This window comes from Conger conger, chromosome 5 (assembly GCF_963514075.1).
Source record: "Conger conger chromosome 5, fConCon1.1, whole genome shotgun sequence".
Classification (NCBI taxonomy): Eukaryota; Metazoa; Chordata; class Actinopteri; order Anguilliformes; family Congridae; genus Conger; species Conger conger.
The window spans coordinates 45,049,744-45,193,922 of record NC_083764.1 but is presented as its reverse complement, the minus strand read 5'-3'; the positions used below and the strand labels follow the sequence as shown (position 1 = coordinate 45,193,922).

Genomic DNA, 144,179 nt, shown 5'->3' with positions numbered 1-144,179 from the left:
ATAGTGGGGGTTAATGGTGCATGCTCCTTAAATTACTTTACAGCCACATTTTGCCACAATACCAGCGAATTTAATTTGGAATACAACAATGACTATGAGGTTAATGTACTGACTGTCAGCTTTAATATGAGGGTATTTACATCCATATCACATGGTCTGTGCATTGCAGCCCTTTTTATACATACAGTGGGTTCCAATGTGGGAGACCACATTGAAAATATGTTTTTTTTTCATGTAATCATGAAAATAAACAAAGTTTTAGAATTTTGAAAAATGTAAAACAAATTAAATTTACTTCAAAGCTTTACTACTTGAAGAATAAAGAACAGAAAGGAGTGCTGCACAATCAACAATCCACAATTACCTCAACCTTATTTAATAGTTATAGGGACACTTTAAGACTGACAAAAGCAGTATTCAGTAACATCACAAGATGCTCTTTGGAACATTGTCAAATAATGCTGGTATAACATTTGTCATCTGGTTTTACACAGATTTGAGGACTTGAGTGCATGCTGCCATTAAAGCAAAAGGGGGACCAAGTTGTACCTGAAATTCATCTTATAGATTGAACTTTTGGCTCAAATTGTTATGCTGATATTATAATTTGTAATTAAAGAGTTTGTATTATATTAGAAAAGAATGCAAAATATAAGCATTTCTCAGACTTTTAGACCCCACCTTAGCTTCTCCATTGTAGGGAAGCAAAAGTAATTAAACAAAATGGCTGCTCAGCTGTTTCTTCACCAGCTATGCGTCTTTGCATGATTAGTTAAAGTGCCAGAAAGCATTTGCATTTGGAGTCTGGTGCTCTCAACACGAGGACTAAATGAGTGTCAGTGCCAGTAAAGCAGGCTGAAGAATCTGAATAAATCAATCAGTGACAACCAAAACCACAATCAAATGTTTAATACATTGTTAAGAAGCACGAATGCACTGGTGAGCTCAGCAACTGCAAACAACCTGGTAGACCTCAGAAGACCACTGTAGTAGACCACCAAATAATACTGTGAAGAAAAGCCCCTTATCCACTGTCAACTGGACCAAGATCACCCTCAAGGATATAGGTACAGATGTGACAAAGATTACCATAAAGAAAATACTTTACTAGCATAACCTCAATGTGTTCACTGCAAGAGGGAAAATGCATTTAAAAGCCTGTAGAGTTTGGGAACAAAGTTTCATAGTAAGCTAAACATGACTTGAGTACGGTTAGCGCTAGTAACAGTTCAATGAAAAGAAAAGCCTGTTCTAGCCTTGGAATTACAAGGGCCCATGGGCAGTAATCCAAATGGCAGTAATATGTTATCAAATTGCATGAACTGAAGTATTCATTCACAGTGGAAATACCACATGAGAAAAAAAACTGTGTCCTTCTTTGCTGTTCAGTACATGTTCTCATTACGTGTGCTTGATAGAAACATGATTAGATTCGTATAGAAGTGTATAGTTGTTCCGGGAGCACAGGGTCACATAAAACACAATGTTGTCTGTTTCACCCACTTCACTGTTACACTGACATTATTCTTGAAAGAGGCAATATGCTGGTTATATTGGGCAGTAGCAATGCATCTATATTGAAGAGGGCTGGTTTGATTTAAGTCTTTGCACATGGCAGACAGCCTTGTTGTATGTCTGCCATAGACAATGCCAACACCTGCTGCTTTCTTTTGAGTGTTTATCTTCCATTGATCTCCACCTCTCTAACAACTGGGTGTTAATTTCATGTTTATAACTATGTTAGTTTAAAAATGTTCCATCCATCCATTATCTTAACCTGCTTATCTTGTACAGGGTCGCAGGGGGGCTCAGTTTGTATTTAAATGTAAGAATGATTCAAACTGCAAATAGGCACCCATTGAACAAGCATTGTAAATTGACAAATCAGAACAAACAAATGAACTCATCCAGTTCGTTTGACAGGCACAGGCAATACCTCCACAGGTTCTACACTATTTGAAAGGAAAAGTATATGTCATATTTCAACACAGCATAAAGCAATTCTTAATTAATGCTTATTATTCTACCTCTTTTCTCTATGTAGCTTTACACATTATGCGTACATGTGAATTTATATTATTCTTCATTCATTCATTCATTCATTATCCTAACCTGCTTATCTTGTACAGGGTCGCAGGGGGGCTGGAGCCTATTCCAGCATACATTGGGCGAAAGGCAGGAATACACCCTGGACAGGTCGCCAGTCCATTGCAGGGCACAAACACCATTCACTCACACACTCATACCCACGGGCAATTTAGACTCTCCAAACAGCCTAACCTGCATGTCTTTGGACTGTGGGAAGAAACCGGAATACCCGGAGGAAACCCATACGAACATGGGGAGAACATGCAAACTCCACACAGAGAGGCCCCGGCCGACCCAGGACCCAAGCCCAGGACCTCCTTACTGTGAGGCGGCAGTGCTACCCATAAAAATGTTCCAATAGTTGTTATTTGAAAATATTGTTAGTTAATAGTTGTACAGTACTACTAATAAAAGTAGAAAAATTAGCAATGCTAGTAGGAGCAGTAATTGTAAACTTGAGGATTCAGTTGTGCAGATGCAATGAAGTCTGTTTGTGATATGATGATTATTATAATTACAGTACTATTATTGTTACAGTAAACATTAGCATGATTAACTGTATTTACCAAACATAAAGCATTCACACAACTGAACAATATACAGTTCCATTAACACTGTATATTATTCACCAGCAAGTGAAAAAATAATTGTTTGTATTGAACTCTACCAATTTGATATGATCTGAACTGCAGAACTCCAAGCCAGTCATTTTTTTTAACCTTCCAGCTAAAGCACAGACTCATGTGATTACTATATCATGGTTTCTGTGTATTAGCTGTTATTTTTCAGTGAACGATGCTAAGCAGAAATATATTTTATTATGAACAGAGGAATCAAAGCTAAGATTACGATCTCAGTAACGGCACCGGCTAGGGTGGGCAGCATGCGGTGGTCGAGATAGCACTGCGAAATTGAGTTGTCAGAGCAGTTTATGCAAAACTGCAGGACTTCACTCTTCACTCTTCACTCTTGACTGGGTGTCCTTTTTTTGGCTCAACTCATATATGCAGCATCTGTAACCAGCTGCAAAAGGACAACCTGGAAAATCAGCATTACCAATTCATGTCATTCACAGAAGTGAGTGTGTATGGCGAGGAGACACACGTGTGAGACTACGAGACCCTGGGGACGTCCACAGAGCCCTCAAAGCCGTGTTTCCTGAGTAGAATCCCAATCAGCTGATCTAGTCTATTTCTCCTCGGATGTCTTGAATCTTAAAGATGTATGGCACGCTGTCTTCGTTAGATTCCCTTTGCATATAAATGTATCCTATTGAAGAGACAGGAGAATTGGGAGAAAGGCAGGGTAGGGGGGCATATATTTCCCAGTATCTTTGTTTGTCTTCAAGCTGTACTAACTGAAGATCCTATGCCATAGTTGTGTTAACTCCAAAATCTCAAACTTTACAGTCTATTCAACTAATCTCCTCTGCAACTTGTTGGTTGCACAATCCCGTTTTCCCAATCCACTGCATATTGAGTACAGTTTACCTACTGGGTTTTTTGGTTTGTGGTAAACCACTACAAGAGAAATGTGGTCTATCTTGACTACTTGTTAGTATGAGACTTGAGTTTAAATTTATTTTACTTGTATTGGAACCCCTTGGCCAGTTGATTAATGAATAAATATCTGTGTTCTGAATTCACTGAATATTCTGATGCTGAATACATTTCCATTTTTTCAGAATGTATTACCACCCAATCAAAACTCTGAGATCTGCTGATGCAAAGCACTTGCATGTGCCAAGGGTAAATTATGTATGAAGTGGTCTCTTTCTGTTTATGCACTAAAAATATAGAATAGCGTTTATGTAATAATTTTAAATGTTACATATTTTTTCTTTTTGTACCTCTTTCCATTCATGAAACATGCTGTGAAAAACGTTTGTTGTTTATATTATTATTATTAATTTGCTTTTATCAGTCCCATCCCTCTGCAAGACACACTTGAAAACAGATTCTTACAGACTTACAGGTTTTTAAGTCTTTCCTTTCTGCCCCAGACAGTACAGACAAAGAAAATATTTACACACGTTCCCTGGGTGCTCTCTTTAAGCCCAGTGAAACACTATGGTAACACATCTGTGAGGCGATTCTGTATTCTATTCCTTTGAAGTTGAAGGCCTCAAAAAGGGTTAAAAAAAGACTGATTTGACTTTCAGCATCACAAGTGAATCATGCCTTATTATATACTGTATTTCAGTATTTTAACATATTATTACCCTGCATTGTGTGAATTGGAGTATGAGAATGCCATGATAAAAAGAGAAAGTTAAGAATCAGTTCAAATTAATTAAGTTAAAATGATAATATCAGTATCACACCTCTGCCTTGTACATGTACATACACACCATTTTCTCTCTAAGTAAAAGCACAAATGATTTGTTATGATTGGATTTGTGCTGTTAACCCTTGTGTAGTCTTAACATTCTGTATACTCCACTTTTCCTAAGGGTTCAAAAATTACCCGCCTTCACTAAACCCCGAATATAAAGCAGCTTAATTGAATTTCTATTTTTCAAATCTATTTTGCATGAAGAAACAACCTGTCACTCATCACAATCTTTGTCATAAAAGTTGAAAAAAGATAATTTAGGGGGATTTATCTCCTGTTAAACATAGTGGCGGGTCATTTTTGACCCTTAAGACAAGACAAGGGTTAAACTGGCTTGCCTCTTGTTGTCACCTGGCCTGAGACAGTGGTGACGTGGCAGAGGCCTTTATTTTGAAATGTATCTTAAAATCTAGCTTTTCAATCTAGCCCTACACATTTCTTTGGAAATTGATCAACGGGAGCCAACTGTTCATGGACTTGCCAAAGGATGAATCTATGCTGTTCAAAAAGCCTTTGCCCAACAGAAGAAAATGTGATAGATTCACATTTTCTTCGGGCCTTCAGAAAAATCCAGTGTCCAATATTAGGTCCAATGGGCATTCTATTGAAGAATGAAACTTGAGTCACACTCATTTTGTTTACAGAACCATTGCTTTACCTCGAAGAATGCTGGCGACTGGTCAAGCAAGGGCATCACAATAATATTCCATTGTTGGACATTAAGAGCAAAAAGTGTTGGTCGAGCAGGACATGGAAAGTGTGGAAAAATAGTATGGAAATGTGTTTGGATATGAAAACTAAAAACTCGCTTTTAAGCTGGAGGTGGTGCTTGTACTGAATCAGTAGATCTTACTAATGCTTTGAATACATAAAAAGCCTACCTCATGAAGAAAACCTGCCTGGGAAAATGAGTGACAGTTTTCAGTAACAGTGAGAAAACACCTATATGCATTTCCCAAGCAGTAACTTTGCTTGCTTTTGAGGACAATTACAAGGGCATTTGGCTCAATCGTGTTTTGCTTGGTTTCTTGTCTTGCTGAGCTAATTGGCTGGAAATGGGTTATACGCTCTGGAGACCTCAAAGCACACTGGGATGGCACTTGTTCATGTACTCTTTTTGTTTGCTTCACATCATTCAGTAATGGCTGAGCGGGGGAGATGCCCTCACCCAGAGGTCCCCCTGCAATGGAGCAGAGCAAGGGCAGAGGTGCGATAACACCCGCAGCAAATATTCACTTAGTGAACCGGAGCCCAACTCCCTCTCCAGGGCCCTTCCAGCTGCTGCGCTTCTTTCTGGAGGGATGGATAACCAGCATGTGTTTGGCATATATTTACCTCTGACAGAGCCAGTGCCAGCCTCACTATGGCGACTCCTTGATGTTCTCCCCACCACTAGCGTACCTACCAGCCTGCTGATGCTGTTTCTGCCCCTCTAACGAAGGGCTAAAGAGTCCCACTGCTCTTGCTGCTAAAAGGGAAAGCAGCATTGCCCACCAACTTCAGGGCCTGACTCTTCTTATGTGATGATTGAAGGGCTGATAGTCCAATATTTGCATAAAAGCATCAGGGTGATTTTTCCAGTCGATTTGTGCATCTGAAAAATCTGGGTGTTTTTCCATATCATTTCAAACTCTCATTCTTCTATCTAGTTTGACTACTTTGGACTGCATTGTTGTGTACACAATGAGTAGCATGACATGTTATGCTTACCTAAAAAAACTGGCGTAATTATAGCCTAATTATTATGTAATTATATGTCTGTTTTATTGATTGTGAATTCCCTAGCCGTCTCATGGACTATAACGACAGTACATATGGATTAACCTACAGTGTTCCTCAGCACTGTAGGGTTTAGTGATGAAAATGGTCATATTCAAAATGGCCTTTGTGATACTAAAGCCTGGACTAAAATCTTATAGTCCTGTATCGTTTTTCTTATTTGAAATAATAGCATTCCTACATTTACCTTACCCCACCACAGCATCTTCTAGTTCCACAGTCTGCCAACTGAGCTGTCATATTACTGTAAGAGTTGACAAAGGCAGAGAAATTGATGGTATTACTTTAAGGCACATGCTGCCTTTGACAAAAATGGCACTGCACTGTATGTCTTCACTCCAGACAAAATGTGCTCAGTAGTGCAGTGGTGCGGATTGCTAAGGATTCTCTCAAGTCTGAAATGCTATCTTCAGAAGACCATATGCAGTATGCTAATATTATAAATACTTCAGACAGATTGCTCTGTAGGCCACACTGAAACTGCACTATAATCAGAGCAGTCCATTTGGTTTTGTAGCTGTTGGTCTGTGTACTGTGACGTGGCTCTTCGCACGGGCATCCCTGGGGATGGAATCGGGCTGGGCTCGCATCACCGTAGACTGAGCTGATGGGCGTCCTGCTGGGCCCATCGGCTCCCATCAGCTACAAATTAGTGCAGCACTATGTGGGGGCCATCAGTGACGCAGGACTCAGCAGGCCCATTGCATTCATTGTTTACATATTTACTTAGCTGCAGAAGCGTCTTAGCTTCTTAGCTGCGTCACCGTCTCATTGTCCTTAGCGCCACTTGCTCTCCCTGAAGCTCACACCCGCTTCATTGAATCAGCCGTGACAGAGCTTGGACACTCTACATTGTCATTTGTTATTGTTGTTTTGGATCCTTTCCATTTTCACATTCAAATTAAAATGATGCATTGAAGTAAATAAAATTATCGACAGAGACAAAGATGAATGCTTCGTCTGCAGTTATCTGCCATGGAGTCAGTTCTGGACAGAGAGGCAAGACTTCAAGTTATACATAATTCCCTATTTCGCACTGCTAGCTTTGTGAAAATGTGATGCTCTGTGTAATAGTTTTGGATTCAAATACTTCAAATACTCTTTGCTCGATTGATCTTGCCTGATGCAACCGAGCAAACCAAGAGGACCAGAAGGCGTTGAGTATTTCATTCGGTCCAATACACCAGTCACTATAGTGTAGATTAGTATTTGAATCCAAAACAATTATGCAATTACAGAAACCTCCATGTCTCATATCCGTGCTTCTGTGACCAAGAGGGATGTTAATGTAACATACAAGCATGCAGCCCCTTCTATAGTCTTTATTGTTTAATTTCTGCCTCTAATATTGTTTGTTTAACCAGAATGATGTAGAAATGACTGAGACCACATCTACAGTATTAGTCATTAGCCGTGACGACCACACAAAGGTTAGCCTGCCACGATGTGACAAAGAAGCAATCAGTGCAGCGCTGCCTGATAAAGCAGCGGATCTGAAGAACATAACCAGGGAGCCGTGCCAAGGAAGAACGGTTTGCTCTCCCCCTTTGTTGTCTTTTCTGTGCGTCCATCATATTTCCACTAACTTTGATCTAGAAAAATGCTGGATTAATTAATTTATGTTTTCACTGTTCAGTATGGTGTAGCATATTTGTTGCTTTTGAAATCCTGTAGAAGTGTGGGAGTGAACTGTACTTTTCACTGGGGAAGTCACACAATCAACAAAATCACAAAGGGACAGACACATTGAGGGTAGTCAGCAAAATGAGATAAGCTGATGCCACTCGGCACACTATAGTACGTTTGAATTTGAATTTGAGCCTTGTGAAAATGAAAGACACTATTGCTATTGTTAATAAAACATTGTTTTGACCAAGAAATATGGTGTAACGTAGCATAGATCACAACACAACAATGCTCTTATGGCATTTTGTTTGCCAATGTAATACTGTATTTGTACAATTTTAACAGGCTTGTGGCAATTATTGATAACCATTACTGTGGGAATGATTATAGATTAGTGAATAGCTAAATAATTCAGCCAATCAATGAATTAATTAAACAAGGTAATAATGTCTGACATTTATGCCATCTATACATATGCAGACGATTATGGGAAGTTTTAGCTGAAGATGGACATTATCGATCAACCTGTTTCGGGTTGCCGCGCTCTATTCCCTGTGGCTTTGAAAGTTTTTTGTGTTGACAGATGTCTATGCATGACGGTTCATGCACTGTTTCTCTTGTACATTCTCTTCCTTGTCTCTAGGCAATCCGCAAGGCTTTTTTAGAAATGTGCAAAAAAGGATATGTTGCCATGGAGATCGAACCTCTAGCACTTGCTACAGCAATAGAAATCCTTCACATTCTTCACCCGGCAATCCTTCATTTGAGTAGTGATGTTTTCCTGTGTCCCTCAATTAATTCATTCCAAGGCAAAGTTGTGTTTCATAATGAAAGCATTACTTTTCTGAGTTGGTTTCATGTTGGTAGACTGTTTGGTATAATAAACTTGTGATAAGGATATTTGGTCTTTGCTTGACGGCTGTAGACAGTAACTGCTTTTGATTATGCAGAAACATGAAAGTTGTTGATCTTGTCTCTGCAGAGAAGAGGGGGCATGCGATCTCTCCATCAGCGCACTCTTTTCTTAGTTTCTGATTTATGTTTAAAAAATGCCTTTTCAATCTTAAATTATAATTTTTTCCTTGACCTCCTAAGATACAAAAAAGAATCAATGCAATGCAGCCTTGTTCAAAATGTAATTTCACAAAATATCTCAAACTTAGCTTGCTTGCTTTGCTGCATTTTAGCAAGTAACCTATTTCATTATGAAATAAATTATTTCTTACTTTTCATGCCTTGACACAAGCTTTTGATATTTCCCCCGTTATAATGATTTAGTGATGACTTGGCCTTTGATTTGCACTCCCTGATTGATTTGCAAACTTTTTTCCTCAATCATCAGACCTGAACATACATCTAACTTGATTCCTAACTCAAATTCCAACTTAACAAGATCCCCATAAGGCAATATGAATTTACCAATATCTTTTCTGCCTATCAGCATGGGGTTAACTCACTGGCAATATCGATAGATACCATTAAGACATCAGACAGCTTAGGGCAGACCATATCTACAGCTTAGTTAAGCCTTTATTGATTGCTTATTATTGAAGTTGGAAAGAATAATATAGACGGCACGGATAGTGCAGTGGGTAGCACTGCCGCCTCACAGCAAGGAGGTCCTGGGTTCGAATCCCTGTCGGCCGGGGCCTCTCTGTGCAGAGTTTGCATGTTCTCCCCGTGTCCAAAGAAATGCAGGTTAGGCTGATTGGAGAGTCTAAATTGCCCGTGTGTGAGTGAATGGTATGTGTGCCCTGCGATGGACTGGTGACCTGTCCAGGGTGTATTCTTGCCCTTCGCCCAATGTATGCTGGGATAGGCTCCAGCCCCCCTGCGACCCTGTAAGATAAGCGGGTTAGGATAATGAATGAATGAATGAATGAATGAAGAATAATATAAATTCACATGTATGCATAATGTGTAAAGCTACAAAGAGAAAAGAGGTAGATGAATAAGCATTGCTTTATGCTGTGTTGAAATATGACATATACTTTTCCTTTCAAATAGTGTAGAACCTGTGGAGGTATTGCCTGTGCCTGTCAAACGAACTGGATGAGTTCATTTGTTTGTTCTGATTTGTCAATTTACAATGCTTGTTCAATGGGTGCCTATTTGCAGTTTGAATCATTCTTACATTTAAATACAAACTGACAGTCTGTAATTTATGAATTATGAATAGTCTCTTATACAGGCCAAGAGTCCCATCCCCTCTTTAGGAACAAAAAATGGCCATTGTGTACAAACGCTGTGTTGAAATATGACATATACATTTTAAACCCACATTGAAATGAGATTCTGTACTTGCTTCCTGAAGATAAAAGACAAAAGCATCAAAGAGCCAGTCTGAATGCACCCAGTAGACTCAAATGTCAGCAATTGGATAACCTGACTGAAGTCAGGCTGGCTGCTCTCAGTCAGAGAAGGAGTCCTGCTTTCACTACCATGACTAATGCATTTGCTGTGCTGATGGCCCTACACAGGGTAGTGTACACATATTCAGTATCATATATCCACCTGGATATCTGCTGAAGCTGTTGTTAGATTAAATACTATACTCAGGGGTACTAAGGCAGCGCCTCCTTGAGGGTTTAAATGCACAAACGCTCTCGGCTTATACTTCCTTCATCTGATCAGGTCTCATGCAAAGACCTCAAGGGATCTGCTCCTTTGGTTTAACCCAAAAGATATCCATACATATGTTTCTAATGCGCCTTCCCCAGCCTGCCCTTTAAAATAGAGAGGTCCTTAAATACTGTGAGGTACTTACTGTAAGCTTTAACAGTAACCCAAATGCGCTACCTCATACTCTTATACTGCATGTCAATACTTGGCACAGTTTTGTTTTCCAATTTCTGCTGATAACTATATAGATATTTTATGCTTTCTGTGATGTGTGATATGGTTTTTGGTTGTTTTTTATGCCAAGACCATGGAGTGACAGAAATATGAATAAAAAGCCTTGGAACACATTATGTCTTGGTTGTGTGCTATAAATGACAAGAAATTCACTGACGTGCATTTGGGAGGTATACCTTCTGGGTAAAACTACAGTCACATAGCACTTCATTAGGAACACTCCTACTTTGCGATTATCTAATCAGCCAATTGTGTGGCAGCAGTGCAATGCATACAATCATGCAGATACGGGTCAGGAGATTCAGTTAATGTTCATATCAACCATCAGAATGGGAAAAAAATGTGATACAAATGACTTTGACCATGGAATGATTGTTGGTGGCAGACAGGGTGGTTTGAGTATCTCAGAAACTGCTGATCTCCTGGCATTTTCACGCACAACAATCTCTAGTTTTCTCTCTAGAAAATTGTGGGAAAAAAACAAACATCCAGTGAGCAGCAGTGGTACGCAGAAGAGCATCTCTGAACACACAACGCATCAAACCTCTAAGTGGATAGGCTACAGCAGCAGAAGACTTGATTAGTTACAAAAATAAGTCTAATAAATGTGTAATAAAGTGCTCACTAAGTATATGTGTGTGTGCTCTTTTCAAAGGTGGCTTGCAAAGTTTACTTTTACCCCACTACCATTTACAGCAAATGTCCATGCAGCTATACAGGTTTTCACCATCGCCCTTTAGGTAAAGTACCGGTTTAAAATCAATGTACAGAGCAGAGAATTTGCTCAGGTAATGCAAAAATCCTTGCCACCTGCTCATAATTTCTCAATTATACGTATTTTCAGTAAAATGCATTATGTAACACACATAAAGACATGTTTTGACAGCAATGAATTCTTCACATATTATTACATTTCTTGTTCTTGTTGTACCTGAAAGGAGATCTCTCTTTCTCACTTATTCTTAAGTGCGTAATTCAACGCCGCCAGCCCTTCAGTGAGATTTTATCTTTTGTCTTACTGTGTTACTCATTCCAATGTCATTAATTAAATGTGAATAGTATTTGAGGCTGTGCTGATTACATCTTGGCCTCCAAATTCAGTGATTAGGAACAGCTGAAAGAGCTCATTACTTCCCATTGAGAGAGTATCCTGAGTGCCACTCAAAGGCGACCAACCCCTCTGGTGGTCCTAAAAACCAAGTGTATCCCCACGTGGTCTTACACTGCTGCTAATTAACACTGCCTTGCATTTTTTTAAATATTGGAAGGAATGGGCAGGGAACTCTTGAGTAATTACTCCTGAAAATCTCACGAGGAAGGACATGTTTTGTCCAAGCTTTTCCTGCTGGTGAAGCTACTCCTTCCAAATATTGTAGAACAGGGGTGTCAACCTCCAGTTCTGGAGGCCTGCGGTGTCTGCTGGTTTTTGTGGTTTCCTTTCAATCAGCAGCCAATTAAGGCCTTGTGAACAAGGTGTATGTACTCTTTAGCCAATGAAAGACTTTGAAATATATCTCTCATGCTGAAACACACCGAAAACCAGCAGACACTGCGGCCCTCCAGGACTGGAGTTTGACACCCCTGGTGTACAACCTGTGGAGGTGTTGCCTGTGCCTAACTGGATGAGTTCATTTGTTTGTTCTGATTTGTCAATATACAATGCTTGTTCAATGGGTGCCTATTTGCAGTTTGAATCATTCTCACATTTAAATACGAACTCACAGTCTGTAATTTACGAAGTATAAATAGTGTCTTATACAGGGCAAGAGTCCCATCTCCTCTTTAGGAACATACCTTATATACAACCATATCTTATATACAACCCATTCACACAGCTGGATATTAACTGAAGAAAATCCGGTGAAGGACTTCCCGGTGTAGCCAAAATAAGATCTGTACAGCCGTTGGGCCCTTGAGCAAGGCCCTTAACCCTGCATTGCTCCAGGGGAGGATTGTCTCCTGCTTAGTCTAATCAACTGTACGTCGCTCTGGATAAGAGCGTCTGCCAAATGCCAATAATGTAATGTAATGTAATGTAATGTAATTCTATGATGATAATGCTATATTGTCTGGTTTTTCCAGACAATAGGAATAGAATTAGGAATAGAATTTTCAGGATAATACAAATGTAAGGCAGCCTCTTACTCAGTGACCTTTGGTTTATACTCAGGGTGACTCAAATGTGTTTTGATATTTTTGCTAAGAACAACAACCACAGTCCACGTTGGGCGACAATAGAACTTTCACAACCGTTCTGCAATTTCAATTCAGAGTTGGGGGCTTTATAATGGCAGCTTGAACTTCAAATGCGAGAGGCAGTAGTGGGTGGTCCTCAATTCAAAAGATTGCCGCAGCACTCTGGCTACAGACCCTTATCCTCTTTTTACTATTCTGGGATGCCTCGATGCTGGACGTGTTGGAACTGCGGCCCTGTTCCCCCGAGGGCCCTGTGGTTGGGCCATATGGTCGCACCTCTCACCCCTCCCACCTCCCCCTCACTGCCAGTGGACACTTTGAGTTCACACAGGGCACGCTCTGCCATCTGGTTCTCCCCGTGATGCGCCATGCCCTCTCCGTGGCTGAAATGTTCCGTGAAGGAGACCTCCGGGCAAGACTGCCTAAAAGCTCCCTGCTCTCCACCAGTGAGACACGGCTACCGCACTGCCAGATCTGAAACCTCACTGTTCCGCCTGTGCTTATTCACCCTTATTCACTTCAGGAAAGAGTTTTGATTATTTCTTGTCATAGTTGTTTGCAAGTCAGCTTTTTGAGTTTAGCTGACACCAGTGCCTGTCCATCACAAGTCCTGGGCAAAGAAAATAAATCACTGCAATGCATTAAACTTTCAAGCAGAAATTGAAGCAAATACAATAGTATTTTTTTTCTGTCAGATCATAAGGGAAATCGAACACTCTTCCATAATTCTTTTTATAATAGAAAACACTTGGTCACACAGCCAGATATTTTTTCAGGTAAGTGTTTTTGTGATCACACTTTTCCCCTCGGCCCCTGAGATATTAGTATAGCTGCTTCTTCTGTGTTGACTTTCCCGAGGCTCCTGGAGATGTGATGTGGAGATAACATGGATCTTGGCATGTCTCCTCTAGGGGGCTCTCGTGCTCTCTCCGGAAGCTTCTTCTCAAGCTTGCTTGCTGAGGATGTGGGTGTGGCTTTTCAACACTAAACTGTTGTTTATATTTTAGTGTTTGGATGTAGTTACTGTATTCTTTCTCCACAAGTTCTTCAGCTTAGCATCTTGGAGATCATGCAGTAGTTTCATACGATCCATTTTCTTCTGAGATCTGCTGATCTGAGCCCTGCTGATCTGAGCCCTGCTTCAGAGTGCAGGGCTGAGCCAGGCTAAACTGGGCTGTATTGGGCTAAACTTTCTGGTTCAGAGCCTTTAAGGGCAGTGATATAACAGTGGCAGTGAGTGTTATTCAGCTGACTGAACATATAATTTATTCCAAATCACCAAAAAGCGATACTGCTATGTCCAAATCAATATTTAAACCAGCAATTTTCTCAGTTATGCCACAATTTATCATAATTTATCACATTTATCTTTATCACAAAGTACCTCTAAATCATTTTAATGATTTAAATGTAAATTGTTGAGCATGAAGGGCATATATATTGACCCCTTGATAATCCATATCATCATGGGCCATATCATTTGATGATATAAGTAACTATGTATGCCAGTCTATAGGGTGCAGTATCTCTTGATTTTGACTTTGACCTACTTCTATATACTGAACGATGTAGATTGAATGGTGACATTATTGAGTTTTTATTAATGGACAACATAGGCTGGACAGAGATTGAAAAATGACATGAATGTATCATAGTCATAGCCTCAAGAAGAGCCTTTGATTATTAGTACAAAATGACAAACCTATATTTGTCCTGTCTTCATAATATAATTCCATATTACATACACACATAATCTCTTCTGAAAATGAAGTAATAGAATAGAAATAGAAGTTTATTTGCTTGATAGACAGGTTTTTAAAGACAGACATTATTTACAATCATATCCTTTTGTACCGATGGATATTATAAGTGCCTTGACCAAGAGTACCAACCTGTCCCTGGGCATTTATACCTGATACTTGTACCTGTAAACTGTTTGTGTAATTGGAGGTAGTTTGTGGTACTTATATTAATAGAATTATTGTGAACGAAGAAATGCCATGCAATTAAAATTGTGGCCATGATCAGTGTGAATGTGTAGCAAGTCAAAAAGCATTATTGATTATAATGAGTTAATTTTATTACAGTCTCTGTGTTATCTGGTACTTTGTGTTTGGCCTCAATCAAGTAGTGCCTATCCTTTCTCTGCTGTACAGCATGTCAACAGCAGCGTTGTGAAAGTATTGCATAAACCAAAATGGGCTTTTCTGAAGCAACAGTGAAATCCTTCCACAAACCTACCTTTTCTCCAATCTGACTGACAGAGTAAGTAAGACATTTAAGACATTTTCCATCCATTTCTGACACCCTGAAATGCCTGTAACATAAGCACCGCAGGGGTAATACCCAGTACCTGAATTATTAAAATTCAATGCACGGAGAAATCAAGGTCCATCCATTATTAAGTGTGGATTGATACTAAATACAAGACACCCTCTTATCTGTTAAACTCCTGGCTGGCAAGCAGGCAGTGCATGATTTATTTATGTTAGGCTCTGGGGAAGGGCAGGTTCTGCAGGTGGCATCTCTGCACCTTCTCCTGCACTGATAGATATTTAGGGAGCCACAGTAGCCCCAAAATCATTAGCTCAAGGTCATATTCTGTGTCCCATCTGTGATCAATGCACCAGATCACACACATTTAATATTTATTATTTAAGCAGCTCTCTTCAATGGTCTACCTGATGTCAGATAATCGGTGCCCGCTGAATTATTTTTCATGTCAATTGTAATATCGTTTCTGCAAACTTTATTGCTTCCTCAAAGTTATTTTTGAATGTTTCCGTCTGCTGGTGAGAAATGTTTTGATGCATCTGCTGTAGCAATTTCACTCATGTACAAGCTATCTTTAAGGGCTTACGTACTATATTTCAATACATTCGCTTATGGGTAATAAATATTATTAGAACTTTGATAAATGTATTTACATATTTTGTAATTTATTTAATAGCATTTTCCATTAAAGAGCTATCCAGTGACATAAATCAAGTATTGCTGTGGAGAGACAGAATAAAAAACAAATGATTGCCAATAGGTTACCGTTGTTATGTGGTTCACAAAACCTCACATACTGTAACTACGTCCCATAACTCCCAAACTGTGGGTCGGGACCCCATGTTGGGTCACCTGATTTCAGGATGGGATCGCCTGAAAATCTTTAAAAAGACAAAATGTAATTTTTGTCTCTTTAAAATATGTGAATGTAGGCCACTACATGTTTAACATTAAAACAACCCAACTATAATAAAGCAATGGGGCAGGAGAGGTTGTGGTATATTTCCAGTATAGTTGTGGCTAAAGGGTGTTGTTAGGCACAAGATCTGTATGGTTGGGGTGTTGGGGTGTTAGATTGTAAACATTAACTTGGGGTCACATCAGAAAAATGTTTGGGAACCCCTGCCGTGACTACTCTTACTTAGTTCAGAAGACACACGTCAACACACGTGTTCCAATGCCGACGTGTCGGTGTATATTTTAAACATGTTCTTTGAGAGACTCCCACATGAACGCATCCTCAAGGCTTTCTTCTCTCAGACAACAGACCCTGCGCGCACCGCGGGCTGCTGCCTCATTCAGGGTGCTCCGTTTATTTCGGGCGGCTCATCGTATTTAGCTATTTGTGACTCACGTGGGAAGAGGAGGCGACGTGTTTCCTTTTTCTGCTGAGCGTGGCGCGGGCTGCCCGTGAGGCGCGGACGCACTCCGTGGCCTGACAGTCACGGACGGCGCCTTCCTGTATCCGTTACCCCGCCGGCGCTGAGGAGACGTCATGCTGCCGTTTGTCAGGAAGGAGTTTGGTGCACGCGGAGCTGGCTGGAGGGTGGCACCGTGCTGATCCTCCTCCCTGCTGTGCATTGCCTCCGGGGGGGGGGGGGGATCATGCCCTGCAACCATGACTGTAGGCCCAGTGCTGCACGCTTCTCTTTAAGTGAGCACTACCCTCATTCCTGTTTTTCCAGCGATAAATGTTAAACTGAAAGTACATTTTGGGTTATTTTTGCTCTGGGACATAGACAGAACACACTCTCGATGCCTGGGATTGCTTAAGTAAACAATTAGAAGTTTGCTGTTCGGGGACTTTATTTGTTCATGTTTTTTAACTGTATGTGTAGACAGGAGACATGTGTAGACTCAGCCCTATTTGTGTCCACACTCCTGGTCCCACTTACTATAGTGCAGGGGTGCACAACAAGGGCTGATCCGTTTCAGGATTTTGCACCAACTTCTGGTCTTAATTATTTCATTGACAAATTATTATATCTTATCTGGCATGCGTATGAGTACCGGCTACGGCTGCAGACTGCAAGTATATTCTCATGATTTTACAGGCTTGAACCAGGGTAATTTATGGAGCTATCAGCTAATTAAAACCAAGGCAATTGGTTGGAACAAAAACCAGCACTCAAGGACCGGAGTTGTGCACCGCTTCTTTAGTGCCAAAGGCATGAGGCTTACCGTAATTTCAGCTGTCTTCAAATGGTGCTTACAATATTCATACTTAGAAGTAAGGGTTCCTCTCGAGGGGATACAAGGACGATAAGAGGACACTTCCAAGGCAAACTCTGGCCTTGACCAATTTAAAGTGTGGTTACATTTCTGTATTGCCTACAAAGTGGTGAAGTTAACAATGCTTTGTTATTCAGAGTCCCTGAATCGATAGGTTTAAGCTATATGCAAAGGCTGGTAATAAAAATACTTATTCAATGATCTATGTGAAATATGTCATATGAAAAAATGAAAATCCGGTAAGTACTTGGAATATAACTGCAGAGAATGTTTTTTTAGACCTACTGACTACGCATGGTGTGCCATGCAAAAAGGTTACCAAGCTGAGGGATGGCAATCAGGCTCTTAATGAAAAGTGCTAAATTATTTCATATGGCACTAACTACTGATGGAAATATTAGCATTTTGCATATTTAGCATTTTCCTGTGCGTGCAGAGAAGCACCAATATGTGAAATAAACATATGTGTAGGCACGAGTACCTACATAGAACACACAGATAATTTTGTAGATGTTGTATATATATATATATATATTTTTTTTTTAAGTAAAAAAACCAATGAGAGAGTCTTCCAAGTATAAATAGGGCCCATGGTGATTTGATGTGAAATTGCTTATTTCCCCAGAATAATACGGTGTGTTGTTGAAACTGACATAAGGTGCCCTGTGATTGCTTCTCAAGGCTGATTTAATAGCTTTTATTGCAGCGGTGTGACTGTCAGGTGCAAGCACCCAGGGGACTCATACACGCACGTGCTACAGCCACGTTTCGTGAGCCGTGGGTTGAATGCACCGCGTGCTTCTCGTCTCTTTCCTATTACGGTTACATCCATTTAGATGAACAATCTCGCCTTACGTGTGCGTCTATCGAAGCATGTTCATTTAGGAAACATTTCTGACCTTGAGCTGCTCTTTTTTTTTGCATTGAATTTTTTCAAAATTTAAAGGATTTGAATCGACTATTATGAACCAGAGGAAAAAAGCATGTACAATATCTTAATACATGGAGCTCCCAAGCACTAAGTTATTCATGGGCCAGATGTAGCCTTCAGCTCTGTTTTATACCTTAAGTCCTGATTCTTCATTTCAAAATGTTATAAATGCAAAGAAATGCAATTGTTACAAAATCGTAGCTACAAAAAAATGACAAGAAAACAGAATTTACAGCAGCATTCTGGAGAAATGAATCTAGCATTCTAGAAGGCCATATCATAATGTCTAGGGTTGACTGGTGCAACTGTTTTGTCTGTGACCAATGAGATTATTAATCCATCAGAACTACTGATTTCAGTTTCTGGTTCTGATGGCTTTCATAGAAAAGTGCCGGTTGTTGAGGGCAGACAGATGGTAAATTTCCTTCACTGCTGGGCTCTGAATCTTTCACTTAAACAGTAATTGACTACAAAGTGATATCCAATATTGACCTCATTAGGTCTTGTCCAATGAGGCTCGGTCCTGAGCACTGTGATGTGCTGACCTGGGGTCAGGCGTTCATAATTGCTCTGCACTTCATACACAATGAAAGTAACTTCTGTTTGCAGAGGACATACTCCTTCACATAGGCTTCTGTATGCTGACTATGATTGCAGGAATTGTCTATGTCTGCAGTGTACGATCTACAGTTTTATTTCTCATAGGCATTTATACATGCTTATGTCAATAACTGCAAATAGCCATATTGGGTGTGTTACTTAATCTGTAATCGGTAATGTCACTTGCTGCACCAATTGGTGACATAACACACATTATGCATATGTAGTGCTTATAATTGTGCTTCTTATAAAGGATCATTTATACAAGTTCAACATTACGTAAAATGCATTTATTTTTACTGGCTTTTACCATGATGCACAGATAACCCTTTACATTAAAAAAACATAACATTTCAGTGATATTTTGCCAATTTTCTCACTTCAGGTCCAAAGGCTCTTGGCTCCTCTAGGGACATGGCAATTATATAACCTCATGGAATGTGAACAACTAGCCTAGTTAAAAGGAGGCATTTTCCCCATCTGCGTCATGGTTCATGGTTGATTAAGCATGTGGTGCAGGCTGAGATGGAGAGAGAAAAAGAGAGAGATATAACTTGGTCATGGGTTTCTTCATTTTGACATCTTTACAGAAGGTACACTTCAAATACTATCATATTCCTGGTGTAAAATCCAGCTATGACCAGCTTGAAATACCAGCTACCAGCTTTTTCAAAACATTGCTTGAGCTGGTCAAATGTATAGAGTATAAAGCTGAGTATAGAGCTGGTCTAACTGGTCAACCAGCAATCAACTGTTTCAAAATCTAGCTGTTTTTTTCTGCAGGGGTCATATCAAAGAGCAAAATCTCTGAAGCCCAGACAAGAGAGACAAGATGGGAGAAAGATTAGAAATTAAAATCGCAGAACGTCCGAGTAAAAACTGGTCAGTCGACACCAAAGCGCCAAATAAACAAATGTTTCCATAACAATGACTCTGTGTGCTTGACTGTTTATGTTTCGTCTTGTGACTTTTATACACGTATTTAGTTTCGCTAGCTAACATTAATGTTGTATTGTCTTTATTCATTGTTTGGTATCGTGTTTTTGTAGCAACATAAAATAATTTTTCTTTTTTTATCTAGCTTTGTAAATAGTGTCCAACACTGATGCCATTACAACTCTACTGGCCTTTCTTCTAGTGAAGTGCTGCATGATTGGTTATGATAATATGTTTTGTCTATTACATAGTCCTATGTTCTAAAACCAGCCTACAACAAACAGTCAACTTGAGAAGAGACTTGACACTGTCAGTCTTTGAAATGCTAGCCGACGAGAGCAGAAATAGTAAAACTGGACAGTACACACTGGAAAGACTTCCTTCAAAAATGTTCTAAAACCACCCTGTCTCGTCGCAAGTCGGCTGTTTTATGTAGACTGGGCTTAAAAGTCTCAGGGTAAACAAAATCATTGTCCGTCCATAGTTTAGGGTTAAGCTGGCCAAGGCCTTGCCTGATTCCACCAAATAAAACTGAATTGTACCAAGTGTCCAAATATATACGGACTGCACTGGTTTAGTAGTTGATGGACAGGGGTAATGAATGTGCAATTGCTTTAAAGTGTGTCACATACCACAGTCAGGCATAAGTTTTAAGTAAGCAGATTTATGGTTTATCAGTTGCTCGTTCCACCATTTGGCATCATTTGGCAGTGCTGCAGTACAGACAATTGTTTTTAAAAGCTGTAATTTGTCTGAAAATATGTTAAAGCATTGATTTCCTTCTCTAATAGAGCTGTGTAATGTTTGCCGAGCTAGGATTGAGTCACAGTTAATAGAATAAGGTGGTTCAGACATGATGTTGTTGGCTTTAATGTTTATCAAATTGAATTTGCAAACCAAACATTGTTCAGTATTTATCTCTGCTCAGAAGAATGAGCACTAACTACCTCCACAAGGGAGATGGGCAGCAATGTCCTGTTGCTATGTTATGACCCCCTGTCATGCAGGGGCAGTGCAGAGGCAGTTGGTGTTGTCAGGTGGGGGCAAACATAATTACTGAACTCCCCGTAAAAAGAAGTCCAGCCTTCTTTATCGTTCTCTCTTTTGGTTAATGTCCTTGCACACACACATTTCTTGCGCACACACCTTTGGCTAATTTTTCCCTGTGAAATCTCATATTGTCCATGACACCTATTTCATTAATAAACTTTCTTTTTAAATTGTATGCCTCTGGAGTCTGTGTCCCTTCATATTCCAGCCCTCAAACAAGTTGGGTCTGTAACATACAGTATGTGAGTTAGATTCTCAATTAACCAAATCAGGGGATTTACCAAAAATTCTCTTCCTGATTTGTGTGTAACACAATTTGAAATATTATCACGTCTTCCAGGTAAGGCCACCACAATTATGAAATTTGGGTTTATGAATAATGACAAGCCAAATTACTGTTGGGGGACGCCAAAGCCATTACTAAGTAATTACTGTGGCAGCCTGTTCAAACCACAGCTCTCCTTTGAGCAGCCGGCAATGTTCAACTTGTTAAGCTGTCGAGGAGGGGGGGGGGGGGGGGGGCTAGGTGGACAGAGTGGACATTTTAGCATTTTAGATACCATTGCAGTAATTGAAAAAGCAAATGAGACTGCTTTTTAGTTGTAGACAACCTTCAGGAAAATAAAAACTGAAAAATGCTATAAGGTTTAAAAAAAAACCTATCACCATGGTGATGGTAATTTAACTGTGTGGATTGTCATACCAACCATTATGACGATTATACACTGTTTGCTGCAGCCCTACCTCCAAATTATTATTTTACAAGGCTTGACAATTTGACAGTATGCGTTTTTCATCTTAATAGGCTCCCATGTGTTGCCTGTTCTAGAGCAGTGTTTCTGTCAGGAATCTTAAAAATGTATTTTCCCCTCTGTCCTTGGATCACACCTTCTCAAGAATGATAACGATGACACTAAACGCTTTGATAGCATTCAAAATACATTTATCATTGCGCACTTCTGTCAATCAACTCACATTTCCTACTGGCACGGGCTGTACACAGCAATAATTGGATACAAGCTCTATTGTAACCAATCGCATACACAAACCTGTAGATGTTCTCATATTCAACCAATCGCATACACAAACCTGTAGATGTTCTTATATTCAACCAATCGCATACACAACCTGTAGATGTTCTCATATTCAACCAATCGCATACACAACCTGTAGATGTTATCATACTCAACCAATCGCATACACAAACCTGTAGATGTTCTCATATTCAACCAATCGCATACACAACCTGTAGATGTTCTCATACTCAACCAATTGCATACACAAACCTGTAGATGCTCTCATACTCAACCAATCACATACACAAACCTGTAGATGTTCTCATACTCAACCAATTGCATACACAAACCTGTAGATGTTCTCATACTCAACCAATTGCATACACAAACCTGTAGATGCTCTCATACTCAACCAATCACATACACAAACCTGTAGATGTTCTCATACTCAACCAATCGCATACACAAACCTGTAGATGTTCTCATACTCAACCAATTGCATACACAAACCTGTAGGTGCTCTCATACTCAACCAATCACATACACAAACCTGTAGATGTTCTCATACTCAACCAATCGCATACACAAACCTGTAGATGTTCTCATACTCAACCAGTCGCATACACAAACCTGTAGATGTTCTCATACTCAACCAGTCGCATACACACATTACTGCATGTTCTCATGGCTCCTTGTCTCTAAGCACCTGGAGGCTCGCTTGGCTCTGCTGCTGGCAGAGGGCTTGTCTACTGGACTAACAGCACAAGGCCCTCAGGTGTCAACTTGACTAACAGTGCAAGGCCCTCAGGAGTCAACTGGACTAACAGCACAAGGCCCTCAGGAGTCAACTGGACTAACAGCGCAAGGCCTTCAGGAGTCAACTGGACTAACAGCACAAGGCCCTCAGGAGTCAACTGGACTAACAGCACAAGGCCCTCAGGAGTCAACTGGACTAACAGCGCAAGGCCTCATGCTGGTGCTCATGGGGATTAGAGTCCTTTTCAGTCCTTAGGGAATTTGACTCAGGCAAGGCTCCAGTAAGAGATTGCTAATGTCCCATACGTTGGCACTAAATGACTCTTCAACTGGCAAATGCAGTGCAAAAAAATCCCTTTAATTGGATCGGTATGGAAGTCAGGCAGCTGTCGTCTTCCAATTAATGAACTGTGCCTGGCAGAAGCTTGTGCCAGTGAAACCCAATTTCATAAAGCGGCAAGTCGAAGTTGTGCCATGTCTGGTATGTAACAAGTCGTTAATGCAGGCTTTTGCTCCTTACAAACTTTGAATTAGATTCTATTTTTTTCCTAGCAGAAAATGCCAAGTTTTCTGATATAATAAATCCGGTAGACCTCTCCTGACTTTAATGTCCATTTAAAAAAATTGTAATCCAAAGTATATTATTCTCACTATTTCTCATTGTTTTTACATTAGATCATCTGCTCCATTAAAGTTTGCTGAAATCCATGTCCAATGATATTAGATGGTGGATATCCAAATATCCTGTCAATGCACAATTATCAGTCTGAGCAACCACATGTTCTCATTCTCAACCAATCGCATACACACATCACTACATGTTCTTACCCTCAACCAATCGCATACACACATCACTACATGTTTTTACACTCAACCAATCGCATACACACATCACTACATGTTCTCACACTCAACCAATCGCATACACACATCACTACATGTTCTCACACTCAATCTGTTTGATAGATTAATGCACACTGGAGTGTGCACAGACATACTAAAGCATATCAATTCAGTGCCAAACCAAAAATAATTGCATTGCATATTCATTAATATATAATATAATCTATATACAGGAAATTGTCCTGACTGAAATGATATGTGGCTACCGGTCCTTAGGTAAACAGTGTGACTGCGCATCTGAGATGCATCTGTAACTCCAACAAAACTGCAAGTTAAATATACCTGAAGTAATGTGCTAACTGGATTTAAATAGGCCATGCTAATAGCTGTTAGCCTATTTAAAAATGTTTACAAATATATAAGATTCATAAATATTTCATGCTTGTGTTTTGTTTAGTTTGTTTTGTATTACATTGTATTAATGTGCCATTGTGCGTGTAATGGCTATGTCAGTGTACATTCAAAATTGAATTGAGCTGAAATTGAATTGAGGTTAAATTAGATTCTTTTTTTTTTCATGCCATCACCTGGACTGCACTGAATATGAAGAGTCTGAGTAAGAGGAACTGAAGCTATTTCTGTATGTCCAAAGTACTCTGTGTGCCCTTTGCACAATGCCGCTCAGTGTAATGTTAATATAATGTTGCATGTTAAGCTGTTTTTTCAACACACTTCCTTTCCCAGTCAGGAAGTATTGATAGTTTCTTTTTTGGTACTTGCCTTTGATGTAACTGGCCCAGAAAACAATGCTAATATTATTCCAGGATATCATTGACAATTCAGAGACCTCCAAAGTTGGGCCCTGTTGCCTCAGCAGGCCTGAATCCAGTCCAGCAGTATAATTTCATGTTCTGACTCAAGCATATGTTCAAACAATTGCAAAGAAAAAGGCTTTTTTATTTTGAATGAAGATTTTTTGTTTTGCCTCTCAAAGCTCTTATGAAGAATACTCATCCTTTGTGTTCACACACTCAATAGTTATGGCTTGAAATCTTTTGAATTTCAATTTATTCAGACATTTAAATATACAAGTTCCATATTATTAGGTTATGGTGGTCATACAATTGGTGTGTGGATATAGGCCACTCTTGTCAAGAAATATTGCCATTCATTATAGATGTGCACTCTGGCAAAAACTTTTTAGATGACTTAAATTACTGTATTACAGGTTAATGGATACCACTGTTCTATTTTCCGGCTGAAGCAATTTATTCCTCATCTGCTTGTGAGGTATTTTTTGAATTGGTTTTTAATGTGGTCTGCAGTATACTTGTATGGCAGTGATGGTCCAGCAATCTTTCTTTCCTGTCTTGCAGAGAGAGAAATTAAATGCCGTTTTAAAGCAGGTTTGTATTCTTGTTACAGTACGTCATGAAAAACAGATGTAAGTTTAAACAGCAGAATGTAATGCATCTGGGTCGCTCATGCTGTTAGTGTGAGCCCTGCGACAGGATATTTCAGTTCCGGTTCTACTATTGCCAGCTACGGCCGGAGGTCCACATTTCAAACAATTGGCTCGCCATAGCTTGGTGAATGATAGGAAATTAGCTGGCAAGTTTCATAGGTCTCCTTGCACTCTAGCGGCCACTCATGGTCATACCAGGTACCTGCGAATGGACCAACCAAGAAAATTCTGACCTTGTGATCCTCTGACAACACGGGCAGTAAATAGTGAAAAAATCGCAAATCGGAGGAGTTAACATCAACAGAAGGGGTTACTTCACATTATATTTTATTTAGCAGACACTTTTATTCCAAGCGACCAATGAAAAAGCTGGTGGAAGATCAACAAGTTTGGTTGAGTTTGGACATTAGAAAGATGAAAAATGTAATGCCCCATAAAAACTGCGAGAAAATAGAATGCAGTTGGTGTGACCCGGTCTGCTTCTCATCTCCTAACACCCAGAGTTCTCCCGAGCTTGACTGGCAGGCAGCTCCCTAGCAACAGGCTACAGCAGCGATGATTATCTCCGCCCTGCCATCACCTGCGCTGAAAACAGAGCTCTCGCAAATCTCGCCCTGAACAGCTGCTCTGCTATTTCACCATTACTGGGTGACAGTGACTGTCGCTTGCCTGTCCTCTTCTTTTCCATGGACTGCAGGAAGGCAAAGTGGCTGTAAGTGTCCCCCTCAAAAACAGTCAATGATCTGACAGCACTTTGCACCGTTATGTTCACCAAGTGCACCAAGCAGTTCCATTTCCACACTGTGCCCTACCAGCAGGTCACTTTAAGCAGCCTGAAAGGTAGTCAGGTTATCATGTGTTAACATTCCGTAATTCTGCTCGATGATCCGGTTACACCGAACCAGACAGAGGAGAAATATTTTGAAGAACACATAAAGGAATTAAAGAGAATAAGGAGAACAATAAAACTAATATTGTTTTGCTACATGTTGCTACACAATTCAGAGAGCAGTAACATGCTGCCATTGTGTAGAAATACACTCAGTGAGCACTTTATTATGTATTTTTTTTTTTTTTTCAGCTTTATTGGACAGTATAGTATAGAGAGACCGGAAGAATGGGAGCGAGAGAGGGAAAGACATGCGACGTCGCGGCTCGCAATGAGCATGCGGTCAGTGCTCTACAGGCTGCGCCACCGAGACACCCATGTATTTATTAAACACATTTTTTTTTAGTCTGCTGCTGCTCTAGCCTATCCACTTAGTGGTTTGACACGTTTTGTGTGTTCAGAGATGCCGCATACGACTGTTGTACTGCGTGGTTATTTGCATTTCTGCCGCATTCCTGTCAGCTTTGACCAGGCTGGCCCTTCTCCTCTGATCTCTCTCATTAACAATGCATTTTTGCCTGCAGAACTGCTGTTCGCTGGATGTTTTTTGTTTTTCGCACCATTCTCTGCAAACTTGTTGTGTGTGAAAATTTCTGAGATACTCAAACCACCCTGTCTGGCACCAACAATCATTCCACGGTCAAAGTCACATTTCTTCCCGATTCAGGCATTTGGTCTGAACAACAGCTGACCAAATCTACATGCTTTTCTGCATTTAGTAGCTGCCACATGATCGGCTGATAAAATATTTACATTAACAAGCTGGTGTACAGGACAGGTCTGCCTACGTTTTTATTAATTTTATAAATGTTTCATCTTGTCTGATTTAATTTCATCAGTACTACTCAAAAGTAACGGTCAGAGATTATTGAAGAATTTTATTGGAAAAGCAATATCGCCCACTGATATAGCAGTTAGTGACATAGGTAAATAACTGTACTGCAGTATTAGAAAAACAGTCAGTCCTTAAGCTAAGTCTGAAGCTACATTCTGGGAAATCATCTGGCTACTGGCACATTTGCTCCGAGCCCTGCATATTGTTAATGGAGGCTTTTCTGTGTTCCCTGGTGCTGCTGAACCGAATGGAATTCCACATGGGGAGATCTGTGCAGCATATTTGATTAAAAGGGCCCTGCTGTAGCATTGTAGGACTGCTGATGAGAGGAACGCATTGCCTGGAGTAGAAGAAAACTCCGGCTGGTCCCCCGCTCACCTTTTCATTGGACTGCAAACCAACCGTGAACTGGGGGGGGGGGGCAGTACCAAAAAAAAAATTTTAAGAGGATCAAAATGTCATGAGAGGTTCTGCTTACCTTAAACGGCGGCATGTGAGCGGTGTCAGATTGGCATTAGAACGGCCATTTTAAAGAAGGTTAAGGCCTGAAAAGCTCTCTGTGTTGGTAAGGTAGTCACACGTCAGAAAGAGGACCATCTGTCGACCTGTCGGAGTCGAGGCCGAACGAGCGGAGGAGAGAGAGAGAGAGAGAGAGAGAGAGAGAGAGAGAGGGAGAGAGAGAGAGGGAGAGAGAGAGCGAGCACCTGCAGTCTGAGCAGTCCGGCCTCTTCATGTGCTCCGCGGGGGTCTGACCTGTGGGTCCAGGACCTGTGAGAGGTGAACAGCATGCCTGTTCTATCAAAGAAAGGCTTGAACTGTGCCGTTTAACCACTGCCTGCCTGGTCACCCGTGTCACTCTGCAGTATAGTGTCTGTACAGTAGTCGGGAATCTGTGCTGTGCACCTGATACACACTGCTTTCATTGCCAGGTTTTTACTTCAATGTCAGCTAATTTTGTTCAAAGCACATTTTATTTGGATTTCAAAGCAGAGAATGTCTGTTTTATACTCAAAGGACAACACCAACAAAAACTATTTTAAAACCAATGTGGCTTTCAGCCACACCTCTTTATCCTAACTGGGCCAGAGCAAATTTATAACTTCAAAATTCACTCTTACGCAAGAGACCATGTGGTTGAGTTTATGCCAGTCCTGTGTTGTGAATGCCCAATCGGAGGTGAATGTTCTAATGTCACATCCGATTGGCACTATTAAATCTTCCCCCCAGCAGTAGGTGTACCTTTCATAGTGCACATAGGTATTTCTTCTTTTTGCCAGTTTTTTCATCATAGCAATTGCGTAACAGCAGGAGGAGGTATCGGCATAGACGTCAAGGTTGACAAGCTCAAACCAGGTTTCATGTACGCTTTTTTTTTCAAGCAGACTTTTATTCACTCATCACTTCATATTAAAGTGCATGCAGGAACAGATGCCAATGTGTACAAAAGGTCACGTCTGAAAGAACAGACTGTTGGGCTTGATGGCTCAGGTTTACATTTTTGGCATTTAGCCGAGCTTTTTCAGAGAACTTAGCCAGTGAGCAAAAGAATCTAGACGTCTGGAGGGATGGAAGTCTAGGTTGAGAGACATTTTGACATACAGTAAACAGACTAGGATAACCACAATATAGCTCAGGTTTTGCTTGGTTGTAGCCTACCTACTGTATATCCTAGTCTGCTAAAAAAAACCTTTCAACCAAATATAGCCTTTTTTTTACTTTTCCCTGACATTTTGACACAAAGATTTTTGCTGGGTACACACATTACACTTTTACATACAGTCTATTTATAGAGCTGGATATCTTTACTGAACCATTTCAGGTTAAGGGGATGGTGGGGGAAGTTGCACATGGGTAAGTTGCACACCCTCTACTTACGTACTGTAACTGTCCATAACTCTGTGCTAAAAGAAGATATGAAGATGTAATTAATGCAGAATATGTGCCTGGAGACTTCATTATTTCATTTGGTATGACATTTATTCTATTGTATATATTACACCCAGGAAATACCCAAGAAAGAGTGAAAGGTGTCACAATATTTATATCTTGCTCTCTTCACCGTGCACTGAACATTTGGCAGTGGGTCATGAATGATGTGTTGTCCCATATGAATACCCTTCTCAAACTGAATCACACCGCAATTTTTTTTTTCTTCACTGGCCTTTTGCCATTGGAGGATGGCACTTCCTTACACTTACATAATATTTGTTCATTCCACACCAACTAACATTTGTGGACACTGCCAGGGGCTTTTATTTCTGATTTGCATGGTTATGAAATATTTTCAAGACTGGCAACTGCTGAGAACTGATGCTTGTGCCTCCAAGCCAGGAATCTCAGTGACCATGAAGGGCAAGTTTCCTGCGTTAGGCTAGTGTTTGTGCTGAGCAAGTCACTTTATCTAATCTGAAGTGCATGAGCACATTATAGCCTCAACTGTGAATGTACAGTTTGTTCATCTCTGTTTCTTAATAACCCCATCCACTCTGCCCCCTTGTGGTTGAGTCATTGACTTCTCAAATTATTGTTGTGTTCATATTTATAGCATACAAAAAACTGCAACGTAACAAAACTGCTAAACGGCGATGCCAGCTCGTTAAAAAGACGCTCTACAAGCGAGAACAGCAGTTTAGATTCTTATCAGCCTCTTTTTGCAGGGCAATGAAACTCCCCCATGCCACGCTTACGGTTTACAACTCTGACCTTGTCACAGACTCAGACAATAAAAGGCAGATTCTAATAATCCTACCATTTCTATTTGTCAAAACAGAAAAAATAAACTTTTCTGATCATTCATGTATCTGGACAAAATGATATTTTGTATTTGGAGATATTTGGGCACATTTGAGGACATCTGGGTGCAGTTTTGCTAAAACTCATATGGAATTTGAATGCTTGTTGAAACCTTTACCATATTTTGTACACCTGACGTCAGGTTTGTGCACAAATATAAAGCTCATCTGCATCTTTGAGTCTGTGGTTTTTGTAAGATTTCCCCTCCCTTTTGCTTCATCGGAGTGGATGCATCTAGGCCGTCCTGCCCCCGGCACAGTGTCCCACACCCCACACCACCGGGGGTCACACACTTACCCCTTATCGCACGCCCATCTGCCAGGGCAGCACTGATAGGAAGAGGAACCCTGCAGTGGCAGTTTGCTACGACAGTCCGCTCCCGTGCAGGTGGGCTGTTCTTCTGCATCCCTGCACTGAGTGTTTCTGTTTTCTGGATTTCAGTTCTGCAAAATGCTTTTAATACTTCTTCCTGTCGCTCCTGTTTATGCAATGTGCTGTAACTGCCTTCCAGTATAGCAATAAAGCTGAGTGCATTGCATTATTGCAATGATTGGACTCATCGCATGTGCTTATGAAAGACAAGCCACGTGCGTCCAGTGAACTGGGGCCCTGACACATGCACCAGCCCAATTAAATTAATTTATTCAACTGGTAGTGCTATATATCTGGTGAGCTATGTCAACGTCTGTGCTCAGTCATTGAGTATACGTGTACCACTCATCGATATAATACATTAATCCTTGGGTTTGTGCACACACACTTACACACACACACACACCAGCAGGCACATAGGAACACATATCATATTCAATTGTGACTATTTTTGATTTTACATAGATTGTTTCTTCTTAACATCTCCAAGGAACATGCAGTACACCCATACCTGTGGAGGAACTCTGTGTACTGCACTGTGCAGGAACAAGTGCAAATCACACAGAACCCATGACATTCAAAAAGAGATTAAAAAAATGTCATTTTGAATGTCAAAAAGGCTGCTAAAGGCTACTCATATCTGTAATTTTCACTTACTGTAGGCTGTGGAATCAACAGGAAGTGCCCAAAGAGGGAAATTCACGTCATTCTTAAAGGTTATTGGCAACATGCTTCACCTCAGGACTGGCTGTAAAAGGCTGAGAGGGAAGTGAATGGTAGACACAACACATTTACATTGCATCTCCATTAGTGGTAATACTCCCTCATTCATTTGAATACCAGAAAAATGGTAACTAAAAATTACTTAAGATTTACTAGGTGAATATTTTCACCCCCACTCCTTATATGTACTTCCTTCCTGTCTCTGGTCATTCAGTTCCCCTGTTCTCATTGTCAGTTTATTTAAACCTGTCCTTTTCAGTTTCTTGTTGCTAGTTCATCTTTCTGTGTTTCTGTTCCTGACCCCGGTTCTAGGTTCCCCGTACCTGTGCCCTGTATCTGCTCTGCTCTGCACTGCTCTGTTCATGACCCCTGCCTGCTCTTTGAACTGTCTCGGATTACGCTCTGTCTACTCCTCATCTACTTGTGTCATTAAACCTGCTATTTTCCTGTTACCCCTGAGTCTGCACTTGGTTCCTCTGTCCCCTAAACCTGACAGAATACAGCTACATATATAACTATTTTTGGTGACTATTTTGATTTCAGAGGTGGGTACTGCGAAAGTCAGGCAGTACTATGAAACAAATGTGTTAAGTATTACATTTTATAGTCCTTTTCATAGTACTTACCTGTGAAATCAAAGTACTTACCTAATATGTACACTGCCTTTAATGAAAAGTTAATGCATTCTGCTAAAGTAAACTTGAGTCTGTCACATCCCAGGGTGTGAAAAAATGATTGACACATTGCTGAAATTGCTTTCCCCTCATGAACAATGCATGCCTGATGGACTTTCACTTGAGATTTGCCCAGACAGTCCTCATCCTATCATTACACTGATATTAGGCTGTGGAGCCCTCTTGTGATTTCGGTGGAGCTTGTTTGTGCAATTGGAGAGATATTAAAAAGCTTTTTTTTTGTGCTAATTCATATTTGTATTGATTTTCCCCACTTACTGTTGTGATGGCTGTTGGACATATATATGTAACGTCAGCAGCATAAATACATGATGGTAATCCAGGCACAATACATAAGGATTAGGATTTCAATGTTTCCTCAGTTTTGCCTCTTTTACAATATGTGGACTCTTGAATAAAAGATAATATATTATCCATCCAAACTGACCATGGCTTAAGCAGAGACTGCAGCTGGATCTTAAGAATAAAGGAATGGTGTTTGGTGTCGATTCATTTACAGGCCAAGGAAAAACTTGCAGCCGAAGATGGCCAATATCTCACACGTGTACTCACCTACACTGGATTCGTTTGTCATAGTCTTATGTCCTTGAATTCTGTGTATCATTTTTCATTTTAAGTGCTTCAAAACATTTCAGTACCTTGAACAACTCAATATTGGCCTGCTCTGTCTTCCATTGAAATGATTTAAGCGCTTCTGTTTCATATCTGTGTTTTATCTTGTCTTGTAGTATGCCGCTTGGTAGCAGTAGCAATTTGACTAAGACTTACTATCTCTCGCTCTGGTGGTTGCCTACCTTGTTAAGTGCACATTTTTAAAGTAGTTTTGGCTAAAGGCTTCTGCTAAATGTCAAAATTGTATAGCGAAGAAAATATATCTAGAAGCCTGCATCAGTATTAACCAGCAACTTGTTCATCTATCTGGGCATTAAAGGGGGCAGGGGGGACGGGGGGGACGGGGGGGGGTTGTTACCCATTAGATGTGGCGGGGAAATTCCAGCACGTAGAGCACCGGGGAGAATGCTTGGCCTTACTGTGTGAATTCTAACTTCAGCAGGAGGAACTGGAACAGCGACATGCCTCATTATGCATACCTCGTCTCTGTCCCAGGGGCATTAGCCTCTTAGTCTTTGCTATGGTTGAGAGAGTGGAGAAAAGACGCAATGTTTATGTTTGCACTGGGGTGATGACAGCTTGTCATTTTTACCTCATTAATATTCAACTGTTGTGTGATAAACTGTGTGTGCGTGTGTGTTTGTGTGTGTGCATGTATGTGGCTACAGACACAATGTTCCGCCCTCCCTTGTTTACCTCATTAATATTCTGTTAGGACACTTGAGCCACTGTGAAAGTGTCTGTGTACATGTGAATATAGTATGTGAGAGCGTGAGTGTTTTTGTGGACCAGGATTGCAAATAGATTCCAGGATGTGACTTTCATGTGAAATGGCTCTCTAGTACGAATGGGTCTGAAATTATTTTCTCTGCAAACTGCCCTGAACCCTGGAAAATTCATTACTCATCCCTTGCACCTGTGAGTGCTGGCCTTTTGGAAGAGAGGTGGGCTGTTTGTCTTTGTCTAGTGATATTTGGGGTGTCAGGTGGATTTTTTTTCTCATAGACATATTCAATTCCGCAGTAACGGGCATCATGTTTTGCTTACTGAGGTCCTCCAGAGTCGTTGTGTCCCTATGGGTTCAAAGCCACTGAAACTATGCAGGGCGCTATCAGTCTCTGATGAGATTATGCCTAAAAAACAACCTCACCATAGCAACTAGCTAAATTAATAATGACAGCACATCATCACTATCTTGGCCTCACTTATACTGATGACCTTATTAACTTCAATTTGTCCTGCTCAGCCAAGCCAAGAATGAGACGGAAGCGATCAGCATGGTGAACGAAGAGTCTCTTATGAAATAAGGCAAATGAAGAGAAAGCCATTTTAATGGTGGATATATTTCAAAGAAATCAAACACTGTAAGTGGCTTTGAAATATTAGAAAAATGTATCATTCAGAATGTATTGAATTAATCAGGTTTAAAAGGTGTTGAAGAAAATCATGCAGGTTACCTTCTGTTACCCATAAACAGATACATGATTGACAAGATTTATGAATCAAAGGAGATCTAACTTCTCTCACAAGTGCAGACTAACTCAGGAAATCAATGAATGTACTGGTCTTCTGCATTTCGAAAATAAATTTAAAATAAATGCTAATTCATGTTGAAAAAATTAGTATGCAAATAAATTAAATAACTTTACTTTCCAACAACAGCAAAACAGCAAAACTTTTTCATTTCACCATTTCATGACAGTTCCAGTATTCTCATCTGATGGCCTACTGTAATTCTCACTGTCCTACTCTGCCTCTAAAGGATATTCAACAAAAAAGTAGAGTGCTTTATTTTACCCCATTTATTGGGCCCACAGGGGCATATCAATTTTGCCAAGTTACTAGGTAGGAATACTTAAGGCAGTGATGCTTTCTAGGTTATAGTTCCAACATGTATGATGCAGTAATATTTAGATACGATTCTTTGCATGAGGCAGTAAACTAAATGACAAAAGAAGAACATTTCTAGCATGTTCCTATGTCAGCTCCTCTTAAAGAGCAGTTTGAACTGAGCCCTATAGCTGTGGTTTCTCAGATTGCACAATGCAAACATATTTACAATGAAACCATTGTATGTTCATTACATTCAGTTTTTTGTAATTTGCCAATTTTGTTATTGAAACTAGTTCTGATTCCAGCTGTGTGTAGTTCTAGAAGTATCATAATTCACAAAGGCTCAAAATCCCATGTGACTGAACCGTAATGCTGTGATGCCTTTTTTTGCTGCTGCTGCTCAGAATTCTGGGTTGATACTGCGTTTTTGTAGGACACTGAAGATACATTGCTTAAAACCTATGAAGGTTGTTCATTCTTAAGTTACCTTTGCTGACAAAGGCCTCTGTCTGAATGCTGGCAGTATTCAGCAGTTTCGGTTCAGAGCTTGCCAAACTTGAATTTTAAAACCTTGCTTAGTTTTACTTTTTCAGGCGTTTATGGGATTAATAAAGTGCTTAAAATTGCATTAATAATGTCAGAGTCATTTGCAACACTGTTCACTAGCACCCCAGATACATTTGAGGGCTGAAAAGAGGTATTGCAATTTGTGATTGCTTCTGCAAAAAACAATCTGTGATCTGGTGTTCAGGTGATAAAAGTTTCCTTTTGAGTCTTGGCGTTATTCCCTCTTCTTTAGGGAAAAAGAGATGGTTGGCTGACATCTATTTGTGGATGACCACCTGAGCTTCTCTAAATCCTTGCTAAGTCCTCCTCACTAACTGTCAAGGACTTTGTAGTTTCCTCCTCCAGCGCAGCCAAGAATCTTGGGGTGACCCTTGTTGACCATCTCACACTTGTTCCACATGTATCCTCCACGGCCAGAACCTGCAGGTTCTTCCTCCATATCATAAGCCGTATTCCGTCATCTCCTGACAGAGAAAGCCACCCAGCTCCTAGTCAAGGTGCTCATCATCTCCTGCCTGGATTACTGCAACTCCCTCCTGGCTGGTCTCCCAGCTTGTGCCATCAAGCCCCTCCTGCTGGTCTAGACTGCTGCAGCCCACCTGACCACCAGTCAGCCCAGGTCGGCTTATGTCACCCCACTTTTCATCGCAGACTGAAATTTATTTGCAAGCTTGATGTGCACAGGCTAGCTCTACAAGAGCAGTTAGAATCCTTTGAAATGGCAAATGCACCTGGCCTTAATTCTGTCCCATTGTATGGACAGCTTTGACTTGTTTACAATCAATTTGCTGTTGAAATGGGACTTCACGTGTGCGGATCAGACTTTAATCCCAGCATTTTCCAAATGCAGTCACCCCAAGGGTCAACCTTGCAGCAGCAGCTGCAGCAGCAGCCATACCTCTTCTGCCCCGCTCTGTCTACTCCACATTATCCTCCTCAGGGCAATTTTGGACCTGGATATGCATATTGTACGTGCATATGGACCTGGAATATTTCAACCATAACTTTCAGAGACTATTTTCCTGATACATAATGTATATACCTTCCTGCATGCTGCCCAGCTTGCTGCAGCTAGGGTAGCCAGGAATACTTCATTGTGTTTTCATTTACTGATCTGTTCACTTCTGCTTTTGGTCCAGGGGTCCACAGAGATACCAGAGACCTTGACAATTGTTTTCAATCCAGCTCCTGTTTGAATTTGTGATTTAGTGTATTATTATTTCAAGGAAAGGCTCGCTGATTTACCATTGAGCTCAACGGAAAATATCTGACCTTGTGTTAGAAGAGTGGTGATATCAGAGCATGTAGAACTATGGCATGAAATAATCGGATAGTCTCTCAGTGCAGTGAATAATTCAAAGATTCAGGCACCTTTGTTTCATATTCAGTAGGTATCATTATTTTTTTCGGTTGGAAGAGATTTCACCGAGCTGCCTGCTCCCAGAGCACTGGTCAGACTGGTTCTTTCACTCTGGGGCTCTGATTCGGAGAAATACATTCAGTAAATCATTCATACGATCTGTCCATAATTTAAAAAGGTCCTTGAAGTTTAGGTATATGCCACCAGTTACATACAGTAATCAAAGGAGGATGGGAAATGCAGTCCTTGAGTCAAATGGATAAACAATCATCTCAGAATAGAGGAATGAGATGGGTAGAGGGAAAAATCCAGCAATTTATACACTCACTGAGCACATTATTAGGAGTTTCTGAGATACTCAAACCACCCTGTCTGGTACGAACAATCATTCCATGGCCACAGTCACTTACTGTAGAACACATTTCTTCGCCATTCAGATATTTGGTCTGAAAAACAGATGAACCAGATGACCACATCTGCATGCTTTTATGCATTTAGTTGCTGCCACATGATTGGCTGATTAAATATTTGCATTAACAAGCTGGTTTACAGGTCTACATAATAATGTAGTCATTGAATGTCGTATGTAGAACCTATTCCCGTTTCTTTTTTTTTTGCTGTTTTTTTTTTTACTGTTGTAGAATGTACATGCCCCATGTTTTTGATACGCATTTGATCTGCAGAACAGTCTGGAAAGAAAAAAATTTCTCTGAAGGGAAATTGAGTGGAGTCATAAAAAGTGGCTCCTTTTAATGAAAACTATTATTCCTCTATAGTTATTTTTTTCAGTGAAGTAAAACCATTGTGCTATGGTACTGTAGAGGTTGCATTGTGATGTTTCTGAGTACTCTCTGTGTAACTATCTACTGCAATGTGAAACAACACGGGAAAAATTAATCCTATCATCTGTGTCAAGAGTTCTGAGCCGTGTGTTCAAATGCTGGTGGAGCTGCAGCTATTAATACTTGCTTTTATAGTTTCACCTGGTTCTCCATTATTGAAACCTGTTTAGATAAACAACAAACAGACAACAAGAGATTACATGTGTCCAATCAAGTGTAAAATCTAACTTGACCACCATTCACCTCTGTTCCGTCAAGTCAGGGATAAGTGCTGCCACATGAAGAGGGGTGATAGTGAGTAAATGGGCCATATCAGACATATGATTGCAGGAAGTTGAACTTCGACCCTTTCATGCTTTTTCCTGGATCCTCTACCACTGAAGGTTTGCTGGGTCACATGTCTGGCTTCTCTGATCTGAGACCCACTCCAAACCTATCAACCATCAACATTGACTTTTACATTCACAAACCCATTTATATAGAGTATGTCTCTCTTCTGGATAAACAAATGTGTTGAACATAAGTGTGTTTATGTGAGCAGGTGGTCTTTTTGAGTAAGACGTTTGATGTCTGGCCTCTTTTCTGCTCCTGTTCAAATGCACTTGTGTTTATTGCCTCAATGGGCACTCCTGGTCAATGCCCTCATTATATCCTCACAAAGAAGATGCTGAGATGTCATACTCAATTAAGTTAATTGCTTTAAAAGGCTGAAATCCAATTAGTTGAGAACCGTTGTATGTATATGGAACTCATGGGCCAGGTTGCATAAAACAATGTACTGTTTCATTACGTTAATGCTTTACATTCACTTTTAACTGTTACAAATATTTTGTTTTTGGATTGTCATAGCCAGTTGATGGTGTAAACCTTGAACCTGCAACTATAGGGTCTAGCTGTGGTTCAGTAAGAAACATTTGATGTTAACCTGTTAAGTGAAAGAACGTATGCATTTATTTATTTACTTACTCATTTATTTATTTCAAAATGGACAGTCAGCCCAGTTACCGGTATTTGTGCAACAAAACCATAGTAGAAACTCCAAATGAACAGCCTTGGTTTGTTTACTGTACCAGTGCCAAACACACAGCATACCTGTTATTCTTATCTCAGTGTCCAGTACAAGAAAAGGAAGCAGATGACTCCGCTGTGAGAAGCTGGAGGCTAATAATATCTTAGAACTGCAAGCTAAATTTAAATGCACTCTTGCTGGCTGACTGGGTAAGAGTGAATCAGTTTTCATTTATGTTCAGCAAACACACTCTCCTTTATTCTCAAACATTGCATTATGACTAAGTCTCTCGTTCTTGTTGGAACGGAGAATACCTCAACTACAGATCAATTGAATGATGAATACCTGAGGTATTCATCATTCATTCGTATGATGCCACACTCATTTACAGATTTATATATATATATATATATATATATATATATATATATACAAGATAACTGATTAACTGACTAGTTGTTTGAGTAGTCTCTTAATACTATTTTTATTCTATGTATAATGTAGCTTGAGTTTCATGTTACTAATCAAGCTACTATTTTATACTTCCTGAGGAAATGAAATCCCTTCATCCATGTATGAAAACATCCTTAAACTGCTCCAAGCAAGATTTTGGACTTCAATCGCGGGTCAATTAAATAACTAAAATGGCTGTAAGCTAACCTACTGGTAAAATATGGACTATGAATTGGTTATAATTATGATATCTAATTAAGGTTAAGGTTAACCTCTATTCATGAATGAATTATGACAGATCTACAGCAAAGTAAACAATAACATTACTCTGATCTCCAGATTTTCTTGCGATATGTAAATATTGACGTTAAAGGTAATTCATGCATTTAATTCATACATTTGTATCACACAATGTGGATACATTTCAGCCATTTATACTTTATTTTAGTTGAAAGGCAGAACTATGCTGTGATCTATATTCTGCTATATCTACAGTAATATATTCCACTTGATATAAATCAAAAGCGTCCATTTCTTTGTGTTTCTACTGAATAGATCTCCATAACTAACCCTCATTAACAGCTTAACTTCAGTGGCTGTCAGCGCAGTGACCTGTGTACCAATTTGCCATTGTATGTTCTCATACCCGTTTAGAGGCATCACTTGCAGTTTGAATAGGGCCAAAGCCCTCTGTCTTTTTCAGACATTAGGGACAAACTGTTCTATCCTATTCTGTGGTTTCTGACAGTGTTAGCCACATGTCAACACCATTTATATCTGGAGATAACTAATGGGGTTTCCACTCAATAAATAGAGTGGATTAAACCCTGAATTGCGGTCTGAAAGGTAAATTTCACATGGAAGTTTGTGGTATTTGAGTTGGTTCTTTTTTATAATACTGTTAGGCCCAATACCTTTTCATTGTCACTAATGATATTTTATCCTCGCTTCTGTACTGTATGTGGTGCCTACTTTCAGCAGCTACATATCAGGAAAATTCTATTTTGAGTGAAATATTACATTATCCATGTAGGTCAAATTCTGCCCGGATCGATATCAGTTGAAACAAAAGGCTTCATGGCCTGTAATTTATCATCAGTATGAAAGCTGAAACGCAATGTTGCTATCTTTTTGGAAAGAGATAGAAATTAATCAGCAGAGCTGCTCGGAGACTCCAGCGCTGGGATGGCCCTCATGCTGCTTGCCTGCAAGGGAGAACAGTGATGCAAGTGTGGTATCTACGATCGTATATCATGGCTTATCAAATTTTGTTGAGTCTGTATTTGCACGAGTTGGCCCACATGCCAGAGAACGTGGCCATACACAGCCATTCTCCTGCGCAAATAAGCATGCATACGTCATTCTCAGCAGTGACTGATAAACATGCCCTTCGGTCATATATGTTTGTGATTCAATAATAATCATCGTAATAATGGATTGCATTTGCATTGCACGTTTTGTGGCTCTCAAAGCACTTTGCAGTGAAGGGGGATTAATTGATACAAAATTGCACCGATGTGTAGTGCCCACCTGTTTGATAAATAGGAAGAATATTCATCACACATCAGCTGAGATGGAGAGGGAGAGACAATTATTATATTACATTATTCAGACAATTAGATTGGAGCATGATTAGATAAACAGACTGAGAGAGCCAGGCAGGGAATTTGGCCAGGATACTGGAGAACTGCAATAAGTGCCAGTGGAACCCGGTAAATGACTCAACGGATCCATGTCCATGTATCTTTTTGATGTGCCTTTTGTCCATGTATACATTTTGTAAAGTTATAGACACTGATTTTCAGACAGTACTTCCAAAGGCACTCATGTATTTTCAGGATATTATATGCATTATGATATTCTGCAGTATAACATAACACAAAGGGGTGCAATCAAGATTACAAAGAGAGTCAGCACAATGCCATCGAAGAAGAAAATGATAATGAAATTAATTGCGGAAGGATAGGATTCACAGCTGTACATTTGCATTCAGTGTAACTTTATTTCAATAGATATTCATCACAGCCTCCTGCTCCCTGTGGTCATGCATCTTCCAGGGAATTTAAAGTCCAAGCAATTTAGTTCAAGATCATATCTATACGTCCAAGAAACAACTGTCCATAGTGCATAGTGCCACTCATAAAACTGCATTGAAATGGTTGAATGGTTGTCCCGAGAGACCCTTGTTTGCCTGTGAAGTGATTTAATTCCCCCATCAGTCCTCTGGTACTTATTTGCTTTCCATGTACAATTGATTTATCACCCCCATCTTATTCTCCCTGCTTTCGTTCCCAGTGGTGCAGCACGGAGTAAAGCGCGTCTACCTTAACCCACAGCAGCAATCACGCTTCATATATTTCTGACACGAGCTGGGCAGATAAGGAGTACGCCAGGGAACCCTTCCTGACAGGTGATTGCACAGAAAGAATGGGCCTACAATGTGACCTGACTCCTCTTGTGTGCATCTCCGCTATTAAGCTTACCGCCATTAGTCACAATCTATTGTTAGCAGCAAATTCCCACCTATGGGAGAAAAAGATTAAGTACACACTCAACTGAATATGACCAGAGCAGTATTTTTTGAATATAGTAATAACATAAATGGACTGTGTAAGCTCATTTGAGCATTCTTCTGGTGTCTGTGTGGAATTTATGAAAACATGACACGCGTGAGCTCAAAGCGCAATGAATAAAAATGTTCTTGTACCTGCTCTGACACCTCCGGAATTCTTTCATGGAAGAATGTCATGACAAAAAGCCTTGTTAAGCAGAGCGTAACTCTGTCATGAGAGCTTGTACTTGTGTTGTACTGCCGTTGCAATTCAATACCCTAACGTCCTAAATGTTGTCATTGTTGAAACTAGTTTATTTTTAGAGCCACCATTTATGAAGCTATAAGCTGCGCCATCCATTGCTTTGTTCTCTTTTTCTCCATTTACTGTATCAGCACACACACACACCAACTGTGTATAATCCTGTCCATAACATATCGATTTAAGCCTCAAGCAAAGGGAATTGGACAGTTTCCCATTCCAATGCCATTCCAAGACATATCTAGAAAAGCCAGCAGCAAGAATGCACCATTGTATCTTCTGTTTTTTTCACAGTAGCTGGGTTAGACTCTTTTTAGTTCCCGTGCAGCTGATGCAGGGAGAGTGTAGTCATCCGATCAAGAAGCTAAAAGCGCAATGAGGTAAAGTATACCCAGCGAACCGGATCCTTCGCTCCCTGGGCGACGCTATGGCCAACTGCGTTTCACTCTTCTAGCTGAAGGAGACACAGTCAGACTTTATTTCCATGCCCAGGGGTTAGTGCTTTGGCCGCACAAGCCACAATGTTGAATTATCCATGAGGCCCAACATTGATTGATTTTAACAGAATCTTTTGGAGGTTTATTTTCATTCAGTACTGCATTAAAGTAATATGGAGGACTGTCAAATGTCTTATCCATTTAGACACAATTTATCAGACATTATTAAAAGATATGCCTTGAAATTTCCCTTACTGTATGTGGTACACCTGATGTCCTGGGAACCCTAGACCATATAGTGCTGATATTGTAAAATAGTTTTACGGCATTATGTTTGAGTGTCACACCCCTGCAGGAAGGACGTACAGTACGTTGGTCCTCCCTGAAAAGGACCCCTGGGATTCTGGCGTCTCAATACCACCATAATTGAAAATAACATTACCACCCGTTTTTAGCGGTCAGTGGGGAGACAAATGAGGGGTCCAGTGCCCTCAGATCAGCTGATGTGTGTGCCTCCGGGTGGAGCTGGGGGCTTGTGGGGGATCTCTGCTGTTTTTCTCCAGGGCTATCAATGCTGCTCATTCTCAAACAAGCTGCTGGCGCTCTTTAACGCAGCTCGTTGTGGGTCATTGGACAGTCGGGTGTGCAGTGCCTGCTGGGAAATGCTCTCGCCCTGACAAACCCCACCGTCTCCAAGCCCCGCCGAACCCGTGTGCCTGTGGCCATGGTGACATGCGTCAGCGCTGTACTGTAGCTCTGCTGGGTTGCCACGGCAATCGGCCTTGGGCACAGCTGCACTGCAATGAGTGTGGGCTAGCAAGCACTTCTCCTTATCTGTAATTGTAATGTCACTTTTGCATCTATAACAGTGCCGTTTGACTATTGGTGTAAGCTTTTGACTTTTGCGTTAACCCGGTGAACACTTTTTTTTGTCAGGTTGTTCATCGAAGACAGGTAGGAGATTTTGGCACATAGGAAGAGCTCTTTTCAGTAATCAATGTCTTTAGGTTGACTGCATACAAATCGGTATTGCCTTTGTTATTGACATGAGCATACCTTAATAATAAGAGTAGATCTCTTAACAACTGTGCTTTGTTGAACATGACATATAAGCCAGACTGCATGGCACAGGCTTCTCGTATAAGTGTAAATTTACTGTATGACTAAGCTAAGCTCCTCTCCTATAAGCTGACCTCGCTCGTAGCTTATGATATTAAACAGCGACATTAAACAGATTCAGTACTTTGCTGTGATATTGTGTCAGTGGGGCAGTACAATCAGCCTGTTTGTCTGACTGAAAGAAATGTCCCCATTAGCACAAATAATCTCTGATAGTGGGCATTATCACCCTCAACCATCTTAAATCAATACCAACTTAGTTGATGACACAAACAGCTCAATTTAGTTCATCTGCAAATCTAATCATTCTTTATTTCTCACGGGAGAACAGGTCTGCTCTCGTGACGAAAAATGTTCTGAGCTGTGGGAGTGATCAAGGTCAATCTGTTCATAGACAGAATGGGTCTGCCCATCTGCAGAATGTCACTTGATGTGTGTCATTGTATATCTTGCCAAAATTCTTTCTGTTTGCACTCTATGGATTTTTTATCTGATAGGCGAGAGGTACTTAGCAGTTCATTGATTAATAAGAGTTAACTCACCTCACCTGGTTTTGTGGCTGTAAAGTAGTTCTTGTATTTAAAGTGGAAAACAATAGCCAGAGTATCTGTGGCTCCCCAAACCAGACGTGCGTTTAAGATGGCAAACACTAGCTAACATTCGGCAACATATTCAAACTTTTTTCTGTTCGCCATGAACGTTAGCCAACCTTAGCTAGCAGTTTGAGAAGGCGAACAAAAATGGCTGCTGATGGGGAAAATGCAGAGAGAACGAAAGGTTACAATTATTTTGTGATTACATTACATGACATTAATGGCATTTGGCAGACGCTCTTATCCAGAGCGACGTACAACAAAGTGCAAAGTGCATACCCATGCGAGGTATAAGTGCACTGAAAGACCCTAGAGGGAAGACCCTATTATAATACACTTTAATCAATGTAATATTTGTTCTTACCTAATTTGTTGCTTACCTTAACAAATCACAGGTAAGGAACAAATCAGCTAGCTGGCATTGTTAGACCTAGGTCACATCAATTTGTATTAAAAAGGTGTTGGTGGCGAATTAAAATAATTTTCAATTGAAATCGTTCAACAATAACTGTTTGCTGCAAACATAATTTGCCACTAATGTTTGCTGTCTTTAACGCATGTCTGGGTTGGCTGCCTTTGTGATTAACTTTCTTTTGATGATTAAATATTAATGTTTTAGAATCTCACAATATTCTCCTTTCTCCTAGCTTACTCTTTTTTCCCCAAATCATGGCATCATGTTTATTTTCAGGTGGATTCATGTTGAGTTTATCTTCAGTGTCTCAACCTTCAAAATATCTAAACACGAGTCCAAGGCAAGTAATCTTTGAGAATTTTCTTTCCTGGCCTACTTTTGTTTGCTCTCTAGGGGCTGTGGATAAATCACTAGACAGACCATAATGTTGTTGGGATTGATGGGTGGTTTTTAAACAGAAAATCCACCCAAACCCTCTCAAATGTGACTTGTCACACTCCGTGCACCCCTGTCATAGAGTTTTCTGTTTCCTGCCTGGTTTTTTGTGTCTCTTGTCCTAGTTCGCTTACCGTAGTCTGTTCTTCACCTTTGCCTTGTTTCCCTGCACCCGCACCTGTTAGTAATTTCTGTTAATTTGTCTGTGTATTTATACCCATCTGTTTGCCTAGTTTCTTTGCCAGATGGTATGTGTCTTGACCATACTTTCCAGCCTTTTTCTGCCTGCGTGCTCTGTGCGCCCACTCTCTTTGTGTACCCAGATTACTGCTCTTTGAATTATCCTTCTGTTCTGATTCTGATCATCTATTATCAAACATTGGCTTTTTGGATTTTGATTCTTGGATTATGTTCTATTCTTTTTTGGACTGCCTTTTTGTGTCAATCATTACTGAATCATTAATAAGAACAAATAATTACAATTAATTGGCAGGAGAAATCTAAACAGACACAGGACTCCCATCATAATCCTTTCTTTAGAAGCTATATAAAGTCCAGCTTTCTCCATTTCTTTTCAGAGGCAGTCTCTGGTCAATGTGCTTTAAATAGCACTGGAATGGCCCCAGAAGACTAAATTGATTGTTTCTCCAGAGCACACAACACAAAAGCTGACAAAAATAGCATTGAAGTCACCACGTACATCATTGATCCTGCATTTGTTTTGTTTCTGTTCTGTTCTGTATCTTTTGGAGTGTTCCATGCCTCTCCTTCTTCTATGGGTACAACACAAATTATTTTTTTTCATTTATATGTTGTATTTTAGGATTTTAGCGGACACTTATCCAAAGCAAGTAATAACTTATAGTCAATCAATTTATGCAGATGGCAAGTGCTTTAATCAAGGGTACAACAAGGGTATAAGTCCCTCTCACAAGTATTTTAGTCTTATATTTAAACTTTGAATCTTATTTCTATAACTCATTGGCTAAATAAGACAACATGATTGCTAAAAAAGGTAAAACAGTTTGACTAATTTCATGATTTTCCAGTAGGGTAAGAAAAGCAGGTTAAGCAAACAGTAACTTAATATTTTCTACTTGCATCATTTTTTTAAACCATATTTATCAAATTTTATCATAGTTTATCATCTTGACATTTGTAATTTTTACTTTTTGTAAAAGTTGTAAAGGACACCAGAAAACTCTTCTCTGGGAGGAGCAGAAACATGGCCTCCACAGTTTTCCCATGCAGATGCTGACCGTTAAGGCCCAACAAGGCTGACATTTGAGGGAAGTTGGGGATACAGGCTGCTGTTCTGCACAGCCAGCATCGTGCGAGCGTGTGATTAGACAGTGCAAGCTATCATTTATCCGTTCCAGAGGGTCAACCAGAGGTTTATGTAATTTCAGCCACCAACGCACAAATGCACTGTCCAGTGCAAGTGTGTTGTGTTTCGCTGCTTATGTCACCTCTACAGCTGCGCCCGAGGGACCGCTGGCTGGGTACAGTGATCTGGTCAGGTTCAGCAGAAGTTCCTTTTGGCCTCCCTACTGTTTATTTATACACAGCTGTTCCGTTTGATAAAAGTCCAGAAAAATAAGCAGCACACTAGCCCAATAAACAGTTCCCTGAAGGAAATGATCAAGACATGCTTCTCTTGTGTTCTTGTCTTCGCAAAAATGCACAAGAGAAATGTTATTTCAGGATAAACTTATGCCAGCTAAATAAATAGAGACAATGTTTTCCTCAACGGACATGTTCTGTCTTTTATACAGTCTAAAGAAATCTACGATGCAAGGATATCAAATCTTCATTCAGTTCACTGCCATAAATCAATTAATTTGCTTGAAATAGCTCAGTGAGCAGTTTTGTTTAGTTTTTCCCCCCAGAACAGCTTGAAGCTGATGTTCAAAAATGTCTTCCACTGTCTTCCAAAAGCTTTCTTACAAAGCCTGTACTGCTATTGCTGTTTTATTGTCATGAATGTTGCATAGTCAAATGAACATATTTGTATGGCACATATTGGAAATTACACACATTGAGGAAATTACACCTCTAGACACTCTGGATAGATTTCCAAGCGGTCGTAGATAAACTGAAAGAGCCAAGTACATGGGAGTGTGATGATTTTTCAAACTGTATGAAGGCAGTAGTGTAACATAATTGTTTGCGAACTGGACTTGCTACTTTAAGGTTGTAGATTTGGTTTTGAGATGGGACACTGCTGTTGTACCCATTATTGAGGTACATCTGAATTACATCAGTAAATATCCTGCTCTGTAGATGGATTGTATGTAAAGGAATGTGAGGAGTTAGTTGCTCTGGATAAATGCCTTGAATTCAATTTCAGAAACACTTTTTCCAGTGTGCATTTTCATTTATTTTCTGCCATTCTAAACCCTGTTCATTAAAATGGAAAAATGAAATTTCAGTTGTACTGTATTTATATAGACATAAATATCGCAAATATCAAATAAATATAGTTTTTACCATATTGGTGCCCTTGAGTGCACAGCTCATGTAATGCTTCAAATATCAGTAAGATTTTCTGAAAAAGTCGTTTGAAAGCTGAATTGGTTCAAATGCCAGACATGCTGCTAGGCTAATTGTGACCTCATGGTGATTTATGACTGAAGGCCAAACTGCTGTTTCCTCGGAAGTCATCAGGCTATCAGAAATCTGGCCGCTTGGGGATAGGATGAAGGGCTTTGCTGGGTGTCTCAGTCAGATTAGCCTACTGAATCTTTCTCTGTGAGCTAGTCAGGTGTCAGTAGTCCTCTGGGTTATGTCCATGCTGAGTGAGAGATGGCATTTGAAGGTTTTAAAGATACCTGTGGTATTTCTCTAAACTAGGAAAATCCAAGGAATGTGCTGGAAATAGATCTGCCCATGGCCACTTATCTGGTGTGTGCTTGAATTTTGTATTTTGTATTGACTATTCTTGGCTGAAACACTTAAAATGGCTTTCCAAATAATTCGGGATATGATATTAAATTGTTAGGTTATGGTGAAATGTTTCATTATAAAATATGTTTACTTTACCAAAGCCTAAAACTATAACATTGCAAACTATAACATATGTAATGTTTACGTGACATCCTCTTTCCACTTACTGTAACCAGTCCTCATTAGAAGCAGCTCGATATTATGTTGAGCCCTTGCACAATGCTTGTACCTGTAAACTGTCAACTGCTTGCGTGTTTTTAAATGGGCTATTGTGAAAGCCTTGATAGAAGAGAGTTTCCGCTTTAATCCCTTTTAAGAAGGACGGATCATTCCCTAGGGATATGTTGAAGGTCTGCCCAGGAGTAAAAATAGAGATGGGGTGTATCAGTCCTTGGTGTTTGGTGATGTCTTGACTGATAAGGCTGTAATACGGCTTGTCATCAAAAACAAAGGAGTAGCAGGGAAATTTGGAGGTCAGAGCAATGGTGACGCAGTTTTGTAAGATGAGCTGGACTGCTGCAAGCTCCTTCTTTTCTATTTGTAAGGTCAGCCCACACACATTTGTTGCCTCAGAAAATGAGCTTAGAAATACAAGAGCCAAAGCTTTGATGGTTAATGAAGTATTGGTCCAATCAATCTCCTTAATAATGGCTCACTTAAAAGGCAAATATTTTCTGTGTTAGGTACTGCTTATTGTTATCTTTATAAATCATAGACAAAGAAATCCAATTGCTTGCTTGATAATAGTGATTTGCAATTGAGCAATAGTTTCAGAGATAATATATTTGATGTTGAATTACTCAGATATGCACCAAACCAATGTCCAGTTTAGGGCTCATCTATAAATACTTGGTTTGTTTAACTCAATAGGAATTTTGTTTTCCCATGGACCTTTTTGGAATGGTGTATGGCTTCTGCCATAGGATGCATTTTTAGAGTAATGTATAGTACGCTCTGGACTTTGACACCCATTTCCCCTCTTAATCCCTCGCTGCCATCATGTCACAGCATGTTACAGCTCTCATTGTCATTCCATGCACGTGAGCTGCAGTCCCGCCCTAGCCCCCACCGGTTTCATCTACCCAAAGCGTCAGAAGTCAGGCCAGTATGTAGGTCACTGGGAGAGGCTTTCCACATTATAGGACAAGCTGTTGCTGGTCATGTCCGAGTGACTGTCTCTCCCCAAGAGGCTCAGGACCTGTAGCGCCATGCCTCAGTGTCACGCTATGAAGTGACACCTCTCCCAAGTTCCTGCGGTAGTTCAGTTCCATTTTCAGAGAGGACAGCTGGCACTGTTTATATGATGCAGCAGGTATGAGAAATTCCCAGGACCTGTTCTTGTTCATGTTAGTGTTCTGGTTTGAAACTAAGCAAAATCTCTCTCAGGACAGACTGTCTGAATACACAGAGAGTAAAGTTTTCTTGTAGCTATTGTCATTGTATTTTTATTTTATTGGTTGATTTTATTAGTTCTTAAATGTCCTTTTGGTATCCTTTCTCGAAAAGCTTGAAACGTGTACTGATATGTGGTTTGAAGGATTTCGCTTCCATTCAGAATTATTTCAATAAGTACATTTACTACATTTAGCCCATCTAGTACTACTAGTCCATAACTACATTTCAAAACAAAATGTAAAAAAAGAAATCCATTATTAATTTGAATTTATATCAAAATTGTGTCAATGATTTTCATTCTTAGTTGTGTTGACTGAACATTAAAAGTTTAAGGTGACAATGTAAAAGCATCGTAATTTTAGTCGATTGAAAATATTTTCAAAAATACCACATTTTGGTTTGTTTGATTGCCAGGAAACTCAGTACATATAATACATAAGTATTGCTTTTCTGTTACAAGTAACTAAACTGTGAAGGAAAGGTATATGTTAGAAACCATAATAGGCAAAAAGCATTTGTGGCTATTTTGCAAGTCAGGGCACACCTCAAAGCATATTCAGGTTTTAGTTTTTTTATCTTAAAACAAATGGAGTTCCCATACATTGGTATGCTTTGATATGGTTGCCTTTTAACAATATTCTTAAAACAAGCTGCAGCTGTTTTTAGTTTATACATATTTTATTTATGATCCAAGGACATCTGTTTCCTCTGAGGAGCCCTGCATTTTGCATATGCAAGTAAAACAAGCATGCAAACTATCAGGATATTCACTGGCAAACTGCCTCTGATGACTACTTTTTACATTTTAATTAAACAAGGGACATCAGAAATGAGTTTTCTTTATATTACAGATATACACAGGTTATCTATATGAGGGGCTTTCATTATGGATAAGAAGATTAGGCATTGCAAGAATGTACACTATCTCAAGAATGTATCATTCTTGAAAAGTGCCAGTGAGTCTGAAAAGGCATTGATAAGGGGTGGAAAAACACTGGAGTGTGGTTAGTTATAAGCTGTCCCCTAGCCATGCAATGATATAAGAAAGCTTTAACAGGCATTTACAGAGCGGACAGCTACATCACTCACGTTTAATTATTTATTCATTTTTATTACCTTAGCTTTTTTACTGGTAAATGGTTGGCATTTATATAGCGCCTTTATCCAAAGCGCTGTACAATTGATGCTTCTCATTCACCCATTCATACACACACTCACACACCGACGGCGATTGGCTGCCATGCAAGGCGCCGACCAGCTCGTCAGGAGCATTTGGGGGTTAGGTGTCTTGCTCAGGGACACTTCGACACAGCCCGGGCGGGGGAGCAAACCGGCAACCCTCCGACTGCCAGACGACTGCTCTTACTGCCTGAGCCATGTCGCCCCATGGACTGAATCTGGTGGCTTCCATGTGATACCTTCTATGTGAAAGAAAGGTTTTTTTGTGGGTGTACACATCCCATTTTTACAAATGGGATACCACATAAAATTATCAAATATAGAAGATATCAAATTTGCTTTCTCTACACTACCAGCAATTTCTTTGATGAAGCTGTACTCTACTTAAAAGTGTGGTTGAACCTACTTTTTAAAGCGAAAAAAGCTTTGTGTAGGTAGTGTTATAACCAAAATGTCAGAATTCAAATATCAAATCTGGAACCCAAGAATTGATTTATTTGACACATATAGGGTGTATGACTCTGCTAGGGTCTCTTCCTTGCACTCCTTTGTTTGAACACTGGCCTAGGCAGGTTATTTAAGGTAGCAGGAAGTGTGATAGTGTCCCACTATGACCCCTCTTCCATTGATGTACAACAGGAAGGTCATTCTGGCTCACAGAATATGAAGCGCTTCTTTCTCAGTTTAGTGTCATGTATGACAAAAAACATGAATGGTCTTCATCAAGGCATTCCATATACTCCATCCCTGCTATTTTGCCTGACTCTTATTGCTATTGTTTCACCTGAGCAGAGCGAAGCAAGAGATAAACCAAAAAACAGACTGGAAGAGCCCTGTGTATGCAGTGAAAGAGAGTTTGGAGAGGCGGGTTAGCATGTGGACATGCACTACAGAATTTTACAGGGACTGTGAGGCTTTGGCTAATATCTTGTTGTGCAGAATGGCTGGCAGGGGCCATAGTTTGAAGCATGTAGACCTATCCGTGTTGGTATTAGCAGATGGAAATGATAATTACGGTGTTTCAGAGCAGTGATTATCAACTAAATGCACTGCCTTCCCGCTGCAAGTACAGAACTCCAGTGTGGCAAGTAGCATTCTAACATGCACACGGTGTCCAGTTCTAAGGAGGAGCCTTTATAGATGCAGTTTTATGGTATCTCATTACCTTGTACCTTGAGCTAAAAAAGTATTCTGGGCCCTTCCTTCCCTGGCCGTCAATGCAGGTATGAAGGTTTCCTATCAAAGCACATCATGGATACTGGTGTGTTGTTATTGGGGGTTCTATTCAGAACAGATCTATCATCATTCTGCAAGGATTACTGCCTCCTCTCCTGTTTTCCTGTTGAACACACAGTCTTTTCTTTCTTTGTTCCCAAGGGTGACTCTTGCAGTTTTAATGAAGTTTAATGAAGTCCATGCTGTGTGCTGTGGTTATGAGCTCCTAAGACCCTCTCTTATGAAAAACAATGTTTGGCTACATCGATTACTATTATTAAAATGGCAAGGACAGAATAGCTTTCAGTCAGAGACTGTCAAAGCATATAATCAAATGTATCACCTATACACTTCCACTATTTTTTCACATATCTAGGTTGAACTGCTTATTAAAATACCAAATGTATTAACAAATAAAGGTTATCATAGTAAGGTTCCATCCAGACCTATCATGGCACATAGAAGTGCTGATGTATTGTGTTTACTGAATTGCAGACCGGTGGTGCAAGTACAAAGTAGCATATCAGTACAGCTAGTATTACACATTGAGCTGTTTGCATGACTAGAGGTCAAAGGTCACACTGGAGCACACAAAGGAGATTTTGTGTTATGTTTAGCGGTTGAACAGGCATCAGAACTGAGGGTAACCCATTGCTGCCATACAGGAAGCAGCCATCTTTGTATTACTGCCATTCAGTTGGGTCTACAGTTATGATTTGAAAGAGCAGCCCATTAGGTTTGTTAAGTTTTCTGCAATACAAACATACACAGTGAGGAATTCAAGGTGAGTTTAGTTAGCAGAATGAGGGGGCATGAATGGAAATTGGCAAAGGATAAATTCCCCACAGATATTCAAAAGTATTTTTCACACAGAGTGGTCACTGTGTAGAATAGCTTGCCAGGACATGCAGTGGAGGCAGACACACTGGGGTTTTTCAATTCTAGGCTTGATAAGGTGCTAGGTACCATTTAGCTTTAAGGGAGACTAAGCAGCAGCTACTTTAGTAGGAAAAGGTGAGCATTGCTGGGCTGAATGGCCTGTTCTCACATAACATTATGTTATCCTATGTTATGTCACTGTATGTACATTTTTTTCACACTTTTAAGGTTTCTGCTGGTCTACTTTCCTGCACCTTGCAGCCAATATCCATAAAGACAGTAAATCTTCTGATCTTCTGCAGACCATCAACTTAAGTCCTTTCGTTTCATTCTTCACAGTCTGGGGCAGTTACTGTAAATCTGTATACTTTTTTGGTCAACAAATGTAAATATTTGTTAACAGAATGTGCTCAGTATTGCTGTGCTTGATTTTAGAGTGTGATGGTTGCCCTGTTGTTTAGTACTGTATTATCAGGTTTCAGTACTGTGACTTTTCGCAGATTGAATTGGCGAGCTTCTGATTCTATTTTCTCGCTCCACTGCTGTAGAAAGCTGTTTACTTCAGCTACTTGGGTGAAACCAAGCTGTTTCACCCACATCTCTGTTCTCCTTCCCCTTGTTTCTTGTTCAGTGCGAATCAGTTAACTGACCTAATTTGAGACAACACGTTTTCGGTCTTTCAGGGCATGAGACCTGTTCAGGAACGTTCTCTATGTTATAAAAGGTTAATCATGGTGGACATCAGCACTTGATAAGGGAATTCTATGTAGCTGTATCAAAAGGAAAATCATTGGTATTTCACTTTACTTTCAAGTTTTAAAGTCAGGGCTGACAGTTTAAACAAAGGCTGCTTAGAAAACCCCAACATCCAGTGTCAAATAAAGTGTTTCTGCAAGCAATCCAATAGATTGTTATTGTTATTATTAAGGTTACCTTGGTAATATATACGTAAAAGCCTAGGTGTCAAACACACCAATTAAGCATATGATATAATAGCTTTAGCCACAAATGCTGGCAAAGGATGAATGCATGAATACTAATGTAGGGACTTAGCAAATGTAATTTAGCAAAAGACTAGCAAAAAGATGACGCATGTTGTATTTCAGGTGGTTCAGACCAGGCTTGGAGAACTGTTCGTGTTAGCTGAAAAGCAAAATAGCCGACAAAGAATGAGTGGCGATTGAAGCGAAAGGTGAATATTAAAATGACTGTGACTAGTTTTTAAACTGAAAACGTTCAAAAGTCGTCAGGAATGTGTGGCCAGTTGGCAGAGTGGTGCTGGTTGCTGGTGTTGTTTACCCTTTTGGAGTCGCTTATGAGAGGATGAGGGCTAACATGCTAAAACCTGTTGAGCGACATGACCCGCCTTCCACTGTCACTTTGCCCAGAACATTCAGGTCTAATGAGACAAGAGGAATCCCAAACGCGCTACGGGTCTGACGCGGCACTTCAACAGCAGCTGAACAGCTGAATACACGGAAAATTAAAGAAAATCTCAATCAATTTCACATCGTATGTCACATGTACAGTATTCTTGTCATATGTTTGCTTCTGCAGATAATAAACAGGATACAGATTTTAGTTAAAACAAACTTTATATTGTGAGAAAGTTGGAGGTTGCCATTGTTATTGGGCAGTGAATTGGTCAGTTAATGTATCTTACCTTGCCTGTTTTTTTCCTGATTTTTTGATGAAAAGAACACTCAGCACACCCTGTGGCTCTTTAGCACCTGGACTGGGCTCTCGTGCATTAGTGTATTATTTGGTGTTCTCTAAAAGCCCTAACTGGGTGTATCGTGCAGAGTAACCATGCACATCCACTCTTCCCCTGCCAGTACTAACTTGTTTGAGTGATGTAGAATGACGGAGAGAACAAGTTGCCCTGCCGTACCGCAGTCATCGTTACATAAGATGAACTGTACCCAAGGGAAATTACCTCAAAGATGTTTTTATTTTCATCTGAAGAATAATATGGTGCAGTAATATAATTTAGTGCTGCTTTGATATCCCATTGCCCTATTCAGCAGGAACAACACTGTAGCTGTCTGACCCTCCATTTTAGACAGTGTTATGACAACACTGGGAATGTGAGAATGTAGTATGTTGGCAGAGTAAGGCATACCTGTGCTTGTAGACAGCTTAGACTGCAGGGCCCAATATCACAGTTTGATCGCCATTTCATAATAAATAGTAAATGCAGTAAAAACTACTCATGTCCTGTTAGCCCAAGTTTATTAAAAATCTTTGTTAAATATCCAATTATCATATCATTATTATTTTCAGGAGCTCCTGTCATGTGACCCACCCTTTGTTAAAATGTAGCCAAGCATGTTAAAATATGGGATTGTGAATGTTTCAATGGATTCCATAAATTGCATAGACTGCATGTGTGTTAGAAGAAATGGCATTAAGAGTTGCATTTAACTTAATTTATAGTTTTTTACAATCACCTTGATGCTAATCTCAAAAGTTTGTATTCAAGTTTCAAAACCTTAGACACAGGACTCAAAACGGTAAGCACTTGTAACACAGCCTGTTTGTCTGTTCAAAACATGCATTGTGCATTCATATCTTTGAAGAAATCTTGCATTTCCAAGCTCATTGGTTCAAGTAACTAATTAATTGTGAAATACCATAGGAACATTTGTTTAGATCACCCACACATATGATATATATAGCTGCATGACTGAAAGGTTAATTGTTTGCAATTGTAAAAAAAAATGATACTGTAATCATAGCAACAAAGTTATAGGTACTGCAGTGAAAGACATTGTCCTCTACCAAGACAACCCCCCCCCCCCCTCCACCTCTAAGATGAGAAACAAGGCCACCTCTCTGAATGAGTCGTCTGCATTCCACTGACTACCTCCACCTGCTATGTTGTTGCAGATGGATACACATCCTTACTCCTATTCTACCACTACTCCATTAGTCCTACCACAGAGCAGCAGCTCAAACTTACTACAGTTTTTTACAATCACTTTGACACTAATATCAGAACCTTGAGGTCATTTTTCAGAACTCAAAACAGATAATCAAAATGCATTTTTCTAAAATCTAAACACTTTTTCAATTGCTAGGATACAATATACATAAACCAAAAATAATTTGATCACTCCAACAAATCACTTGTCTCAACAGTTCACAATGACTCAACTTAACTTTCAAAGTATTAGCATTTCAAAATGAAATACACACATTACATTTAAAAATACGGAAATACTCAAAATGATAAGTAACTGTAGCATTACTCCTAAAGCATAGTTTTATGGAAACAGATTACTTGTAACAACATTCCATGTTTAGATCATGAATGTTTTGGATAAATACATCGATTGACACCAATTACTTTGGAACAGGAGTAATTGGAAGGGGTAAAACAAGTGTGAACTACCTCACCCAATCTCACAACCCCCTAGAGATGTGACCTGCACTGTTTTAATATATCTCAAAAGGAATCAATAAATAATTAAATTATTGAATCAATCAATCCACTGTCATGCTGTACAGAATTATTTACACACCACTTGTTGCACAGTACTTCCCCATGGGAAATAAACACATTACAGTCAATGTTAAAAATTGGACAATGATTCCTAGAATGTCGTCAAACTGAACTGAACTCCTTGAACATGGCACAACACAGGGGAAATTCAGATATTTTGACACTCAGCACAAAGAGATAATGAATGTAGGCCAGAACTTTTAAGAATTATTCAGCTCACATGATAGCCAGGTCAATGTATCATTTACAAAATCATAATAAGCTTTATAAAGACTGATAAAATGCGGCCTATTCAATGATCTGAGTGGTTGTTGAATGTGCTTCCGCATTCGTTAGTGGGGGGGCTGACAATGTGAATCAGGTTATATACTGTAACAGCCACCCCTGACCCATTTCCAGTAATACACGGTTTACTCTTTAATCATGGCATGAATTTAGCCTCCAAAGCAACTCGTCATTTTAGACTTCTAAAGAACATGACCATTACATTACATTATTGGCATTTGGCAGACGCTCTTATCCAGAGTGACGTATAGTTGATTAGACTAAGCAGGAGACAATCCTCCCCTGCAGGGTTAGGGGCCTTGCTCAAGGGCCCAACGGCTGTGCAGATCTTATTGCGGCTACACCGGGATTAGAACCACCGACCTTGTGTGTCCCAGTCATTTACCTTAACCACTATGCTACAGGCCACCCCTATGAATGAATCAGGACTTTATTTAACAATGTAAATGTACGTGGAAAATTGCTGTAGTGTTGAGAGAGGACCATTATCCTGTTCTAAATGACCATAGCCTGCAGAAACCAAGCCAGTAACAATGTTTCTGTGTGTGTATGCTTGTATGTGTGTTTGTGTGTGTGTGTGTGCATGGACAGGTGTGTGTGTGTGTGTTTGTGTATATATGTATACCTGTGTGTGTGTGTGTGGGCGTGGATGCATCTGTGTGTACATGTGTGTGTGTGTGCATGCATGCCTGTGTATGTACATGCATGCATGTCTGTGTGTGTGTGCGTACATGTGTGCATGTGGTTTCTTGTGTGTGCGTGTGTACGTGCGTGCACGTGTGCATGCATGTGTGTGTGTGTGCGCGCGCATTGGCTGTTGCTGCTCGTTTGAAAGCAGTCCTGCTGCATGAGGCACCAGGGAATTGAAACAAAAGAGCGGAAAGAGAGGAAGTGGTGCTGGCGCTAAAACAAACCTACGCTGTCTCTCACCTACTGCTCTGGAATCACAGAGAGAGAGAGACAAACACATTCTCTTGCAGTTTTTTTCCATTTAATGTGTAAGGTGCTTTTACACATGAGCACACACATTATGTTGTCATTCTTTACTTGGTATTCCTTTTGTTTCTAAAACATGGTGAATGTTGGACATGCACACACACACAGTGCTTTTTCTACTGGTCTTATTTAGCATCCAGGTTGCACGTGTTGGATATGTACACAGAAATGCACTCACATGCACACAGACAGACTGAGAGGCACAGAGTGGAAAAGGCCACCCGAGATACAACGTGACCAGGGTATGTCCCACACTTCAGAAAAATAAAAAATCATTTTTGACTTCAGCTGCAACAGAGTGGTTCCTATAGTGACTCGTGTGAATTATTAATGCAAGAACAATATATTCATTAAGTATTCAAACCAAGCGGTCATGTAAGCGGTTGTGAATAGCTAGCCAAAGCTCACTCTTTGAGATTGAGAGAAGGATAAAGTGGAATGTAACCTACACCTACACAAGTATATTAGTCTCCCCCCTGTTTTCTGTCTTTCCTCTGTCTTTCCTCCATATTCTGTCATTTTTCATGCTGAAGATTTCTCTGTCCTAACTGCTGTTGCATCATTGACTTCTTGGAAGACAAATAACAAGTCAATAATGTGGATTCACTTCTGGCATAAAGAATCCAGTTGAGGACAGTATACAGTATGCGTGCTATGAGCTAAGGGTTCGTGCCAAGCCTCTATAATTATTGTATTGACATCAGTCCTATGTGATGCACAGACCTCCCTTTGAACTGTGTCAACAGCTGACCAGAATACAGTCTGAATTACAACTTCCTGTGCACGTGTTCGTGCACGAGATATGGGCTTCAACTTTGGAATACAGTGCATTCTGGGAGCGTGGAGTCTCCTTTCTGAGCTGCTGCATTCGTCAAATATGAACAGATGGGATAGTGTTACTAAAGGCCTTTCAGGTGTGCATCATCTTCACTGAGCTAAGGCTCAGCATCAGTTAAGCAAAGGCTTTGAACTTCCTCATATTGACCTGTCTACCTGAAAGAGTATCATTTGGCAATAAATTCAGTATAGTAAAACTATATTTAAAATTGATGATTCACCCATCGTTTTAGTCGTATTCATGCCACCAATAATAATGAATTCATATTTGTGTTCTTTGTTTTGGGTGTGTGATTTCCAATATGGGCTGAGAACTTCCACCATAGATTTGTAATGCTACTTGCATTAAAAATAACAGGTAGTTTAAATTTGGGAAAGAACTATCACCTTTCAAATCTGTTAAATGCCATCATATTTGTCTGCTGAGTCCAAGTTCAATTTCAAGTGTTTATGTAAGCACTGATTTTACTGGCATACTGCAACTGCAATATATCAATCCACCAATATACTGCAATATATTAGTGCTTTTTATCAGTAAGATGAAAAAAATAATTCATAACTAATAACTTCTGACTTATTTGTGTTTTTCATGAACACACAGCTGAACTGCAGGAAAAGACTTCTCGTTACTTTGTTCACTGTTCATGGAAATAATCATACTAATTCCATACCATGACAGTTCTCAACTTGCATTGCTCAAACGAGGCCATAGACAAAAGGACGATACACAGAAATGAACATTCCTCCTCTTCAGTGGCATTCACGGCATGCCATTATCTGTGTAAAATACAGAGCCTCGTTAACAGCGCGTGAGCACTGCCTCTGCATCTGAACCCTTAGCTCGTTAGAACAATGATCAGTTACTTGCACATTATCAAAACAACCAAAAGCTCAGTAAATGCCGCTTGCAGCAGATGAGTGAGCACCCTGGTTCCCGTTCAGATCCAGGCAACGCCAGTGCAGTACTGGGGCCAGAAGCCCTATAGAGGTGGCACACTATTGGCTTTGCATTGCTCAAGGGATATGCACTCACCGAGCACTTTATTAGGAGCACCTTTACTTCATTACACCTACTTATTCATGTGATTGTCTAATCAGCCAATTGTGTGGCAGCACTGCAATGCATACAATCATGTAAATACGGGTCAGGAGCTTCAGGTAATGTTCACATCAACCATCAGAATGGGGAAAAAATATGATCTAAGTGGCATTACAACAGTTGTATGCAGAAGAGCATCTCTGAACACACAACGCATCATAACTCTAAATGGATAGGCTACAGCAGTAGAAGTCTAAATAAGTTGAATAAATACCTAATAAAGTGCTCACTGAGTGTATACATATGGAGGGATACAGTCAGCAGGGATATCAGTGTTTATTTGTCTGTAAGTTGCTCTCTGTGCACATGTGTGATTGGTCCGCCTCTGCTCTGTGCATGCATGGCTTGTGACTGCGGTGTGAAAAGCAGCTAGCTGGCACCTCATATTTCAGGGGAGAACCGCAAGTTGTCTTTACTCAACCAAGCCGGCAGCTGGGGGAGTATATGATCATGTGTGTACATACAGTAGTTCACAAGTGGCCATTCCAAGTTCAGGTGAGATTGGAGATGCCAAAAAAACTGCCTAATTTATGAACAAATATACCAAAGGGTTGGGTGTCTCGGTGGCGCAGCCTGTAGAGCTCTGAACGCATGCTCATTGCGAGCCGCGACGTCGGCGGTTCGAATCCGACCGTCCGACATTTGTCGCATGTCTTCCCCTCTCTCTCGCTCCCATTCTTCCTGTCTCTCTCTATACTATATACTGTCCAATAAAGCTGAAAAAGGCCTAAAAAATATCTTTAAAAATAAAAAATATACCAAAGTGTCATACAGTCAGAATATATGAGGGGAGAAATATCAGAGATTATTCTGTGGTTTCAGTAAAGTATACATACTGTACATTCAAAGACTAGTGCTCAAGTACAATTTACACCTGATTTTTAGAGCTAAGCTATCCTGGTACCATACTTATCTTCCACTTTCGTATAGTTTAATCAGCAATGCCTTCTTCATCTAGCTTTCTTGTTATAGAAAAGGTAATGAAGATTCTATTTTTATTATTCCTCTTTCAGGGAGACAACCTGAAATGACTAGAGATTGAGGATGATTATATATAGTTAGACATGGCTCTGCATATAATGGTTACCTCCACAGTATTCTTCATTTTGTATTTGTTTATTATTATCTTTTTCTTTCTTATTGGTCTCTCTTCCAATTTGCACATTGTTTTGATTTTGACCCTGTTTTGTTGTCTGTCCACTTTTAGTTGTATAACTGTGTTTGTTATTGTTTTTGTTCATTAAAATCTCAATACTTTTTTTCTGAAATGCAGTAGAAAATGCAGACGGTAATATGGTTGAATTTTATGGTTGAATTGCGAAGTAGTGGAATACCATATCACTACATGCAAACTGGTAAAATACAAATATACTGCACTGCAAGAGGACTGCACTGATCAAATAAACTACAGGCCAGTTTAAACTGTTTCTCATTTAAAATGGTATAATCTGTAAACATTTTCCATGTAAATGTTTAGCTAATTCCGTTTTTTTGGCGGGACAAAATGAAATATTTTTACTCAAACCAGGCTTATGGAATTATTTATTGTTTATTGTCATTTATTATTTATTATACATTTTTTGACAAAGTATTATATGAGTGACTCATCACCATTGGCTTCAGGGACAAATACTAAGTATCAGGAGGCTAGATGGGTGGAAACCTAACATAATCTATGTTCTCATGTAAATTGTTTATTTTATTTTGTCAGAACTGTTAATGATATATGAACAAAATTGTCTCAGAAAACTCAAGGGAAGAGAAAGTATTGCTACAGACACTTTCTGGCAAATTATTCAAGGGTTGGAACAAACATTCTATCAGACATTGCTAAAATAATGGAAGCCATCTGTGCACAAAATGGTCACATATTATAATTATGAGCAGTTCCCCCAAGGACAGACTACATTTGAATCAGTCCTGTGAAACTTGCTAAAAGATCAATCTGATGGTTGAGAAAGCAGTTTCCGAATTAAACAGTAATGGCACATTTATTGAGACAAAATGGAACAACTGCTTTTCTTGGCAATTACAGGTAGACCTTTTGGAAGTACAGTATGTTCTATGAGACTTAATCCAGTCATGCATCACATTGACTTCACATGAGAGCAATTCTTCACACAGCACTTCTCGAATGTCTTAACCCTTGAAGCCATGTGAAGACTGTGATCATGAGGTGATGTGTGGAAGGTCCCTTGTTGGATTTAACAAGGATATCAGAAACATGATGAGAACCTTAAAGTGTATGACATCCAGTAATTGCCCATAAATAACGGTCCGCAGGTTCCATTTGCTGTGTGGTAAAATGGAGACACCTTAGATCGTTACACACCAGTATTATGTGTCATTTCTGTGAGAACATCTAAACCTGTATACTGAGATCTATCAATGGTTATATAAAATAGGCTGCGGTAATCTAACCATGGCTGGATACCAATGTGTTTCCTCCTGGATTTACACATCATTGAGGGTGGGCAAAACAGAATGTTTCCCTGTCACTTTCATTCAATTAAATATTCAATACATTTCCGTTTTACAAATCTGCCCTAGTTCTCCACATCAAAACACCAGCTGTTTGAAGGATTTGTTTCGTGAAACATTGTAAATGTGAGCTGTTTCTGCTTTACGTTTTGTCTTACTGTCCTTCCAGGTTCTTGGAAAAATAGTCAATGCAAAAGCTTAAATTTATAAATTGATTTATAAATTGATAAATCATTTACTCTTCATTATATTCCTGTGTCCCCCTGCAAGTATTTTCAGGTGTAACATGAGCCTCACTTGAGAGACCATAGGGCAACAGCACATGCATTTTTTAAATGGGATCACCTTTCCTCGCTTTAAAGGAGAGCAGTTCAAATAGTTTTTGACAGAAAATGGGAATGATTTTGCCTGCCTTCCGGTGACTACAAAATTATTTCGGAAATATCAGTGGTACTTTGCAATAGCCAATACATTTCAAGTCAAGCTAAATTTAACTGTTGCAACTGATGATCATGATAATCACAAACTGTCAATCTCAATGGAACATATGCCCAAAGGTTCCCTGCTGAAAAAACCAGCTCAAGCTATATTTTTGAAACAACCAGCTCAGACTAGCTGGTTGACCAGCTCATACCCAGTTAGACCAGCTTTATGACCAGCTTGACTAGCTCAATTTTCAAGCTGATCAAGCTGCCATAGCCAGATTTTACAGCAGGGATGCTAGGTATCTCTTGGGTCAGTTATCTGTTCAAATGAAATGGTTTCTCAAATAACTTCTGTCCTGACAATACTTCATTTTTCCTCTTCTTTTCACCATCCAATGCACTGGTACACTGGTCTCATAACGCATCTCAGCATGCTGGAATGACATCACCTAAAACTCAACCCAGAGAAACAGAAATGCTTTTCATTCCCACCAAGTCCTATGAGATGATATGGGAAAGCTCACTCAGAACACTTATACTCCTAATGTAAGAAGCCTAGAGGTAACCCTAGCTAACCAACTCACAGTCCCTCCCATTCTGTTTATACAGACATCAGAAAAGTCCAACCTTTTCTCATCACCTACAAAGTCAAATGTTCAGTATTAAATCAACACTTTGAGAGAATTTAGTGTCCATATTGGTCAAATTAAATAGCCTATGGAACAAAAAAAACATATATTGTGGGAGTGAATCAGTACACTTTCAGTACACTGGGGCTCTGCTAGCATATCCCCAGAATTGGCAGGGACATCTTTACCCATAGCATCTTCTTACATTCATTTGATGCCTGGAGTGCAAATTACCTGAATAACATGATTCACACAATATATAGTACTGTGCAAAAATGTATGAAACGATGATGCTTTCAAAAAATAATTTAATTGAGTTTCTAAATATCAAAAAGTTCATATAAAGAGCAGTAAACAAGTCGTTAAATATGTGTTGTGTGACCACCTTTTGCCTTTAAAATTGCATTAATTGTCTGATATAACTGGACATTGTACATACTGTAGGTCTTTGTCCAGGAAGACAGTATGTTCTATTGCAATTTTGCCCTGCCTATGTGACCAAACCCCTGCAGCTAACACAGGATGCCGCTGCATGACTTGGGTCTACAGTCTTCCCAGGCATGCACACACCACACCTCACCACACCTCTCTTTTACATGAATTACATTATATTACATTACATTAATGGCATTTGGCATCTTATCCAGAGTGACGTACAGTTGATTATACTAAACAGGAGACAATCCTCCCCTGGATTAAGGGCCTTGCTCAAGGGCCCAACGGCTGTGTGGATCTTATTGTGGCTACACCGGGGATCGAACCACCGACCTTGCGGGTCCCAGTCATGTACCTTAAGCACTACGCTACAGGCCACCCTCTTCAGCTCACTTCATTGCCTACAGGCCAGTGAATAGATCAGTGTTACCATACCTCTAAGCAATCTTCAAACCCTACAGCCCAACCAGATCTTTCCACTGTGCAACCTCGGGGCAGCTGGCGATCCCCTCCCTCCATAGTCGCTCCTGTGTCCAGTCGTCTCCACAGTCATGGTGCTTGTCCTCCTCACTGGTAGAACAAACTTCCCACAGTGGTCAGGATGGAAGAATTCCTGTCTATGTTCAGACACAGGATGAAGACACACCTCTTCAACATTTTGGTTCCCTACCCACTCCCACCTTTTAAAATTTAGTTCATGTTTTATTGTTCTTTCTTCTTTGAGGTTGCAGCTTCACTTATTCATTTACATCAGTGTTTTAGTGATGATACATACTCACTAGTCTGGGAATGTTGTTACCCAGGTCTGCCCCTATTACTCATATGAGATAAGTTAATGTACTTATGGTCTCCGATGTTGTAAGTCACTCTGTATAAGAGCAGAGTGGTAAGAAATGTTTCCTCTGCTGAGACACATACATTTAGTCTTAGATCCTTGTTTTCTTTTCTGCATTGGCAGAATTGAGATTTCAAAACCTTAATTTTCCAAAAATGGAAAGGCTGTCTGGGATTACTCAGAGAAGCAAGCGACACAGTCAAAGTTTGCAGAAGATCTGTGGCAAGTTCTCCAGTATGTTTGGAACAATCAACCAGACAAATTTTGAATAAAACTGCAGGACAAAGCACCGAAGAGAATTGATGCAGTTTTAAAGGCGAGGGGTGGTCACAACAAATATTGCTTTGATTTAGTTTTTAACTGTCTACTGCTCTTTATATTAACTTTTTGATAGTTAGAAACTTAATTTCATTATTTTTGAAAGCATCATCGCTTCATGAATTTTAAAAAAAAATGTTTTACATGTGCCTAAGACTTTTGCACAGTACTGTATATTGTGTGAATCATGTTGTTCAAGTAATTTGGACTCCAGGAATTTAATAAATGTAAGATGTGCTATGGGTAAAGATGTGCACTACACTGCCAAGAACAACATTAACTTCTTGTAAGTCTGGAGATAGTCTAGCAGTATCTGCTTCATTTAACAAGTAAAAGTTTGATTCACTCCTGCAAAAAAAAAAAATGTTTTCCATGGGCAATGTAATTCAATATGCATATGTGCCATAGGGCACTTTTGGCCACTGAGAAGTACTGTTATTTTAAGCTAAACAAGGAGAATACATATCTTTCTAGCTGATTTCCCTTTCCAATTCCATTTTACACAGAGCTGGACCCCCTGAAGTCTGCCTGTATTTGTAGTTATGAAGTTGGTTGCTGCTTTACCAGCCTATTAGCTTATCTGGAATGCTAATGCTAGTTTAATTACATACAAAGCCATTGTGTTGTGAGTCTTCTCGCCCATAAACATAAGTGTGACGTGTGGAGTAGAGCTAGAATGTAATCAATCAGTACAATAATGACCAACCACATGGTCTCATACGGACACACAAGCATGCAAACACACATAACACTCACACTCCTATGCATGCAAATATGCAGATTTCACAGGCACAACCTTGAATGTGAGATGCAGCCTTCAACCATCCAGATTCAGATCATTTACTGCCAGTGTGCTTTCCCTTTAAGCACAGAGCTGCTTGTAGACGGTGCCGGCATGGACATCCGACACCTATTGTGTGCTTGCATTTATATTTCATGTCCATATCACTGACCAAACGCAGGAATGCTATGAGTAAATTAATTTGGGTGAGAATATAGAGCCCATTTTTGCAATATGGCTTCTCGACAGAGTGAAGTGTAAAAAAGCGCACCAGCCCCCAGAGTAGGTTTGTTTTGCAGTGACAATACGCAATCCAACGAGATGAGTCAGCCCTGAAAGGATTTCACACAGTCCTTCTGTTTCAGACTGCCATCTCCTCTCGGACAGGAAGAGCCAGGATTGTATTTTTTCCTGACCCCCATTGCCAATTAAACAAACACAGTGTCAGACATTATCTTTGCTTGCCATATGGCTGCTCTATGGGGGAGACCTGTTGTGCTCTTTATCTCTATTTATCTCAGTGTTTTTAGAGAAAAAGGTGCCATGTACTCTGGTAATAATTTTTCACCAAAATATAAAACTTGGTTTAAATATTTTAAGCGTGAATATTGTAAGCTTGTTGTTATATTATCATCTCGTTAGGACAACACAACAGCCTGCAGGCTTAGTGAAAGGTAGTTCTGTCATACTGATGAGGGCCAGAACCGGGCCGTATCAACATTTAAAAAAAAACTCTTCAAATAACTAAATAAATGAAGTCAACCGCGGAAACAAAGTGCATTCTTTCAAGCATTCTAGCCTGATTAATTTGTCGTTTGCAACGTTTATTGGATGGGTGTCTTAAGTTTTATATATAGTTTTGATATGAAGTCAGATAACGATGTCCATGCTTTCTGTCACAAGACAGCGTTGAAGGTTTTAGTTTTGTTCTTTATTGTAGAATCGTTCCAGGAAATCAGCCCACGTCTCTTTAAAAATAGCAAATATTCATACACACTTATAGATTATCATTTATTATAGACATCTAAAAACTTTAGGATATATTTTTCCTTTTGCACAGCAAAGATATAACATTTATGTTTATGAGAACATTTGGTGAACATTATGAAAATGTGAGTTGAACAATACCATGTACAATCAACAACATAACACGGGAAAGACAATTCCACAAAGGCTCAGAGAAAATAAACACGCGCCACACTGAAGGTATGGAAACATCGATTTCCCATTGATGATGGTCTTGAAAACAAATTTTTCAACATCGGTTCTGTTCGTCGAGAATTTGGCATTTCTTCAAGCGAAACAGGTGTGGGTAAACAGATTTGGTCCGATACAATCTCTCTTAAAGAGCAGTAATATAATGTTACTCTGCAGAGTCGTAACTGCATTTCAAGTCAAGGAAATAAATGTGTAGTCTTGTGGATTTGCAAGTACGCGTGCTTCCGATGAATAAAGATATTATGGTTTCTCTGCAACTCGTTGTAACATAACTTTTAGTCTTAAAAGTTTTCTTTCAAGTTGATTGGATGAGGAGACAGAACACCCTTGGCATGCATGCTCTTTGTGACGGACAACAGAAATGCTGAATGTTATAAAAGGTGAAGGTTTGTTCTAGAGGCAGTTTGGGTTTATGTAAAGGGTGAAGTAGGCTATGGATAATCAGCCAATGTCCTGTATTTTGCCTTCCACGAAGCCGCTGGAAATAGAATTGGGTTCCTGATTGCCCTCTATAGAGGAGTCACTGCCCGTACTCTCGCCTGACAGCAACCTGGTAACCCGTAAGTCAGATTTTAGTGTCTGCAGGTCGTTTCCAATGCACATTTCCCCAAGGTCATTAATAATCTGAGATAGTTCGCGTTTTCCTTTACCCAAGCAATCACTGTCAGAATCAAGAATATCCTCGCATTCAAAGTGCATGGCTCTTTCCTCCTCTTCTTCGCCGAGCAAGTCCTCGGTGATAGAGCCGAGCTTCGGCGCACTCCGACTGCGCTCCACTGGTGGCTTGTAATAGCACTGTCCGTTAAGAAGCTTTCTGATTGGCACCAGTGGGATTGTTTGATCACCTATTAGCTGCTGTTGCTGGTGCCTGGCATCGTCCCTTCGCTTTAGCCTTTTGAACTCAGCCAAAGCAGTCGCCGACGTCTGATACAAGAGCAGCGCCATGGCTTTAGCCTTCTCCGGCTTGGAAACGAGCACAGCATGGCACCGCAGCATCACCGCCTTGTGCTTCATCTCGTGTCTGTAAATCCAAGCGAAAATCTTGGGCAACCTCGGGTCTGCGACGCAGTAGGTTATCCGGTGCAGTAAGTACAAGTGGCCAGGTCTCCTCGCCTTGTCGTCCACATGAACCATCCGGATGCCCTGTGAGCTTACGGTGAGTTTCATCTTCGTGCCATTCTTGCCCATCTCGCTTTTGTTCCATATCTTGCTCACGGCGATGTCGGTGCAGCCTTCTCCTTTCGACTGGATTGTGGTGGCGTTCCCGAGGTACAAGACGGTGTATGTGGGGTCCTCGTTGGTAATTTTGACTTTTTTCCTCTTGGATTTAAACATGCTGCCCACACGGTTCAGGGCGCTCTCCGGGCACGACTTGGCAAAGGAGGTCAGCGCAGAGTAGTTCAAACTCACGGCATAACCCTTCTGTTTCGACTGCTTATCTCCTTCTATCAGTTCGAATTTATTCTTCTTCCAAGGCAGCATTATCTAGCCGTGTCCCGTAAACTTCTAGCAATAAAACCTAAAGCAGGAGACTCGTTTTTTTCCTGCACTTTGCAATCTACCTATTGCCTAACACAGATAGGAAATCGCCTTTAAAGCTAACCTCAAAGCGACTTGCTCATTTGTTTTCATGTGAACAACTATGTTCCATACCCCCTTCTTTCTATCAACGAGACTAGTCACAACTCTAGAGCTCGACGTTTATTGTAGAGACAGAGATCAGCTGTAAATATACCCTGGGATGAACCATTCCACCAAACCAGTAGGGGAGACGGGGAACGGGTGAGACGACCAAACTCTTAAAGGTGTAGAATCGATAATAAATATCTGTCTATTCAATCAGCTCAAAGCATTCTTTTGTTGAATTAATTCCAAACAGATTACCTATATTTGAATAAATTATTCAACACTAATATTGCATTCAACACTTGTCTTCTGTAAATAGTATGATGGTCTTAGTGCAAAAACCAGATCATGACAAACTGGGATACAACTTCATGAACTGGAATATTACCATAGGCTACATTTATCAAAGTGCAGGAATTCGGTTGGGAATAGCGAATAACGAACCTTTGTTATGCGCACGGCAACGAGATCTATTATGGTATATCATTCCACGCTTATAATGTATGATTATATGAAATTTTGTGTGGATTCCTTTACTTTATTATTGGTCTTAGCAATGACAATTACCGCAATTATGGATGGCAAGGAGTTACGCAGGTTTGTAATTTGCAGTGGGTAGAATCATAAAGAAACCTGATTAAATCGTGGCATAAAATTCCCTGGCGTTTTTACACCGGACTTACTGTTTTACAATATCGCCACCTGATGGACAGAATAAAGACCTAAGCACGTTTTAACAACTATGAAGTATATGCATTAAGCACAACTGTTATTTTTCCTCGAAATATTAAGAGTAAAAACAAACCATATAATGTAGAAGTGATGACAACACTGATAACATATACAAGAGATAACAGATGGGATCAGGTTAAAATTCCTTTCCATATGCTTTGCTTTTTTATTGCACATGGATCTTCTGATATGATGTGCTTTTTCAAAGTCCATGTTTCTGTCATGTTTCTATTTTCAGTTGCAAGCTAGGTTAGTAAAGCAGGAAAGGGCATATTTTATGGCTCACCTGATGTTGCTTCTGCGAAAAGGACTTTGCACACTCCAGTAATAATATTGTTCAGTGTTAAAATAGCTCCCCAAAGAGTGCAACTTCACTGAGCAAATCTTAACGACTTCTGTTTTTAAATTGTCAATGTTCAAAATGGACCCTGTGAGATAACTTTAGTAATGCCATTTTTTATCTCCAGCCAGCCACACAAAAAAAATTAATAATAATAATAATAATAATTAAATGACTAACAGTGGTCACACACAGTATTATTAAGTATATATATATTCAGCTGATTGCATACTTGGCACCACTGTCCATAATTGTTTTAAGTGAATCCAAAGTTTGTTTTTGAGTGCATATTGTAGCATATGTGCAAGATTTATTTGTGTGCACATTTTGTTAATGTAATATGGGCCTGGTGTGAGCTACTGCGTACAAAGTTTTTTCTGGACAAAAATAAGATACATAGAAATAAAGTATTTATTCACATTTAGAAAATAACACTTGATGGTAACTAAATGAAGTTGAAATACACCAACACACATGCTGGTATGTTGCAGTCTGTAACAGTCTTCATGGCCAGCATGCTGCAATGTACCCTATTGCAGCCTAGAACTTCTAACTCTTGAAAAGTCAATGATAAATGTTGTAGATATATTTGAGTGTGAACACTGTCCAAATTGCTAAATATTTTAAGCTACAGTGATTTTATACCAGGTTAATGTATTAAACATTGGTTACAGAGCATTAATACAGACATACCAAGCTGTTTTGTTGATTAGACATCACAGGCTCAAAGTTAATTAAATTATACAGCACTACATTCAATGCCACTGGAATTAACAGTATGCATGCCAAACCAGCATGCAGTTAAATGTATGTCCCACAAACCCCAAACTATAATTTACTTTAATTTATTTAATTTACATTGAAATATGAATCCCCTCCATAATTACTGTGTTTGCATGCATTCTGTATTCCACCATGAAATATGTGACATATAGTGGTACATATTCCTGTATCAGATATTCCTGTGTATATACTGTACAGAATGTGATAAGCATACAGTAGCAACCCAAATAAGCCCTGTTGGGCATGCATGTATTTTACCATAAAATCTCAGACTTTTTGGATCTACCATTAAGCAAGCTGCAGATGCAGTCAATTAAAATGATCATGGGATTCTGCAGCTACCACAGATTTCGGATCTTATTGTGACTACACCGGGGATCGAACCACCGACCTTGCAGGTCCCAGTTATTTACCTTAACCACTACACACATGATTGTATAGCACCTTTATCCAAAGCACTGTAAAACCGATGCTTCTCATTCACCCATTCATACACACACTCGCACGCCAACAGCAATTGGCTGCCATGCACGGCATTAACCAGCTAGTCAGGAGCATTTGGGGGTTAGGTGTCTTGCTCAGGGACACTTTGACACATAATAGACTACTGGTAATCTTTAGCAAATTATTTCATGACTTAATTCAAATCAGGACAACAAATTAGAGGTAGGCTACATTATGGGGTTATTATTGTCTCATAAATAAGAATAATTTGGCAATTCCACAGTATTGTCAACCTGAGCATGAAAAAATAAACTTACTTTGGAATTAAACTTATTGTTTCCCAAACAGTTGATTTTGAAATCTGATAAAATGTATTACCAGACTCTGAGCTATTGGATCCTTAATGACATCAAGAATTCCCTGACCTAATGGCCAATAAATGTTTTAGTCTCATTCCATACAGTGGGGCAAAAAAGTATTTAGTTAGCCACCAATTGTGCAAGTTCTCCCACTTAAAAAGATGAGAGGCCTGTAATTTTCATCTTTTCATCATAGGTATACCTCAACTATGAGAGACAAAATGAGAAAAAAAAAATCCAGAACATCACATTGTCTGATTTTTAAAGAATTTATTTGCTAATTATGGTGGAAAATAAGTATTTGGTCAATAACAAAAGTTAATCTCAATACTTTGTTATATACCCTTTGTTGGCAATGACAGAGGTCAAACGTTTTCTGTAAGTCTTCACAAGGTTCACACACTGTTGCTGGTATTTTGGCCCATTCCTCCATGCAGATCTCCTCTAGAGCAGTGATGTTTTGGGGCTGTCGCTGGGCAACACGGACTTTCAACTCCCTCCAAAGATTTTCTATGAGGTTGAGCTCTGGAGACTGGCTAGGCCACTCCAGGACCTTGAAATGCTTCTTACGAAGCCACTCCTTCGTTGCCCGGGCGGTGTGTTTGGGATCATTGTCATGCTGAAAGACCCAGCCACATTTCATCTTCAATGCCCTTGCTGATGGAAGGAGGTTTTCACTCAAAATCTCACAATACATGGCCCCATTCATTCTTTCCTTTACACGGATCAGTCGTCCTGGTCCCTTTGCAGAAAAACAGCCCCAAAGCATGATGTTTCCACCCCCATGCTTCACAGTAGGTATGGTGTTCTTTGGATGCAACTCAGCATTCTTTCTCCTCCAAACACGACAAGTTGAGTTTTTACCAAAAAGTTCTATTTTGGTTTCATCTGACCATATGACATTCTCCCAATCCTCTTCAGGATCATCCATATGCTCTCTAGCAAACTTCAGACGGGCCTGGACATGTACTGGCTTAAGCAGAGGGACGCGTCTGGCACTGCAGGATTTGAGTCCCTGGCGGCGTAGTGTTACTGATGGTAGCCTTTGTTACTTTGGTCCCAGCTCTCTGCAGGTCATTCACTAGGTCCCCCCGTGTGGTTCTGGGATTTTTGCTCACCGTTCTTGAGATCATTTTGACCCCACGGGGTGAGATCTTGCGTGGGGCCCCAGATCGAGGGAGATTATCAGTGGTCTTGTATGTCTTCCATTTTCTAATAATTGCTCCCACAGTTGATTTCTTCACACCAAGCTGCTTACCTATTGCAGATTCAGGCTCCCCAACCTGGTGCAGGTCTACAATTTTGTTTCTGGTGTCCTTTGACAGCTCTTTGGTCTTGGCCATAGTGGAGTTTGGAGTGTGACTGTTTGAGGTTGTGGACAGGTGTCTTTTATACTGATAACGAGTTCAAACAGGTGCCATTAATACAGGTAACGAGTGGAGGACAGAGGAGCCTCTTCAAGAAGAAGTTACAGGTCTGTGAGATCCAGAAATCTTGCTTATTTGTAGGTGACCAAATACTTATTTTACTGAGGAATTTACCAATTAATTCATTAAAAATCCTACAATGTGATTCCCTGGATTCTTTCCCCCCATTCTGTCTCTCATAGTTGAAGTGTACCTATGATGAAAATTACAGGCCTCTCTCATCTTTTTAAGTGGGAGAACTTGCACAATTGGTGGCTGACTAAATACTTTTTTGCCCCACTGTATCTCCACCCATAGTTTAATGAGATTTGTACGTAGAGATTGTATATAGAGAAATATGTTGCGGCATAGTGGCACAGTAGGTAACCGCTGCCTCATAGCAGCAATGAATGCATCCCAATCAGTGCCTCTGTGATAATTTATGGTTATTTAAAAAAAATTCCTGGCACTTTAAGCGAGGAGACATAAGCCGATCTGAGTAATCGTGAGACAGCTGCAGTTATTTTCGTTTCCACAAAGTGGCAGTGGTGGAGTGCCATACATCCAGTGGACGTGCAACCGGTTTTACTTACTGATATAAAATGAAAATGAATCCAGCCTTTCGCGTGGTGCTGAATTGTCAGCTTTCTTTGCTGCTTTTATCGTCTTTAGAACGGCTTCCTCAATGATGAATGGAGTGGTGGATGCAATACTTTTCAGAACCCCAGTGGCAGCCAAGCGCCCAAGAATATATGAAACGGCTTTAGCCAAACAGGGATTTTTACAACTTCCGTAAACCTCCGCAAAAAGTTACCGGCTATATGACGCTGGCTGAGTAAGACAGGTGATAAATGTGAGGCTGTTTTGAGAGGACTCATTGCACCTTCCACTGATACAATGTTTCCATTTGCGTTGAGTAAAATTATTATGTTTCCAAAATAAAGAAGCTGGATTTCGGTAAACACACACAACGCTGGGGGGTATTCTTCCTCATGTACGACAGCAGATGCAAAACGGTTAATAGTTGCCATATGATAATTCAAAGAAAGAAGAAGAATCACAAATAGTTGCAGATACCACAACGGCACACATTGCATATACGGTGTGGCCATTGCAAGCATAATATGCGTAATTGATATTATTCCCACTATTCTCCATATGTGGGTCCTCACATTACCTCATATCCTGGTTCTGACTTCCTCCGAATCTGGGTGAGGGAGCCAGGCATTTAGTTGGGAAGATTCGAAAGAACGCTGAGTTACTCATTTTGCAGCTACTTTGCACACGCGCGTTCTCTGCGCGTATGATGTGGCGGTTTCTCAGAGAAGCTCCGGTCATTTCACAATATCCTTATACAGAAACGTCCTGTCAAACAGAATGAGTCTCAGGTGATCGAGTCTTGGTGGTTCTGGGTGAGTTACATTACTATTTAAGTTCATTTATGAACTACAAAGCACTCCTGCCTCTATATAGCTGCGGGTCAAACAAGTCTACTTGTTGTGAGTGTACGCGCGCGTGTTGTTGTGAGAGGGAAGTTCTGTTGTTGGTTTCACCTAACGGTGCCTCGCTAGCTAGCTTTTTGCGTTTGTTGGAATAACAGATCCTTTAATAACGTTAGCCATTGATCCCGGGAGTAACGTTGGACTTGGTTCCTGTCAGTTAACTTTTAAAATGTCGCGAAGGTTATATTGTAAGTGGAATCGTAAGCAACTTGGCTAGCTAATAGGTAGCGCCGCATAGCTGGAAAGTTTTCAAAAGTGATTGGCCGTGTCGTTTACTTTAAGAAACCTGTAATTCGTTTTAGATGGTTGGTCACCAGTATGTAGTTAAGCACATAGTTGCTGAAACTTCACCACGAATCCAGCCACGTGGCTAGCGCTAGCTTGCTTGTTGGAATTGTCAGTTGTGAATGCAATATAACGTAAACTCACGATGTTCCGAAAAGTGCAACTTTCATGACGAATAACTAAAAAAAATACTTCCAGGTCAGCTTTGGTTTTTCACTGTGTGCCATTTATAATTCCATACGTTTTTATAAAAACTTGATACGACTCACATACGCGATCTATCTCAGCATACAGTGACATGGTAATAGAGCTCTACTGTGGTGGGGAAACAGTTGTTAACGAGCAAGCTTATACACGGTTCAGCCTGCATAACACTGAATAGGTGTTCGGACCACCGTGAGCTAACACGGTCTTCCAAACGCTGAGACGTTGTGCAGTTATTTGTCTGTGTTTTAGTGTCTGAGACGGTCAATAAGCAACCATAATCATAAATCACATTCCTCAGGAGAAAAAGTACCACTGGAACTACGTTAATGTCTGGTGGAAGCGGCCAGTTCCCATGTTCCGAACAGAAGTGTTAGTTTGCCGCTAACATCACTGCACAATTAACTTATACAACGCCGAACGGTATCAATATTTTTTAATTGCCACCCTTGTCATGAGCCACACCAAAGGCATTGGAGGACTTCTCTTTCTCCCCTCCCTAGTGTAAAACGTAGCTATGACCAGCTTGAAATAGCAGCTAGGCTACCACCTGTTTCAGAATTTAGCTTGAGCTGGTCAAACTATGTTGAGTATGGAGCTGGTCTAACTGATCAGTGACTGACTGTCCCTGACTGTCCCATCATTTTGACATCCCTGGTTTACCATTTAATTTAAGGATTGTGCATACAGTTTGCAGCTGTAGCTTTAATTTATGAAAGGTCTCAAAGTGGTTGGGCTGATAATTAAGAGTAGAACTGGCAGGGAATCTTGAAATCCTGGATAAGCCCTTTCCACAAAGTCCAGCTTTAGATTAATGCTATTTAAATAGAAATTTAGCCTTAGTTGCAATGATAGCCCTCACAGAAACCAATTCAGAAAATAGTCAGAATGTAGCAATCGTAAATATGCATAATACCAACTTGTATTATGTTGGCCAAAATTATTTGTATAAATGAAAATGTTTCCATCACCTAGGTGCACATTGTGCCAACTGATATCTACCGGTATCATAAGTAGGTAATGCATGTCACGGCACATGAAATAAGCAAGAGGATAATCTTAGTTAACTACCATTTCTCTGGAATCTAGGGTCAGCTAGGAATAAATGAAAGTCAGACCTTCTTATGATTAAAATAGAACCAATTTTGATGTGTAGGTGCAAAATACTGGATGAACTAAACATGCAGTTTCCGGTTCAAGTCAATTATCACTTCTGGAATGCCACAGTAATAACTAGGCTATATTATCCCAATTAGGCGATATAATATATACTCTGGGACTGTAAAACAAGACCATATTTCTATATTGGGTAGCTATATTAGTTAGCAAGTCCTTCCCAAACACTTCCTGTAAGGAAGGTAATTATAGATGGTTATTGTTCTCAAATAGCCTTTTACACCTTTTCCCACCCAACGGACTGACGGCTTTACACACGAGGCCTATAGGTACTAGATCTGGCTTTGTTGCTGTACTGATTTGTCATACGATGTGACACACCCCCTCTGGTTCCCTACTGTACATGACTGATGAGAATTTTGTGCTAAATTGCCCTTTGCTGACCATGAGAACAATGCTGAAGTAGTATCTGAATCTGTCATTGGGTTTCAGCTGACAGGAATTCCTCCCTGTTGGGATAATGGATCACTGCTGTGGCTAATGGCGCAACCTATGGCAGATATTCAAACTCGAGGACAAGATTAAGTGTGGGGCAATGGGAAATTAATTGGGGGTTTTTTTCTTCTCAATATTCTGATCTAAGTGTCACTTCCTGTTCTGCACAAAAGCTACACTTGTACGGTGACGTCTTTGAATAGTCTGCCGGGCTGAACTTTTCACTTTTCCTTCTAAGCCTTGAACGGTGTTTGCCAACCTGAAATTCTCAGGGTATTAAGTCATAGCTGAAAATGTCCGAGGCCAAGGGATTTGATAGATTCCCTGGCAGAGGTATCTCTCAGAGGTGTGCTCAAAGACTGCAGCCTCTCCATAGTGAGGGACCTCCAGTGGTGTAACGCAGAGTATGCTTTTAGCAGACTGCTGCAGTTTGTGTGTTAGGTCCTGCTGTCGGGCTCGGTAGAGAAAAGCCTACAAAAAGTTAAAGCCATAATAATTGTTTTGTAATAATGCTGTGATAAAGCCAGATATGCTGAGCGATTACTGGGACTAAAATACATACAAAACACCATAGGCCAATATACTGTAGCCCTCTATCTACTAAACTTGTGCACATTTAGTGTATGTGAGGTGTGATGAACGAGATGGGATGAATGTATAATTTGTGCTGTCATCCGATTGTCACTATGGACTTTATGAGCCCTGTTTCCTGGCCGGTGCCTGGCGTGTTGTGAGCTGGCATGCTGGCGACTTGGTATTTTCGTCATACCTTCCTGACCTCTCTGGTAATTTCCGGATTCGCCGTGCGCTGAAGTGTGAGGAGTACCACTGGTCGGAGTGTGTCCGTCAAGAGCAAACAGCGCATTGCCATTTTGGTGTTGCATATTTACATTTTTCAGGCAGACAACTATGCAATCTGCCCTTTCAGCACCTGCTTGCTCTACCCAGGTCTAAGGTGCAAGTTGCACCCCAGTCTATGGTGTATTGCTAATTTCGGGGCTTTTCCATGCAATACGCACATGATCAGAACAGTTCTTGTGTATCCTGTGCTGTTCAGTTTGTCTTTGATGTAAATCCCACAAGCAGTTTTAATTCCTGTATTTATTTCTGTTTTTAATTGTTTACGGCTATTCTCATACAACACTGTGGTCCATGGGCTATTGTATTTTATTATTTTTCTTACACGTCTGTTAATGAGAAGAATTACAAAAAATGCAACTTGAACAGTCTTCATTTTAATTATGTGACTAGTTAAAATGATAACTACAGTACTGGTGTGAGGCCTGCCTCACTTCCTGGCACAAAGCTTGACCAATCAGAAACAGTGGGTAATTTAGCACAATGTGCTGACGGAACTATTTCTTAACACGCCAAGCTTACAAATGTCTGTTTACATAGTTTCATTACTTTTTCCACAAGTCTGTCCTGTTTGTGTGGGTTGGATTTGGGGTTTTCGTGTTTGTTTCTTGGAGCTCAGTGTTCGTCTCACGTGGATTAACCCCATCCACAATAACCGTACCAGATTTCACTTTTCAAACCTCGTGTTTTCATGTTAATCTTCTTAATCTAATTTTTTCCAGGTTTCTCCATTTTATTGAGGCAGTTGAGATTAGTCTGATTGTCTTGCTCCGTGGTGCAAGGTCTCAGAAATGTTGCCGATGATCACAGCAAATGGGCTACATTATTCAGAGAACTCTTATTTTGATCGACGCTTTTAGGAAAGTGGTTTAATGGTTCATTTAACAAACCAAAACATACGGTTTCTTAATATCCTTAGACATAGTTTTTTTTGTCTTTTCATATTTTGGTGAATACCTATTATTATTCCAAGCATTATGACTGGAAAGATAATATAATTTAATTGAAGTTGCCAAGGAGATAATACAGCTGGTAAAGTACACTTAACATATCACGGTAGCAGGCCTGTGTCGGGAGCTTTGAGAACTCCAGCTGCTTGGGAATTTCATTCTGGGAATCCATAGGTTACACATTAATTGATGTCTGGAGAAATTCTTAGTGATTGTCCTCAAACAATGCCTTTGCAGATGAAGAAACTGAGATACATGGCAATGTATCTATTAGTTTGTGAACTGTCGCATAACTTTATGCACTTCCGCCTTCTAGTACACTTCATTAAGGGAAATCTGACTTGAAGCAGGTCGTGCATAATAGGCATGACAGGCATTGATGCTTCTCCATTCACCCATTCATACACACACTCACACACCGACAGCGATTGGCTGCCATGCAAGGCCCCGACCAGCTCGTCAGGAGCATTTGAGGGTTAGGTGTCTTGCTTAGGGACACTTCGACACAGCCCGGGCGGGGGATCGAACCGGCAACCCTCCAACTGCCAGGCGACTGCTCTTACTGCCTGAGCCATGTCGCCCCCAGTACTAACATAGGAGTTATAGTGTTCAGTTTGGAGTGATATTTAATGAACATGTACACAAGACAACATTAAACTTATAGCTCTATCTAGTTTTCTTTTGAAGTGTTACAGGAATAGCACATCGGAAATGTTGTAGACAGGTGTTTGTAATGAGAGCAGCGGGGCAGGAATGGAAGCGTACGGATGAAACGTAGTAAAATCCACCAAAAAAATAGTTTTGCCATACCACCTGGTAAAGGTCTCGGCTGGACTTTGCACCCTGCTTCTGCAAGATGGATTAGTTTTGTGACTGACAGGCGAATTTGGGAAGGCAGAACATTTTCTGCTGAACCATGCGCCTCAAATATGCCTCAAAACAAACTCTTGGTCAAACAAAACGCATTCAATGGTCTGCCGACACACCTGTTTAAACCTAACTATTTATTTGTTAATCAAAGGAGGTTGGGTATCATAGTATCCTAGAGGGTATCATAAACATGACTGTTCTACCTTGAAAGAGAAGCACGGCCTTCAGTCTTCAGGTTTCCTTCTAGGGTCTGAACGGAGAGACAGAAATAATAGCAACCGTGGGAGGAAGCTGGGAGCGCAGCTATGAGCCTGCCAACCTTGCTAATGGGCTGTTGGCACAGATGCCACTGGGTTGTGATAATCTGTACACGGCATTCTTGCCGGAGATAATTGGCCGAGTAGCACTGACCCATCCTCATAGTTAAACGCCATAGATGTTTGTATACGTGGCAGCCAATTTGAAAATGCTTCCCTTTCATTTTTGCGTTATCTTCAAAACACACGCGACAGTCCCACCCCAGAGAAAAACATTTATAAGCGTGAGTTATGGTGCATTGCCTGGACTGCTTCCACTGGAAACCTACAGCTCTTGGTGGACAGGGAATTATACAACGGGTGCTCCGAAGTGAAATGTCAGAAGTTGTGCGTGTAGCTGTAGGTTTCCAGTGGAAGCAGTCCAGGCAATGCACCATAACTCACGCTTATAAATGTTTTTCTCTGGGGTGGGACTGTCGCGTGTGTTTTGAAGATAACGCCAAAATCTGAGCCATCCTTTTTTTTTCAGGATAAAAGGTGTTTGTGTTTAGTGAGCTAAATGCAGTATTGTACACCTCATAAGACCCATAATATCATGTGTCCATATGTCCTTTCGTCTTCAAATGTGCTTTTTGGAAAACTGCCTCGACACTGATTAGAAAAAACAATGCAGAATGATCATTTTTGGAGATATTGTCCCGTTGTGACTTGGCTCCGTTGTGTCCTAAGTGCACCAGCCACAGCTACAATAATTTGTATCCAGTCAAAAACAGTGAGAAAAAAAGCTTCTACTTTCACTGTGTTTGAGGTTCTGTAACTTTGTTTTAGTAATATTTGGAGTAATTCTGTCTGGGAAAACAAACCCAAAGGGTTACCTTTCAGAAGAGACTAGTAGTCAAATGGGTTCAAGAATAGTAACCATTTTGTTTTGATGTTGGCACTGCACCTCTAGTGGCGTTTGTTGCAACATTAATATACTTGTAAGCTGTTTTGGCCAACTTGTAACTTCCTTCTCCTTATTTTTTTGCCCCATCCTTGAACAGTCCAGTGGGGCTCCTGGGTGGAAAGATGGAGAAGGAAGATCTGAAAATTGTGAACAAAGGCCTGGAGGATGAAATGGTACGTGAGCTGTGCTGCTTATTCATACTGGTCTATCAGCCATGCTGCGCTTGCTGGGAAAGCTATCTCTGATGTCTTTTTGCATATGGCTGCATGTTTGTGGATCTCAAAGAACTGTAATGATCAGCTGAGCATTTGGTGTTTTCTTACCATTTTCATCTGATAAAAAGTAAAGTGAAATATATTTTCTTGTTTTGAATGTTTCTTTTGCCTCCCCAGTGTTTGCTGTACAATTTTCAGGGTTATCTTTGAATGTCTGAAATGATGAGTAGGATGCGCGCTAATCTGTCTCTGGTGCCCACAGGAGGTCTGTGGGTACAGGCCCTGCCGCTGGAAGCTGGTGTTGGTGGGCCTGGGCGTGGTCTGCACCGCCGGCTTCCTGCTGCTGCTCCTCTATTGGATGCCCGAGTGGTGGGTGAAGGGCACCTGCACCCGGACCACCCTCCAAGAGGCCGAGGTCCTGCTGCTCAGGTCCACCGTACGTACATTCCAGTCCCAGAGCTTAGCCAGTGCGCTAATCCTGTTCACTATTTACAGTACTACTGGCTGTGGCCAAGTGGTGCAGGATAATATCTAGCACACACTGCTTACCCGACTACTGGCTGTGGCTAAGTTATGCAGGCTAGTATCTAGCATATACAACTTACACTTCTATTAACTGTGGCTAGCTTATGCAGGCTAATATCTGTTACACGCTACTTCAACTTCTACTGGTTGTGGCTAGGTTATGCGGGCTAATATCTAGCATGCTCTCCTTTGCAATGTTAGTAACACCATTACAGAGGTTGCATTACGGTTGCTGGTACTTAGTACTGATGGCTTGTGTTTCAGGATGAGTTCAAACTGTGGTTCCGAGCCAAAGTGCAAGTGCTTCTGGCCGCAGGGAAGAATCCGTTTTACCTGGATTCCCAGACTTCCCTGGCTTTGGCTAACGGCCATGCTGCACACTGTTCTGATGACTCCCTAGAGGACCTTAGTGGGAAGAGCACCCATCATCAGCCTGTGCAGGTAGAGCATGGGTGCACATACACACATACACACAGACACACAGACACACACACAGACACACACACAGACACACACACAGACACACGCTCCCTGTCTCTCTCTCTCTCACACACACACACACACACACACACACACTGTAGTATAGTGGTTAGGCAACTGGGCTATTGGGCTTCCAACTTAGGTTGTGGGTTTGCTGCCATTATACATTGATGTAAAAAACTGCTGGCTCTACTTAAAATGGAGGCGACTTTTTGCACAAGATCCTTATGTAGTTCCAGAAAGATTAGTTACTTCATCATTTTGAATGTGTGATCTACTTAACTGTGAGAGCTCCAGAAGTTTATTCTTAGGTCAAACCAATTTAACCTTATACAGTGGGAGCAATAATTATTTGATCCCTTGCTGATTTTGTAGGTTTGCCCACTTACAAAGAATGGAACTGTGTAGAATTTTAATCATAGGTACATTTTAACATTGAGAGACAGAATATCACAAAATAATCCACAATAACAACATCATATACATTTTATAAATTTATTATCGTATTTTTGCATGAAATAAGTATTTGATCCCCTACCAATCAGCAATAATTCCTCCTCCCACAGACCAGTTAGTTTTTCATTAAGAAGCACTCCTAATCTCAACTCATTACCCAAAACACGTGTCAAGTCGTTACATCTTTATGTAGCTGTATAAAAGACACCTGTCCACACAATCAATCAGATCCCAACGTTTCCACCATGGGCAAGACAAAGGAGCTGTCTAAGGACCTCAGGGACAAAATTGTAGATCTGCACAAGGCTGGGATGGGCTACAAGAAAATAAGCAAGCAGCTTGGTGAGAAGTTAACATCTGTTGGAGCAATTATTAGAAAATGGAAGAAACACAAAGTCACCGCCAATCTCCCTCGGTCTGGGGCTCCACGCAAGATCTCGCCTCATGGGATATCAATGATCATGAGAAAGGTCAGGGATCAGCCCAGTACTACACAGGAGGAGCTTGTTAATGACCTGAAGGCAGTTGGGACCACAGTCATGAAGAGAACCATCAGTAACACACTACACCGTGAAGGATTAAAATCCTGCTGCGTGCGCAAGGTTCCTCTGCTGAAGAAGGCACATGTACAGACCCGTCTGAAGTTTGCCAAAGAACACCTGGATGATCCAGAGGAGGCTTGGGAGAAGGTGATGTGGTCAGATGAGACCAAAATAGAGCTATTTGGCATCAACTCGACTCGTCGTGTTTGGAGGAAGAGAAATGCTGAGTACAACCCCAAGAACACCATCCCCACTGTGAAGCATGGAGGTGGGGAAACCTTATGCTTTGGGGGTGTTTCTCAGCTAAGGGGACAGGACGACTTCACCGTATCGAGGGGAGGATGAATGGGGCCATGTACCAGGAAATTTTGGGCGAAAACCTCCTTCCCTCAGTGAGAGCACTGAAAATGGGTTGTGGATGGGTCTTCCAACATGACAATGACCCAAAACATACGGCCAAGGCAACAAAGGAGTGGCTCAAAAAGAAGCATATTAAGGTCCTGGAGTGGCCTAGCCAGTCTCCAGACCTAAATACCATCGAAAAGGGAGGGAGCTGAAGCTTCGAGTTGCCAAGCGACAGCCTCGGACCTTAAGGATTTGGAGAGGATCTACAAAGAGGAGTGGACCAAAATCCCTCCCAAGATCTGTGCAAACATGGTGAAAAACTACAACAAACGTCTGACCTCTGTGCTTGCCAACAAAGGTTTCTCCACCAAGTATTAAGTCCTATTGTTCTATGGATCAAATACTTATTTCATGTGAAAATATGATATTAAATTTATATGATGTTGTTATTGTGGATTATTTTGTGATATTCTGTCTCTCAATGTTAAAATGTACCTATGATTAAAATTCTACACAGTTACATTCTTTGTAAGTGGGCAAACCTACAAAATCAGCAAGGGATCAAATAATTATTGCTCCCACTGTAATCTCCTGCCTGGAGTGAATACTTGGGATCTACTTTGTTTTTCTAACATAGAACTGCCATTTTAAAGTTACATTTACTCACATTTTCTAATTGGCAATTGATTATAGACACTTTTTTCAGTGTAATCCGATTTTGATACTACTCAACTTAATTGTGGAATCTTTTGACATAACTGGGTTTTTTAAGTGCAATTTCTTTTTTTGTTGTCATTTTGATTCTGATCCTAGAAAGAAAATAATGCACCACACAGAGCAATATTCGATGAGCATAAATCCCCTGTTCACGAAATGTAAATGTTCAGAACTAGTTCATGTAAAAATTGTGTTCATTTGCATCCTCGTAGAGACATTTTTTTTTTCCATTGTGCCCTTATACTGGATAACTTTTACTGGGTAATGCATTGAATGTAAAAATATGGTCTGGATAAGAGTGTCTGCTAAATGGAAGTACACACACAAACACACACACACACACACAAACACACAAACTTTACTTTTCTGTATTTGTACATGATGTTCTAAGTGGAAAGAACATTTTTGTTGATAGAACAATTTAGATTTTCACGAATGGCTGCAGTATCTCCATGCTGTTATATTGCTCCTCCATTGTGATCATATTGGTCCTCTACCTCTCTTGAAATCCTTGTGAGGAAGTATGTGCCACTGTGCACCGCCCCCTGCTGGCGGGCTGTCTGCCTCTTCTTGTTTTCCACAATGTTGTCCACATTGACTCTGTCTTAGACATGCAGATTGCCACATCATGGGCCTAATTTACTGAGACCTTTAGCACATGCAAAGCCTTTTAGCACACGTAAAACTAATAGCACAACCAGTAATTGGTGCAAAACAAATGGCATGGCCAGTCATTCGTCAAGGTATTGGTTTCGCATGTGTTAAAAGGTTTTGCACATGCTAAAGGTCTCAGTAAATCAGGCTCCATGGGATGTCTTTGGTGGGAATTCTGGACAGTCCTGTAAGAGTGCATTGTGCCCTCATGTCGTAGTTTTGTTTTTTGTAAAGGCATTTTCTTTTGTATTTTTTTTTTTCCTCTCAGATTCGCTATTTCACACTCCACAGCACAAAATACTACTGGAACGATAAGATGCAGAATTTTGAAGTTTTACAGTAAGAGTTCTATTCTAATTTCCCCATTTGGAAATCTGCAAAGTTATTAATTTTGTACATGCACACACATAGCTCCATGTTTATGAACAAATCAGTAGCGTAATCTAAATATTTGTGACAGTTTTGTGATTCGGCATTTTCCCACCCCGATATTTCCAGGTGTTCTGTGTCCACATTCTCATCATTGTGACACAAGCCACGACAGTGCAGTGCATTATGGAAAATGTCACTGAGTGCAAATCAGGTGTGTGTGGGTGAGTTGAGCTCCGGTTTCACTTCTCTGTGCTGTTGTTGCAGCGGTTTGGAGGACCTGGAATTGACCTGCTCCTGTGTATACTCGGACCATAGCACAGGGCTGACCACGCAAATGCAGGACCACAGGTGTGTGAGCTCGATGCTGAGGTTACCACAGGGCACATCCCTACAAGCTCCAAACACTCCTCAGAAGCCAAGGACCGAACCTTTGACTGAAGGTTTCATGGGGTTATGTGTTCTTTCCGTTGGTCAAATGCTGGCGTGTTAATTTCAGGGACGTGCAGTAGGTAAGGTAGGCACAAGGCCTCTCACCCGTCATCACTCATTTAACATTAGCACGTAGACACCAATGGATCCTGTGGAAAAAGCTTCCAGAAAAGCACAGAACTTCTCTGTGTTTAGGGATGTGTCCTACCCAGTGCCGTCAACCTCATACCTCACCCACATTTTCCTGGTATTTATAGGACCGGAAAATGTTTCTGCTATGCAAGCAATGCATTGTAGAAGTAAAGGTAACAATTGTACACAATGTTGTAGTTGCTGGACTTTCAGAATGTTGACGGCTCTTACTGTGGCTACTCTGTGACTAAATACTTGGTTCCTTTCAGAACAATTTGAGTTTCGCATGCATATACTACCAAATGAGATTAGATTGCCCCTGACCTAATTCACATGATCTACTGTATGTAGACCGAAAGCTCTACAAAGCTTATTCAATTTCCCTATAGCAGTAGTGTACAGTCCCCTCAAAAAGTATTGGAACAGCCAAGGCCAATTCTTTTGCTTTTGCAATCCACTGAATACATTTAGGGTTGATATAAAAAGATGAACACAAGAGAAGTTCAGAATTTCATCTTTTATTTCCCGGTATTTACACCTAGTGGTGGTATGTGATATGTTATAAGTTGTTTAACAAATCTAGATAAAGAATACTAGGGAATAAAAGCTGAAAAAAAAGGAATTTCCAAAATGTTTTGAGGGGACTATATTTTCTTCATTTTTTTCCTTCATTTTTTAAAATCGATTATCTGTATTCAGTAAAGTAAATGCCAGGGAATTGTTGTAACGTGTTAATATGTATATTTAACAGGAGGCTGTTTTTTGGAGTGAATGAAATCGACGTGAAAGTGCCCTCAGTTTTCAAGCTGCTAATCAAAGAGGTAGATGATCCGATTCTGCCACACAGCTCGAGTAAACCCGTGTGGAATTTGGACCGTGTTTTTATCTGACTTGTCCTTCCTTAGTAAACATTTCTAGCTCAACGTGAAGGAAACAAAGCTTTTTATTACATTCCAAACACCTAAAGCCTGATTCTGACTTTGTTTCATTTACTTTATTTCACCAACCTGACTTTGGCTGTTGGTATTCTCTTAATACCAATACATTGTCCTGTTTTACCGCCTGGCCCCTCCCACCCCCAAAAAAAAAGAAAGTGGCAAAAAAATTTCCAACTTGATCAATAAAACAAGGCAGGTATTTAAAAGTGCAAAGGTGGAATAAAGAATAATGTGACCCAAGTCAGGCCTTTTTCTTAACAGCATGGCAGTCATGCCAAACTTGAACCTCATATTGGCTTTGCCCTTTCCCCAGGTGCTGAACCCCTTCTACATCTTCCAGCTCTTCAGCGTCATTTTGTGGAGCAGCGATGAATACTACTACTACGCCTCGGCCATCGTCTTCATGTCTGTCATATCCATAACTACCTCGCTGTACACCATCCGGAAGGTGAGGGAGAGGGAGCCTGGCAAGCCTGCTCTATTGTACTTTTTAAGTATTCCTTCAAGCCCTTTAAACTTGCCCCTTTGAGAGTGCATACACACGCATTTCTGCTGGGGGCAGCACAAAGGTGCTTAAGTTGTGAAATACTCATTAAGCCAGAGCAGCCTTGATGGAGCGTAGCATTTTTATTTTTATTTTTTCTACACTGTCCTGGGATTTATGTGACCTCCAGTTCTACCCCCTGCCTTCAGACGACTGGAGGAATGACTTAATCACAAAGCATTGTATTCCTGGGTGGAAATGTTCCACCCTGTTTCCTGTTCTATGGGTGGATATTCGGTACAATGGTGAGCGGTTAAGCCCTTCGGAAAGAAATCATCAGATTTTGGATGTAATATTTAATATTTATTGTCAATGTCTTTTGAAATTGCTATTTTGCATTGCAGTCTCAATGTGGCGATTAGGCATTTTGATTATCTCAGCAGAAGTACCACCCATTTCTAGGGCAGGCATCACTGCAAACAAACATACTAATGTGATCCATTAAGTTTGCCATTATTTAAATAAATTTTCTTTTTATGAATAGAAATTAACTACATTTTATTGATGAATAAAGGGGTATTTTGTTTCAAAATTAAAAAAGGATAAGGTACTGTAAACAGACTTGCAGTACTATCGATATATCAGTTAGTCTCCAAGAACAGTGTCTTTCCGACATTAACCCCTTAAAGTCCAGTCTACAGTCCATCAAACAGCCGACTTGAGATGAGATGAGTTGAAAGTTCAGAACATCCTAATTCAAATCTCAACGTCTGAGTAAAAACTAGGCAGTCCACACCAAAGCGGCAAGTAAACAAATAAACAAGTGTTTCCATATCAACGACTCGACATGCTTGACTGTTTCTTATAATGAACTTTGTGTGTATTTTGTTTAGCTAGTTAACATTAACGTTGCATTGTCTATGCATATTGTTTGGTACAGTGTTTTTTTTTTTTTTTTTGCAACATAAGATAAGCTAGCTAAAGAAGTGCTTCTAGTATTCTAGTGTTGTGATTTGTTAAGAGAGCAGACGTTCTAAAACCGTCTCATCTGGTCTTAAGTTGGCTGTTTGAGTTGGCTGTAGACTGCGCTTAAGCCATTGGTGATACGCTGTCTCAAAACTTCTGCGACAGATGATGGCTCAGAATATGAAATATGCATCTCTTTCATTTCAGCAATATGTTATGCTGCACGACATGGTGGCCTCTCACAGCATTGTACGAGTTTCTGTCTGCAGGGCCAACAACGGTATGTCAGAGCTTCTGTATGAATTCAGCCTTTCTGTGTGGTGTATGATCCTGAGAAATCCAATTTGCAGGGTAATCTGCGGTATTATGTTCTAGTCTCCCAGCAGAATGTTACTCAAGAGATTAGACAGAAAAACTGTGCTTCTGCTCTCACCTCACCCCCATTACTACCCATGACTTCACAGAGATTGAGGAGGCCCTGTCCACAGACCTGGTTCCAGGAGACGTCCTGGTCATCCCCACCAATGGGACCATCATGCCCTGTGATGCTCTGCTCATCAGTGGCACCTGCATTGTCAATGAGAGCATGCTCACAGGTGAGTGGGTGCAACTCCAGCTTTCATTGTCTGGTTGTGGAATGTGCGTTGCTCCGATACCTTCACGTAGATACAAGCAGCAGAAGTTTGCAGTTTGATAGTTTTAGCCTCATCTTACAAACATCCTATAACTGTTTAATAGCCATTTTTGTTTTGTAGAGTGAGTCTTTAATCATTAACTTTTCTAATAGCAATGTCATATTAAAGGAAGGTGAGCGATTTTGTCCTCAATCACCTCTCCTCTGGGCATTCAGGTGAAAGTGTGCCAGTGACCAAGACCAACCTGCCCAACCCAGACCAGGGGAGGAAAGAGGCTGAGGAGGCCAGTGTCTACAGCGTGGAGGAACACAAGAGGCACACGCTGTTCTGCGGCACCCACGTCATACAGACGCGCTTCTACACGGGCGAGCTGGTCAAGGCCGTGGTGGTCAGGACCGGTCAGTCACTCTGCGGCATTTTCCCATAATGCTTTGCAGTGTTGTGACTTCTTTTGCCTTTCACCTGGTGGAAGGGTCAAGTGTCAAGTGTTCAGCTCGATTCAGCCATTATTCCTGAGTGATAATCATGCTTTTATGAAAAGGCATTGACTGGGATTTGTCCACAACCAACCAGCAAATGAGCTTTGGAAGTGAGCAACAGAACCTGGCAACGGTTTATGTTATCAGAGCATCTGGCTCTCCTGCCCTGGTCTCTCGGTATGTGAGTGTACTTCACTGCATATGTGAAGCATGCGGCCTCACAGTTACGAATACAGTAGCTTTACACTGTAGGGCTCTGTGATCTCAAGCACAGCTGGCTTTCAACTGTGCACAACAGTAACCGAGGTCTCCAGATGGACAGCGGCCAGTGTGTGTGTCCGTGTGTGTGTTGTGTCATCAATCAAGTGGAGAGAAAAAAATATTTCTGGTTTGTAAAGCCAACAGTACTGGAGTGAAATTAACTACAAGTCAGTTCTTGTTTCAGTGAGTTCCACTGAATTGGCCTGTTTGGTGGCCTGTTTTTTCTTGTTGTGAACAGATGTAAACCACACAAATACTGCTCTTGCATATTTTGCCTGATTTCATATAAATTTAATGAGAATTATAAAAGTATTTTCCTTTTTAAGAAAAGGTTTTCAGAGTTTGCAATTACATTATATTTCCTTTCATTCCAATTCTATTTTCCAAAATTAGAATTGTATTCAGAATTGACCCAAACCCTGGGATAGTATCGGTGTGTCTGCATTCGTTTGTACATGTGTGCTTGCCTTGCATCTGTGCTTTTTTACAAAGAATGCAACTGTGCATATCTGTGTGAATCAATTAATCTGAGCCTCAGTGTATGTAAATGAATTGAATTGCAGTTAAATTCCTGAAATGAACGGATGAATGAATAAATGGATGAATGAGTGACTATCTGTGCTCTCAGGTTTCAGCACTGAGAAGGGGCAGCTGGTACGCTCCATCCTGTACCCCAAACCCACCGATTTTAAACTGTACCGGGACGCCTACCTCTTCCTCCTGTGTCTGGTGGGGGTGGCTGGGATCGGCTTCATCTACACCCTGGCCGTCAGCATCATGAATAAGGTAGGGCCGCCAGGACGCGGTGGAGGAGCGCATCGTGCAAAATCTCAATGGCCCCGGAACGACATACGCCCACTCTGCCCACAGGAGCCTGCCAGATTCATCATCGTCGAGTCCCTGGACCTCATCACCGTCACCGTGCCCCCGGCGCTCCCCGCCGCCATGACCGTGGGCATATACTACGCCCAGCGGCGCCTCAAACACATCGGCATCTTCTGCATCAGCCCCCAGAGGATCAACATGTGCGGCCAGCTCAACCTGGTCTGTTTCGACAAGGTACGCCCTGCCCTGCGGCCCCGAGGGCTCACACCTTCCCCCGCCTCTTTGGGGACGTTGGTCTCAGACCGATTATTTTACAGCGGGATGCCTCAGTGTGACTTTGAGCATTGATGCGGTGTGTGACAGCGCTGCTTATTGCGATAACACCTACACCCGTTGGTTGAATAGCCGAGTAGTGAAATTATACCCTTGGCTGGAAGGATACTGGGTGTATAATAACCAACTCGAGAATGTGTTGGCAGTGGGACTCGTAGTGAAGACATTTCATTGTGTTGCGGCTTGATGCCGATTTTACTTCTGACAGACCGGCACACTCACTGAAGATGGCCTGGACCTGTGGGGCGTCCAGAGAGTGGACAACAGCAGGTGAGACCGAGTCTCTGCTCAATCCTGCATTATCTCTCTCTCTCTCTCTCTCTCTCTCTCTCTCTCTCTCTCTCTCTCTCTCTCTCTCTCTCTCTCTCTCTCTCTCTGTCTCTGTCTCTGTCTCTGTCTCTGTCTCTGTCTCTGTCTGTCTGTCTCTCTGTCTCACTCTCTCACTCTTTCTCTCTCTCTCACACATGTCTCTCCCTCTCTTCTTGTCCCTGTAGCTTCCTGCTCTCAGAGGAGAGTGTGCGCAGGGAGGCCCTGGTCAAATCCCACTTTGTGTCCTGCATGGCCGTCTGCCACTCCCTGACCAGGATCAAGGGGGAGCTGTCCGGAGACCCTCTGGACCTGAAGATGTTCGAGGCCACAGGCTGGGTGAGCGATTGTTGTTCACATACTCTCATCAAAGCCAGGCCTTGTTGTGGAGGAAGGGGGGGGGGGGGGGGGGCTGGATCTCAACCAGATCCCTCTAAGACAAGTTCAGACTGGTTTTTCTTATTCACACATGCTCTTAGTCTCTGTCACACACACACACACACACACACACTATCACAAAGAGAAGGGTCATGGTTTCTTTTCAGAGGAAATGTTGGCATGCAGGGGGCAGACGCCTTGCCTCCCTTTCAGTTTTTTGGACTGCGCCTCGACTGCAGGGTAGGAGTGGAGAATATCTTCTCTGCTGACATCTTCAGGCCTGTTTTTCAGATTCTTGAGGAGCCCACAGAGGAAGAGACTTCTCTCCACAATCGCATCATGCCCACGGTGGTCCGCCCACCCACGCAGTTGCTTCCTACGCAGCCGACAACCTCCAATCAGGACATGGTATGCCCCTGCATCTGCCAGTAACTACTCCCCTGCTCCTCGACACAAAGCTGCCCATTCTATCTACATCACTTTGCAGTGGATGGCATGTCGTGAGGTGTGTCTCTTCATCCAGATGATAGTGTGGCCAGCCATGCTTGCATCTGGGATGAAGGCTCAGTGTTGGCCTCTTGTGGTTGTGTGGATCTTGAGCTTACTTTAAAATCACTTTTGCTGGCACACTCTCACTGTGACACAACTCAGTGACTGTGACTTTAAATCAGTGATTTTAGGATTAGTAGCACGCAAAGGTATCCTGGTTCATCTCCATCACAGCCTTATTACTCGTCATAGCAGAAGCCTTGCAGACTTTGTTGAAAGGTAGTGTGATTGAAGAAGGCTGCCCAACAAAGGCCTCCTTGTTAGTCTTGAGCCGCTAAGGCAAGGTGCTTGGCTCTGGTGAGTTGATGGTTTCTTCCAAGAATTAAGACAGCCATCTTGTAAGAGCTGAGAGAAACATGAGTTGTCAGGATGAATTGGCAGGCGAGTTTTATGGGCAGCATTACTGAACAAAAAAACCCCACTACTTTATCACTTCAGTGACTCATTTGCACTGCTCTTCAGTGGCAGTCTATCGTTTGATAACTTACGAGGTCATGTAGTCGCGGCTTGGCACATGCTCTGTATGCTCTGGAAACTTAATAGACCTTAGGTTGTTGATAAACCTACATATTTTTATCATTATGATTTATTTTGTCTGTTTCTCTTTTGTATTGCAGGAGCTGTACGAGTTATCGGTAAGTCCTGACATACTGTACCTGTCCTGAGTTTAAATACAGTTTTTTATTGGGTTTTTGACGGGGTGAGCCACAGGTTAATTGCGCCTTTCCGGTGTCCTCAGGCATCCTACGAGATTGGGATTGTGCGGCAGTTCCCCTTCTCCTCGGCGCTCCAGAGAATGAGCGTGGTGGCCAGACTGCTGGGGGAGAAGCGCATGGATGCCTACCTCAAGGGGGCACCAGAAGTGGTGGCCAACCTCTGTAAGAAGGAAACAGGTCAGTCATTGTGTTGCGTCTTGCACTGGACCGGTTTGTGAAACGTTCTCTCTCCAGCCGCCCCTCCCCCACGCAATTACTGAATGGCCACTTGTCTCCATGAATGTATCTATTTTTGAAACGTCCACACTTGAGCCCAGGGGTCTTGTTTGCATGATTGCACTTCCCCAAACCTTATTTTCCCTTTCTGTTTATGTCCCTGTTAATAGGACGGTCTGTAAACGGTTAATGCGATGCGAGGTGGCTGCTTAGTTGTTTTTGAATGTTGTGCTCGTTTCTCCGTCCTGCTGCCCCTCCTCTGCAGTGCCGGAGGACTTCTCTGAGGTTCTGGAGGGTTACACCAAGCAGGGCTTCCGGGTCATTGCCCTGGCCCACCGGCGGCTGGAGTCCAAACTCAACTGGCACAAAGTACAGAGCATCAGCAGGTGCTGCCACACCGGATGACTGCATTGCGCTACAGACATAGGCAAAAACACACTGCTGAGAGGTGACACACTCCCACAGTCCCTGGAGGACAGGTGTCAGTGTGACAGCTGAGGCTAATGAGAGTTTCCTGATGACAATGAGAGTTTCCTGTGAGCCTGTTGATATCTGTCATGTCCCTATATCTCATGGCTCATTTCCGGGATCATTCAAGGGCATTTGGGTTCATCCTGTGAAACTGTCACACCCAGGGACACACCGGTATTGACCAGCCATCTGTCTGGCTGTCCACTTGGATTATGCTTGGTACATCCACCCACATGCCTTTTCTGTGGTTCATTTTAATATATAAATGTTTTTTGTTTGTGATTTTTTTAACTGCAAGACTTGCAGAGGTGCAGTTCTTGTCTCATTTTTTTTCTTCTTCTCCCAATTTAGTAGCCAATTGTACCCTCCTCTAATTCAATTCGAGTTAGTGTTAGATACACCGTCCACACCCCGCCACCTGGCGGGCCGAAGAAGAGCGACACGCCTTCTTCAAGACGTCTCATCTCTCTAATCGTGTCCGTGGTTCCAAGGTGTCCAACGCGCTTATTGGAGTGGCGAGCCAATTGATGCCGCTCCACATGAGCCGGCCAAACCCCGGCCCCCGGTGTGCAACTGCAGCGAACTGCAACCACAAGTCCGCTGCATCTCAGCCTGTTGCGCCACCGCGGCCCTCTTTGTTGTCCTTTTGAGACTGTGGTACGTTGGTATTGTCACTCAGTGGCTCTTCTGGACCTCTCTCAGGGACCTTATTGAAAACAGCATGGAGTTCCTGGGCCTTATCATCATGCAGAACAAGCTGAAGGCCGAGACGGCGGGTGTTCTGGAGGACCTTCGGCGCGCCAACATACGCACCGTCATGGTCACAGGTGGGCGGGGCATGATTCCTGTGCCGAACGGACCTGAACTCGGCTTTCAGCTGCTTGTAATCACCCACAAAAATTCTTATGTATATCACATAAACATCTGTTGTTGGATTGAGTGTTTTATTTTCAAACCTCCTTAGCTCCCCAGCTTCCCATCGAGTTAAACAGCAGTCGTAATTCATGTGGCAAAGCCGGTTGTAGTAGCATGTGTGGGGCACCCCAATTAAAAGCGGCCACAGGTATTACCCAATTCTGTCTCTATTGGAAGGCTGAATTTCCAACCGTTTACAGTGCAGTCCATAAGTTTTTGGACATAGTGAATTAAAGTTTAGGCTGTCCGCTTTAATTTGAGGGTATCCAAATAACTTCAGTGTCAGCGTTTCTCATTAGTCAGGTGTGTTCAATTGCTACCTTAGCGCAGGTATGAGAGAGCTTTCATGATCTAGTCTTGATTCTAGGCTTTTGATTGCCTGCGCTCATATTCATTGTTTCATTTCAAATCCATTGTGCTGGAGTACAGAGCTGAAACAACAGAGATTGTACCACTGTCCAAATACTTATGGACTTCACTGTAAGTCAGTTGAAATGTAGTTGTTTGAGAGATTCCATTTGCCATTTCAATGGCATATAATCAAGCAGACTTTGAACTTTGAATTGTGCTGCAGCTCACAAGCTGATTAGGCTCTCGCGTTGCAAAGTTCAACTTAAACATAAGTAACTTGCTAAGGTCAAACCCCTGTCCTGAATAACAGCCTACTCAATGTACATGATTGTTTTGAACCAAACGCACTTTTGACTCTGATACCCCTAGTCAGCCACTTCCAGACAATTTCTTGTTGTGTCTGTGAATTAAGTGTTTTGTAAATACAGGACCGAAGCTGGTTTTTCCCTCAGGTGATAACATGCTGACGGCTATATCAGTGGCGCGAGACTGCGGCATGATCCCTCCGCAAGACAGGGTCATCATAGCAGACGCACTTCCTCCTAAAGACGGCCGGACCGCCACTATTGAGTGGCACTATGCAAACGACCCCACCACGCGTCCCAACAAAGGCTCCCACTTTGAGGTTAGTGCCCTCTGGTGGACCCGGTTGGGCACTGCGGTCTCCTGTTCAATCTCACACACAAACAGTGCAGGTTAGCGTTAGCTTAGGGAAGCCTTTGAGAATTCAAAACGGAAATTAAACGTTCCAGAGGCTATTGGTTTTTTGTGAAAAAGTAGCAGAGATGTTGTCATGGGTCTCTATGAACTGGTTTCTAGCGGAGGACGGTACATTGTGATTCGGTGGGTGGTTGCAGCCTCCTGCAGGCAGTGCGTCTGATGAAACTGAGCCGCCCCTCTGCCCCGGTCTCCCTGTCCCCTCTGCCCCGGTCTCCCTGTCCCCTCTGCCCCTGTCTCCCTGTCCCCTCGTCCCTGCAGGCGGTGGACATGAGCCTAGATGAGGATGACGAGGACACCCTGTCTCTGCACCAGCGCTACCACTTTGCCATGAGCGGCAAGTCCTTCGGCGTCATCACCACGCACTTCCAGGATCTGGTTCAGAAGGTTGGTTTCCAGGCTCACTGGCAAACGTCTCCTTGCTCAATGCATGCACTCATTAGAAGAGCCAAACTCATTAACAGAGTGTTGACATGGTTAGGGTCTTAAAAATGTACTCTATGTACCCTCAGCTGGGTTCCTGCTGAGCCTTCATCCCACCGCAATTTGGGAGATTAAAATGACCTTTTCAGAAAAGTGGAAATCATTTGTGAAAGTCCTAATCTGGGTCACTGCGATTATAATAGGGATAAATCTGTGTTTGGGTTGATTTAAAAATTGAATGTTACTTTTAGCTATTTCTATTTTTGGGTTTGGTTAAATGCATTAAAACCTGAAGAGGTTTTGTGCAATCTTCTGATTCGGTTTTCAGGAACTCCATTGCTTTCAATCAGCAGTAGTGGTTATAACGTCAGAATTACAAGGTTTTAAGAACATGGGAAGATCACAAATATGTGATTAGAATGTTCTTATCTAAACATTCTAATGCTGATGTAACCAAAGCAACGGAGTTCTAGAACACTGAAAAAAATCATTAAAACATTCCAAAAGAGCCTATTGTTCAGAGGATTAATGAAGTGGTCAGGAAGTAAATGGAAATACGTGATAGCAGTAGTACATGTGAGCCCAGTGGGAGGTGGCATGTAGGGACTTGGCCTTCTCTCCTGTACCTGGCACAGCTGGTCCTCCACGGCACGGTGTATGCCCGGATGGCTCCGGACCAGAAGACTCAGTTGGTGGAGGCGCTGCAGAGCGTGGAGTGAGTACGCCGTCACGGACTGATCCCAGATCAGCCTTTAAGAAATTCTCCCCGGCCCGCCCACTGAAGGACTGCCTTTCTCCCTTCAATTCACAGCTACTTCGTGGGCATGTGTGGCGACGGAGCCAACGACTGTGGCGTGAGTGTTTCCATTTAATACAGTCCTCTTGTTTTAGTTTTCATCCTCCATCCCACAATAGCCAGCTGCTGTGTGCTCGTAAAACAACAAATCATATTTTTGCGGGAAGACCCGCTAACTGTTCACAAAAGACTCATTTTAACTTTGTGCGGTCGGTTATGTTTAGACTTTATCTGACTCCGACATCGTTTCACTGTGTATCGGGAAGCAGTGACTTGCATTGCTATTGTTTCTTATGTGTAGAGCCAGTCGACTCTCTTCCTTCTATTTTTGCCGTCTTCCTGTGCTCACTTTCTTCTGTTTTTTTTTTTCCTCCTCTGTCCTCCCCCTGCTGGTCCTCAGGCCCTGAAGAGAGCCCACGGTGGGATCTCCCTGTCAGAGCTGGAGGCTTCTGTGGCCTCCCCCTTCACGTCCAGAACCCCCAACATCACCTGTGTGCCAGACCTCATCAGGTAGTCCCTCCCAAAATGTCATTCCTTAAGGATCGGCATCGATTTTGACAGAAATTACAGTTGTATTACTCTTACTGTGTTGCATGGGGGAGACACAATCTTGGAGAAATCGGTCTGCAATACTAAGTAATCCTTTTTAACCTCCTGAGACCCTGGGCGTTACATTTTGGCTTCCCTGAGCTCTACACAGTATTTCTCTGTCATTAAAGATTTTTGTATTATGTAAAAAAAATATTTTTTAAATACTTAAAAAATGGGTCTCAGGACGTTAATGGACTGACTTAACTACACTGAGGGAAATGCCGTAAGGATCTAACTTTCTGTTTCTCCTCAGGGAGGGAAGAGCGGCTCTCGTCACTTCCTTCTGTGTCTTCAAGTTCATGGCTCTATACAGCATAATCCAGTACATCAGCATCGTTCTCCTCTACTCTGTGAGTACTGCCTCTGTGCACTCTCTACACTTATTCCCCTCAGTAACACTGATCTCAGATCAGGTTTAATACAGTACATCAGCATCGTTCTCCTCTAGTGAGTACTACCTATGTGTAGTCTTCCCCTCTTCTCCTCAGTAACACTGATCTCAGATCAGGTTCAATACAGTACATCAGCATTGTTCTCCTCTACTCTGTGAGTACTGCCTCTGTGCGCTCTCTACACTTATTCCCCTCAATAACACTGATCTCAGATCAGGTTCAATACAGTACATCAGCATCATTCTCCTCTAGTGAGTGATAGATATAATATAGACTCTATATCGGATATCGATACAGTAGACAAAGATTCTGAAGTATACTCTATATGGGATATAGTTATAATTCATACAGGCTCTACACTATACTCTGGGTGATATAGGTGTAGTTGATTCTGTAGTACTCTATACCAGATATAGTTCAAAGACTATAACTACTATATTCTTTATGGGACATAGGTATATTCTGTCCTCTGAGGTCAGGTAAACTGAGGGTGAAAAAAAAAAAAAAAAAACTCAGTCACATCTTCTACTGAACGGTGTTGAGGATCTTGCTGTTTGTAAGGAGGGTTTCTTCTTTCAGTACGCCAGCAACCTTGGAGATTTCCAGTTCCTTTTCATCGATGTTGCAATCATTCTGGTCATGGTGTTCACCAGTGAGTATTACTGGCCACAAGGCCCCCTTTGTTTCATGTCGACTCCTGTTTAACCCCTGTACTGTCACACCCATTGAGTACAACCGTTAGCTTATCTGCACACTTACGTATAGTTTAGTGCCACATCAGTTAGCGAAGTTGGCTTGTTACTGGAAATTGTAGGTGAAATCATGGCTGGGCTTTCAATTGCAGCGTTGACCTGAATAGCTGGAGTAAATGTCCAGCTGTATAAGGGGTCAGCTATCTCCTGTTAGGCAATGTGCATTTAGTATGTTAGCAGTTGGTCCTATGATGAAGCAAATAAAGCAAGTTATAGCTAAGCAAATATGCAGTTATGTAATGTGTGTCTGTGTGCTTCTGTCCTGTTTTTCTGATCGTGTGTGTGTGTGTGTGTGCGTGTGCTTGTGTGTGTGTGTGTGTGTGTGTGTGTGTGTGTGTGTGTAGTGAGTCTGAACCAGGCTGGTAAGGAGCTGGTGGCACAGCGCCCCCCACTGGGCCTGATCTCCAGGCCGCTGCTCTCCTCCGTCCTGCTGCAGATCCTGGTGTGCCTGGGCTTCCAGGTGCTCTGTTTCCTGCTGGTGAAGGAGCAGAGCTGGTATGAGGAGTGGACCCCTGCCTCAGAGTGAGTACTGCACACTGTGTGTGTGAGAGTGTGTGTGTGTGTGTGTGTGTGTGCGCATGTGTGTGCTCACAGCATGAGTGTGTGTGAGAGTGTGTGTGTGTGCGCATGTGTGTGCTCACAGCATGAGTGTGTGTGAGAGTGTGTGTGTGTGCGCATGTGTGTGCTCACAGCATGAGTGTGTGTGTGTGTGTGTGTGTGTGCTCACAGCATGAGAGTGTGTGTGTGTGTGTGTGTGTGTGTGTGTGTGTGTGTGTGCGCGCATGTGTGTGCTCACAGCATGAGTGTGAGAGTGTGTGTGTGCGTGTGTGTGTGCTCACAGCATGAGTGTGTGTGTGTGTGTGTGTGTGTGTGTGTGTGTGTGTGTGTGTGTGTGTGTGTGTGTGTGTGTGTGAGAGTGTGTGTGTGTGTGTGTGTGTGTGTGTGCGCGCATGTGTGTGCTCACAGCATGAGTGTGTGTGTTGGGAGATGCAGCATAAGTGTGTGTGTGTGTGTGTGCTGGGAGATACAGCATGAGCGTGTGTGTGCTGGGAGATACAGCATGAGCGTGTGTGTGCTGGGAGATACAGCATGTGCGTGTGTGTGCTGGGAGATACAGCATGAGCGTGTGTGTGCTGGGAGATACAGCATGTGCGTGTGTGTGCTGGGAGATACAGCATGAGCGTGTGTGTGCTGGGAGATACAGCATGAGCGTGTGTGTGCTGGGAGATACAGCATGTGCGTGTGTGTGCTGGGAGATACAGCATGAGCGTGTGTGTGCTGGGAGATACAGCATGTGCGTGTGTGTGCTGGGAGATACAGCATGAGCGTGTGTGTGCTGGGAGATACAGCATGTGCGTGTGTGTGCTGGGAGATACAGCATGAGCGTGTGTGTGCGTGCTTGTATGCGTATTTGTGGGAGCTACAGCTTGAGTGTGTAGAGCCCCCTATGGATACTGGGTGCTGGCTGTAACAAGTCTTTCTGTCCCACAGTGCTTGCAATACGTCCAGTATTGCTCACAACACTACAAACAGTGACCACATGGAGAGGAACATCCAGAACTACGAGAACACCACCATCTTCTATGTCTCCTGCTTTCAGTATCTCATCGTCGCCATCCTCTTTTCCAAAGGGAAGCCCTTCAGGCAGCCTAGCTACAGAAACTGTGAGTGATTTCCTCACTACACCGCCATCTCTGCACCCAGACAGCAAAATGGTTCATATTACATATGGGTCTGTGCGATATGAGGAAAATATGCGATAACATTGTTGAATATTGCGATGATGAAATTACTTGAGATAAATAGACATTAGAACACTGCAATATTTATCTGCTTTCGTTACACTCTTAACATAGACCCCAGACAATGACTAGCCTATGCCCACTGTATACATATATATATTTTTACATTATTTCCAATATGCGTTTATTGAACAAATTGCACTTCAACAGCCAGTCAATTTAAATGAATACTATTCATCGTTAGCAGTTTAAGCAGTCTTTCTCGATGTGATTATCTCACATGTTCATATCTCCATGACGGTAATTCATATATTGTGCAACCTTAATACAATACGCTAGCCCACTGTTCAAATTAGGTCATGTGGTGATCATTATTATATGATTTATCACATTAATCAGATTAATGTATGAAATGCCACTTATAGTACCTTGTCCTTTGGTCCAATATCTGAATTGCTTAAAGTAACAGAGTAAAGCTGTGTAATTAACCCTAGATAAGAGGGAACGAATGGTGCCAGGTAATGAGTTTGTCTGGTTCAGTGTGATCACAGCACGTCTGTTTCCGTGTCTACAGGGCCGTTCCTCCTGTCTGCTGTGTTCTTCTACTTCATCCTGTTGTTCATCGTATTGTATCCGATTCCAGCCATCGATAATGTTCTGGAAGTAAGTATACATCCTCCACTTGCTGCCCTATACCCCCTCTTGCTTTATGATGTCACCCTTGAATGAACAAATATCCTCCACTAGGAAACCGTTGTAATTCTACCCAGCTATTGGTGTATTACGAGGATTAGAGTATGTTCATGTTTATTAGTGTTCAGACATGACGCACTGCAGGTTCATAAAATAAGAGTTTTATTTGGAACATTATATGAAATAATGCTTTATTTTGTTCACTTTTGTTATTTGCACACACATGATTTTTACCCCTCCACTCTCTTTCCATTGCCATCTCCGCTTATCACCAGTTTTGAGCCCTGGTTTTTAAACCTGCATCACAATAGCACTACACCACAATGTTTAATGTCTCCACAGTCTTGGAGCAAAATTCCTGCTGTTGGTTGACTGGTCTTTTCCCATCTCTTTTAGATTGTGTGCGTCCCTTATCAGTGGCGAATCATGGTGCTCATTATGGTGGCAGTGAACGCTGCCGTATCTGTCCTAATCGAGGTAAGCCACTGATACAGCAGTCTGGACCGTTGGGACACTCCTTAATGTGGGCCTTTATCTGCTGTTTATATTTAGAAACATTGTTATAAGCCACAGATTATTTCCAGTCACATGTATTAAAAAATGCTTAATCATTAATCCTTAAATTGTTCAAGCAAGAGCCAATGTGGAGTCTGCCTGCAATAAACTGTAATGCTGTCAATCAGATTTATTATTCAAGGTGATTGAGGCTTCATGGAAAATCTGATCAGGACTGAAAGTCAGGACAGAAGCTGAACATGCAATACTTTAGCTGTAAAACCTAAGCACGTTTTCTCTCTGCTGTCTCGCTGGCCCGACTGCGATGAATGTTTTTTCCGTCGTTTCCATGCGAGCGGTACCATGTGACTCGGGTGTTGTCGCGGTAACTGGTTGGCGGTGTCCCAGTGACATGCCATTCTAATGGCTCACAGAGCCAGTCGCCCTGCCTTCCTGTGCCTCCTGTCACTCTCTGCCACCGCCTGGCCTTCTGACGCCTTCTGTTGCTCTCTTCTCAGAGCTCTGAACGCTTTGCTGGTGGTGGTGGGGGAGGGGGGGGGGGTATGAAACGAGGCTTCAGCGAGGTTAACGTGATGCCCTGGAGGGCTGAGGGTCAATCCCATTGACTGTTAGTGCTAGAATGTTCTGTGATGATTTTTCAATTCATTCAGAGACTTTTAGTCCATTTCTGGAATCTGCTGAACTGAAATTTCATTGGCTCTCAACTCGGGCATGTGCAGGTAAACATTAACAGCTGACCTGTCCTCACTTCTGGGTTATGACCACCCAAAAGTGTTTTCACGAGTTGCACAACATTCGGCTCAGAATGATGTATTCTCAGTAACCTGTTCTTCAGAAACTAATCTCAGTGACATATTCTTCAGTGAGAGCTCTTAGTGAACAAACAAATTACAATAAATAGGATTCTTAGAATTGCTTGGCTCTCTTCCACAAATCAGGTAATACTCAGCTTGTTTCCTCGTGTTTAGAGTAGCACTATAGATCTTCTGTCAGTAGAGTATGGCTTGATCATTTGCCCTTTGTTGTGAGTGGATATCATCCACTGTAATGAGCGTGGTCAGTAGCTTCTGTAATTCTGTCCTGCACACTGCGATTTCTCGTAGACTGTCCTCCTTGACACCGTCTTTCAGAAGCTTGCGTTCAGCCCAGACAAGCAGGGCAGCCGTGGCGTCACCTCTGCCTCCCAGACGCCTCAGGTTGGGAATCTGTGGCTTTCCTCACTGTCGCTTTCACTTCCTGCTTCTGCCTGTGACCCCCCGTGACCCCTGACCTTTCACGCACAGCGTCCACTGTGATCTGACCTCACTGCTGCCTACTAGAGGCGAAGAACGGTCCTTGCACTCTTGTCCCGAAAATGCTACGTTCACACTTGCTTTTTCACTTGCGCCTTTGCAGAGTAAAATAGACCACAAAAAAACCACACACCTCCAAGCAAATTCAAATGTTACAGTATGTGTAGGCTCCATTGAAACATTCACCTATTTTCTGATCTTAAAGGTCTCAAAGTGATTGTGTAATGGGTGTATACTTCAGTAATTGTTGTGTTTTTGCACACTGTTGCTTGTTTCAGTGAGTGAGCTGTTGTGGAGTTGTGCACTACTCATTTAAAATCTTTACACATAGCTGTTTATATAAGTGCTAAGTGTGAACGTACCATAACACTTTCCTGCTTGAGTGCAGTTGCTACAGTAGGCCCCACTGTATGCAATTTTTTATTGAAGTGCAGACTGATGCATTTTCAAACCAAGCATGCTATGGTGTGAACAAAAAGTTAAATTCTTCAGTCCTTAATATACATTTTTCTGCCAGTACTAAATGCAAAACCATTTGCATGTCCAGTTATGGGAACAACATTGTAAAACTTCCAAGGTAAGAAATTGGAGAAGACTTAGTAATGCTTGACGTACTTGGTGTAAAAGAATAATTATCCTTACCTTGCATTATTGCTCACTTGTCAGCTACATATTTCACTGAGTAATAAACAAAATAAACACGATCAATCAACCAAGGAAAATTCTTGGCAAATATTGAATTAATTTCATGCTGATATGAAGCGATTGATAATTGTAAGGTGCTGATACTGTCTTTATTTTTTGAGAACACAATCCTGTTTGCCTTTTAAATGACACATAAGGTGTGACATTTTGTATGTAGCTTCTATGAAGCAGATGAACTGCTAGATTAGTTTGTAAAGAGGAGAAGGGTCAAGCCTGTAGCATAGACGGTTATGACGGAGTTATGATGGTAGATAATGGACTTTGCTGTGGTCTGCCTGATAAAAGCCTTTGTTGGGTTGTTTGCAGGCTGGTATTGACTGCTGCGGGCCCAGTTGCCTGGCATGGTTGTGCTGTCAGAGGACACAGTCATCTAATGTACGCTACATGCGGCTGGCCAGAGAGCTGCAGATGGACCCCTACTGGCCTCCCAAGCCCAGGACTACCACTGAGGCCAAACCTCCCCACAGCCCTGAGAACACATTCCACCTGTTAGCCTCCTAGCACCACTGCTAACCCTCACTGCGTGGACGCAACTGATCAAATACAAGACGGGTTGCTGTTATTAGAGACTTTTTTTTTTTAACTGAAGCCATTTTATATCGTACAGAAAATAATTTATACCCTGTTCTTATGTGCAAGCTTCCACAAAGGTGCTCTGAAGGGACGGTGGGTCGGTTTTTTCCAAAACAATGCGGAGGTGTGTTGGCAGCCTGGGAACAGACCAAAGCCCTTTCTGAAATCTGTGGCTTTCCCGTTCTTCAGTGCCGCAAGAAGATTTCTTGAAGGATTTCAAAGCAGCTCCTTGTTTTGACTGTTTTGCTGCTTCGTGTAATTCCAAGGACCAGCACTAATACATGTTGCTGCCTTAAGTGAAAATCTGAAAATGTTGACACTATAGTAGGATGAGGCAATGCCATGGGGTGCTAGCTGTGCAAATGGGACGCATCCTTACTCCATATCAAATGCTACTGGAAGATGGCAAAGCCTTCAAGTAGCCAGTAGGTACACATTCATAAAACAATTTCAACAGTGCAACCAATTCATAAACACATTAATAACAAATTAGTAAACTTATGAGAATGATGCAAACGTTTTTCGAAATGTAACAATGGTAACACATTACGGTTCTTGGGATCTTCTCCACTATTTTTTCTCGGCTGTTTCTCTTTATCCTTCTTTTCTTCCTGTGGAAGAACAATCCTGCCATGATAATCACAAACGCCTGGGTGTTCACGAGGCTCCTTTGATTTTTGCACGTTTTAAACACAATTATCTGAAAGTGGGGTGATTCGAATAGATTGGTTTGGAGCTTGCCCGGCGCAAGTCAGTATGGTGTCAGTGGAGATGCCTGCTGCAATCTTTGACCATGGTCAGTGGAGGCCTTTCTATCGAGTTTGTTCTCAAATGGGGTCACCCATTGGAAGTGGAAGTATTGGATCAGCGGTGGTGGTCACCCGCTGTACTGTAACTGTCGAGTGGAAGCCTGTCGTGGGCAGCCATATTCCACAGGTTTGCTCTCCATTCGACTGGCTTCATATCAAACAATATTCTGTACATGTGGTTATATCTACATTTATATTAGAATATAGACCAGCAGTACCCTTTCATTTAGGAAACCGTGTCAGATAGGGCAGGAAAATGCCAGTCATACAGAGTAGTGGATTAGCTTTTTAATTCTGTATCTGGAGTCTATCAGCATTGATGACTGGTGGATTTTGACTGTTCTTTCCAAAAATACTTTAAATTATGCTTTACTTGTATTAACTGTATTAATTCTGACATGTAATTTATGCTATTGCTGTGCTTTGAGTGTACAAAACAATATTTCACATTTTTGTATTAAAGTAATAATATATTTTAATAAAAAGTCACTTCAGTTGAAATTGTTTGAAAATGTAAGTGGTAATTATTTGAAAATGATAGGTGTGAAATTTGAAGATTACATTTTACTGTTTTAATTTACTGTTTTAACCCAATAGTCATTCGTGACTTTGAAATCTGATTGATTTTCACGTACTTACAATTTCTGTGTAAATATGTCATTCACCTGAGGTGGCTTAATGCAGTGGTACCTTTCAATGCCCAACCCCACCAACCTCAAATGTGACACTATTATCTAAACCATATGTAATGTGTGTTTCACACACTAGTGCACGAAAGCTTGTCTAATGAGATTATAATTCAATACAAAATAAATACACAATAAATCACAAAAGCATTACAGGTCTACGTGTATAGATATGTAATTTATTAAATATGGAAATATAAACAACATATCCATAAAAGAGTAATCCTGCCTTAATGTTTAAACGCAAGTATGAATCCAATGCCACATGCCATGAAATGCTTTTTTCTTTTTTTTAATTGTAATAACATATGTACAATGGTATATTCATATATACAAATTGTTTATTCATCATTATACAGCACCCTTTCGTTTTTTTAAAATTATATGAATAATTGGCAATAAACTGAATAAAAACGATTCAGTCAATATAATCACCAGTGGAACCACATGTTTTACTATGGTATTTCTATATGTTTATAGAACATGGATTTCACATTTTAAGTTGTTGACATTTTTATTATTTTGATGAGGGGAATAGGAGGGGTTTGCAATTGAATGTATGTTGGTACTTTTTGATTGAAGGATTTATTAAATATCTGTACATTTTCATGATGTCTGAATTTATTTAATGCAGTTAATTTAAAATGATATTTTTCATCCTACAACTGTAACGGTATGTTTATTTAAATCTTAGGAATTTATGGATATGGGTAATTTATTATGCATTTTTAACATGTTGTACAAGTACTGGGCAGTTTGATCATTTGGTCAAATAAAAATAGGTTGACACATTGACATTGTGGCGTGAAATGAATCCGAGTTTGCCTTAACATTTGCTTAATTATCAAAGCAATGCACTGATCATATTTAGGGATGCTCACATTTTGCTCATGAACAGGTCAGTGAACAGTTTTCTGAGGTAGGGAAACTAATTGTATACTACATGTTATTGTCATCACGCAAATGATTTAAATAAACCTGATATTGCACACAATCCTGTTGATTTTCTGTGCCTCTGAGGTTACTTTTCTGCTTCTTCCAAGTAACAGTGAAGTCCATCTCATTTCTATCACCAATTTGTTTCACAGAAATTCAACAAGACATATTCCTAAGCAGTGCTACCCATGTTTTCTTAGTCCTTTAACTTGCCTTTAACTTTGACATTTCCAAAGAATATGACATTGGTGTGACCATGGATGTATACATTGTGTATGAAAGCAGTAATGATGGACTAGTTGGTCTAGTGTTCAGTTTGGAATTGTCTAAGTTTAATGTTTAGGGTTCTTGAAACTATAAATATACATTTATGTGTTGTATTTGGATTGGATATAATATTTTTGGATTTTTAAGGTTGTAAATAATGTGTGAAACCCCATCGACTACATTGCTTTTCAAGCACATAAACATACAGATGTATACAGTTGCCTTTTCATATACATTTTGAAGAAACGAGATGTGCTGTTTCGGAATTTTTTCTTCTTTTTTTTTTTTTTTTACTTCTATGAATGCATCAAGAGTAACTTTTCTTTTCATCTGGAAAATGTTAAACGTATGGGAACGTGGAGTACGGTCCTTGTTTCCATTCGGTTCAAATGAAGGAGTCGGACTAGTTCTAGGAAGTTGCTAGATAGCTGAAAGTGAAACCGCGGGTACTGTATTAGTGGGTATGGCTGCTGATGATAACCAGCTAGATAGTCAATGTACTGCTTTGTTAACATGATGTTACCATGGACTGAAGGAGCTAGCTAGCCGTATTCCGATAAATTTAGAAACCCTTGTAGCTGAATGTCCAGCGCAATGTTACGAGTCGGAAACACTGTCGCCGGGTGAGTTCACTTGTCATAACAGAAAATGGGGCGTGGATGCTAATGTTAGTATCCAGTAGTAAGATGGATTGTAGCTAGCTCGGTAAACTGATTATTTGATTGTCAAAATGCATCTAGATAGCTGGGGTTCGTTTCATAAAACAATAAGGGCAAGGTAACAATGGTACGTGTGATCGATGTAACTTGCTCCTGGCTAACGTTAACTGGTTAGCTGCTTTACATATAACGTTAGCATGCTAACTTTACTATATGCTAACCAGTTATATCAATCATTTCTGGCTTTAGGCTAGCTAGCAAGTTAGCTTTGCTGTCGACCGTAATATTGTCAACGTATGTTAACGAAATGAAGCCGTCATTTTGTCACTTTCCGTACCAAAAGAGATTCAGTGAGGCGTATAACATGGAAATTGATGTGTGAGGTTTCCTGTTTTCCATTCATATTATGAAGCTAGCATTATGAAATCATAAGCCGGTTTTACTTCTGGAGCAGGCCAAATGGTTTGCTTTTTGCTTAACTGTGTTGCTGCCATACCGTGTGTTCAACAATTGGTGCTGTTTCAATACATTGATTTGGCTACAGAGCATCAACTGTGTTTCTCACTTGCAGCATGGCCTGCAAGATCCTGGTACCCACCCGTGTAGGTGTGAGGTTCCGTCTGCCCTTACAGAAACTGCACCCGTTTTCCCGAGCCATCCATCACCGCTACTCTACCAACGCTAACCCTCGCTGCCCCACTCACCGCTCGGCCGCCCGTCACTACACTTCCCTGTCTCGCCCTCCTGTGCGTTCTGCACGGCTTCCCTCCGGGGGACATGGATATCAGCAGCGTCGCACCTTCTGGGTGGCCCAGTTGGCCACAAGGCTCCTGAGACTGCGCTATCTCGTACTGGGCTCTGCCGTGGGAGGAGGGTACACTGCCAAAAAGGTACACTGCTTTCGTTTAAGATTCCCAGTCCACAGGCCCTATTGCAGGTCAAGTTTTCTGAGTAGGGTTGACCTCTTTCTCTGCCTTCTGCCTTATCCTTTAAATTAGTTATACCTTGAGATTGAGCCTTTGATTGACACCTGTTTCTGTTTTCTTGTGATGGACTGAGTTGTGAAAATGAACACAAATTGTGGTGTATTAGTCTGTTTTGGAAGTATTCGCCTGTTTTGGAAGCCTTAATCCAGAAAAGACTTAGATAAATGAAGCAATACATGCATATTTAATTTAGTCAATATAGTTATCCGGTTGTAACGGTTATATCAGAGCTGCTGGCAAAGCAGTGAGAAATTATGTTAATGTTAATACGGAAGTGTGCTCCTGCTGCTATCAATATGGTAATGATACCGGTCTGGTAACACGTTGAAGTTGGCATAGTCAATGTTGTCATCTACATTATGCAATTCTGCAAGTGCATCTCACCAGATAATTGCCATGTGAACAGTTCTGTAGGCTCCTCTATTCAATTTATCATCCATGCATCCATCCATCCATCCATTTATCCACCCATCTCTCAGTCAGTCAGTTTTATTGGTCCATGTGATAATTCCCAAAAGTGGCCCAAAAATATTTACAAAAGTGAGGGATGCTGACCTGCATTGCCTTCTATCCGTCACAGAGTGGCGCCATCGCCCCACTCATGCTATATCCTTCCCTCTCGCTGAAGCATTGAATCTCTTCCAGACAGTCATGAGCCAACGATTCAAGTGGTGAACAGATGGACGCGCATGCCATCGTTCATGCTCCCCCCCCCCCCCCCCCCCCAAATTCCCTTTCGCTTTCTGTCTCCAAGGTTATGAGTGCACATCTTGCTTTGTGGGATGGTGTTTAAGTCATGGGTGCGATTCTTTTCGGCGCAGAGGAGGTGATAGAATATGGGCAAGCCATCATGCTTTTCTGCACTTCTTCACACGCTCCTTCCAACCTTCTGACACTTCCTGGAAAGACGTGAAGTATTCATTGACATTCAAACTGGAGAATTTTCCCTCTGCTTGTTCCAGCGTATTTCATCTTGTTTTATTTATTTCTTAATTAAAACTGCTATTTGTATGCTTTTCTGTTGAAAAGCAATTTATTTTTCTATAATCAATCAGCTTCTGTAACCCTGCAGTATGTGCCTTTTTGTGCCTTTTGTTTTTGCCTTCCAGACTTATGAAGAATGGAAGGACATGATTCCAGATTTCAGTGAATACAAGGCGCTAGTGCCGGATTTCATCCGAGAACTCAATGAACGTATCGACTTAGGTTGGCGCCTTTTCCTGAGGTTTTTGGCCACATTCAGGTTATTTTCAACCAAAATGAAAATATCTGGGTAAAGACAGTAAATATTAAAAATGAGACCCTGGGAAAGCATTTGATCAAATAATAAAGGAAGTTTACTAAGTTAGGCTGAAATAAAAATGTTTTTGTGCAACCATATATTTTTTTAATTAGTATTCTGAATGTTGACTGTTTATCACTGAACAGATGCATTGGATAGCATGCCAAAGCCATGAAGTTAAAATAGCATTGCACTTGAGTAGTTCAGTAGTGTGCCTCCTGTGACTGTTTGGATGATACAGTCCACAGCAGAGCCCACATGCTACGTTCAGATTCGCAAGCCATTACTTGCCACGTTCACCATACCTCACTTTCGTCTGATGCAGAAAAACTCTCCAAGGCTCTCCCCGATGGCGAGGAACTGGCCAAGATGCTGCCTGACCTGTCGAAGATTGGCGAGAACTTCTCCTTCCTCAAGGACCTCTTCTCCAAGGGTGGGCAGGAAAGGTCACACGTCACCGTGTGCTCCTTGTGCCCGGAATAGATTAAATCCTTTGGGTCCATTCCTTTTCAGGCATTGGTGCATAGGGATTCATGAGCTGGGGTTGACGTGCGTTTGTCATGTGCTTCGCTGTTTTCGCTGCTGCTGCCTGCTGAATCGCTGCGGAAGCTTCAATTGCACACTGACTCATCCTATTGGTGGGGCGTGCCTTGGGCTGACCAGATACAGCGTTCCCATTTGTTTTGCATCCTTTTATTTGTTTCCATCTTCCTCTCTGTATCAACCCTTTGCAGGTGTGGGTAGTGAGGTCACTGAAGCTACTGGCCTACATGTGTTAGGTGTGTAAAACTTGTTTTGTCCTCTGTCTTCCGTTGTCAGGCTACAGCTAATTGGAACTGATCAGTCCGGTAGACTAGCAGATGCTGTCCTACCTTACTGTTGCGTTACACAGTGTCTGCAGATGGGTCTTATATAATGAACTAAATTAAGCCCATGAGCAAGGATGGTATTATAGGCCACTGGTTCAAAGCCTTTTCAAAGCTTTGTATGTGTGAAATCAATTTAAAATACAGATGCCTGTAGTTGTGTAAAGTCTACGGAAAAATATATTTCAAGGTGTGTAAGGCCTTGTGATGCAATCAGTAAAACCTTGACGAATATTATGCTTCCCGTAGATCTTAAAATTGGTTTCAGTCGGTTGTTTTAACTCACGCCTGCTGACATTTCATTGAACTTAAACCATAGTTGATCGATGGCCCGTATAGATTCCAGATTTGAGTCCACTCCAAATGGGCTCAAAATCTATATATAAAAAAAATCTCCAGTTGGGAGATGAAACGAGATTGAAATTGGAGAGAATATAAAGAGTTCTCGGATGATGTGAGCCAAGCCTCCTTCAGGGTTTTTTTGTGCACAGTTGGGTGCTGTGTAGAAATGTGGTTTGGGAACTGCGCTTGTAACTGACAGGGCGGGGATTCAAATCCCCAATGCGTTGTCCCCTTGAGCGCAGTGCTTGACTTAAATTGCTTCAGTCAGGATGCTTTCACATATTAATCAGCGTGGATTGCTTCCAGAGTGGAAAATCAAACCATGCCCAACTTTGAGTACAGTGCAGCTTTGTGATATGTGAAGCATAGCCCTGTTCCTTTTACATCTGTGGAATTTTAAATTAGTTTTTTTGTCAAACAGATTATCTGTATATGTCAGTCAAGGTAAATGGCTGATAAACTACAGTAGTCGTGATTAAAGTTTAGGGGGTTGACTTCAAAGGCTGAAGTGTTTTTTTTTTTTTTTACCGCAAACCATTGCTTAATGGTACCACTACTTGCACTTTGTTTTGCCATTTTATGTTTTATTTTGCTTAAATTGCCTTGTCCTTGTCATGCAAAGCTAAGTTGTTTTTCCTTCCCTGTTCAGTCTTGAGTCTCAGTGATGTGTTTATCCTCTCTGCACTGTCTCTTTGCTGGGGAGGATCTGGGAGGGACCCTCTGCTTAGTCTTTTTTTTGCTACCATGCCATGCCGCTGAAAAGTTAGGAAAAAAACGAACTTGGCTGGATTTGCTATAGTTTGTCCAAATTAACCATCGCTGTTCAGTGCTTTTGACTCCAAACCTTCATGTCAGGGTTTCATTGCTCAGCTCAGATATAACATAGTCCTTTAAGTTCAATAAAGGCTCTGCAATATTGCAAATAGAAATTATTTGAAAGGAAAACTGTGTGTGAATGGTAAGACAAAGAACATTTTATATTGCAACATGGCATGCTACACATTATAATGTCTACTCTCCCCAGCTGCCCTTACAGGACCTACTGTTTGAATTGACAGTAATTAAGCTTGTGTAATATTGATTGGGCCTGAAAGAGCTGTCACTCTTCACCTTGATGAAACCATAACACCCTCACGCACTACGCCATCTCAAGATGCCCATTCCATCTCTTTCCAAGCAAATACGCTCAATCTGGTGTTAATCCAGAACAGTCTCCGAGCTCTTTAGATCAAGTGTGGATCCTTGTTGCATCCAAGCCGCAGGATGGGTGTGCTGATGGACTTATAGGTTGTGGTCATCAATTTATAGTTCCCAAAGCCAGTCAACAAAATGTAATCTGGCCAGGAAAGGAAGCAGACTCCACATTCCTGTTTAATTGTTGTAAATTTCCGACGCCAATTTCAGACGGAATATCCACGAAACGTCTTGGATTCCAAATGTACATTCATGAAAGCCAGATCTGTCTGATTACTTTCAGACTTTTACGTTTGATTAGTGAATAATGTCGGGTCTGTTAAATAAACCTGTATGTACACACTGAATTGGGTGGATGATGAGCATGCTGGATAGTAATTGAAGCGTGAATGAAGGATTCGTCTGGACTTCCCGTAATTCTTAATTATTTTGGCTTTGTGTTTTCCAGAGTCTTCTGAAGAACCTGCACTGCCCCCTCCAGAAAGCCATGTACCAGAAAACGCTGATAAAAAGGTAAGTCACAAAGAATGACTTGGCTCTTGAATTGTCGTATTGACATTGACACGGTAATCGATTCTCTGTGATTTTTATCATGCCTGTTATGTACCGTTTCAATGCTACAGGTAATCACATTATGCCAATAGGCCCACCATAGAAATAGTCTATCGAGTAGATAACATTTCCCGGTAACACTTTACTTGAACCCCTCCCCATCAGGCTGACATTACCCTGGCTTACACATGACATAGCAGCTGTCCCAAGATGGCATAACCGATAATTTCAGTTGATGCCAATGATCTAGAAATGTCTTAATTTTATCAGTAAGTGGATGTTCTGATGGATGTACTGTCATAGAATTTACAGATAAAACTATGGCCGTTTCATGTTATTTGACATAACCTGACATTATCTATATTGTCAACTTGTGACAGTTGCTACGTCGTGTATGACAGTCAGCCTTACAGCGAGGGGTTCAAGTAAAGTGTCACTGGGAAATGTTATCTACTCGAGAGGCTAGTTCTATGGTGGGGCCTATTGGCTTAGTGTTATCCTTTTCACTCAACACAGTGGCATGCAAAGTGGTTTCCAAAATAGCGTTGTGATTTGTGTGGTGCTCTCTGTCGCCCCCTGCAGGCGGTGCTGGAAGAGCTCATTCTCGTTCAGCAGCAGGTCAGGCAGCAGGAGGAGGAGGAGGCGCCGAAGCCGCCAGTCGAGAGTCCCGCCCCAAGCCCCGCGCTGCACAAGCGCAAGGTGACGGTCCTGCCAAGGAACCACGGCAACGCGGCCGCTAATTTCACACGCACAGAAAGCTGCAGGTCTCACCCCTTCCCTGCATGAGACGGAGACGCCATCACAGGCGTGCGGTTGCCTGGGAATGTGACGCCCGCGTGTTTGGGAACGGATACTTCCTTTTAAACCCTTTCCTCTATACGTGCCTGAGCGTTTGATTTGTGACTACTGGGATTACAAGCACAGACACCAAATGGAATTTTTTTATCATTCCCAATCATATGTTCAGAGAAGTCTTCTAGTATGAGAGGGGAATGTAGAAAAAACATTTCCCATTACTCACTATCTTTTTGCATATTTAGTCATTAATTAGTCACCAACATTACAAGTGTAAATCTTTTACCATATCAATAATTCCTATGATTCAGCTTGTTATTGCAAACAGTGAGCAGTTTTCTTTATGTATGCATGTGGCAACTTATGCATGGATGACCTCTTGGTTCTTCGAAAGATTGCCTCCAAAAGTCTAATTGCTGAAATTTATACTGATTGCAAATTGAGCAAGACTTCATCCTTGACTGTAAAAAGTGGCCAAAGGGCCAATGTGCAACATTTCACGCTCCTTTGTAAATATGGCATGCACATGTTAGTTGCCTTGCTGGCATTGATAAAGCACGTCACTTTTAATCATGTTCCAGACATATTGGCTCCATCCTCATGTTAGTGTGAGTAAGACATTGGAAGGGTTTGGAAGACATGGGATATTGAGTCATGCTTAAATTACCCCAAAATCCGGAAAGAAAAGCTGAACTCGTATTAACTTGCCTGGATTTCAGTTCGCATAATTTTTTTAAAATGTAGTTTATGTTCCATATAAAATTCAACGCTACTTATTTTCGGAAATAGCCCATTTCATATTGCTTTGAGTGGAATTGGATTTGACTTAATGGAATGGAAATTTAGAAACTGACACCAATGCACCTTCTCTGTCAACACGAGTATTTGTCCATGGCATTCATTATGACCTGTTAATGATCTACTGAACTGCAGAATGTTTTGGTTTCCATTGTGTTTCAGACAGTTTGTGGGATATCCAATTATTAATTCTCTTGGAATTATTCGCAGTATTAACCAATTTATGGATTTGACTACTGGGAAAGTAGAGGACATGTCTGTGTTATCATGGTTCATCACTCCTGGTTTTTTGGTTTGCAGGGTGCTGATAAAGAAAAGGCGGAACTCCTGCAAGAGGAACTGCTGTTTACACAGGTACAAGCTGCTAATTTAATACTTAAGAGTATCCAGTTGAGTGTAAACAAAATAATATTCATACAAAATGTGTATCATTAGAATGTAAGGAATTAATGCAAGTCTCAAACTTTAGAGCAGACAATGGTCCACTATCATAAGCTGCTGCAGTCACTCTGATGGGCACTGCTGCACAGCTGACACACAGACACAGGGTCTCTTGGCTAAATGGCGCTGCTTTAGCATTGTGTATGAAATGGAAGGTGGTGTCTTATGTGAGCAGCTAACTTGTTAAATAAAAGTACGACACACACAAGAGTATGTTAGTGAAAGCTCGGTCCCGTCCTCAGATGAAGTACCAGCGTATGCTTTAGCATTGTGTATGAAATGGAAGGAGGTGCCTTATGTGAACAGCTAAATAAAAGTGCAACGCGCGTGAGAGTATGTTATTGAAAGCTGGGTCTCGTCCTCAGATGAAGTACCAGCGTATGCTGGAGCGTCTGGAGAAGGAGAACAAGGAGCTGAGGAAGGAGGTCCTGCTGAAGGACGACAAGGGCATCCACCAGAGAAAGGTCAAGGTGAGGCGGCTTTGTCCATTACAGCTGTTTAGCTGACGCTTTTATCTAAAGCAACTTCCAGTTGATTCGACTAAGTACGGAACAATCCGCCCTGAAGCCATGTGGAGTTAAGGGTGTTTGCCTAACTGTTTCAGTCCCAAGCCCAATATGAAGTGGCTTCACCAAAAAAAGGGGTTTTGGGTTTGGTTGAGACAATTTAGAAAGTTGGGGTTTTAATAGGGGCTCAAAACAAAAGTATAGCAGTCATTTTGATTGGTTGAAAAGGTATAATGGCATATGGCACTCTTGGGACTGAAAGGGTTAAGGGAATGGATCTTATCATGGCTACTTTGGGGCTTGAACCACCAACCAGTCATGTACCCTAGCCACGAGGCTACTGGCTGTCTAAGCACGTCACCATCCACCTTTGGGCGGGGTGGGTGGTTTTAGCATGCTAACCTTTCTGTGCTAGCTGTGCCGTCTGTTCATTCAAGACATGTCCTTGTGTCTCATCTACAGAAGTCCTTGATTGACATGTACTCGGAAGTGCTGGACATTCTATCTGACTACGACTCCAACTACAACACCCAGGATCAGCTGCCGAGGGTGAGTAATGCATGCAGCCTGAGATGTGTGGTCTTGGCCACTAGAGGTCACTGTGGGAGATGACCAACACTGAAATTCAGGTATCCTGTCCCACTTTCTGAATTCTGAAATCTGAATTTGCTATCGTTGGTACTGTCAATCACTGTGATGCTAGAACCGCCATATCCTAATGTTTTATGTGTGTTGATGTCAGCTCTTTTGAACTGAGGTGTTTCATATGTTCCCCACCACTGCCTTTAGAGTGATAGGTTTCCCCCTTGATCCTAGTCGGTCTCCCTCCTCCTTGGGTCTTTAGGTGGTGGTGGTTGGGGACCAGAGTGCAGGGAAGACCAGCGTTTTGGAAATGATCGCCCAGGCCAGGATATTCCCCCGGGGGTCAGGGGAGATGATGACCAGGTCTCCTGTGAAGGTTGGTATGTCTGTCCCACCACTGTGGAGCTCCAGTCATAGTCTACTAATAGCCAAGGCTGAAACCAGTGATCTCAATGTGGAGCATGACCTATTAGCAATTGTCTATATCTGGGTAAAATTTAAACTCCGGATTCTTTCATTCCAAGCACTTCTTTGAAGTTGTTTAGGTCCAAGAGTGGCCTGTGTGAATGTTTGTTGTTAGCGTTAGCTTCCTCTGTGTGTTGTGTTGGTTTCCTAGGTGACCCTAAGTGAAGGACCTCATCATGTAGCCATGTTCAAGGACAGCACCCGCGAGTTTGACCTGGCCAAAGATGATGACGTAAGTGATGGGGCGCGTCTAAGGGCTTTACCGGCAATGGCCAATCAGAGCTGGGTCAAATACACAATTGTTTCAAATACTTTTCTATGCTTTACTGAGCTTTAGTCTGGTGTATTGGAACCTATGAAATCCTCACAAAAAGTCTGAACTCCGCCTTCTGGTCTTCTTTTTTTGGCTCTGTAAGCGCCAGGCAAGATCAATCGAGCGCAGAAAAGTATTTGAAATGTGTCCAAAACAATGACGTATTTGGCCCAGGTGTGGAGTCGATAGTGGTGCGGCGGACACCTTCAGCCCTGTGACTCAGGTTTTGTTTTCACACAGCTGGCGGCCTTGCGCAACGAGATCGAGATCAGAATGCGCAAGAGCGTGAGGGACGGACAGACTGTTAGCCCCGAGGTGAGACCCGAGCCCGCCTGTCACCATGACGATGCGCTGTGCTGCTGCCTAATCGGGTGCCTACCATTGGGCTGTGAAGAAGGGTGACGCTGAAAATAACAGCAGCGCAGCCAATGAACGGCAAACGCTTTGGTCACATTTTAGACTAATATTTAATCTCAACATGTTCTATTTCATTTTATTTTATTAAAGAACATGACAATTTCTGAACAATCTGCGCTATTGCCAGATGATTCCCTTTTATTTTTAATGATGTCATAAGTGCCCTCCCCCCATTGCCTTTAAATGAGCTGCCTCCATTTGTATTGTTAAATTTGGACAGATTTCTAGTTTAATGTGCTAGTTTAAAGGTAACCTTTCTTCCAAACGTGATCCTCCACTCATTGTATGGTGTATGATAGGAGTTAACACCCTTTTATTTTCATGGACACTGATAAAGTGCATTGTGAAGTCAGTGTGGTCTGGTTGTTCTGTTGTAGACCATCTCTCTGACTGTGAAAGGCCCAGGGATCCAAAGAATGGTGCTGGTGGACCTTCCAGGTGTCATCAGTGTGAGTAAGATTTTCAGCTAACCCTCTTTCCACTTTTCATTCTCTGCTTTCCCCTTGCTACTCCTTATTTCAGGTTAGGAGTGGGGATTTATAGATACTTCTTGTTTAATAAAGTGGTGCCTCTAAGTCTGCACATAATGCTTTCTAAATATGCACGAAACCCCCAGAACTGCCATTCTACAACAATTCAGTTAGGTACGTCGACGTACAGTATGTACACATTTCAAAATGGCTTCTGGAAATGTAATATGGATTGATCTTTTCAGACGGTTACTGCCGGAATGGCCGCTGACACAAAGGAGACCATCTTCAGTATCAGCAGGGCCTACATGCAGAACCCCAACGCCATCATCCTCTGCATTCAGGGTGAGAGCACTCTCATCACGTCATGGCTGCAGTGCTGTAGAGTGAATCCAGCTCTTTACCGCATCTCTAAAGCTTACATCAGCTTGCACTGTGTCTGCTTGAACATTGTATTAGGTTTAGGACTATCCTGGTATGTATTTGTTAGGTAGGCCCACTCAGGTGGCAAGTGATCCTCATGGTTAAGGCTGTATGAAAGTGCTTTGCTAAAAGCACTTCCTCTGTTTTTCTGAAAACACATAGGAGCAATTTTGCAGTTTGCTGTCCCAAGCCCAATATGAAGTGGCTCCACCCAAAGCCACTTTATGGTTGAGAAAATGGAGAAAGTTTAGTCGGGTTTTAATAGGAGCTCCAAACAATAGTATAGCAATCATTTTGATTGCTTGAAAAGGTATGGGTTGAGAGTGCCATATGGCACTTTTGGGACTGATATGCCTGGGGAACTGAATTAACATGTTATCTGTGCTGAAGTGTATATATATGGGAAAAGCTTATAGATTAATTAGTTTTGTCCATGAACCCTGCGTCCTCTCCCTCAGACGGTTCAGTGGACGCCGAGCGCAGCATAGTCACAGACCTGGTCAGCCAGATGGATCCCCAGGGGAAGAGGACCATCTTCGTCCTGACCAAAGTGGACCTGGCCGAGAAGAACCTGGCCAGCCCCAGCAGGGTGAGGGCACACGTGCACTGCGTCCCAAACCGGCCCCTAAAACCTGGCCAATCAAAGACGGGCCAGTCCCAAACTCAGCAATGGTCTCCATCAAAATGTTCTCCCAAACGCAATGTTGCATCACCCTGCACTGGCCAGAAGGGGGAGCTCTATTATCATTTTTTAAAACGGCCTGTAGCTGGAGCCCTGGGTGGTACCTGCTGTGATAATTTTATTAGCCTACTCTTTGCTTTAACATGATTATAAATGTAGTTGTATCTCTTCCTTCTCTTGTAGATTCAACAGATAGTTGAAGGAAAACTTTTTCCCATGAAGGCTTTGGGCTACTTTGCCGTGGTGACTGGGAAAGGTAAAAAAAAAAAAAAAAGGAAAGAAATGTAATAAAGAATGCATCATGTATCATGTTTCAGCTCCTCTGACTCGTTGCTGCATAAAACCTCTCGCCTCTCTTGACTCAGGAAGTAGCAGCGAGAGCATTGACGCAATCAAGGATTATGAAGAAGATTTTTTCGAGAATTCTGCGTTGCTGAAGTATGTATTATCCCGGAGTTTTGTGGTCTTTCAGTTGCTGTTGCTGACCCTCGGAAACTGTGACGCTCCAGATGTTTAACCCCTCTCTTTCTTTCTCTCTCTCTCTCTCTATCACTCACAGGAAAGGCATGCTGAAGCCACACCAGGTGACCACTAAGAACCTGAGCCTGGCCGTGTCTGACTGTTTCTGGAACATGGTCAGCGAGTCCGTGGAGCAGCAGGCTGACGCGTTTAAAGGTACTGACCGGGCTCATCTATTCCACAGGGGTGTTACAGACGCTGGTATGGCTTAGCTCAGCCTGTGTTAATGGCTGACAGCAGACTCCCCACACGTGCGCTAAATGGAACTCATCCTCCGTGTGGTAAAAGAGGCCCAGGTCGATAACCAGCTTCCCTCTCCCGGCTGGACCTCCCTGTCTCGCTACCGCTCGTCACCGCATCTCTCTCTAGCAATTAGAGGTGGGCCAGGCCTCAGACCGCAGCCAAATAGATTTATGATGCGCGGCTGCACTACCCCCCCCCCCCCCCGGCACCTTTGTGTTCGCCATCGATTTCCACCACATCACGCGGCGAACGCGAGCCTGGAGGGGGAGAGGAGTGGGGAGCATTGTGCGTGTGTGCGTGTGTGTGTGAGTGTGTGTGTGAGGGTGTGAGTGTATGTGAGAGAGAGAGACAGTGTGTGAGTGTATGTGTGTCTGTGTGGAGTGAGACACTAGCCAGGCCAGTGATGCATCCCTCTGCCTGTGGAGCCGAGAGGCATTAACTGCCCGGAGGGTCAAGCTCCACAGGCACACACACACGCATTGCACACAGTCACGCGCTCACACACACACACACACACACACACACACACACACACATTGCACACAGTCACACGCTCACACAGAAAAGCATGTGTAAACATGCCCACACGAACATACACACACATTTACACACCTACAGTCGTGCGCACCCACATGCACAGACACACATATGCGCCCAGGTGTACACAAACACTGTGAGGGAGAGTTGAATTATAATTCCAAAACAAAGCCTAAAAGAAAATAACTTTTTGCCCTAAAAGTACAGAGCTCATTTTTACTTTCTTTTGAGCTGTAGAATGGTGTTGAGCTACCACAACCTAGTTTTTGTTTTCAGTCTTCTACAAGCTGTGTGTTGCTGTAAGAATGGGCAGAACAAGCTCCAAAGTTACCAAATGGAGACCTGTGATGGAAATGCGTTCTAATACTGGACTATTTTAGAAGCAGGCTTGGCTATCAACCTTTCATCTTCAGTATGACATCTGAAGTTTTGGCCTCCTCCCAGATCATACGGATTGTAAAGAATCTGAATATGAAATCCATTTAGTGCAGTAGCACGTCTTTTGCAGGCCTTGCAGGCCGTGCGTTTTTGAAAAGAATGATTCTCGACAGGGAAATCTGAATATCAAACAGTCCCAGGGAGCCGCAAGAGGCTCTCTCTCTCGCTTTTGGGCCGCTGATGAATAACAGTCTGTGAGCCTCTTTCCCCCAAACAGCTGATGTCATCCACTTTTAACTATTTATGATTGTTTCAGGAGACGGAGTATCGATCCATCTGCTCACAATGTGTGCGTTTAAAAAAATCTTTTTTTTTATTTTTTTTTTTTTATTTTTTTTAAGCGTCTCGTTTCAACTTGGAGACCGAGTGGAAGAACAACTACCCCCGCCTGAGGGAGCTGGACAGGGTAAGACCCTCAGTGTGGCCGTGGCTGGATTGGGGTGAGCGGCTGTAGGGTGAGGGACCCGTTCCAAATGCGGAGTCATCTGCAGAGGCCGAGAACTACCTCACTCGCAGCTGACAGCGTGCTGAACATTCTCCGAGTCTGAGTTCACCTCATTGCTGCAGTAGAGCGTGTCTGGGAAGAAACCTCCCAAGGTTTCTTCCTAAATTTCACCATGCAGTTCTTCCTGGCCTCTGTTGCACAAGCTTGCTCTTGTAGGAGTTTCGGCCAGGGTTTTCTGTAAATATTTGTTTGTGAAATTAGTTCTACAAATACATTTTGATTTGAATATAATTCTAATTAAGGCAAGGCCCTTCTGTGCTCCTATTTTAGGGGCATTTTCTCCTGAAAATGTATGTATGCTAACTGAAAAAATAACTTTGGAGCACATCTACTAATTTGGATTCTTTCAAGTTAGGAACACGTGTTCTCCTTGAAAAATGCTAGTGTAGAACCGTACAAGGCTGTGTCATATCAGTAATGGGAGCGTGAAACTCACAACCCCTAACATGGAATTGAATTGCAGCTGTTACATTCTCTCAGTGATGACTCTTTTGTGTGGTGCACAATCCTCTGATTGGTTCAAATGCATCACAGCTCAATACCTGGCACTCCAACCCATTCTTGGGTTCATGGCACTTCAGTGTTCTCTCACTTTGGTATAGTAATACCCTGAATGGTAAAAATTTACCCTTTGGCTTTTATTTTATCATTACTCTATCTTTGATATTTGAGACAATTAATCCAAGTAAAGAACAGATGAGAATTCCTTGGCAAAAACATTGAGTTAAAGAATACTTAGCCGAAGGGAGGGATTAATGTTGATTGTGAGAAGTGATTTATAGCTGGATATTGTGACCTTGTTGTGCCCCTCTTCATTTTCTAGAATGAACTCTTCGAAAAAGCCAAGAATGAAATCTTAGATGAAGTCATCACCCTCAGTCAAGTGACCCCGAAGCACTGGCAAGTATCTGCAAGTTTGCGAGAGAGTGAAAATTTGGCTCGTATTGTAAGCGCAAGAAAGGCATCAATACCTAAGGCCAGGTGTGTGCCTGGGTGGTCTACCGCACGGTTTTACAGGATGATTCTTCTATCCCTGCTCGGTGCACACAAGCAGTTCCTGCCAAAGAGGCATTGAACTGAGATTATATACATATTCATTGTCTATTGTACAACTTTAGTAGCCTCACTTCTTCACTAAGTATTAATAAACTAGCCGAAACATTTTTTAGCACGGCAGTTATTTAGTAAAGACACGAAGCCCTTACCGTGTACAGCGTCCGTGGTGCCGGCCTTCGATCACCTGACCGCGGTGCGCATTCTGTTCAGAAAGATAAAACAAAACGAAGTGCGGTGGTCTGGCCGGTGAGCTCATTGGTAGCTGAATGAATCGGGAGGTTATGGGAGTCCGCGTGAGGGCCGTTAATGGAGCGGGATCAATGGGATGATGAATGGGTGCCTGTTAGCATCGCCAGGCATCCCGCTGAGAGCGGGGCTAGCCCCCCGCCGCCGCGCATGCACGTATTGATATGAGGGAGCGGGGCGAGGCCGGGGGCGGTGAAATATGAGCGCCGGCCTGTGATGTATGGGCTGTCGTTAGGAGCGAGAAAAAAAATCATTTATCCCTGCCGCTTTTCAGGTGCGCTTGTTTCTTGCCGTTCCCAAATCCACGGTCGTGTGGAATTTCTTTTACGCATCTATAAATAGCACCCAGGACTTTCCTGTTAACATTTTCAATTGTATGCTAATCATACTTTCTCTTGGGGAAACAAATCATTCTGTTCGGAATTCTGTGTAAGGAAAGGTCTTTTCGCCTTTCTAGTGCTGCAATTTAGCACTGTGGTTGATGTGAGGGAAAAAAACACACTTGGCTTGTAGATGCCCTTTACATTTTGAATTAAAAGTCGGTCAGAAATGTCACACTGGTTTAGTGTGAGGGTTGTAAGTGTTAAGCTACGGTGACACACACGATGTAGCCCACTTCTTAAGCAGCATTATAGCTGGATGAGGGAGAGTGCAGCAGCACTGGGCTCTGACTGAGGCCTCTGGGTACCATGTGTTTGACCTTTGACCTTCACAGGGAGGACATCCTGCAGAAGAAGCTGTGGGAAAGGATGAATACGCACGTCATAGAGAACATCTACCTGCCTGCCGCACAGACCCTGGACTCTGGGACCTTCAACACCACCGTGGACATCAAGCTCAAGCAGTGGACGGACAAGCAGCTGCCACGAAAAGCGCTGAAGGTACTGACAAACCCGCTTCTTTTGGGAACCTCAGTGAGGTACTGACAAGCACTGACTACCTCATATAGCTATCTCAAGAGGTACTGACCACCCACCTCAGTGAGGCCCCTGAAGAGGTACTGACAAGCACAGAGTAGCCACCTAAAGAGGTACTCACAAATACAAGCTAATTCATTTAGTCACCTGAAGAGGTACTGACAACCTGGCTCACTTGGAAAACACCTACCAGTCTAACACCTCAGTTCTCAGAGTCCCCCATTTCACCACACACTGCCTCAGAGCAACTAAGAAACAAATTTAGAGCCCTGGGTCACCCAAGAATAAAGTAGTTTTTTTTGTGGATGTTCCTCAGGTTTCCTTCTTTCGTATATAGGTATTTGAGGCGCCGATATATTATTTTACCTCCAGACTGTAGAAAGGCCTGGAGAGTGGCTGTTGTGTTGATGTTTTGTTCTCCCCTCCTCCCTCTCCCTCCCTGTTCTATGTGTAGGTGGCCTGGGAGGCTCTCCAGGAGGAGCTAGCGGGCTACATGTCCGAGAGCAAGGGGAAGGACCGCGACGACATCTTCGACAAGCTCAAGGAGGCCGTGAAGGATGAGAGCATCCAGAGACACAAGTGGAACGAGCAAGCGGAGGAGAGCCTGGTAACGAGACCGCGTGCTGCCTTATCCTTCTCCTCAGAGAGCTAAAGTCTGTCATTGAACAAACTGAGCATCATCGATAACTCAAAAGCTTGTTGCACGTGCGAACAAACACCAGCCAAATCACCCAGGCCTAATCGAGTCAAGTTTAAAACAAGGGCCCCAATCAACATTATTGACTGACTTGTTCTCGTGTATATCCAGGGTACCACGTGAGGTGATGTGGTGACCAGTTTTGGATGTAGCGAACCTGCTCTGTACAATGTTGCCTTTGTTCTGTGCTGTGCGTGGAATGGCCTCAGCCCAGAGGAGGCCTGTAGGAGAGGGCCTTGTGAGCCTGTCGTGCCGTGTGTTTCAGAGGGTGATTCAGCACAACGCCCTGGAGGACCGCTCCATCGCAGACAAGGCCCAGTGGGACGGCGCCATCCGCTTCATGGAGGAAACTCTCGCGGCTCGCCTGAAAGACAGTGAGCCTGTTCTCATTACCGCCACGCCTGTTGGCCTTAATCGGAGAGATGAGCTTCAATGAGAAACCTCAGAAACCAGCGTTTCCTGACTGGGACCGCCGGAATGGCCCAGACTCACTGACTGAGACTGACAGAATGTTCTCGTTAGCCCAAGATGGTGAAGGGGCTGAGAGAATACGATCCACCGAAATAGTCACAGGCTGTGGGCACTCTCCGTCTCAGTCTCTCAATCGCTCTCTCCCTCTTCCTTTCCGTGTCTTGTTTTCCCTCTCTCTTCCCACTTTCTCACTCTCACCAATGTTCTTGTTAGCCCTAGATAGTGAAAAGGCTAAAAGAAATGGGATCCGCCAAAGTAATTGCAGGCTTTGGAAGATCTCTCTCTCTCCCTCTATCTCTATCTCTATCTCAGTCCCTCTCTTTCTTTCCCTCTTTATTTCTGTCTCTTGTCTTCTCTCTCCCCCCCCTCCCCCTTTTTCTCTATCTCTCCATTGATTGCAGAAGCAGTTCAGGTTAAGTACAGATCAGGAGTGTAATAGCTGGTCCCCACCTGGGAATCGATCCGTCCTTTCTGTCTGGTCCTTCAGACGTTACGGCACTCTCTCACATTGCTGGGCTCTCGCAGTCTCTCTGGGTGTGTCGCTCTGGTGGTGGCTGCAGTGGAGATTCATGGTGTACTAAAGCTGGCTCTCTCTCCCAGCGGAGCAGGTCATCGAGGACATGGTGGGACCCGGCTGGAAGCAGAGGTGGATGTACTGGAAGAGTCGCAGTCCAGAACAGGTCAGAGACGGCTCTGCTTGGCTCTGACCTGTTTTCTCTATAATGCATTTTGCATCTATAATGGAACTAAAAAACGAATATGTTTCAGCAGAAAAGAGGGACATAAATATGGCTCCTAGACTCAATATGTAGCATAGATATTACCGTTCTGTCTTTTTATGCCATCATTAAGTGGAATTGGCCAGCTATCACAATAGTGCACAATACTCAGTGAGCAGTAAGCAGTACACAGTGTGTATTGATCAGTGTGTGGTACTCAGTGCACTGTACACAGTGAGCTTGTGTTTGGCTTGCAGCACGTCCGCAACGAGACGAAGAAGGAGCTGGAGCGCATGCTGAAGCTGAACGAGGACCATGCCGCCTACCTGGCCAACGACGAGGTCACCACCGTGCGCAAGAATCTGGAGGCTCGCAGGGTGGAAGTGGACCCCAACCTGGTCAGTGTCTTTACTGCCTGTAGGGAGAGCCGTAGTGTCTGCAGGGCTACCCAGCCTTAGTCCTGGAGGGCCATAGTGTCTGCAGGGCTCCCTAGCACTAGTCCTGGAGGGCCATAGTGACTGCATTGCTACTCAAATATAAAGCACATGCTCTCTGCATTCGGTACTAATCAGCCGGTATCTGCTGACTCAAAGCATGTGCCTGACCTGGGGTTGATTCTCACAGGCGCGGTGTGGAGATGTGTGATTAATGGTTCTAAGACTGCAGAGCCCATCTGTGCTTCCCTGACCGCGTGTTGCTACCGCTCGCTTTCTCTCCAGATAAAGGACACCTGGCACCAGCTGTACCGACGCCATTTCCTCCAGAGGGCGCTGTCTCACTGCAACGTATGCCGGAGGGGCTTCCACTACTACCAGAGGGGCTATCAGGACTCAGAGGTGAGGGGTACAGTCAGAGACGCATTCATCACTCCTGCTCTGCCTCCTTACCTGACCTGAGCTCCTGTCAGTTTCAATTGTTAAACTTCAAAGATGAGTTCTCCTGATGCAACTTTCTTGCAGGGGCAGACCTTTGTATGTAAAGTTCAGAGAGTCTAACATCTTGCTCCCATACAGCGTCCTTGCAGCAGTCTTCAGTAATTCAACAAGTGCAGTTTTGTGAACTTCTGTCAGTCCACAGCAGATTGATATTAGTGTTTTACGCTGTGTCTCCTGCCTGTAGCCTGTATTCAGCCTCCCGTGTTTACCGTGTTTAGGTCTGCTAACAGCAGCCTTCATTTACCGTCTGTTAGAAGAAAGGATGAGATTTTGGAAGCACCGATCATTTGTTCATGAGTACAGAGACACTCCTGTCTCTGTACTGTTTCCACTAACTGTGGCAGGATCATTACATTACATTACATTACATTAATGGCGTTTGGCAGATGCTCTGATCCAGAGCGACGTACAGTTGATTAGACTAAGCAGGTGATAATCCTCTCCTGGAGCAATGCAGGGTTGAGGGCCTTGCTCAAGGGCTGTGCAGATCTTATTGTGGCTACACCGGGGATCAAACCACCACATTACTGATATAAGGCATCTGTGTGTTTAAGTGTAGAGTGTGTAGTCTACATGAACAGACTTGGAGGTGAGAGAGCATTGGAAAGGGTGTGTGGGTAAGCATGTCTGCTGTGTTGTGTTCGCCGTAGCTGAACTGCGATGACGTCGTGCTGTTCTGGCGCATTCAGAGAACGCTGGGAATCACAGCCAACACCCTGAGGCAGCAGCTCACCAACGCCGAAGGTAGGGCTTATGAGGACTGACCTAGGGTCAGCTGTTTGCGGCCCTTAGCATCTTGTCTGCATGGGGAACCCGCAAGACCACCATTTATCATTATTAACACATTACAACATTTCAGTTAATTCTCCAGCTTATTCAGGAGTGACCCATTGAACCAGGTCTCAGAGCAGTAACAAACTATTGATGCCAACAACTGGGAATTATCTTCCTTATGGTCATATTGCAAATTAATATAGCAGGCATGGATTTCATATTTATACTTAAGAACTTGCCAGATCTCCTTGTGCGTGGTTGACAGGTGGACTGAACATGAGCATGGCTGTAGATAGTTGAGCTTGGTTGTGGTTGACCGCTATTTTGGGCCCTCAGTGCGCCGCTTGGAGAAAAATGTCAAGGAGGTTCTGGAGGACTTTGCAGAGGAACCAGAGAAGAAGAGCCAACTGATCACTGGGAGGAGGGTGCAGCTGGCCGAGGAGCTCAGTGAGTAGCCTACCGCAGTTCGCCGAAACTGACTGACAGCTCATTTTTAACACTTACCTCAACAGTAAAACAGCAGCCTTCAGTTACTTAACCACCACACTGCACTCTGACTAATTATATTATATGTATCATCCTAATTATTATGATATTGTGAATATTGTGTCAGCTTACTAATATTAGTGTGTGTGTGGTGTGTGTGTGTCTGTGTCCTCCGGTGAGGCTGCTGGGTATGAGCTGGGCCTCTCTTCCCCCCCTCTCCTCATGGTAATTTGATGTTTTAATGTTTGTGTGCTGGAGAGGACAGGGTGATCGTAGGGAGCAGGCTGGCTGTCATATCCTGGCCCCTGGGTTGCATTAATTGGGCCTTGTATTGAAACAGGCAATTTGTGGGCACAGCAAATGTGCCTGACCCTGACCCTGTCCCTGTCTTCTTCAGTTGATAACAGTCTTTAACTAAACTGTACCCGTTGACCAAATTGGACTCTCAGCTGTAAATAGCATGTATTTAGCATCGCGGCAAGCCGTGAGCCAGGAAATTGACAGTTTTTACTTTTTTTTTTTTACTCTTGTCATATCATTTGTCCAATATGGTCAAAGGATGTAGCCTAATTACGCCCACACCCCTTTTCCCTGTTAAGAGTTCAGAGGCCTCACCCACGGAATGAGAATGTCTCACCGCTTCAGTTACAAAACTGGGATTATAGTTTGTTTATCCAGAGCTGACCCATGCAAATGAGGTGTGAAACTCGTGGGTAAACTGACTCCAGAACAGCACAGATATGAAAGCTTTCTTGGTACCCAAAGCAAGGTTTATAAATGGGATCTGCGGTAATGGCCGTGAGTCAGGGGGTTACGTGACCCGAACCGCTCGACATCCTCCCGGAGGGAGGCTGCATGAGCGCCGGACGCCCCGTCGGTCACGTTCCTAAAATTAGCGACCCGTTGCCCTGAGGCAGTGGTCCCGGCACGTCGTTGAGCGTAAAGCCTTATTACACAGGATGCGGTTATGTTTGGAAACGGACCGTTTCCTCTCGGCGGGAGGGTGAGTCACGCGGGAGAGCCGGCTGTTGGCTGTCCAGGAGCTGCGCGGCTTTGACTCTTTTGTTGTTCGCGACGTCGCGGTGGGGTAGCAAATAAGTAAAGAGGAGCCAGGACACTGCCTTGTTGTGTTTGTGTGGGGTATGCTAATAAAGACAAGTCCAGGCAAGTCTCGTAATTGGTGTCAGGAACAGGCTAGTTTTGATTGTAAGGGGAAACGGCGAAAATCGATTAAGCCTCACCCTGCGAAAATCAAAAAAGAAGTCCATCTCAACCAGTGTTATAGTACTTCAATTGAGACTGCACTGTCACTTTCTTTTACTAAATAAGACAGAAATATTGCCAATGATGTAAGACAGTTTGATCCCTTTCCAAGATTTACCAATGGAATAAGAACATTTCACTTGGCTAACAAGCAGTAACTTAAAACAAGGTAATATTTTCTACTTGAGAGAGAAAAAAAAAGATCTTTAGTCTTATTACAAGATGAAAAACACTTGTTAAGACAGATTTTTTGCTGTGCAGAGGGAAGCCGGGTGTTCAGTCCGAGCATTGTTTACACCGTTACGCGGTTGAGGTCGTGAGGGCTTGCAGCCACCTCGCAGGGGAGAAACCCAGAATTCTGTCAATAGTTGCGCTAAAGCCTCTGGCAGCGTTCGGCCGTCTCGCCTTCCCATAAGCCCCGGTGGCTCCCAGCGCTGGACTCCAGCTGCCAGTCCACCTTTAGAAAATGTGCTTCTGTTTCCCGTAATACCGCTGGACAGCTAAAAAGAGCGGGTGAACAGGAATTGTCCTGTCTGCCAGGGCGAGGTGACAGGGTGACACCCCCTGAGTGCAGTCTTCCAGTGGAGGGGTCGCGAGGGTGGTGCCAGCCTGTTGGCTTTGGGCAGATGGCCGAGCTCCAGGGACAAAGGGAGGTCGAACAGGGCAGACTTCATGCCCAGGCATGCCCTGCACTGCACTCAACAGACACAGTGGAGGATAAAGGATGGAGACCCATTCACTGTGTGGGGACTGTTACAATTTTAAACATCATCATTTGACAATACGCATGTTTGTATCAGAGTTTAAATTTTGCAATATGTCGCTATCGGACAAATAAGACAAATTATCTTACTTCTAAGTGACAGTATAAGTGTGACTTTATTCTCCAGGGCCATTTATACTTTAAAATATACCCAGTGTGTTCTGAACCCTGTGTGCTCCTGGAGAGCTATATGGCAAAGGTATTCACCTGTCAAGGGGAAAGGTAATTTGTGTAGCAAGTGGTTTTCTTATTTCCAAAACCTTCTTTTTGTAGTGCTAAACCCAGCTAAATTAGCAGTGGGTGGCTACACAGGTAAGCATGACCAAACAAGCCCAACTGACCACCAACCCACCTGAATCCTCTCACTCGCGTGTCCCACATGTCTTATGGAGGGTAGTTGGGCGGCATTGACACTCCACCCAGAGGAGTAGTCGCAGCACGTCTGCACAAGCAGGGGAAACGCGTCTGTGCGGAAGGATACGCGGCCGCAGCCCTGAGGCGGGAGACCGAGGCGAAGGCGAAACTCGGCCCGGGCTTCTCGGAGGCCCACGGAGTCGGTCGCAGAGCAGGTGTCGGAGGGGTGAACCCGAATCAGGGTCGTCATACCTGTCTGCTTTGAGACGGGAGAATACCAGGCACTTCACCAGACAAAGGGAAATATGCTGCCCCGGGGGCGGTCTTGTGTGAGGAGTGCGCCCGCACTGGCTCGCATGCCGCGGGGCCTGGTTATTAGCAGAGCCGGGGCAGGGAGGGGGGGGAAGGGCTGTTGCACCGTGTTTAAGCTCTGCGCTCTGGCCCTCTTAAGCCCTGCCTTGGGGTGTCTGGTTCGGCTGTCTCCGAGCTGAGGCCTTTTGAAGAGGAGAAAAGGGCCTTCTATGGCAGGCTACTATTAGCACACACACCTTGTAAACAGGGATACCAGGGATGCTAAGGATAGTTCCGTTTCTAGATTTTTTTGATGTTATTTAAACTTTAGTGTATGTTTTTGATTTGGCCCCACAGTTTATGTGAAAGGTGAAGGATATTTTAGATACTTACAGAAGTTTGAAGTGGCCTGCACTTCACAATGGCCGGAATAGGGGGCTTGTTGCTTAAAGCAAGAATGTACTCTTCAAATAACCCCATAGCAGCTTGTACAGTGAACTACCCCTTTAAACCTTTACTATGAGCTCATGTGGCTCACTATGGGGCTTTTTAACGTTTGTGCAGAGTGAGGTAAACCCCTGGAGGGGCGGGTGGGCTGAGTGTGTAAATGAGACGCCTCGACTTGCTGCTGACCTGTCCTTTCAGCAGTCCTGTGCCGGGTGCATGTGAAAAGCCCCCAGCTTCGCATTCTCTCCCTCTGTAAACAGTTTACCTGAGCTCCACACCTCCTGCAGCCTGCGGGAGCACTTAAGGCCCGGGGCTGCTGGCGTGCATCAGGCCGGGGCGCGCAGAAACCGCACAGACGAGCCAGCGGCGTACAGCTGCCAGAGCTCTCTCAGGAGCGAGGAGGGGGGGTGGTGGGGATGGGGGGAGGCTTATCGATTATCAGACATGAAGCAGGCCAGACCCACGGGGCTAGGGGGCCGGGGTGGGGGGGGAGAGGCTGTGGCGGAGGTCTGCTCTGAGGCCCGGAACATTCCTCCCTGCTTCTGCTGTCCGTGTGCAGTCGGAGGGAGGCGTGATGGATGGCAGGCGGCTCTCCTCTCCGACTGTTAATCCGGGCCCGCCGGCGCTTTATCGAGCGCGGCCTCCGCGCAGGTGCTGCTCCCGGCCGCGGGCTGCATGGGAATCGTAGTTCTCCAGATGGAAACAGGAGGGTGGGGGGGGTGCAGCAGTGTGACAGAGCGGTTAAACAGCTGGGCTTGTTAGCAGTCGGCTGAAACCAGGTTTCATTCCCGCGTGGAACGCTGTCACTGTATACTTGAAGAAAGTAATGAAACGGACTTGCTTGTGCCAAAAGCCAGCTCTCTCTGTACTTGTTAAAATGTTTTACCTGTGTAGGCTTCATACTGGTCTCGGTTAAGCACTTAAATTATGTGATGACATGTTGGAATTCCCTGTCACTTTATCTCAAGTTGTCCGTCTAGTCAGCTCACCGTATGATCCGGTTATGAGCCTGACAAGTTAGACTGTCGCATTATACGTTTATACATTTTTCTCATGGATGATATATAAGAACAAACAACTTGGATCAAGATAAATCACTGTTGTTTCTATGGTTTAGTTTGGTGAAATCAATGTTTGTAGGTACTTTCTTGTATATGAACTTTGTATGAACCCCATTTGATGAACAACAAATTTGTGGCACAAGATTAAACGTACTCAGCTTAAAACAGGCTACTCACTAAAGTCTATTATGACCAGGTAGCTCAGGTTGCTGCTCTATATATTGTCATCAGTCAAAGATGGCTTTTGATACCCTTTGATTTGATCATCATGCACTGCATGATGGGGCTTGTAGTCTGGAAGTTGCTCATGGGTGAATTTGTATTAGCGTGCAGCTCTTTAGCTGCAGTGGTCCCTGTGTACGTGTCTGTAATATAGCAGCGTCAGGAGAGTGTAGTACATTGGTGTTTCCGCATGACAAACCATGAGGGCACTTTCAGTCTGTCAAATCTTTTCCCACGGCAACAGTTCTGAGAAAATATTGGGTTGTCCTCTAGTTATTTGTCCAACAGTCCTATAATTATTCGACTTCATTGTAGTTACAAAGCGCCAAATTGATGTAGATTGCGGTCTGTTTCCACTGTCGCTCAGACAAAGGTTTTACTGTCAAGTGTTGCGACAGACCGATCCAATTTTTGGAAGGATTTACCAGCTATGGTTTTGATCCATAAAAATGACTGTCATCTTCACAGGGCTTTGGTTTTCTGCGTTACAGTACAAAGCGAAGGCCGGAAAAAAAACGCTGTCAAAGTCGTTATCCCATCACGAAGCGGGCAGAGCTCGCATGGCTGTGTGTCGCTCACAATAAAGGGGCGTCCGCTAAAGATTTACGAGCTGCGGCTTTCGCGTTTCCGTTCCCGCTAGAGAATTATCCTCCGTCCTGAACTCACCCAAAAAAAAAAAAAAAAAAGCTTGAGCTCTTCGCTTTTTACCTTTTCAAAGCTTTTGACAGGATTGTGGGACCAGCATGAAAAATAAAAGCATATGAATTCATATATCGGAGTTTCTCTGAATACTAAATGGTTCCTGCGTTGCCAGGGGTTGGTTTTTATTGGTCATTTATCTGAGGCTTTCCTTAGGCTTTCCCTAAGAACCCACAACCCATTCTCATCAGACGTGTTTAGATATGAGACTTGTTTTTGAGTGTTTCTGTTAAAATCTTCTATTGAGCTATCTATACCCATGGGCATAGTTCAGAATAGAGACTGAGAGACTGGATTCAATCAATGTTTGACCCTAACTGACGTAAATAAGGGCAAGTCTTAGTGCTTTTCTTCAGGAATGCTGTTTGGGAGTTGTGTAATCACCCTAATGAAATCAATCAACTGTTTGTGAAGAAGAATCACTTTTATTTCTTTGTATGCTGAGAACAAATGTTGTCTGAATCACCATCAGCGTGGTCTAGCATTGCTTTGTCCTCTAGGGGTCCTGGTCAGTAGAAATTTGGCACAGAGTTAATCCCAGTGATGTATTCATTGGATGACATCTTTATAGCTACAAATTTTGATAGGGTTACTATTGCGCTTGCGGTTGTTTTTGGGGTTTTTCGGTTACGATTATGGTCAGAGATGCTGCGTTCATGGACAGGAATTTTTTAAAAATGAGTCTTCCTTTTCGGACAGATGTGGGTCTCCCTGCGTTTCTCAGAGGGGGGGTGTGGAGGAGGCCCCGCCCTGCCCCGGGCCCCCTCTGGGCAGCAGCAGCCCTGATGTTAAAAGCACATTTCCAGGGCCGCCTTTGACGAATAGGTGTTTATGGCGCTCCCGACAGCCGAATGGGAAACTGCTTGGGAACAGCTGGAGAGAGAGGCCCAGCGCGGTTCCTGCCCACGAGGGCCCAGTCACGACCCTCTGTCGGAGGCTGGGAAACACGCGGCCGGACACCCTCCGGCTGCCCGCCGTCCACCCCCTCACCCCTCCCCCCCCATCTGTTTCGGGGACCCGGGGGGAGGTCCCGCCCCCATAAATCTGTCACCGGCGTCTGAGTGATGCGCCGCTGTGAAAGGAGTGCCACTATGGGTGGTTTTCCTTTCACTCAAAGACGGTAAAAAAAAGGGCAGATTCAGAGTCCTCGCTCTTCCTGTGAAGAGCGTCCAGTGGGAAATGGAGGGGCAGGGAAAAGCCCGCCCGGCCGATGCTTCCCGCCGTTTTTCTCCCTTGAGGGTATGGGGTGACCCTGGTGGACTGGGGGCAGCCTGTCCCATAATCCGTCACTGGGCCAGAGCAGGGACATTCTGACTGACCCTTTAGAAAGGCTGTTGTCAAAGACTGTACTGTGGCGTAAAGATACTGAATGTTGTATACTTAATTACTTGATAAATTCTGAGGTTTGCCTACTATATAGTGTACATAGCTTGTTTTTAACATAGCGTGTGTTCCCTCTTAAGACTGGTGGGTGAAGACCACACAGCAAGCGTTTCTCCCTAATTAACGATTTCTACGTTTTTCCCTTCTTTTTGTGTGTCCTTTCTGACCTTGTTTTGAGATCTTCAAAGAAGTTCTGTATTGTCAAAATAGAAATTACGTTTATGTGTTCAGTGTTGTTCTTCACTGTATGTCAAGCACAGTTTTGTTTTCTGTATTGGACTCTAAAACAATTGATTGGTGCCTTACCCTCCCGATCAAACTTTTTCTTGAAAGCAGAGTTAGGTGTACTTGAATAGTTGTGTAGCATGGTGGGAAGCTTGTTATGTAAATAATATAATACAGGTTCTTCCTGTCAGCATTTGAACTTCCTAATACAAACTGCCACAGAATTGAAGGTGGAAGTAGCCTCTGCTGTACAGTATGTACAGTAGCTACGTGAACTATATATCACACTGTTCTCTTTGCTCCCATTTTGAACCCGGACCATGACATGCTGGCTTCCTCGAGTCTGGTTAACTCATAAGCTTCACTGGTGATTTGTGGACCTTGTGCTGTCGAAGGTGTTGTGTTGTTGACATCCTGCTTTATGTGGCACTGTTGTGCTCTGCTCCCTGGTCAAGTTTGACGCATTGCTAGCCCAGCTTTTAAGCTGCTTTATAGCCAAATTCCCTGGTGTCATGGGCATTTCTGTTCATTGCATTAGGACAGTCATGAGGTCTGTACAAAACCAGCCACTGAAAAGTTGTACCAGCCTTCGAGGTTCTGATATGACCCCCAGAACCAAAGTTCACTGTTGTCAGTTTTAATTTACGGTAGCTTCAATTGTTAGACTTTGTGTCCATAACCATTATTCCATAACTCAGAAATAGATTTGAAGTGGATTTCGTTCACACACTGAAGTTGTTTGAGTGGAACAACAGACAAACTACATTTCAACCATTGTACATTTTGTTGAAATAAAACACCAACTGCAGGAAGAAACTTCATTGAGTGGGCACTCAGTTGTTTTTTCTACCTTGTACCTTCCACACTTGCTATATTCTTTTTGGCTTTCACTACAAGCATATCCACTGTGAACTTCAACCTGCCCTCTCGCTGAACTAGATGTCAACACGGCATTCTGGGAAAAAGCCAGGCCCGTGTGGAAAGGGTACATGTTGAAATCGCTCCGTTACCACGCACTGATAAATGCCCTCGATTTAACAACCGCTCGCTGTCATTGTGCGGGCTAGGCCCGTCCTGTATTAAATGGATTAAGTTTCTTTTTTCGCGGCCCTCGGGCCCCACACTTTTCCCCGGGATCCGGGGGACCCCTGTGGCTTTGTTGGTGGGACGCTCCTCCGGGGCCACACTGTTTCAGACTCTAATTACAGGTCAATTATCGGCTTTGCCAGGTCCTACAGCAGCGGGCATATGGGCCTCAGAGGCACGAAAGCGGGAGTGAAAGAGATATCATTTCATGTGGAGATCAGGGGAGAGGGTCCTGAATGGGGGGGGTAGGGGGGATTTGGGGAGGTTCCCTGAATGGGACAAGCCCCACAACAGTGTCCATGAAAAGGGCCCTCTGGGATAGGGGCCAGGGGATTATGGGAATATTCATGACCAGATAAAGGGGAGCCATGAATTGATGTGTCGAGCAGCTCATCTTTTAGGTAAACAGGATCTAAATGGGAGTTTTAAATCCCGCTCTCTCTGAGGTGCGGGGAAGAGCACTGTGTCCATTCGCGACGCTCCTCGCCACGGCGACGAATAAAGGTTCGTTTCAGCGGCGTTCCAGCGCACGGCTTTCCCGCATTCCTGCCCTTCCCAAAACAGATGGCAGGAGAGAATAGAGCCCGCTCTCACACACAGCACTCTTGTGTTATTAAAGCAGCGTTCCTGCTCAGATCTGCTGGTCTTTAGTTCCCTTCCCCAGAGCGCTTCATACACTACTTCAGCACATGTCGTTTGTTTTTTGTGCTTACTTCGGTTGTTGACAACGGTTGAGCTGTTTTTTTAAACAACCTCAAGAGAGCTTCGCGGAGAGCCTTACTGTGTTCTTCTGCTACTTAGAAGTTGGTAAACTTAGACATGTCTTTGGATATAATGATTTTTAAGACCGAGCATAATAGTGGGTCATAACCGCTATCCTTTGGCTAACCTTCTTGTTTGGCTACATTTAATTGCGTTTGCGTGTAACAGTTGTTCCACTTGTCGCTATCTGCAGAGTGGGTGCTTGAACCATTGGTGAGGGCTGATCATCATTTTTGTGTCTTTACTGACTGAGGTTTGTTATGAAAATTTTAAGAGGAAACATTGTGGTTTTAAAAAAATGTAAGTGAACAAATATTGGGCTTTAATCTCCAATGGCTATTGCCACTGCACGGCATCAACCCTTGGAGTACAACTGTACCTGGTTAGCAATGCTAATCATTGCAGAAAACAGAGCACTAAACACCTCAACATTTGACAGCAATGTGGCTGGCCAGATGTTTGTCTGTGCTGCTGTATCAACTGCACTCTACGTTTCGTATGTGCCTTACACAGCTTACATTTTTAGTCATTTTTTGGCAGATAAATTCTGTACATTTCTGTGCCCCATCTGGGCACTGTACTTATTGTCACTATGCCAGAGGAGCTCCCTAAAAATTTTTTCTTTATGCCAATTTTCGCAATTGCAGCATTTAGATGCATAGAGCACTCGATCCCTTCAGTTAATTTCAAACACCTCATGTCATTGCTCCCATTAGTTCAGGGAATATTTGTCCAGTTTTCCCCAGGAAACCAAACACAGTTGAAAATATTGTGTGTGTGTATATATATATATATATATATATATATATATATATATATATATATATATATATATATACACTCACTGAGCACTTTATTAGGAACATACTAATAAAGTTACTTTATTACACCTACTTATTCATTTAATCATGTAGATACGGGTCAGGAGCTTCAGTTAATGTTCACACCAACCATCAGAATGGGTAGAAAATTTTAAAGTGAATTTGACCGTGGAATGATTGTTGGTGGCCGGGTGGTTTGAGTAACTGCTGATCTTCTGGGATTTTCACAGACACACTAGTCTCTAGAGTTTACAAAGAATGGTGCAAAGAACAAAATGAAATCCAGTGAGCAGCACTTCTGCCGACAGAAACACCTTGTTAATGAGAGATGTCAGAGGAGAATGGCCAGATTGGTCAGACTGATCAAAGCTGACAGGAAGGTGACAGTAACGCAAATAACCACACATTACAACAGTGGTTTGCAGAAGAGCATCTCTGAACACACAACTCATCTTAACTCTTTAGTGGACAGGATACAGCAGTAGAAGTCTAATAAATACCTAATAAAGTGTGAGGTGAGTGTGTATAAATATATATATTTGCATATTTGTCTGAATAAGTTTGGTGTTTACGGTCACTGTATAATTATGGGTGAAGTACAGTTAGTGTGTGGTCCTCCTCTTGCTTTAGTTGAGTTTGGTCCATATTCTGTCCATATTCTGTCCATATTCTGTCCATATTCTGTCCTTATTCTGTCCATATTCTGTCCATGTACTGTATTAAAGCCCCTTAAGTTGTGTGTAAAATTATGTTGGTGCCGAATGTCAAAATAAAGAGAGTTTTCTGAATCTATAGATCAGAATATGATTGTGTAGAAGAAGTCCTAACACTATGGAATGATTTTAATGACATGGAAATGGCATTCAGTTTATTGAGCATTTGACACAAAGAATTGAGTCGAAAGACATTTGCGTCTTGTTTGCCTACATCCCTATACGCCCATATTGGTTGTTTTTCATTTGTTTTGTGTGTGTGTCACATCGCACTGAAACAGTGCATTGGGGTTGGATGGTGAGATGCCTGTCTGGCTGTTTGTCTCGGTGTCGTAACAGCAGTTCTCCTTTTGAGCTGCAGCCAGCCCGCCTTGGAGCAGCTGCTGGCTGAATAGTCATTCTGTGCCATGAATTTGTGTTTGCCATTGTTTGATTTGTGATTGAGAGCCTTGGAGTTTAGTGTAGCATCGTGTGAGGATACATTATTAATAGGGGATGATGTCTTCTCAAAAGCGGTACGGACAAAGGTGGTCTCTGTGTTGGTTGGTTTGCTCAAGGTTCTCAAAAACTCTACAAGTGGTGGACATGGCTTCTTGAAATGTATCTTTATCGATCAATGTATTTTTATGAAATCATGGTCAGGTGGCTTTGACGCTAATGCATTTTCCGTGTCTCCTTTTTCAGAAAAAGTCAGAGAAATTCAAGAGAAATTGGATGCTTTCATAGAAGCCCTTCATAAGGACAAGTAATCAAGCAGGTATTCATTCCTCGTTTGTTAGTGGTCGTTTTCTCACATTCTTCTTTCTTCTTTTCTTCTTTTTTCAGGACAGTATAGACATGCTATCATTATATGCAACTGTGATTATGCATCATTCTGGTCGACAATAATGTTTTATTGCCTTAAGAGTAAATTAACACTACTTTCTTGATGTTTGTCACACATTACGCTGAAAATGACCTTTTATAAATGCTATGCTAATGTAGCCTATCTGTCCTCAGTCTAAGCATGATATTTCCTCTCTCAGGTGGTATGATAGTGTTCTGATTAGGTTCACAAAACAAAATGTACTCCTCTCTGTTTCAGGACACAGGATGTGAGCTGCGGTTCACCGAAAGATCGCCCGCCAAAAAATAGAGCAACCCTCACCCCCCTGTAAATTACTGCCTGGCTTGTTCTTTTTTTTGTGTCTGATTTGAACGGTGCCTGCCTTGGCTTATCACACTGCAACCAACAGTTTTTAACACGGAGTGTGTCGAAGCTCGCCGTGTCTCCACCAAGGACTTTAATGCTGGACGGAGATTCACTGAACTTTGCAGCACGGTTTACCACCGACGGGGAAGATTTCACTCTCCCGTCCGATCACAGTTATTGCTTTGTATGTGCAGGAAGGGCTCCCAGGACATGACTCCAGCCCATGTACTGCGACCTGAATGGGGAGAGAAGGAGATGCACTTAGTGGCACTCATCCGGTTCCTATAACAAGATGATGGAGAATTCCACTTCCTGTACGGAGCTTGCTACTGCTTACCAAACCTCTACAGTTAGACTGGGGTGAAGTGATTGATGGGATGGGATGGGTGGGGGAGGGGCTCTTGAGATTGCGGCGAGTCTGTGAAGGGGCTCTTGGACTCAAGTCTCCTCTGTCCTCCCCCTGAAACATTACACGCATCCAGATGTAAATTTGGCTCAATGAAGAGGCCAGGGTTTCTGACACCGCTTCTGCCAGTGCGATCGCCACGCTGGCCCTTGTATAAGATGGCTTAGTATAACTATGAGCCGGATCACTATTCCTGCTCTGTTTATGTGTCTTGTTTTGTGTGTCTTGTGTCATGAGTGTAGAAATAGTACAGTTGCACTTAAAGCAGTACGCGGGGAATGAAGGGGGCATTCAGCAGTAGAGCAGGGAATCTATCTTAAGGCGTTTCACAGCACACTGCCATTTTGTTTTACTGAAATGTTTTTTTTGTTTTTTTTTTAGGTTAGCAGGAGGTACACGTTTGCGTGTGGCCTTGTTTTTCCAGCTTAACAGTTCGGTGTGAGAGGAGCGGTGTGTTTGCACTACAGCTGTTATATTGAGCGGTACTGTTCCCAGCGAGTGTGTTTGGTCGGGTGACATCCCCAAAGGGCCTTATGTTGTGTTTGCTCTCATGGCCATTAATGGCTGCCGGTCAGGACACTTCACCGTGGACCAGGTTCACTAAGCACTCAGGATGGAGTTCCCCAGCAGTGGTGTATGGTATGTTATGGTATGGTAGTGTACAGTCTGGTAGTTTGCAATATGGTGTCTGTTTTATAGCAGGTTTATAGCAGGTTATAGCAGGTTTAACACAGTGCGTCAGCCTTACATAGCTCAGGAGTGTACTCAGAGCAATTGGGAGGTAAGCCTCAGGAAGACAGAACTCGGTCACTAAGCACTTCACGTTGGCCAGGGAGGTACACTTTCACCTGGGAGCTGTACACTGAAACACACTTCTTTTTTGGAGCCTGAGCTTTAAACAGGCCAATTTCCTCAAACTGGCTAAAGTTTGAGCTTTTCAGCTCCTCTATACCTTCTACCTGGAGTGTAAGAGGCCCGGATCACTACACAGGGCTTCAGACCTGCTCTAAAAGAAGAGAAGAGGACGCTGCAGAAATCCCAAACCTGGGAATGCCATGCCAGATTCACATGCTCTGTAGATGGAAAATGAAAAAAACAAATCATAATTTTCATTGCTTTTTGGGAGGGGTATCTGAGTGCAGTTCTTACAATCGTATTGGTGTAAATAAACACTTTTCTGTTGTAGGGTTTATGTGCTTTATGAAAGTTGTGACTTTGCATGATGTGCCACATCATATGTTAAATATTTATTACATTTGAGCTTAAGAACAAAAAAGCACTGGATGTAATTAAAGTGTAATTTTCAAAGCAATTGGGTTTTTGTGTGTCTCTAACAGCTAATTGCATCTCCTTAATTGTGTGTGTGTGTCTGTTTCTGTGTCTATGTCTGTGTGTGTGCATGTATTTGCACACTTTTACAATGCAAGGTTATGAAATATGCATGTAGGTGAGTGTAGCGTGCGGGTATGCGTCTGCATGTGTGCCTGTGGGGTATGTGTCTTTTGGTGAGGCTTGGCAAACGTGTGTGTGTGTGTGTGTGTGTGTGTGTGCATGCGTGCAGGTGTGTGTGTGCGTGTGGTCAGATGCGTGTGTGGGCATGCTGAGAATGCGTGAGACTCTTCAGTACCCTGCTGCAGTAGCTGGAGAATGTGAATGCATTCAGCTGGACCGTGCCGTAGATAACCATTCGAAACGGGCTGCCTCTCTCCGCTCTGCCCACCGCGAGCCTCAGGCAGGGGGAGCCGAGCAGGCAGGGACACGCTGCGCTAACCGCTAAAGGGCTGCGCTGAGGGAGGGCCCTGATGGCCGGCTGATTGATAACTTCAGGGGTCGAGGTCTGTAACCTGCGCTTCCTCTCCTGCCTCTGGAGGACCTGGACCTGCCGACGGATGAGAGGACCGGGGGAGGAGGGAGGGGGTGTCCTGCTCACCGCTGGGCCCTCCAGGGCACGAAAGCGCAACATTTCCACGTTTCAAAAAGCTCAAGTCATACCCCCCCCCGCCTCCCCCATCGAACTTCGCTTTGTGACTTCATTCAAATGCGTAAAGAAATGACAGTCGACCCACTCTTCCCCCCCACCTTCCCCATCAAGACCCCCCTTTGTGCTAGCAGATAGCCACCTTCACGGGCTGAGGAGGACGCACTATACCGACCATTAGCATCTCCAAAGGCGCTCACGTTGACTAATAGTCTGGGCCACCATGTTGCGGTTGCTCAGCTTGTGTTTTGCCTATTATGCGGGTGACACAAAGAACCCGAGGCCTGGTTAAGGCCTGTCAGATCTGGTCGGGTAGCAGACACACACAAAGCTTCATCTTTGCCCTTTCTGAATGGACCGCCCTGCTCTTTGTGCCGTTTCTGTCCTCCTCTGTTTTTGGGGGAATGGCTGAATGGGCTCTGGGGTAGGTAAATAAATTCAGTGATTCGGGGGGCGGACAGTCGCGGACGTGTTCCCGTTTGTTCGCAGCCTTGTCTTTGTCCGCCTTCTGGTCCCCGCGCAGGTTAGGAGTTAATGGAGGATCTCATGGGCAGGACCGGGGCTCTGCCCTAGGGACTGTTAGCGTGGATGATGGGAGATGGCGTGGACCATGCCCTAAGATGAACAACATCTCCCACGGTCACGTAGACCTGCCCACCAGGCCTATACGGAATATATGCATAATTCAGCCATGTTTAACTTTGTATACTGTATCTGCAAGATAAAAGAAGAACATTCCTCACTTTGGCAGTGACCTTTGGGGTTCAAAAGAAAAGTGCCATCAGGATTCTTATTGGTACATTATGGCCGTAACTGTAAGCAGAAATTCACTGAGATAAGCGACTAATGGGTTCCACATTATGTGATGTATGAAAGATTTTGATTGGCTTATGGCTGTCATTTTGCTCAGTGCAGAAGCAGTGAATCGTTTAAGTAGGGAATAATTCCAGTCTAAAAAATCTAAGTCATATGTCAAACGGTCTAGATGCAGATGTTACTTTGTATTCTTCGATAAATTAAAGATGGTGGAAATTCCAATATGGAATAAGAAATTTGCCATATGAGAGTTTCATGACTACTCGTTCAGTTTTGAGAATTTTTTTTTATGCAGCCAAAAGCAACAAAATGTGTAGTCTGGATGTTGGTACTGTTAGGATTTTGTTAAACATTAATTTAAGGCTTATGGTGGCCATATTGTTTACTCTATATCTTACTTTTAAATGGATAGAATGGAGAACCAATCATATAAACTTCAACAACATCAAACAGATTACCATTCAGTATCTGAATGGCAGATCTGATAAGTGTCCATAATATAAAAAATTTGTTTATGAGGAAATTCACAGAAGCGTTCCACATTTCTTGTCTCTGCTGTGCTTGGTATTTTTGTTTTTGTGGTTCCAACAATATCAAAATGAGACATTGTTTTACATGGCTTGTAAGTCTGATTGGGGTTTGGAAAAACCTTTAGTATTAGAGTTTAGTATTTAGATTTCACTGCCATTTTTAAATACGTTTTTGAAAAAAAAAATAACACACTGTACCAAAAGGAAGCCTACGTGCATGCAATGGTTGACTGGTTAAAAAAATAATTCAGTACACGATATACGTAGCAGACAAGACCTTTCCCGGAATGAAAAATAGCTAAATTCACGCTATGGACAAAAATAAGCGCTTGTGTTGGATTTGTATTTGAGTGTTGATCTTTCTGCCAGTGGTGACAGTTTTACGGATGCAGAAGGGGTTTGTACTGTCCCTTGGGCAGAATGCTTTATGTGACCTGGTTAAAAAAAGATAGCAATCGCATTTACTTGTGTGGGTAGGGTATTCCCATTACAGTGTGGTGTCTGTTCCAGCGCTGGCTTTGGCCTAGGGGATTACAGCCTGGTCGCAGAGGTCAACCCCTCCCAGACCCCCACGTCCTGTGACTATAAACTATGATTAATGGCTTCCCAAAACCTCATTTTCTGATCTTTGTTAAAATGCGTATATCCAAGCTCATTGCAAAGGTTTTGTGCCGATATTTCTAGATAAATCTGAAAAACGAGCCTTATGCTACCCATTTTGGCCTGCTTTCGATGAAAAGTGGCTGCTTGTGAAACTTAATGGTTGGAATAGATGCTGTTAGATTCTTAGTGCAGTTTATCTCATTTTGAACGTATTATGTACACATGTTTGAGTGACAGGGCCCCAACACCACAGCAGTTTCTCAGCAGTCAGTCAAGAGAAAAAAAAAAAAGAAATGACATCATCCTTCAGTACTTTGATGGCGGAGATTATTATAATAAATTAATTCGCCCTTGGGACTGTGGGAGGAAACTAGGACAGATAATGAATTTATAATGGCGAACCTGTTTGGGGTTTAATCACCTCGGCCACATTTTTTCACACGCGCGCACAAAACAAGCCTGTTTCGTCTCGTTTCTCCCTCTGACAAAAGACTGGAGGCTTACCGATAGAACTCAATTCGCGGGACACCAATCACCCGGCCGTCTGAGGTAAATATCAATAGAAACAGACAGCAGGGAGGGGAGGGAGGGAGAGGCCGGGGCCGTGACAGAGGCCCACTTTCATGTGGAGATGAGCGTTTCCATGGATAGAGGGGAGCCGCGCACCAAACACGTGAGAGGGAGGGCCGGTGCCCGGGCTGGTGGCTCGGCCGGTCTTAGGGAGATTAGGCGCATATTCATGACCGCGGCGGGGCCTAGCAGGTGAGCCTCTGGCCGAGAGGCTCATCCTTTGGGTAAACAGCTCCCGAGAAAAGAGCTCGTTCGTGGGGATGAAAGTGTATCCACAGTGTGGCCGATGGCCCAGAAGAGGGGCTCCTGTTGTCCTGAGGAGGAGACCGAGAGGGCCGCTTTCACCACCTAAGTGCCGCTATGTGGCCGGACCTAAAATGGTCTGGTGACATTACTTGACTGGCAAGAGTGGCGCGGTCGCATCCTTAAAGCCCAACGCAAACACACAAAGCCGGGCGCGTTTACATGAGTGGGCGCTGAAGGGACTTAACGGTGCTCTCGCCTTCTGTCGCACGGCCAATATAGTTCCACCAAGTGGGAGAATGTGGCTCGTGTTCAGGTTGGTTGCGCCACGCTCTTTGAGGGTTTTTGGTGGTTTTTGTCTGAGCTGCTGGGCCTGTGGGTCCTTACTGAAAATGTGGAACTGATTTGGCAAACACAACCCATTCTGTGATATGAAATTTGATACTCGCTTCCTGTTTTTGGTCCGTTAAGCTGCCTCGCTTGGGTCAAAACCAGACATCAAGTCTTACACATAAGACAACGTAAGATTATTTGTGCATGCTTGCATGCATGTGCGTGGATACTACTGCAGTCTCAACGAAGTTGTCTGCTCTGGCTTATTTCTCTATTTTGACATTTTCATTTTGATGGGACACCCTTATTATATTGGCTGGGGAAATATTACCTCTGAGGATGATTTAGAAGAACAATTTGAACTGTTTTATACAAACATGCAATTTCATCATTGCCAAAGATATGATCTAAAGAAAACGCACTGGAACCATGTTTCTGTTAAGTGAGTGGTCACCCAACATAAACCAATGCCGTACCGAATTGTGGTCAAATGCAGTTTCATCCACTTAAAAATCCACTTCCAGATAAACTTTATGATAAGGTTTGCGAGAGTTATGCGGGTTATGTGCCTGTATAGCCTCTAAATATAGTTGGTAACATAAGCTGACACAAAAGAACAAAGCGCACCAAACGTGTCTGAAGTTGCTAAATTAATCCTTTTGCTTGTAGCCTGTGGGATTTCTGTGGATCAGGAAATGGTCACTGCACTCTTGCGCATTCCTGAGCTGTATGCAAAAATAGATTTAAATCCCCTGCACGCCTTTGTACGGGACATCCCCGGGACTTTTCAAGCAGAGGGCATATCCACATTATTATCATCATAATGCAGATCGAACACATTCACTCTGTGCAACAGCAGCACATCATTTACATACTAAGTAGCCAATTGAGGTGTATGCCAATGTTGTGTTGGTCATGAAACACTGGCATGTTTACAGTTGGAAAGATACGCATACGTGCTCTATTGTATCTGTCTAACACTGCTGGGATTTACTGAGGACCTTTAAACTCTGGAAATTATGCACTCTCTCTCGCATTCTTTTGCTTTGCTCCGGTGCTTTATTTGGTATTTTCTTTCTTTTCATAGCATTTGGTACCCAAGCGCTAACACCAGAAATGGTACTCTATCTGTTTTAGGTGGATACATGTCAACAGAAACTAAGCATGATGTCTCAGTTGGCATCACAATGTCTCGATTTATAAAATTCAATAGATTAAGTTTAAATCAATTTATTTAATTTCCACATTGGAACTGATCAACTAAAGACAAATAATTTGTTAATTTGACCAAAAACTAGCTATGCAGTAAGGTTGCTTTCAATATCTATTGTATAGCAGCACATAGCACTGGCAGCCCTGAACCACTAATATATGTATCCACAAGGAAGCGAGGCTGCATGCGCAAAACATGTTTTGATAACATTTAGGCTGACTGGCCATAGTACTGTGCAGCATTGTTCATTAAATAAGTGCTGTCTGTAGGTAGCGGAGTGGTCATCGTGTGCATCATCATCACATTGTAAGTTGTTAAATATAACATCTTAATCGTTTATTTATTTGTGCTGTAAGTCCAGTCTACGTGCTTGATTAACAACTGTTTGAAATGCTTTTGGGAATTTATGCTCATTAAGCCGGCTAACTACAGCTATCTGATTCAATAAAAAAGATCCTGGCAAATGTATGTTTCTCTCCAACTTTCACAGCAAATTATTTGAACACAAGATTTAGAGCCAACACATTTTTGCTGCCAATCAGGATCTACCCACATAGCTAGATTAATATCAATAAAATAACCCTGGAGAATGTAACAAGAGACCATTCTCTGGGATATGCGGTCCAGTTAATAATCAGGATGTGTCCGAGCAGGTTCTTAAATATTACTCTAGGATACATCTTGGGCAGTTTTATATTTCTGTTGAATGTGTAATTTAAATCTAATTCAGGATTCCAGTCCTGCTTGTTTACAACATTGGCTGAACACCTGGCAGATTGTGGCACGCCAGTATACAAGCCCCCTGGCACCGAATCCCAGACTTCCCTGAATCACCAGCCTCTCCGCTGATGTAGCCTCTTGTCTTGCCTCCAGGTTCTGTTCAATTCCATTCAATTTTATTTGAATAGCACTTTTTACAGAGACGCTTTATGGGAAAATCAAACAGTTACAAACAAACAACGGGGACAGAATCAATTATCAGAAAGTGTGAGCAGGATCATACAGGATCAGTGGGTCTTGTGTGTTGACTCTCTCATGATGTCCATGTGAAAGAAAGAAACAGACTCATATATGCATCAAGCAATGTGTTCTTTGCTTGTGTACAGTAAAAGACAATAATTCACACATTGGCTACATTACTTTTGCTATACCACATTTGTGGATCTCTAAATGCAACCATAACCATGGTTTTGAAACTCCTGAAACCAAGGAGACCTCATTCTGCTCGCTGTTGAAAGCTTCCAAATAAAGCCATTGTCCAGCTTGAGTGTTAGCCTCTCTATGGCCACCTGCTCACCCCTGGACTCCAGAAGGGTGAATGCCTGCTTCATATTGCCGTTATTCTCCACTTAGAACTGTTTGCTCGGCAAACACAAAGCAGCGATCTCCTCCAACTCAAACAGTACTTGTTGGTGAGGAGGCTCTTCTACATCTTTAAAAACAGTGCAGATTTAAGAGCATCAGGGTTTTTGATGGGACGATAAAACAGTCCAAAGGTAGCTGGCCCGAGTCTGTAGAACATCAGGAAAGGTCCTTTGATAAGATCCTTTTAATCTTTGCGGTTGAGACCATGTTTTTGTCAGATATGCAAATTTAATGTTACATACTGACTGCTGTATGTCTGCTCCACATTGTGACATGTACACATGCAAGCCTCTTGTACCAGCACATCTAAGGACCTCATCATCTCTCACTCCTGGTTCACGATTAGTCCTCCAGGCCCTGTGGACCAATTAAAAACATCTACCTGTCTTTGACCAGTATACTCTGACCTTTGAGCCCTGACACAAGACCTTGGCGCTGACGGAAAGCACACAGGACCATCCGTGTGAGGCAGGGGGCCATGCCCTGAGTTCACGCAGCTCGACCTTCTGTCCCTTCCGGAAAGAAAATTACTGGTC

At 42.3% G+C, this 144,179-nt stretch overlaps 3 protein-coding genes and 1 long non-coding RNA gene across 8 annotated transcripts; 2 read left to right on the top strand and 2 right to left on the bottom strand.

Annotated features, from left to right (window-relative positions):
- Window positions 1-19,302: 19,302 nt before the first annotated feature.
- On the bottom strand, window positions 19,303-29,918 carry LOC133128111 (uncharacterized). The gene is made up of 3 exons (XR_009708720.1): window positions 29,797-29,918; window positions 27,411-27,474; window positions 19,303-19,436 (listed from the first exon to the last, which is right to left on the bottom strand). It is a non-coding gene; the product is annotated as an uncharacterized LOC133128111 (long non-coding RNA).
- A 35,008-nt stretch (window positions 29,919-64,926) lies between these two features.
- On the bottom strand, window positions 64,927-66,925 carry LOC133129281 (protein FAM43A-like). Its single transcript, XM_061243250.1, has one exon. The coding sequence runs from the start codon at window positions 66,715-66,717 to the stop codon at window positions 65,677-65,679; it is 1,041 nt and encodes a 346-aa protein (XP_061099234.1). The 5' UTR covers window positions 66,718-66,925; the 3' UTR covers window positions 64,927-65,676.
- A 5,276-nt stretch (window positions 66,926-72,201) lies between these two features.
- Window positions 72,202-103,779, top strand: LOC133128416 (polyamine-transporting ATPase 13A3-like). 3 transcript variants are annotated; one of them, XM_061241916.1, is made up of 33 exons: window positions 72,202-72,337; window positions 78,506-78,581; window positions 78,886-79,059; window positions 79,413-79,589; window positions 82,611-82,681; window positions 82,979-83,062; window positions 84,027-84,096; window positions 84,527-84,661; window positions 85,871-85,943; window positions 86,128-86,259; window positions 86,514-86,696; window positions 87,667-87,824; window positions 87,909-88,097; window positions 88,405-88,466; window positions 88,691-88,841; window positions 89,172-89,288; window positions 90,047-90,064; window positions 90,169-90,322; window positions 90,627-90,747; window positions 91,535-91,659; window positions 92,551-92,723; window positions 93,077-93,202; window positions 93,874-93,953; window positions 94,050-94,092; window positions 94,435-94,544; window positions 94,879-94,975; window positions 95,597-95,669; window positions 96,114-96,291; window positions 97,261-97,433; window positions 98,086-98,174; window positions 98,601-98,681; window positions 99,824-99,916; window positions 101,024-103,779. In XM_061241916.1, exons 2-33 carry the CDS (start codon window positions 78,531-78,533, stop codon window positions 101,216-101,218), a joined length of 3,756 nt encoding a protein of 1,251 aa, XP_061097900.1. In that variant the 5' UTR covers window positions 72,202-72,337; window positions 78,506-78,530; the 3' UTR covers window positions 101,219-103,779. The 3 variants fall into 3 exon arrangements, with proteins under 3 accessions (XP_061097900.1, XP_061097901.1, XP_061097902.1); XM_061241917.1 differs by lacking the exon at window positions 99,824-99,916; XM_061241918.1 differs by lacking the exons at window positions 72,202-72,337; window positions 78,506-78,581; window positions 78,886-79,059; ... (1 more) ...; window positions 82,611-82,681; window positions 82,979-83,062 and adding an exon at window positions 83,141-83,228.
- A 606-nt stretch (window positions 103,780-104,385) lies between these two features.
- On the top strand, window positions 104,386-137,304 carry LOC133128578 (dynamin-like 120 kDa protein, mitochondrial). 3 transcript variants are annotated; one of them, XM_061242218.1, is made up of 31 exons: window positions 104,386-104,611; window positions 105,219-105,537; window positions 106,743-106,839; window positions 107,241-107,348; window positions 107,650-107,694; window positions 109,766-109,830; window positions 110,452-110,568; window positions 111,763-111,816; window positions 112,269-112,373; window positions 112,872-112,958; window positions 113,254-113,367; window positions 113,608-113,688; window positions 114,010-114,084; window positions 114,564-114,635; window positions 114,902-115,001; window positions 115,538-115,668; window positions 115,945-116,017; window positions 116,127-116,199; window positions 116,321-116,436; window positions 117,840-117,904; window positions 118,827-118,903; window positions 120,021-120,186; window positions 120,677-120,829; window positions 121,185-121,293; window positions 121,991-122,070; window positions 122,367-122,507; window positions 122,829-122,945; window positions 123,695-123,788; window positions 124,155-124,265; window positions 135,079-135,151; window positions 135,479-137,304. In XM_061242218.1, the coding sequence occupies exons 1-30, from the start codon at window positions 104,571-104,573 to the stop codon at window positions 135,141-135,143; spliced, it is 3,051 nt and encodes a 1,016-aa protein (XP_061098202.1). In that variant the 5' UTR covers window positions 104,386-104,570; the 3' UTR covers window positions 135,144-135,151; window positions 135,479-137,304. The 3 variants fall into 3 exon arrangements, with proteins under 3 accessions (XP_061098202.1, XP_061098204.1, XP_061098203.1); XM_061242219.1 differs by lacking the exon at window positions 104,386-104,611 and adding an exon at window positions 104,641-104,774; XM_061242220.1 differs by lacking the exon at window positions 107,650-107,694.
- The last annotated feature ends 6,875 nt before the right edge of the window (window positions 137,305-144,179 follow it).

Excerpts from the sequence above, each read along its gene's own strand:
- LOC133129281 (XM_061243250.1), bottom strand. The coding sequence starts at position 66,717 with ATGCTGCCTTGGAAGAAGAATAAATTCGAACTGATAGAAGGAGATAAG.
- LOC133128416 (XM_061241916.1), top strand. The coding sequence starts at position 78,531 with ATGGAGAAGGAAGATCTGAAAATTGTGAACAAAGGCCTGGAGGATGAA. Across the intron at positions 88,842-89,171 it reads TGTTCGAGGCCACAGGCTGG|ATTCTTGAGGAGCCCACAGA; the intron begins GTGAGCGATTGT and ends CCTGTTTTTCAG. Across the intron at positions 93,203-93,873 it reads TCCAGGATCTGGTTCAGAAG|CTGGTCCTCCACGGCACGGT; the intron begins GTTGGTTTCCAG and ends TACCTGGCACAG.
- LOC133128578 (XM_061242218.1), top strand. The coding sequence starts at position 104,571 with ATGTCCAGCGCAATGTTACGAGTCGGAAACACTGTCGCCGG. Across the intron at positions 104,612-105,218 it reads GTCGGAAACACTGTCGCCGG|CATGGCCTGCAAGATCCTGG; the intron begins GTGAGTTCACTT and ends TCTCACTTGCAG. Across the intron at positions 114,085-114,563 it reads GACAGACTGTTAGCCCCGAG|ACCATCTCTCTGACTGTGAA; the intron begins GTGAGACCCGAG and ends GTTCTGTTGTAG.